This window comes from Epinephelus lanceolatus, chromosome 7, assembly GCF_041903045.1.
Source record: "Epinephelus lanceolatus isolate andai-2023 chromosome 7, ASM4190304v1, whole genome shotgun sequence".
In the NCBI taxonomy this organism is placed as follows: domain Eukaryota; kingdom Metazoa; phylum Chordata; class Actinopteri; order Perciformes; family Serranidae; genus Epinephelus; species Epinephelus lanceolatus.
Genome location: NC_135740.1, coordinates 44016340 through 44160518, shown reverse-complemented (window position 1 = coordinate 44160518; position 144179 = coordinate 44016340). Strand labels below are relative to the sequence as shown.

At 40.7% G+C, this 144179-nt stretch overlaps 3 protein-coding genes across 3 annotated transcripts in view; 2 read left to right on the top strand and 1 right to left on the bottom strand.

The window, feature by feature from the left end:
• The window catches only part of mgat4b (alpha-1,3-mannosyl-glycoprotein 4-beta-N-acetylglucosaminyltransferase B), a 184960-nt gene extending 140730 nt beyond the window's left edge, over positions 1-44230 (bottom strand). Inside the window, exon 1 of the mRNA XM_033632849.2 lies at positions 43946-44230. Within this exon, the coding sequence (XP_033488740.1) occupies positions 43946-44042 (97 nt within the window). The 5' untranslated portion in view covers positions 44043-44230. The remainder of the gene's footprint in view (positions 1-43945) is intronic.
• Positions 44231-57075: 12845 nt separating this feature from the next.
• On the top strand, positions 57076-97228 carry dgkq (diacylglycerol kinase theta). Its single transcript, XM_033633567.2, has 23 exons — positions 57076-58279; positions 70141-70220; positions 73534-73633; positions 76576-76661; positions 77936-78061; positions 78515-78668; positions 79240-79308; positions 79539-79639; positions 79960-80174; positions 80261-80351; positions 81342-81396; positions 81996-82057; positions 83252-83402; positions 83557-83595; positions 85805-85920; positions 86053-86204; positions 86480-86628; positions 86709-86887; positions 87221-87321; positions 87416-87562; positions 87652-87763; positions 87882-88034; positions 90050-97228. Exons 1-23 carry the CDS (start codon positions 58054-58056, stop codon positions 90143-90145), a joined length of 2760 nt encoding a protein of 919 aa, XP_033489458.1. The 5' UTR covers positions 57076-58053; the 3' UTR covers positions 90146-97228.
• A 3013-nt stretch (positions 97229-100241) lies between these two features.
• On the top strand, positions 100242-143708 carry nfkb1 (nuclear factor of kappa light polypeptide gene enhancer in B-cells 1). Its single transcript, XM_033633161.2, is given in 26 exon segments — positions 100242-100557; positions 101677-101720; positions 104154-104235; positions 108886-108926; positions 112135-112233; positions 125325-125476; positions 125561-125724; positions 126733-126891; positions 128679-128783; positions 131857-131948; positions 132107-132245; positions 132395-132538; positions 132688-132801; positions 132911-133057; positions 136524-136630; positions 136632-136653; positions 136837-136871; positions 136874-136951; positions 137878-138103; positions 138203-138372; positions 138503-138605; positions 140105-140244; positions 140616-140685; positions 141588-141751; positions 142141-142270; positions 142378-143708. Coding segments are annotated over 25 exon segments (2808 nt in total). The 5' UTR covers positions 100242-100557; positions 101677-101681; the 3' UTR covers positions 142464-143708.
• The last annotated feature ends 471 nt before the right edge of the window (positions 143709-144179 follow it).

Genomic DNA, 144179 nt, shown 5'->3' with positions numbered 1-144179 from the left:
TCTCAGTATCCAGCAACCACTACCACCATTTTCTCCTCCATTGTTGACCAACTGTAAACTTGTTGTCGTGACCGCCTCTCAAATCATCCGATTGGACAATGGGGAAAAGCAGAGTTGACGTGGGGCACTTTGCCGCCCTGAGTTTAAGTATTTTCAACTTTAAGAGTTCAGAACGCTCCAGAAAAAACACCAGGCGCCTAGAGCTCAGAAACATGAGGCACGTAGCAACGCAAAAACAGCGAGCAAAAAGCTTCAATCTCATTAAAAACAAAAAGCCGCCTCGAGCTGCTAAAACGCTCTCTGTGTGATCAGGGCCTAACTGTCAGGCAAGATCAACCTTTGGTCTTAAATGACTCCAGGAACAAAAGAGCAAAGGAAAAGTGGATGTAAGTCAGGATGTGAAGTCTCACAGGAATCAGCTCTCTGAAGAGGAAAAGTCTTTTTCTGTCTTCACAGATAAATATCAGATTGCTCTTTATAATTTACAGACGGTAATCAGCTGGAACTGAAACATGTTTGTCATTAAAAATTCAACCTTTTTGCAACGTGTTTAAGTATTTAATATTTTATACACTAAGTTGGCAGGAAGAACACCGACCTGAGCCAACAACATTTTCTTAAACGAGCTCCACATTCAGACGGAAAGTGTGTGTGTGTTTGTGTGTGTGTGTGTGTGTGTGTGTGTGTGTGTGTGTGTGTGTGTGTTTCCCCTTTTCAGTCTAATAGGATCAGTTTGGCCTTTTTCACTCTTCCTGCCCCGAGAATAAAAACATTTGCACTGACCGCACAATCCAGCACACCCACACATCGCCACGTTACTATACTTGTGAGGACTCTCACTGACATTATACAGGACGTTCCCAGAGCCTTAACACAAACCTGCTGCTAATCTAAACCCCAAATTTAAAAGTTGAATCCCTCACATTAAACTTTGCAGATGTGTGGACTGACTTCTTTTTATTCTTTTCAACACTAAAACTCAAAAAGTCCTCACAGAGACAGAAGTACAGGATCAAACACACACACACACACACACACACACAGAGTTCCCATCTCCACTCCAGACAGACTGGAAGTTTTCCCAACTCTTTTAAACATGTGTGTGTGTGTGCGTGTAGACGGGTTAGGGGCTTGGAGGGGTGGGGGGGTCCAGTTGCAGCAGCTTTTGTTACCGTGGGAACAGACGCTTGACGGACAGGGCACTCGACCGTTGACGTGGTAACGGGAGATTCTTATCTCTGTCAGCCAATCAGCTTCCTCCCAGGGGGAGTCTGAGTGACCCAGTGCTTTACTACAGTACACCCCTCTCTTTCTCTTTCTTCTTCCCCTGTTGGGTACCACACAGGTCACAGGTTTGATTCTCATTACGGCAAAGTACTGAACCCTTCTTATTGACTCTGTGTTCGTCCTCCTGGAAAAGAGACTTTATCAGCAAAGTTACAAAAACTCCAGAAGTTTTGTCAGAGGTTGAAAATGTCCTTCAGAAACACCAGATGTCTCACTGAAATTTTGTTCATGTAAATATACACTCTGAATTCTATCGCTGCAATACATTCCAAAAAAGTTGGGTCAGGGGCATGTTTACCTCTGTGTTACATCACCTTTTTAGGGCACTTAAGGCCTTTGCACACCAAGTCCATATTTTCAACCTGATCTCACTCCAAAGTCGTCAAATATCGGCGCTTAGGCATCGACTTCCAGTGTCAGACACCGTCAAAAAAAAGTTGTCCTTTCATGATATTGTTTGTTATTGTGGAAGAGCGCCCTGCTGCGTCAGGGAGAAAGTAATGGGACAACAACGTAAGTTGAGGGAGTAGGGTGGACGTAAGGGGTGGTGGATGGGTCCAACAACCACTGACTTTCACCTGGGATGCCGGTGATCACTTCCTGTATGACTATAAAGCCAAACCCCGTTCTTCTTTTTCTAAACCCAACCACATGCTTTTGTTGCCTAAACCAGCAGTTCCCAACTGGGGGATCGCAGTCAAAAAGTGGGTTACAGGTCCATTACGAATTAACTGCGAGTACATTGCAAACGCATTTTATTTTTAAGTACAGTGAATTTTCGGCACAGAGCTTTTACTTTGAAGCACCATTTCCTGCTGTAGAGTGAGTGACTAACAAACAACTACTTGACAGAAACAGCAAACTGGCTCGACAACATGACCAAACACAAGTATGACGCTGAACGTATTAAACTGTGTGGACCTTGAACTGATGACTAAGAAGAAATCTCAGCCATGTCCTCTGACAAGAGGATCCTCCCCTGCTTTTTATGCGCTCTAGTACCTTATTATTTGAGCCTTTCAAATATGCCCCTTTCATACTCACCCATGACACTCAATCGGTTACTAGTCAACCTGTTAACCTGTGAAATGTTCGTGTTTTTTGAGTTTTCAATAACTTCCCCAGTCGTTTGTTGCTCCTGTCCCAACATTTTCTGAATTTGTTGAAGGTATCAAATTCAGAATGAGTGTATATTTACAAAAACAATAAAGGTTATCAGTTTGAACATCAAATATCAATTCATGTTTTTCACAGTGTCCTAACACTATTGGAATGAGGGTTATACAATGGAAGCTGAACTAAGGAAGGTTTACGACTGCGCTGCTGTCAATCAACAGCTGATCATCACGGGTCAGTTTCTCCACAGGGATCAATAAAGCTCCACTGATCCGATCTCATCAGGTCTCACACTAGTTTAATCTGGTGATTGGCTGATTATCACAGACTCTGTTTGGTCTGTCAGAGTGAATCATCTGATGAGGAAGAAGATAAACCAGCTCACTGCCAGCAGCATAATTACAATTAGTGCAGAGCAGCCATGTTGGCTCGCAGTCCCACCCCCAAAATCTAATCCCATTTAATTGAGTTTAATGTGAATGTAACAAGAGAGTTCTGTTATAATTAGACTTTATTTCCTGAATGACTGCGACCACAGAGGTACATCATGAAAACTGCTTCTTCTTTTCACATATTGTAGAAAATTACTTGATTCATGAGTCTGTCAAGCCACAAAAACTGATGTTAAAGAGTTTATGTTGCAGATACATGAAACTGTCTAGTTCATGGGAAAGTGTCTAAAGCCTTGTGGTCAGTTAGGGCTCAGTGAGCAAAGTTACACACTACAAATACATGTGTGAAAGAAGAAGCAGGTACCTACATGCTCCTTTGTTTCCTTTTAAAACATATAACCTAGGGTTAGCTGATATGTTCACATTTTCCAACTGACCTACGAAATATACCTACGAAACCTATACCTACGAAAAGTTACGCACTGCAATTCGTATAAAACTCACGTTATCATGAGCCAGTAATTCACATATCTCCCACAAGATCAGGAATGCTGCAATCACATGACCAATGTGTTGATAGGAGTAAAGGAAGTAGTATAAAGACTGAAAGTTGGTGGAAGGAAGCAGGTTGGAGTAATGGATGGGTCAAATAACACAGGACTTTCCCCCAGGAGACCAGCGTTTGTGTCCATGTGAAACCAAATGAACTTCAAGTCATTTTAGGGCGTTTTCACACTTTTCAGTCCCCTAAACAAACACAAAGCGGTAACTCAGCATTTTTTGCCCATATGTGAACACTCCAAGAGAACTCAGACCACCTTCGGTTCACTTCGATTCCACAGTGCAATTCACTGAACCTGTGCCTTGTGAACACAAAGCGCTCCAGTTTCATTTTGCTCTTTGCCACTGTATTTAGCCCTCTAGATCACATGCTGTTGACCAAGGACACTTGAAAAAACAGACAAAACCACGTCAGCCTGTAACACTTGTGAGGAGCTTCATAACCGCACTGTAGTGCTTCATCAAAGTAAAAACAAAACTATGTCAATATATATATTATATATAGTGTGAACAGAAAGAGGACTGAGGATCCATCAGAGCTGAAGTGGACCACAAAGAGAAAAGAGACCTTTTTCTGTTGCTCCACTTTTTGGTGCACTTTAAGAGGACTGAGTTCGGTTTGTTTAAAACAGACTATATGTGAAAACATCCTTAAGGTACGTCGTCACCATGTTCGTTTCCTAAACGTAACTTAAGTTATCAAAACCAGGAACAACAGCAACATTTAACAAAGGTAACGTTACAAAATTTGGCTCCATTACAACTCACAAGGTTCACTGACAAAACAACTGTCTGACTCGCACCTCAGACTCAGCAACAATGGCGAGCCGAAAGCAGTCCAAAGTCTGGCTGCACTTCACGCCAGTCGACGGAGACAGTGCTCGCTGCAATATTTGCAACGCAACGTGCAAGGCAGGCGGGGAAACACTTCCAATTTAAGGAATTGTATTTATTGCTATTTAAATCTTTTTATTGAATTTTCAAAATAAATGCATGTGCAGACAAAAGTTAACGTGCAGCACTGTTCCTAAATGTTCTCAATAAAATGTTGAAACTGAGAAATAAGGTACCGTTTGGTACCGGTACTGAATTCCAGATACCGGTACCAGTACCATATCGGTTCAATTATGAATGGTACCCAACCCTATAAATCACACACAAGACTTAAAATGCTTTTTTGTGGAGGCTTTATTGTCTTCACTATTTATTGTTTCTTATCTGTGAAATTAAATAAAAGCTTTGTTTCCACTGAGGGAAATGGTTTCAGCTTACAGAAACAGACAGGTGGTCTGCGTCACTGTGACGTGTTTTTACATCTCTGGGGAGGTGCACGTCAGGCTATGGCGTAGGTTATGGCATCAATTCAACGCAGAAGTATAAATTTCACCTTCGTATTAAGTATGTAACTTAACGTGCAACGTCATTTGTGGGGGAGCTAATTCATTAGATATCATCCAAACCGTTATATGACGATATGCTGAACTGGTTAGTGTCAGCCTAACAACCGCAGATAGCAGATATATTGGCACAGGTGTGTGTGTGCAGCACCCCTCTGCCTGCTGACCAACGGCTCACATTCGTTCTTCACAGACAGACCATCACATAAGCAAAATGAACTGACAAAAACTATCCCAAAACATCTCCCCAAATACTCAGCCAATAACTGATATATTTGTTCAACTGCCTCAACCTAGTAAAATCCAAAGTATCTGAGACTTGCTGCACAGCTCTCTCCTCCTTGCATTGTATCTGTCGATCAGTTACTTTACTTGTTTGTAAAAGCTCCTAAAAACCTGATTAAAAAAAGAACAGATGCAGTAGCACCAAACACAGGCAGAGATTTCAGCATGTGGGCTCCTGTAATTATCTGTTAGGGAGGAAATTCCTATTTTCAGGATGTCTGTAATTTAGAGTTTAATTCTCTATTTTCTCTCAGGTGTCTGGCAGCCGACAGCTGAGGCTGAGCTTAGCTGTGAAGTCATAGAAACATTTCTGGTCCATTTGTGTGGTCGTTTGACAACAACAGATACAGAACATATGGTTTATAACACGAGGCGATGAGAGGCAGGACAATGTGAGAGGATGGTGAATGAAATGATTTGAGACTTTGTTTTGCCAGGTGAGAGCTTTAATCCAGCTCTATGTGGACCCGCTCTGGATAGAGTGTGGATACAGGATACTGAGGCCCAGACGCCTCCCCTCCCCTCCACCCGTCTGGGAGGTGGAGGTGAGCGGAGTCAGGTAGCAGCTTGTGAATGAGAGGGTTTGTGGAAAAAGACTTGAGCAGCGTCTGACACAAAGAGGGCATTTAGAGAGCGAGGGGCCACATCTGGAGGGAAACTGAAATACCAACCAATTAACCACAACACCTTATCCTCAGTGTGTGTGTGTGTGTGTGTGGACAGTATCATCAGGTTTCACTGCTCCCTGCTGCTGTTAAACTCTATATCTTATTCTATTTGTGTTCTGCCTGTTTCATTTTTTTCTTTCATTTAAAAACTTCAGATTTCTTTATGTTTTCAGAACCATTTTACCTTTGTTGAATCCTTTGGATATAAATATAATATAAAATATATCAGTGTTAAAAATTCTAATATAAGTGTATACAGTAACTGGGGGGAAATTAGTCATCATGTTGTTGATAATAATAATAATAATGATATAACAAATATCAATATAAAAAATACTTTGTAATTTGTGGCATTATATTTGCTTTAACCTTCTTCAGGCTGCGACAAGTAGATTTCCTCCAGTACTGTACTAAAGAGCAATTTCAAGGTCCTTGTTCTTCACATGAGCACAAGGACGTAGGTTTTCTTTCAACACTGGGGGGACACATATGAAATGAGGTCTGTGAGGGTCCTCTATCTGATTATTTTGAGCATCATACACTTCATTTCCTGCATTCAGGTGAATTTTTATGCAACAATTTGGGCCTTTTCTGCATCAGTTTATGGTGGAAATGTTGTTAATTTGACAAAATAAAACTCATCTGCTACTGTCATGTTTGTATTTTGGGGGGAGGGTGAGCACATGTTCTAAATACTGAGGAGGATGTGCTTGAGTATTTTTATTTTGTGATACTTCTACTTCACTACATCTCGGGGACAAATGTGTTTTTCTACCAAAACCAGTGCACCCAAATTCATACATATCCCCACATATTTTGAAAGGCTGCCATCATTTGACCAATGTGCCGATGGCAGTAAACGAGGTAGCAGTCCTGAGTGCTTGTAATAAGGCAGGTTGGGGTGGAAAATGGGTCACAAGAAAACAGAATTTTGCCCAGGACTTTTCCCTTAAGTCATGTGTTTGGCTCCATGTTAACGTTGAGTGAACTTCGAGTCAATTTAGGGTACGTCCTCACCATGTTTCTTTTCCTTAAACCTAACCTCCATAATTTTACGTTAATTACGTAACTGTACGTTAAGAATGTAACGTCATTCGTGGGGTGCAAATTCGTAGGACATCCTATAAACTATTCCATGAGAATACATTGACTTTCAAGATTAACATCAATAATCCAAAATAGATTAGGTTTTTTATCCCAGAGGGAAAACTCACAAGCTACCAAGCAGTATATAAAGCAGAACATGTGAGCGGAGCGGGGAGCGGGAGGATTTTGTGTTGAGCGAGGAGCGGCTGTGTTTTTTTAAAAGGTGGAGCGGAGCATTATCTCTCGCTCCAATTCCGCTCCGGTCGCTCATGCCCCACCCAGAATGCATCTTTGCACCTGCGCACACCCACACTATTTTCGGGGTCTGCCCATTTTTCCGACATCCCATTATTCCGACCATATTAAACCCATTGTTCCGAAGTCCCGTTGTTCCGAAATCATCATGATGCCCTGTGGTTAAGGTCTGGTTAGGGTTAGGAAAAGATCATGGTGTGGGTTAAAATGAAAAAGAAAGTGACAAACACATAAGCCATGAGCCTGCTTCGCCTCAAGCCTTTCCCAGCTGACCCAGAGCCGGTCGCGGCGCACCATCAAGGCAGAAATACGCCCGCCGGGAGCTGTTCAGCACCGCGGAGAGCTCCCCACACAACCCGGACCCCAGAGTTAATAACAGGAGGTTATGGTGTTTCACTCTCTCCTCTCTATGACACTTGTATCTCGACCAGTAGCCTACTTTTGTTGCGTTGCTGATCCTCTATGGTACACAAATACAGTCATAATCACATATCAGAACAACGTCGGACTAATGAGAAGTCGGAACAATGAGAGGTCGGAAAAATGCTACGGCACCCTATTTTCTTTCAAAACTATGGAGTTTACTGTGTAGCCTACTTCAGAAAAGAAACTGAGAAGAGAAGCAGCGGTACCTTGGAGAACGGTCCCTAACTGCGGGGAGAGAAGAGAGAGCTTCCCCGGAGGTCCCCCGCTTAACCCGGTCCGTCTCCTCTACACTTTGACTTATTTCCACCCTGCTGACAGCGGTACCGTGTAGTACGGTCCCTAACTGCAGGGAGAGGGCTTCCCCGGAGAATCTACCAAGCTCATGTTTTATTTGTGAATAGAAGATTACAGGTTAGGGTAGTACGACGCAGTTTTTTTTAGCGGAGTGGTGACCGAGTGGAGCGGGATAAAATTTATGATGGAGTGGAGCGGAGCGAAAGGAATGCGCAGAACCAAGCGCAGCAGACGAGCGGCACAAAGTGACAGGTCTGCGACCAAGGAGCGAAAATTTTCACCCGCTCCGCTCACATGCTCTGATATAAAATCATGTGTATTACAGCCTGGTCTCATTACCAGGGCGTCAAAAACGCTGCTTGGCCGGTGCCCCTGACTACTTTTATTTTGCAGGACTTTTTGCACTTGTTGCAGAATATTTTTGCACTCTAGCATCATGCTTATATCCATCCATCCATATCTCAATATCTTTTTCCATCACATCATATAAAAAAGTCCACCGAACAGTATGTATGAAAACCAGGATATGGAACGAGGAGAACTCGGTTCAGAGAGATTGTGAGACGATCAAACTGCGACTGCAAAAGAACAGTGAATTAATATAGTCCTTCAGTGTCTCAGCTACAGTGTGTGATCTATAAATAGAGATAATTCAGCTACACACACACACTCGGCTCATAATGACCCTCAACATACCAACAGAAGACTCTGGCACACATTCCTCATGAGCTCCATCAGCACAAGCAGCTGTTCTCCCCCGCTGAGGTGACATCATTTAAGTAATAATAACTGTTGCTCCGCCCCTTCCCTCGCTGCTGCCGGAGAAACAAGTTTGGTAAATGCAGCAAGGAAAGAAAGGAAGGTGGAAAAAAGGAAAGGTTGTAGAGACAAATGGAGAAGAGAGAGAGAAGGCGTTACATGACGAAGGTGAAGGAGACTTGAAGGTGAGTTAGACATCAGAGGGAAAGAAAGAGTGATGGAGGTGGAGCGTTTTACCCAAAGTTTAAATCAAATCATGATGACCCGGGGGAAAAAAATGGCTAAATGTGCAGCGCTCAGTGCCTCGTCACGCTGCTTGTGTTTGTAGCCTGGTGTAAATACATGATGCTCCCATGTCCCATTGCACTGTTGGCCTTAGGACTAAAGAAAACTTTGTGATGGACACGCTCTCTACCAGGCAGAGTGCACTCACTGTGCCTGATTTACTGTCTAGAGTTGGCATTCAGATGTTTCCCCCGTCAAACATTCGATTGGTTGAGGGGAGGTAGAACTTCAGTTGACCAAGACTTTCTTTGGTTGATTACCAGTGGTTACGGTATGGATGGGCAGATCGATCCTAAAATATTGACACACACGATACTACCTTTTCATTTTGAATTGACCCTAGTGTCAATAGGATCATTATCAAAAAAGGGATCTGTTTCGCTCTTCTACATCGTACCTCTTTGTATTTCAAGAGTAAAACTGTCAGTGAAAACAACTATCTAGTGCATGTACTCTCTTCTTAGTTTCACTTTCACCTGATGTTGGCAGTAGGAGGACCATAACCTCAATGATATCACCTCCCAGCCCTCCCATTTACTGCTGTGGGCTGGGCAAGGAGAACCAGATATACAGTAGCCTAGTGAATAAATATTTCAGTCAAATCAGATCTTCGGCATTGGTTAATATGACATAATATGACATTAATATGACTTAAAAAAGACACTTTTGATAATAAAAAGTATCGATATCTGTATCGATATCTGTGTTCTGGCCCTGTATTACTGGTATCACCCACCACTAACTGAAGGCACTGAACCTGTTTAACATGTGTTCTTGCAGCTCTGTGTGTGTTTGTGTTTGCATGTGTGTGGTTTCATGCTTTCATCAGTTATTATCAACAACAGCTTTTCCTTGTTGGTCAATTTTCCATGATGTCACAATAAAGTATTCATACATGTGACATGCAAAGAAACAAGTGAGGAATATTTCTACTTTACAAACCTGTTCTGTAAACAAACTGCAACAGGAAATGAACGGTTACATCACACAACAAACGACAGTAAAACACAAACAGCTTCATGAGACTGAACACTTCTTTGTGTGTGTATGTGTGAACACAGTGTCACAGTCTGCAGCCACACTTACAGGAAGTGTTGTGCTGATTATAAAGAAAACCAAATCATCACACACATAAGATTCACTATTGGACTATGATAAATTATCTGCACATTTTGTCTTCTAATGAACACAAGTGCTGCCACAAAACTTGACTGGGTCCACGCAGATGCCTGAGAGGACTCCTCTATATGGTTGAAAGGTTTGTTTCGTACATGGAGAACAAAATGCTGTACAGTGGTTCAACCAGACTGACAACTGAAAGAGACAAAGATCCTTCTGAGCCACAGCCGAATCAGAACAGAGAAAATCAGCAGTCATTTGTAAAAGTAACTGAAAGCTTAGCATCTAAATGTGTTCAGATTTAAATAGGAACAGTTTCCTGTTTCACTCTCAAGTGTACAATACTGTCTGTAACAAGCTGGAATTAACAGGCAACGTGTTGCTATAGCAAAGCTCTTCTTCAAACTTCACAGTGTGTGATTTTAGACAGCATGCCAGCGCTCCAGAAGCAAAAGAGGCGTGATGTGTAACACAACAGCATCTGCCTCTGGTGTGACATGTAACACAAGTGTCAGGTGACGCTTTCTAAACAGTAACAATGGCATAACATGGCGATAACAATCATTTACTGTCTCTGTTATATGGCGCCTAACTGGTCCTCTCCTTGGAGGGTAAGAGGCTCCTGGACCTCATTTTCTCCCAGATTTGCAGACATTTTGCTGTTCTTCTTCTTTGAGTTAGCTGCTAACTGCATCTAGCTGCTTTTCAAATCTCCTGGCGGTGGGTCGCACACTTAACGTGTCGTCAAAACATTACACTTGTTCCGTCCTGCTGGCTGTCCCTTTTAAAGGCCCTGACACACCAAGCTGACAGTCGGTTGTCAGTCAGTGTTTTGCCGTCGCTGATGGCAGTGCAGTGTGTCCTGCACTGTTGCCCCTCGTCAGCCCCGAGGGGTGTTTGGCCGATTCAGCAAGTTGAACTGGCGTCAGCAGAGCCCGTCGGTGAATAATTTCACTCTGATTGGCGGTTCAGCTCAGTGCACAAGAGAAACAGAAGTGAGGAAAGTAAACAAAGAGCAAGAAGCAAGAGGCAATGATTCCAAACAAACTTCTTACATAAGGTCAGATTATTTTTCTTTAGCCATTTAGCTCTTCAGCAGAAATGTTTCCTGATGGTTTGTGTTATAGCACACAGTAAATATGCTCTGCGCCTTTAAAAATGGATTGTGTTGCTAATGTGCTAACTGGCTACACAGCATAAAGAAAGTCTTCCAGTTTCCCTTTTTGAATGACGAATACAGACTACCACCATCTGCTGGTAAGGACGGGTGTGATGAGGAGGCTTTATGACGTGTTCTGTGTGCAAGTGATTTCATTCACTGATGAGCGCCACAGCTGTCGCACTGTTGCCAAGGATACAAGGATAGGCCGCACTGACTGTGGTGACAGACACTCACCGACAGCCCAGCGTTGACTGACAGCCGACCGTCAGCTTGGTGTGTCAGGGCCTTAAAAGGGACAGCCAGCAGGAAGAGATGGGTGTGTGGATTTGACAACATGCTGTGCGACCCAGTGCCAGGAGGTTTAAAAAGCAGCTAGCTGCAGTTAGCAGCTAACTCAAAGAACAAAAACAGCTACTAAAAATATCCACAATGAGGTCCGGGAGCCCTCCATCCTCTAAGCAGAGTTATTTCCCCTCACGCAGGTGCAGAACTTACATGCTGGTTGGCAGTCGGCTGTAGTCTTTGCAGTGTATTCATGTGCAACTTTTTGGCTGAGATTTGATCATGTGAGGCAACACAGCAGGGGTTTTTGTTGCCGCTGGTTCTCTGATGTCAGCTTGTGTCTGGGCCATTACACAGATGTCAATTTCGTGTTACTACCTCTACTGCCAGTTTAAAGGTGTCCCCCCTCTGTCCCACATTCCTGCCTTGAACAGGCAGTGTAAAAAGGGCTAACATAACAGCTGTTTAACGGTAGTGTACAGTTTATTGTCATTGTATACATTTATATTTGTATTTGTTGTATATATTGTACTGTATTTAGGAGGGGAAACAGAGTGTTTCACTGCAGAATGTAAAAACGTTCATGTGAAACACGTTAAATGTTTTTGTGCTCGCGATGATGATAATTAATAATCTGCAGTGAAACATCCACCAACGTCATCTGGATGATAGATTCAATCCTGCAGCATCAACACACACACACACACACATACATATTTAGACACACACTGTGGTGACAGATGGTCGCCTGAGAGGAAACACAGATACCTGAAACTCAAAGAGATTTAAAAAACTAATGTAATGAAAGTGATTCTCACACACACACACACACACACACACACACACACGCACACACACACACACACGCACGCACACACACACACACACACACACACGTTGTCCATTTGCCTGGACACTCTCATTACTCATCTACAGTAAATGAGTGGGCAGGGCTGAACACACACACACACACACACACACACACACACACACAGAGTGTTTCTGGTAGACAGATGGTTCACTCTGTGTGAGGAAGCTGATCTGATTCAGTACAGAGACTCCCCGTCAACTCCTCATACACCTCCTCCTCTTCCTCCTCCTCCTCCTCCTCCTCCTCTCTAAATATGAGCCAGTTAGTCTCCGTCCTTCATCTTGTTTCTGTTTCCTCTTTTTTATGGGCTTAATTTAGTTTTTCTTTTCATCTGTCTTTCGATACTTTCCAGATTCCTCTTCTCTCTGTAGACTAAATTAACAGGTCCTGTTACTGTCGTGAGAAGATTCCTCTGGAGTTATTACACTCCTTTTTTATAAGTTACAGGATTTTTAGACAAAACAGATTACAGATAAAAGATGGAGGGATGATTTATGAAGAAAGTATGTGTGACTAACGTAATTAAGAGGCCCGTGGTACAAAGTACTTTTACTCAAGTACTGTACATAAGTACAATTTAGGGTACTTTACTGAAGTATTTCTATTTTCTGCTACTTTACATACTTCTACATCTCAGAGGTAAATATTGCACTGCGGTAGTTACTTTGCAAATTAAGACTTTAAATTAAAAACAACATACGATCAGCCTAAAAAACTTAAAGATGAAACCAGCAGCCATTTTTTTAGCTTGTTTGTTTTAAATACCTCCGAGTTGTCTATGAGGCTCTAAACTTTTCAGATGGTTTCATTTAAATAACTGTTTCAATCCCAAAGAGATCAAATGATCCAATATTTCACTAAATTAAAGATTAGAGAAAAGTCCAGAAAGTAAAAACAGATTCATGAATCAGAACTGATTTTCTTCTTCATTCCTCTCAAATAAATCATCTCATGACTTCTCGGATTTATCTGGTGACCCTTTGGAGAGGCCCGTCCCTGTAGGTTTGGGACTAAACTGAACCTCACTGTACAAGGTGATTAAAACCACTTATAATACTTAATAATAATAATAATGATAATAATAATAATAATAATGATATTAATCATGATGTATACTTCAAAGTAATTTTACTTTTAAAGCTTGGAGTACATTTTGGTAACATTTCTGTACATTTACTGTAAGTCCACAATCAGACAGAGCACGATAGGTTGAAATCTGTGCAGCACACTGCACTGCCTTCTTTTGTTGAAGCCCCGATCACACAAATTAACCATCAAATCATCTGTCCTGGGTTTTTTTTTTTGTTTTGTTTTTTTTTGTTAGGTTATTTTTTGGGCTTTTTGCCAGAGTGAAATGGGGTGAGAGAGAGAGTGGGGGATGACATGCAGCAAAGGGTTGCAAGGCGGAGTCGAACCTGGAACCGCTGCAGCGAGGCATCGCCTCTATACATGGGGCGCCGGCACTATCCACTACACTACCGACGCCCCGTGTCCTGGGTTAAACTGCTGTTTTACTGAGAAGTGAACTCACAGATCTGTGGATTCAAATCTGCATGAACAATGGACTGGTGGAGGGCACCTGCTCTGTCTCTCACTGAGGGTGAGAGGCTTTTCCCAAATAGTCTGTTGGACACAGGGAGATGTAGAGTCATGTGGGTATATGAGACGGGAGAAATCACAGGGAGCACCACGAGCCAGTCCAGGAGCTTGTAGACCACACAAAAACAGGCATATCACATAGTCCAATGGAAAACACAGTCCAAAAATACCACGGAAAAAAAAAATGCCCGATACAAAAGACAGCACAAAAATCAGTGGCGTCTAAAGTGGTGTGTGCATAAAGCGCTACCACACACACACAAAACACCAAATGTCGGCAATCTTGAACAACAGCAAACTACACAAAGCATCAGAGTAACACACCACAGTGTCAAGCGACACAACAATTTAGGGCTGCATGGTAATATCATTAGCATCATTAGAAAACAGGCTTTTTCTTATTTTGCACAATTAATTCTTATTATGTACATTGAAAAGTATTGTATTTCATGTCTCCATCTCCTGGTAGGCCGTCATGATAAGAGTACACATGCACAATATCATGTTAATTCCACTACAGAATAGGGGTGCAACGATTAATTGACTAATCGATGACTAATCGACTATTAGAATAATCGGTGACTATTTCAGTAGTCGACTAATCGGTTTGAGTCATTTTTCATAGAGAAGTACTATAAAGTACCCCAAAATACTCTTATTGCAGCTTCTTACGTTCAAATATTGGCAGCTTTACACACTCTCCCATGACAGTGAACTAAAACCCTTTGGCGTAAGTACGAAACAAGACATTAGATGACATCATTTTGGGGTTTGGGAGAGACAGACCGACATTTTTCAATATTCTAACACATTTTTCGCTAAAATGATTAGTCGACTATTTGAAGAAATAATCGACAGATTCGTCAACAATGAAAATAATGGTTAGTTGCAGCCCTACTATACAGAAAAGACTTGATCGTTAGTAAAATTAGCTGAGGGAGAAATAAGATGTTATATCCCCACATCGGAGAACGTCAAAAGTTCCAACATTGTGCATCCCTGCAATAATTAGAAAAAACAAGGTGCTCAGCAACACAAAGGCAGCGAGCAAACGTTTCAGTCTCACTGAAAACAATTATAAAGAGCCGTTCTGTCTAATCTGATGCTTCAACACACTCTCACTCCGACCGAGGTCGAGTCCACGTCCACGTGGTTGTTGACATTCTGGGACGCCAGAATGATGGGAATGGGAAAAAAGAACAGGGTTTGCCTTTACAGTCTTACAGGAAGTGAACACCGGCCTCCCAGGTAATGGTCAACGGTTATTTGACCCATCTGCCACCCCTCCTGTCCGTCTCATTTGGGCCTCTGCCCCCCTAAACTTTTGCCGCATTTCTCCCTGATGCTAATGGGCACAGTTATAAAATAATGGAGACCAGTTAGAGGGTTGATTATCTTCACTAAAATAAAGCATTTAACTTATACGGTGGTGTAATAAATACTACTTTATCATAGTTTCTTTTTTCTTACTGGTTTTTTAACAGGGAGAAATGAATTAAACACTCTGAGAGAATATATTGAGTTAAAGTAGTCAGCTACTTTAACATAATTCACAATGCAACAAAACAGAAGCATCAAATCTTCAAATTTATGAGGAGGCTGCACGCACCAGTGTTTTAGTATTTCTTCTTGATAAATGACTGAGGAAATTGAGAAAAATACAAGTGTTCAGTTAATTTGGTCTTTAATGACTCGAGCTCTGTGATCGTCTGAGCTCCAAACGGCTGAGAAACAAAGAGCGAGTGTCCTCGAAAAAGCAGCAGAGCAAGAGGTCAAAGGTCACATCCAAAAACATAAAATCACACACACACACACAGTCACATGCTGAAGGCAGTGGGTCACATGTTGTCCTCCTGATACCTCTGGCACAAACACACAGTGCCAACACACACACACACACACACACACACACACACAGAGCTTACTTAACATATCACAATGTCAGCACAAACACTCATCTGCGTCCCACTGTGGTAACAATTTCTGGTAACACTCAAATCTTATCTGCGAGCAAATGTTATTTCTGTGGTTGCATCAATATTTGGAAACATCTTCTCCCGAATGCACTCGCTGTCTCGGTTGGTTGGGAAAGGTTTATACTGAATCAGTGGTGGTAGAAGTATTTAGAGATTTGACTCCGTATAGTAACAAAACATTAGTGTATTTAACAGAGGCTAATTCTACATTAGCTCAGCTGCTAACGGACCTAACACACTGCTGACACACTCAAGTTCTGAAACAACTGATTTTTATTTCTATTGAGTCCACAGAGTTCTCCAAACCATGTTCCATTAAATTCAACAATGATTAATGAGACAAAAAGGATCAATACTAATGATGTTGGTGACCCAATATGACCTTTTCTCTGGTGGCTTCCTGAGGACAAACTTTCATTCTGCTGAAACTTGCTGCTGACATTGTTGCATCAAAAGTATTAAGCCCAGTTCAGACCAAAGATTCACAAAAAGACGAACCAGTTTAAGAACGCTGCAGAGAAAAGTGTCAGCGGTGTGAACTGGCCGGTGTGAGCTCGACTCAAGCCGGCTGATGGTGTCACCTGCAACTCAGCTGGTTAAAAAATGCCGGCGCCTGGTTTTAAAGCACGTCACCTGTTTCAACAGTCAATCAGCCTGTAGTGAAGTCCACTGGTCAAGTCAAAATGGCCACTATCAATTCAATTTTTCAATTTTATTTATAAAGCCCAATATCACAAATCACAATTTGCCTCACAGGGCTTTACAGCATACGACATCCCTCTGTCCTTAAGACCCTCACAGCGGATAAGGAAAAACTCCCCAAAAAAAAACCCCTTTAACGGGGAAAAAAAAAAACGGTAGAAACCTCAGGAAGAGCAACTGAGGAGGGATCCCTCTTCCAGGACGGACAGACGTGCAATAGATGTCGTACAGAACAGATCAGCATAATAAATTAACAGTAATCCATATGACACAATGAGACAGAGAGAGAGAGAGAGAGAGAGAGAGATGCAGGTAATGACAGTAGCTTACAACAACATTAATGAAAGTAATAATATTATAGTTATAGTTCTGGCTACTGTGGTACAATATGTTGAAAGTATGTATTAATATCAGACAGTATACTTGTGTGACAATAGTCATATGTGTATAATAACAGTAGAAGTATGACTAATGACTAATGATGGCAGCAGCAGCAGGAGGCATCTGGCAGGACCACGGCAGCAGCACAACCACACACGTCACACTGTCCAGGCACCGCTGCGGTATGAGTTATTCTGAGAGACAGTGGAGCACAAAGGCTCCGGAGAAGAAGCCGAGTTAGTGACATCCAGAATGGCCGAGTTAGCAAGATGCAGTAATAGAATGAGAGTGAGAGAGAGAGAGAGAGAGAGAGAGAGAGAGAGGGAGAGAGAGGGAGCCCGGTGTATTATAGGGGGTCCTCCGGCAGACTAGGCCTAAGTCAGCCTAACTAGGGGCTGGTACAGGGCAAGCCTGAGCCAGCCCTAACTATAAGCTTTATCAAAGAGGAAAGTCTTAAGTCTAGTCTTAAATGTGGAGACGGTGTCTGCCTCCCGGACCGTAACAGGAAGATGATTCCACAGGAGAGGAGCCTGATAGCTGAAGGCTCTGGCTCCTGATCTGCTTTTGGAGACTTTAGGGACCACGAGTAACCCTGCGTTCTCAGAGCGCAGTGTTCTGGTGGGATAATATGGCACTATGAGCTCTCTAAGATATGACGGAGCTTGACCATTTAGAGCTTTATAAGTTTACAGTAGGATTTTAAATTCAATTCTGGATTTTACCGGGAGCCAGTGCAGAGAAGCTAAAACAGGAGAAATATGATCTCGTTTCTTAGTTCCTGTTAGTACACGTGCTGCTGCATTCTGAATTAGCTGGAGAGTTTTTTAGGACTTACTAGAGCTACCTGATAATAGAGAGTTACAGTAATCCAGCCTTGAGGTAACAAAAGCGTGGACCAATTTTTCTGCATCTTTTCGGGTCAGGATAGGCCTAATTTTCGCAATATTACGCAGATGAAAAAATGCAGTCCGTGAGGTTTGCTTTAAATGAGAATTAAAAGACAAATCTTGATCAAATATTACTCCGAGGTTTCTTACGGTAGTGCTAGAGGCCAGAGCAATGCCATCTGGAGAAACTATGTCATCAGATAAAGAGTCTCTGAGTTGTTTGGGGCCAAGAACAATAACTTCAGTTTTGTCTGAATTTAACATCAGGAAATTGGTGCTCATCCAATTTTTTATGTCTTTAAGGCAGTTATGGAGTTTAGTTAATTGATTACTTTCTTCTGGCTTCATCGATAAATACAACTGTGTATCATCCGCATAACAATGGAAATTTATAGAGTGATTTCTAATGATGTTACCTAAAGGAAGCATATATAGAGTAAATAGGATTGGTCCGAGCACAGAACCTTGCGGAACTCCAAAACAAACTTTGGTACGTAAGGATGATTCATTACGAATGTCAACAAATTGAAAACGATCAGATAAATAAGATTTAAACCAGCTTAGTGCTGAACCTTTTAGGCCAATTAAGTGATCCAGTCTCTGCAGTAGAATTTGATGGTCAATTGTGTCAAACGCCGCACTAAGATCTAATAAAACAAGAACAGAGACGAGTCCTTTGTCTGAAGCAATCAGAAGGTCATTTGTAATTTTAACTAGAGCTGTCTCAGTGCTATGATGCACTCTAAATCCTGACTGAAATTCCTCAAATAAATTATTATCCTGGAGAAAATCACACAGCTGGTCTGCGACTACTTTCTCAAGGATCTTTGACATAAAGGGAAGATTAGATATTGGTCTATAGTTGGCTAACACCTCTGGATCCAGGGTGGGCTTTTTATCACTATCCTCATTCAGATTTTAAGAAGCTACAAATTATATCCAGCCACAAAATTAGTCGGAAAAGCTGCAAATCAGAACAGAAGTACAGAGTTGTTGACTAAGATGATACACCGTCTCATCGTGGTCACTTCCTGTCAGCGTTACAGATCAGAAGCACAGAGAGTTGTTGACTAGAGACGATACGCCGTCTCATGGTGGTCACTTCCTGTCAACGTTACAGATCAGAAGCACAGAGAGTTGTTGACTAGAGACGATACGCCGTCTCATGGTGGTCACTTCCTGTCAACGTTACAGATCAGAAGCACAGAGAGTCGTTGACTAGAGATGATGCACCGTCTCATGGTGGTCACTTCCTGTCAACGTTACAGATCAGAAGCACAGAGAGTTGTTGACTAGAGACGATACGCCCTCTCATGGTGGTCACTTCCTGTCAACGTTACAGATCAGAAGCACAGAGAGTTGTTGACTAGAGATGATGCACCGTCTCATGGTGGTCACTTCCTGTCAACGTTACAGATCAGAAGCACAGAGAGTTGTTGACTAGAGATGATGCACCGTCTCATGGTGGTCACTTCCTGTCAACGTTACAGATCAGAAGCACAGAGAGTTGTTGACTAGAGATGATACGCCGTCTCATGGTGGTCACTTCCTGTCAACGTTACAGATCAGAAGCACAGAGAGTCGTTGACTAGAGATAATGCACCGTCTCATGGTGGTCACTTCCTGTCAACGTTATAGATCAGAAGCACAGAGAGTTGTTGACTAGAGATGATGCACCGTCTCATGGTGGTCACTTCCTGTCAACGTTATAGATCAGAAGCACAGAGAGTTGTTGACTAGAGATGATGCACCGTCTCATGGTGGTCACTTCCTGTCAACGTTACAGATCAGAAGCACAGAGAGTCGTTGACTAGAGATAATGCACCGTCTCATGGCGGTCACTTCCTGTCAACGTTATAGATCAGAAGCACAGAGAGTTGTTGACTAGAGATGATGCACCGTCTCATGGTGGTCACTTCCTGTCAACGTTACAGATCAGAAGCACAGAGAGTTGTTGACTAGAGATGATACGCCGTCTCATGGTGGTCACTTCCTGTCAACGTTATAGATCAGAAGCACAGAGAGTCGTTGACTAGAGATAATGCACCGTCTCATGGTGGTCACTTCCTGTCAACGTTACAGATCAGAAGCACAGAGAGTCGTTGACTAGAGATAATGCACCGTCTCATGGTGGTCACTTCCTGTCAACGTTATAGATCAGAAGCACAGAGAGTTGTTGACTAGAGACGATACACCGTCTCATGGTGGTCACTTCCTGTCAACGTTACAGATCAGAAGCACAGAGAGTTGTTGACTAGAGATGATGCACCGTCTCATGGTGGTCACTTCCTGTCAACGTTATAGATCAGAAGTACAGAGAGTTGTTGACTAGAGATTATACACCGTCTCATCGTGGTCACTTCCTGTTAACTGGCAGGTTTTTACAACGTTGCAGAACGGAGCGTTGGAAGTAGTTGCATGTTTCAACTCGTCTCGTGGAGTATATTTGGTCTGAACTGGGCTTTAAAGGGTGGGTTCACAGTTTTGCAAATTCAAGTTAGTCAACCTCTCAGTTTATTTTCAATTTCCATGGAGTGTTACCAACAGCTGTAGATCGCAACGCCTCTGGACGAAATTGAATTGACCTAAAACCAATTAGAGCAACAAAACATGACGTGACACGTAGCGTACGGAGATGAGATGTGTCGGTGTAGGATCATATGTCTGTGAATGAGTGTTGCCATTTTTGTCATCAGAATTTGAAAATATTACTTCAGCAAAAAGTTCCATATCAGCTGCAGCCATCTTGGTTGTTTCCCAAAATGCCTCAACGGTATTCCTTTTACAAAGATAGGTGTATGCTCGCTGTAACAACAACAGCATAAACATTATGATCTCATTACAGTGTACCCAGTCCGATGGTGTGCAAGCCAAAAATGACATCATCACAGTTTGCGTACGTGCATGTTGATGTTGAGTTTTAAGTATTTAAGATGTATTTTACGTTGTTTCCACCCTAATAAAAAAATAAAAAATGTACTTCTTTTCTATTTCCTGTGATAATTGTTGGTTCCAGCGACAATGAAGTTAACCATAAATCCAGGGCTGTTTACTGCTCATTCACAGGTCGTGTGTAGATCACAGCATATGTTTGTAAAACTGTAAAATAAAACATTAAAGCCTAAAGTAAGTGCTGCATCCACTAAACACACATGCAGGAGTTCAAATGACAGTAATTTAAAATGTAAAGTCGGTTTTCATTAAGAGACGAATCACACTCTGATTAAATCAACACATCAGGTGTCTGAGTTCAGTTAATGGAGTTTGTTTTTAGCGCGTTAAGTGAAGCGAAGCGTCACGTCGTCGTGTCTGCAGCAGGAAACAGACTGAAAGTGTGAAGCGAGTCCTTCAGATGGTTTCTGTTGTGTATCGAGTGCAACCCGACCTCCCAGAGCTCCCATTAAATATTCATTAAGCTCCTTTCACAACGTCTTGGACTCTCCAGGAAACACACACACACATACACACACAGAGAAGTGTGTGTAACAACAACAGCATAAACATTATGATCTTATTACAGTTAAACCGACTATTATCTGAGTGTTTCTCTGAATATTATGTTCTATAATTAAGGAAGCAACAATAATGCATCATGATAACAAACTTTATTGACACGGCACTTTAAGAATCTAACAGCTCATTAAAATCTGAAGGGTTCATCCTCTGGGGAGCAAAGATCATCGTGTTACTGAGACATCTCAAAGCTGATTTATGGTTGTGTGTCACAAAGCCTACACATGTGGCCTACACAGTTCAAAACCAAGCCCCTAGGAACAGCGCCGAACTTTGACGCCAGTTTTCTTAGCAGCAAAGATTGGAATTACACCATCACGTGATGCCATGGGGCAAAAAAGACTTTTCCATTGACTTACATTGGGAAAGAGATGACTCATTTCACGACTGGGATTTGACCTGTTTTCAAAGCCTAAAAATTTAATTATTTTATCCCTATTCAAATTAGCGGAGCGCTAAACCAGAAGTTAGCTCCTTGGCTAACAGAGTTCAGGCCACTCAGCTGTCTTAAACCTTTACTGCACCTGCTCTATGGGCCCCATAATGCAGGAGATCCGGGTAATATCTACCGAGGAAATGAACGGAGCCTCGCTTCTCGTCTCCTAATAAATCCATGTTCAAAACATACCTAAAACAAAGTTAAGATTATAACTCACATGGTTCATCAACAAAAAAAATGCTTATACTAGCCACATTTTCCCCACAAACACAACATGCTAACTATATTAGCATAAGCCTATGACATTTTACATTGCATAAATTAGCCTTGTGGCTAGCGGACTATCACACACAGGACTTAAGATGCCATTTTGTGAGGGCTTTACTGTCTCTTAAGTGTGAAATGAAATTAAATAAACTGAGCTCCCTCCAGATGTCCAAGCTCCTCACCCTGTCTCTAAGGCTGAGCCCAGACACCCTATGGAGGAAACTCATTTTGGCCACTTGTATCCACAATTTAATTCTTTTGGTCACTACCCAGAGCTCATGACCATAGGTGAGGGTTGGGACGTAGATGGACCAGTGACGTTCCAGCGCAGCGCCCACATCACTGCGAACGCTGCACCAAACCACCGATCCATCTCACACTCTATTCTACCCTCACTCGTGAACAAGACCCCAAGATACTTGAACTTTCGCGCTTGGGGTGGTCTTTATCTGACCAACAGTCCAAAAATCCAAAGATATTCAGTTTATTATCATTTATGACAAAGAAAAGCATCATATTCTCACATTTAAGAGACATGACACCAGAAAATGTTTGGCTTATTTCCCTAACATAAATGATTAAAACAGTTATTCAATGATCAAAATTCTTGCCACTAGATTTTGTGTAAGTCAACCAATCGATTAATAAGCTAACGGTTGCAGCTCTAACTAGAGCTGTGGTCTGGTTAATGACAGCAGAAGTCGACACTGACTAATGGAAACGCTTCAGTAAAGTGAAAATACCACAGACTTGTACTTAAGTACAGCACTTGTAGGAAATGTACACAGATAAATTTCATCACTGAGCTCAGAGGAACAACAGATTTGTATATTTGACTGAACTCTTTTTTTTTTTTTTTTTTTTTTTTTGTTTACTGCAACAAAGAAACTGAAAACATCACGACTGGAGGAGGTTTGGTTAAAAATTAACTCCACTCATTTGTGGACAGATTTAGTACAACACACACACACTGAAATCCACCCACAGGGCAGCAGTAAGAGCTCGTACCATGACAACAGCCTGCAGGAGTGTGTGTGCGTGCTGAAGGGGGGGGAGTGTTTTAGGGGGAACGAGGTTCTTCAACCCCCCCCCTGAGGTGAGGGCAGTCAAGGTCACAGACAGAGAGCGCTGTGCTGGTCTGGTGACCCGACTTCTGCTGGTTTTAGCATCATTTTATTACGTCTCTGCATCAGAAGCTCTTCCTCCCTTTTCAGATTCTTTTGTCTTTAAGACTCATATGTCGCACACTTGTCTTCCAAGGCATCAGTGTTTTATTAACTCTCCTTTGAACCAAATGTAGGAAGAAAATTGGTCTGTTTATCTACAGTAGTCAGTTAAAATAAAATTACTACAGTTTATAATGTTTCCTCTGACAGCAGCCGCATCAGATCATGTCAGTCACATCACTGAACTGCTCAACCTGCAGACAGTCGAGCTACATTTCTGACCTGACAGAAATTCATCCGTCAGTCACGTCATCAGAGTTGAATTAAAAATAGCTGTAAAAATGTCTCTATTATTTTCACTGTTGATTGATCTGTCAATTGTTTTCATGATTTATTGATTAGCTGTTTGATCTATAAAGTGTCAGAAAATGATGAAATACATCTTTTTTTGATCACAACCCTAACAATATTCAGTACGACTGTCTTACTGTTATAGAGGAGTCAAGAAACAGGAACATTTGACCACTAAAGAAGCTGGAATCAGAGAATTTTGAGGGTTTGTTCTTCAAAAAATGACTCAAACCAATTAATCAATTCTAAAATTAGTTGGCGACTACTTTAACAGTTGATGCTGCAGCTCGAGCCCTAAACAACCATTCTGAACTGTAACATAGCTGCTGGTAATGTTAGCAATACAGATGTACGGCCTGGTTGTGAATAATGACTTTTAATTAATAAATATTCAAATAAATATTAAAATATGTTAAAGAACCAAAGTGAAAGCAGAACTTCTGCCTGTTTGAAAATCTCCCTGAGATACGTAACAACGTTAAAAATTACGAATCCAGGGGTGTCGGTGGCATAGTGGATGGTGCCAGCGCCCCATGTATTTGTATCTGTATCAAAATCTGGCGCTTGGGCAGTGACTTCCAGCGCCACACACCAACGAAAAAGACATCCTTTCATGTCAGCATGATATGCCACGAAGTTAAGGCTGCAAAAGTCCAAGTACGGGAGGTGGATGGGTCCAACAAACACCAACTTTCACCCAGGAGAGCAAAACCTGTTTTCTCCAAAACCCAACCATGTGCGTTGGTTGTTTAAGGCCAAATAACGTCAATTGTCAGTGTTGTACCGACGTCGCGCATTTATTTTGAAAGAGACTGTATGCAAACTGTACATTTCCTGTGGAAACAGAAGTATATTTTGAAAACAGACAATGCATGTAACAGGCTGAAATTGACACGGCGTCCCAGAACGTCAACAACCAACACACCCAGGGTACCTTGGACGCCGTATGTGGACGTGGAAAGTCCACGACCAAACATCGATATGTGACGAGGTCGGAGTGAGAACGTGTTGACAACTCCAGCCTTGGAATAGAGACTTTCTCAACAGTGTGAGAACTAGATGTGTGAGATTATATTGAGAGGACTGAACACTGTTGAAGTTTTTGGACAGCAGAGAACTACAAAGTTGAAATGAATGACTACAGAAGAGAGCGTTGGAGAGTTTTATATATGTGGACCCTTCCACACTTTGTCATGGGAGCTGTAGTTTTTCTGTTTACACAAAAAATATCATTGTTAATTTTGCTAAATCACAAGTGTCCCAGTTTCTAATAGCAGCTGCTGAGGAGCTGATTTATCTCTGAATATCAAAAGTAAACTCCGGGAACATGCTTCATTTTTAATAAAAGCTGATTAAAGAAATGCTGGATGACAGATTGTATTGAGTTACTGGAGCTGGTGAAACAGAAACTACACAGGAAGTGATGTCATGACTTCGGAGTTAAATATCAGGACACATATCCTTCATAAAACATGAGATCAGTGAAATCCTCAGTCAGACAGCAGGAGGAAGTTGATGGTTGATAACAAATCAGAACAGATGTGCTCAGTGATGAAACAACAACAACAAGACTTTCACCCATCTGTTCCTTCAAAATAAAAGCCCTTCTTGGAGCAGACGGAGCATCACGACGCACCTCAGCGCCTATTGAGAGGGCGAGTTTCCATGGATACGACAACGACTCTTCACTTCAATTATAGGTGTGAAACCGTTATTAGGTGAGATACCTCCATCTATTATTACCACACACACACACACACACACACACACACACAGCAGGGTATTTTTACCTCCTCAGAGTTTCTAACGTGATTTTCAGGATGTGAATATTCATAATTATTTGTGTTAAAAGTCGTTTTTTAATTTCTTGTGTAATTATCAATCGGCTAAAAACAAATTGGGAAACACTGTTATTATCTGTCTCCTCTCTGACAGCAGGTCCAGCACTCTGTCTCTCAACAAACACGGGGCGGACTGTAATGAAATGTTGCAATGAAAGTTTAATTGATTATTAAAATCAGCAACTATAATTAGTCTTTTCTGGTTTTAGCTTCTGAAATCTGCTGATTTTTCTCTGTTTTATATTAATGTTTATCTGAATTTCATTTGGTTTTGAACTTATTTGTACAAAACAAAACATTTAAAGTCGTAAGCTTGGACATTTTATTGATCAAATGTTGGTTAAAATTATAGATAAGATTAGTTGCTAATAAAGACTGAGCTGTAATGACTGTGTATAAGATGATTTAACTTATCTATCCTGAGGGAAAACTGTCATGTAACAGTTACAGTTACATGAGTTCCAACTGTGCACATATAAAGCTCTAAAGGCAGGTTGGAATAATATTTTTTTATATATAAGAACTAATCGAAAGCTTCACAATAAGCCAGTTAATGAGTTTAGATTATTACTGAAGATAAAAATGTTCAGGAGCAGAGTTCACGCCGGTGTTCTGGTTTTGTCTTTTATTAGTTTATCTTCTTTATTTCACGTATTAATCTGTTACAACTATTATTCAATTTTATATTTGTTGTTTCACATTTTCCAGCAGGCCGATCAAAGCCGACAGCTGAAGGAATTAAAGTCCGTAATACCACATACACACACACACACACAGCTACAGTCATTACCAGTGTGACTGACACCTCAAACAGAAGCTACAGTAACACAGATCACATCGTTAATCTAGAGCTTACATTACACAGACACACACACACACACACACACGTTCTCGGTTTCCCTCATATTGACCTAACTGTCAAAGACCCTCTCACGTTACCAGAGGAGAGGAGGAAAGACTGAAGAGGAGAGGGACAAGAGGAGGAGGGAGATGGTAAAAGGGAGGAGGAGGCGAAGAGATGAGCAAAAGGAAATCTGTGAGAGAAAGATGAAGATATGAGGAGAGTAGAGAGAAGAAGACAATGAAGGAATAAAGGAAAAAGGAGAGAAAACCAAACAGCAAAGAGTTAAAAAAAAAAGAGAGAAGGGGGAGGAGGGAGATGCGCGAAAAGAGGAGGTATTTAAGACGGAGGGAGGAGAGGAGGTTAGAGGAGAACAAAACAACAGGAGGGAGAGAGAGGATGAGACTAGAGAGGCTCACAGGAATGAGAAAATGAATATATACATATTTGTGTCTGCTTGACTATGAATTTCTTTATGTACCACTGGAGACACCTAATCTTATGGTACAGCTGTGCCATGACAATAAAGGCACTGATTAATTGGTTAATGGGTTGATTGATTGATTGATTCTGTCAGTATGGGAACATGCATGTGTATAAATGTGCAAACTGTTTATTGGATATAATAGGATAATAATGTATAAAATATATAAATATATAAAAATGTGTATAATATGCTTAAATGCATATAGATGTGTAAAAATATGTTAAATGTACAGAAAGTTCTATAAATGTATAAAATGTGGATATGTATGTAAATGTTTAAAAGTGTGCTTAAATGTGTATAAATGTGCATAAATGTGTAATTGTTGTGCATAAATATGTATAAATGTGTAATTGTTGTGCATAAATGTGTATAAATGTGTATAAATGTGCATAAATGTGTAATTATTGTGCATAAATGTGTATACATGTGTAATTGTTGTGCATAAACGTGTATAAATGTGTATAAATGTGCATAAATGTGTAATTATCGTGCATAAATGTGTATAAATGTGTAATTATTGTGCATAAATGTGTAGAAATGTGTATTAATGTTTATGAATGTGTATAAATTTGAATGAACGTATATAAATGTGTATTAATGTGTATAAATGTATATAACTGTGCATAAATGTGTAATTATTGTGCATAAATGTGTATGTGTATGGATGTGTATAAATGTGTTTGAACATGTATGAATGTGTATAAATGTGTATGAATGTGTAGAAATGTGTATGAACGTGTATAAATGTGTTTGAACGTGTATGAATGTGTATGAATGTGGAGAAATGTGTATAAATGTGTATGAACGTGTATAAATGTATTTGAACGTGTATGAATGTGTATGAATGTGGAGAAATGTGTATAAATGTGTATGAATGTGTATGAACGTGTATAAATGTGTTTGAACATGTATGAATGTGTATGAATGTGGAGAAATGTGTATAAATGTGTATAAATGTGTATGAACGTGTATAAATGTGTTTGAACGTATATGAATGTGTATAAATGTATATAAATGTGTATGAATGTGTATGAATGTGGAGAAATGTGTATAAATGTGTATAAATGTGTATGAACGTGTATAAATGTGTTTGAACGTATATGAATGTGTATAAATGTATATAAATGTGTTTGAACGTGTATAAATGTATTTGAACGTGTATGAATGTGTATGAATGTGGAGAAATGTGTATAAATGTGTATGAATGTGTATGAACGTGTATGAACGTGTATGAATGTGTATAAATGTGTTTGAACGTGTATGAATGTTTATGAATGTGTATGAATGTGTATAAATGTTTATGAATGTGTATAAATGTGTATGAATGTATATAAATGTATATAACTGTGCATAAATGTGTAATTATTGTGCATAAATGTGAATAAATGTGTATGAATGTGTATAAATGTGCATAACTGTGTATAAATGTGTATGAATGTGTATGGATGTGTATAAATGTGTTTGAACATGTATGAATGTTTATGAATGAGTATGAATGTGGAGGAATGTGTATGAATGTTTATGAATGTTTATGAATGTGTATAAATGTGTATGAATGTGTATGGATGTGTATAAATGTGTTTGAACATGTATGAATGTTTATGAATGAGTATGAATGTGGAGGAATGTTTATGAATGTTTATGAATGTGTATGAATGTGTAGAAATGTGTATGAATGTGTGTATATGAATGTGTGCACTGAGTTACAACAAAAGATAGAGGAGAGGAGTGAAAGCACAGAAAGGATCAATACTCGTCTGCATCTGTCAGAGTCTCCTTTCTTCTTCTTCTGTGGTTCCTGACCAGTAACAACAGTCCAACACAACTACAGTCAGTGCTGCAGAACACAGAGGTACTACTGATGCTGCAGATTCACTGAGCTCCTACACTCACAAATGTATTCGTTTTTATTCAGAACATGTGAAACATTCAGCTATCAGCTTCTCAGTTTTCAGAAGTTGAAAAGATTATTATTTCAGCCGAAGCTAAATGAGAAAACACTTTTGCCAAAGTTGGAGAAAATACCAGTTCCTAATATAACTGTTCATCAACATCCAAATCATAATTACAAAAATTTATTAAATCCTCTGACTTTAAGCCAAATAACACAGAAGCGCCTAAAAACAAACAAACTGATGCTTCATGTCAGCTTTCAGAGTAATTAAACTAAAATCACTTTAACTGTCAATACAAAGTATTTTTAACCCTCACACGACCAACTCTGCAGATATATCACTGTCATGAGTCGTCCAACAACATGAATGTGGAGTTGCAGTTAAATGTTTCTGTCATGGTGAAATCTAAAGCTCCATTCAGACTGAATTTATATATCTAGGTGAGTGATTTTAATCCATATGTGGCTTATTACTGAGCCTATATTTGTTTACATTAGGTCAAATAATAATAATTAAAAGTATGCCGTATCATGTATTATCACCTCCTGTTTGCAGTGTACCCGTCGATGTACGGACAGATATCACAGGATTAAATTTAAACTGAAGAAAACTTAAAACATTAAAATTCTCAAGGAGGTTCTGCATCATCTTTTCTGAGTGGATTTATTTATTTATTCTGAATGGAAATCAGACATAATGATATGGATTGGTGCTGCCAGAGGTTTGAGCTCCACCGACACTTTATACGCTGACACACACACTGACACACACACACACACACAGATTGGTTTACTACATGCAAACAGCAGACGGCTCACAGCGATTAGATGACGCATCAGCCTCTTTCAGGCTGGAAGTGAACATGCTCGGCCTTGTCCTCCTGTCACAAACACACTGTCACACTCTCTCTCCCCCCACACACTCACACACACACACACACACACACACACACACACACACACACACATATATCCCGCCTGGCATTGTTTAACTGTCATAACCTTGGTTTTACTTTCCTCTGTGGCTCTTTGCTCGTGTTCCACGGAACTGATCCCGTAAATTTCTGTTTAAATAGAGCTCTGTGTGTCTGCCTGTGTGTGTGCGTGTGTGTGTTTGTGGAGTCCGGTGAGGATGGGGGAATCTTAAAGTCTTAAATTGACTAAATAACCATTTTAAAAGTAGATCTCAATATGAAAAAAAAAAACAGCAGAATGGTCCTTTAATCTTTCCCGTTTAGAAGTCCAACATGGCTGCCAGGGATGGTAACAGTAACACAATCAGGTAAAAAGCCAATCACAGGGCTAGATTAAAAAGGTGGTGACCTCTGACCCCGTGGCTGTGAACATGACATCACTGCTGCAGTCTCAGAGGGATGAATAAATCAAACGCACCTTCTGTCTGCAGCTTCACTGACTGAACTAATTTACCCTGAGTGCTACAACACACACACACACACACACGCACAAACGCACACACACACACACACACACACACACACACACACACACACACACACACACTCCTGGTTAACTGCCATCAGAGTGTGAATCAATCTCCGCTCTGCAGCAGAAAAACGCCTTCGTCCGGGAGGGATGGAGAGGAGCATGATGGGAGGGAACGCTGAGATGTGTGTGTGTTTGTGTGTGTGTGACATCAGGAAGATGGATGAGTCACAGCCATGTCTGATTTCTCTGAACTTTTGGTCTAATCTGAGGATTTCACGTCAAAACCAGCTGAAGATCTGCTGGTGTCTCACAGCTGACCCTCTGCTGCTCTGTATACCATACAGTACTCTGTGGTACTTTCTAGTATCCCATAATACTCTGTGGTACAGATATTTTCATTATGTCTCTCTAACCAACCTGACTGTAGCCTCCTGCGTTGGCTGAATTCATTTCGTCTTGTAACCTTCAAACGGCTCTGTTTGCTCTTCTAAAGTTCAATCTGCACTTTCAGCACATTTTTTTGTCACACAAAGACAAAATTACAGGTGAAATTGTGAGTCATCCGTTCCTTTTTATTTCTGTGATAAAACATTTACTCATCGCACTGATTCTTGTCTGCAGACAGAGAAAGTGTTTCTGTTTCAGTTTTGATTCACAGATTAGAATCTGGACTTTCTGCAGGTTTCTGCTCGTTTCTACTGAACGTCTTCACAGTGTGTTAGCTGTAACAGAACAGGCAGAAGTCTCCATGTTTAAAGTGGTACGTAATGTTTACCCAAATCTTTAGATTATTGGGACGTCGGTGGCTTAGTGGATAGAGCAGGCACCCCATGTACAAGGCTGTTGCCGCAGTGGCCCAGGTTTGACTCCAGCCTGTGGCCCTTTGCTGCATGTCATTCCCTCTCTCTCTCCCTTTCACACTCAGCTTTCCTATCGAATAAAGGCAAATATGCCCCCAAAATATCTTAAAAAAAATAAAAAATAAATCTTTAGATTATTTCACACAGTTCATCCTCTTTGTTTTTAAATACTGTACATCTCTTTTCAGCTTGTTCAGACTCAGAGATCGTCAAATATCAACACTTTTTGTCATGCCCTTTGGTGTCTGACATTGATGCCAAAGGCAACCTTAAGACTCCAACTCCATTGTAAACCCATCGAAACACATTCTCACTGTGACCTCGTCACATGTCCACGTTTGGTCATGGACTTTCCACGTCCACATATGACGTCCAAGGTACCCTGGGTGCGTTGGTTGTTGACGTTCTGGGACGCAGTGTCAAAATACACTTCTGTTTTCACAGGAAATGTACAGTTTGCATACAGTCTCTTTCAAAATAAAAGCACTACATCAGTAAAACACACGAATTGATGATTTTTTTTTTTTGTCCAACAACACACGCACATGGTTGGGTTTAGGAAAGAAGAACAGGGTTTAGCTTTACAATCATACAGGAAGTCAACAATGACCTCCTGGGTGAAAGTCAGTGGTTGTTAGACCCATCCACCACCGCTCCCGCTCGCCCTACTCGGACTTCCACCACCTTAACGTTCGTTGCTGTCCAGCTGCCTTTTCCCCTGACAGCACTGGGGGTCATTAAAAAATAACGGCGACTGGCTGTGTATCATGCCAACATGAAAGGGCGGCTTTTTCCGATGGTGTCTGACGCCAGAAGTCACTCACCAAGTGCCGGATCTCAGGTGAGACCAGGTTGTCCATGTGCAAAAATACTTGAAGCTAAGAGCAACTGACGTGGTATAAAGAGCGAGAAATTCATTGTGGGGAGGGACATTCACCCAGAGACCGAAGTTTGTGTCCTGTGTGAAACCAAAAGTCAATTTTGATGCAACATGACCTTATTTACGTACAGTCATCGCGCGCTGACGTCACTCACGTTACGTTACTGTTGTGTAAAAATGATGCTTATTTTAACTCAAACATGATCTTTTTTCTAAACCTAACCAGGTGGTTTTATTGTCTACACCTAACCGCCACACTTTGTTGGGAATAGAATGATTTTATGTGTTTTACTATAAGTTGTGTTTCACTATATAAGTTTTAGATGTGTGAACAATGAGAATACTGAGATGATTTCAGCTGATCTGAATGTGTTTGCTTTGCAGAAGTGGAGAAGTACAGGAGAGGAAGAGACATGAAGTCTGAGGAGCACATACCGCAATGCTTAGATAATTAGTTTCATATATGGTAAAAAGAATAGAAAGTGATATACAGATAGTAAGGTACAGCACGTGTAGGGAGTTGTGTTGTTCTCTTGTCTTTCAAAACAGGAACCACGCCTCCACCGCCAGCGGGAAGGAGTCAGATTAACAGGAGGCAGGGGCGTGGTGTGGTGAAGGAGGAAGTGGAACTGCCAATGAGAAGAGGACAACGCCTTGCGTGCACAATGACACTCTGTTACGCTCAAATATACTGGGTCAGGGAAAGGACAGGAGGTCAGACTTCGTGAACTGACACACCTTTGTTGTTCGTCAGGGACGTGAAGTTGAGACCCAGAGCTCTGTAATTTTATTCCTTTACTGCTTAATAAACTACATTAACTGAGACCGAATATCTTCTCCTATTGCTTCATTAAAGAACACGCAGGACTGAGCTCACACATAGCACATTGGAGAGTAGGATGAGACTCTTAGTCCAACAACTTTCACAACATTAACCACAATGTGTTTCAGCTGTTCGTCGCATAAAGACACTAAAGGGCCCCCTGTGTGTGACTGTGAGACACAGACGGGTGTGAAACAGAGTCAGTATTTGAAGACCTGGGAATAAGAACAGGTTGTTGTTTTCATTTCACAAAAATATATATTTCACATTTTTTATATATTCTTCATATATTTATTGTAAATTTATAATTTATATTACGGATTCTTGACTTTTGCAGTAATTATTCGTCTTTATGCACCAGAACACCAGGACAAATTCCTTGTATGTGACAATCTACTTGGCAATAAACCAGACTCTGATTCTTGTTGCCGAGGCATCAGTTTTTGTTTTTTTTGTTAAAATTTACAATCTGAACAAAAACTTGTCAAATATTTCCCAAAACAACAAACTGCAGCTCTGCTTTACCTCCTACAGATCACTGCTTACACACACGCACACACTCCTCACTGCAGGACCCGTGGGCCCTTCATGCCTTCGCCACCCTCGGCCTTCAGGGCGGGGTGGGAAAGGAAGGACAGATCATTTTTTGGGAGGATGAGAGGAGAGTTGGTGGTTGTGATCTGTGAGAATATCACTGAATATTTCACAACTCTGGACCAAAATGGAAGAAAAGCAACAACCGGCCAAAACAGAGGTGGGACGTGGAGGGATACACGACCCAGGAAAGTCTCTCTCAATAACTCGATATTGCAACAGTTTGGAAACGCCTGCAATTTCAGATTTGAGCCTTGAACAGATGGAGCTGTTTTTTATTTTTATTTTAGTTTTGCTGAACTTCAGTTTTTCTAGTAAAGTGCTGTTCAACACTGAGACAGTAAAAGTAAAAGTTCACACAGATTCAAAATGTACTGGAACATTATATAAAAAATAAATAACAGTGCAATAAAACACTAATAACCCCAATTTATAAAGAGGTGGAGTCCTTAAACAGCCCTGTTAAGGTCATTTAATCCACCCTACACTCTCTTAAACTATTCACATGTTCTTCCTAATACACTGGTTCCCAACTGGTGGATCATGGTCCAAAAGTGGGTCGTGGGTCTGCTCTGAATGGACCACAGCTGATTCGCAAACAAGTGTCAAGTTTGTAAAAAACACATTCTGTTTTATAGTACAGTGAATTTCTGGCACAGAGCTTTTATTTTGAAGTGCAGTTTCCTTCTGTGGAGTGACTGAATGACTGCAGCTACCTCGGGACACATTCACACTTGGCGCCATTTGGTCCGCTTTAAACGAAATCAGGTCCGCTTCCACGGATAGTTAGGTTCATTTGAAGTGGTGTGAACCCTCATTCGAACTCTGGTGCAGACCAAACTAGTGAACCCTGGTCCGCTTGAAAACTGGGGGCCTCGGTTCACTTGCACGTGAACCCTGGTGCGGTTCGCTAACAGTGGGAAAGGCAAATGTTTCATGGGCAGACGTGGAGTAGTGAGGAGGTGCAGGCACTCACTGATAACGAGCAGCTGTTGTAACTGCGTGATGTTGTCCAAGTGGTTTCGTCTGCTTTAAAAAGTGCAGTGTGAAAGTGAACTGAACCAAATGAAGGTGTGAAATTTTTCGGCATTCCACCACCCACTCGAACCGAGTCCCCCGGGCTATCCTGGTGTGAAAGCGTCCTACAAGAGACAGCACACTAGCTCAACAACATGGCCAAACACAAGTGTGACTCTGCATATATTAAACTGTGCGGACCTTGAACTAATGACTGGGGAGAAATCTGGACCCCGTGGCTGAACTACTGTTCTAATAAGTGACTCTTCCTGTCAGCCGTCTACATGCATACATGTCTTCAACCAGCTTTTTGTGTAATTGTTTTCATTATCTGTGTTACTTAATCTTTTTGGTTTCTCCTTAAGGTTTTTTTTTTACATATGTAGAGCCCCCCCCAAAAAAATCTATGAATGCAGATAAAATATGAAACTGAACTGAAAGTACACTGCACTGCAAAATATGCTGAAATTAAAAAATACATATGAATAGTTACCATTTCTTTGCCATGCCAAATCTAAGAAATGAATACATGACCTGCGTCTTCTGGTGACTGATATTCAAAATTTACAGGAAAAAACAAATTCTGTGTGCTTTCATGTAAAGTCAGGGGTGTAAATATAGACAGTGCAGGTGGTGCGGTTACACTGGGGCCTCCAGCAACGTGTTGGGTGGAGAACGGGCCCTTATGAGAGACTTTCACCTTGGAAATATGCCTGTGTTAAAAGATGAACTATCTACAACAAAATAATATGCTTATTCTACATTGACTGTAAGTAAATTATTGGAATCATTAACTTAAATTAATATTTTCCTTGGTAATCTTTTGTCATATACAGATATGAAATGATGATTGCTCTCAAATTTATGTTGACCCCAATGCTGTGTCTCATGTGACGAGATGTGTGAACACTGAATGGCAGAAAACAGCTAAAACTTTATCCAGACAAAATGCAAATTTTCTACTAACAAATTAAAACACAAGTAATTAAAAATAATGAGTTAACAAAGATCATCGTAAGGACACAAACTGTGTGTGAGCTCTGGTGCGACATCCAGGTCATGTTTGTGTTGTCTACCTGTAAAACTACTTTCAGCTGGTGAGGCTGAACAGCAGTAAACAGATCAGAGATGTTACAGCTGAACGGGCGAGTCTCAACTCGTCTGACTGACTGACTGACTGAGACCCCAGTTAACACTCACACTTACACCCACTTCCTGTGTGTGTCCAACTGATCACTGAGCTGTTTTAAATGTAAATGTGGCAGATGGAGATTCAGACATGATTTCTAGAAAGTGTGAATGGATGCGAGCAAGATGTCGCTTTGCTTTTGAGTATCACTTTCAAACCGACACCAAGTTCTCAGGAGCAATATCACTAAGCAAAAGTCCTGCATGTAAGAGTCTACATGAGTAAAAGTACAGAAGTAACATCAGCAAAATGTACTCAAAGTATCTCAGAGTGACGAATTCTGGAGCCTGAAAGATGATTTTAGTTTAAAATAATATTTTCCAGGACATCAGCGGCTCTCCTGAGAGCAAGTTACAGCTTTATCACTCTTACTGGTGAACTCACATAAAATCAAAGCACATCTCCAACTTGAGCAGCACGACTGACAGCACCTGTGTATAACCTGTATTAATGCGGCACATCGAAGCCGATTATGTGACGTGTGTGTGTAAAATCAGTAAAGTACCATACAGTAATAAAAGTAGCCTACAACATCTCCCTCTGAAATGCAGCAGAGTAGTAAAAATACTCAAGTACCTAAAAACTTTACTCAAATGTAGTACTTGAGTGAATGTACAAGCCGCTGAAGCCGCTCTCCCTCTGACATCAAACGTGTCACCCCCTCCTGTGGTATGTGGTGCATCGCAAACCAAGCGCTCCCTTTATTACCTCATGAGCCGGAACTTCCCCCCTGATCTGCACAGGCCTCATGTTTGTGTGTTGCTGTAGTATTGCACATGCAGCAATGATGATGCAAACCTGCTCCATGCTGGACAGAAAATCCTCCCGTCCACTGTTCAGACTCCAGGTCAGGAGAAAGTCTTATTTCTGTTGTGTGACAAAGTCTTAGGGGAAAATACTGAAACAATATAAATGTTTCTGAAACATTTCGGCTCTGTCATGAGTCATTTTAAATAAATAAACCAACAGTTTGCACAACTGCAGATTCTTTCTCACACAGAGTTGTCTGGAGATGAATCTTTGTGTCATCTGAGGATCTGTGAGGGAGATTAAATTCCTACTGAAAGTTACAAAGTACATTTACTCGTGCTTTGCTTCAGTGCAAGTTTGAGGTCCTTATACTTGAGTATTTCCATTTTATCTTCTACTCCACTACATTGCTTTTTATTGCACTACATTTCTCTGACAGCCTCTACTTTGCAGATTTAGATTTCACATAAAAACATATTAAAACACTAACAAGAAAGCAGAGTCTGGTTGGAGCCATTTTTCACATATCAGATGTCTTTCATTTCTAGTTTCACTATAGAGATGTTTCCTCTCTCAGCTTCTCACATGGTTTCATTTCAATAACTGTTTGAGGCCCAGTGAGATTAAAGGAAACAATATTTCACAAAAAAGCAAGATAAAAACAAATGTATATCAAAACTTTTTTTTTCTCTGACCCCACAGATTTATCTTGTGACTCTTTAGAGGGGCCCGACCCCAAGATTGAGAACCACTGAACTATACCGTATAGTAGTTCAACCAGCTTAACCTGGAGCAGCTGCAACAGGGAATCAGATATCAGTGACAGGAGCCATTTTACTGCACAAATACTTGTACTTTAAGTAGGATTTTTGATGCAGAACTTTGACTCGTATTGGATTGTTTCTGCACTAGTGTATTGGTACTTTCACTGAAAGGTAAACTACGCAGGATTCTCAACTGCTGTTTGTAAACACACTCGCCAGCAGACATGGAAGTACAAACAGTCAAGTCAGGCACCTGGTCGCTGACATTTTATAAAGCCCCGACCTAACCTGAACCCGGTGCGGTACACGCCCATAAACGAACATAGAAAATGAGAAGACAAGAAGAATACCAACCCTTGGTCATCCCAATTCATCAAATACTGCAGCTTAATCAGAGGACTAGGGCTGCAATGGTGTGAGATTTTCACAGTACGATAACCATGTCAGAAATATTACGGTTTTATGATATCACATTACGACAAAATGATTATTATTATCAGTCACAATTATTCTTATTTTGTGTAAAGAATTAGAAGTACAATCTGTACACGTTCACTTTTTACAAAACAGATGAACAAGCTGAGATGTCTGAAGAAAAATAACATTAATTTCCACACATTTCCTGATACAGATTCTTTTGTACTGAAGCTGCTGACTGACAAAATTTTGCACATTGTTCAACATCTGTAAACATGGTCACAGTACATATTCATTGTTATATCAGAGTACTGTATCCTGGTCAGGGTGGAAAAGCCTCTGAAGCAGAATTTTACATGAAGTAGGCAACGCATTGTTTCACTTGCTCCTGAAATCGTGCACCTCTTAGTCTAGTCATCTAGATGGCCAGATCGGACTCTTTGGCGGGCCAGTTCTAGCCCACGGTCCTTAAGTTTGATACCCCTGCCTTAAAGTAATGAAAACAGAAGGGTTACATTTAGTTGAACAAATGTTTTCAATACTAAAATTGACACTTGAACCATTTTTAATGGAAGGTTGTGCAAAAAGTCGCCCTTTTGAAAATTAAGCAAAGGTGGGATGCTCTGTCTAGCTGCTTTTCCCCCAATATGAGCCAGTGTACACAGTATGATAACTGTCAACTTTCATGTCACTGTATACCTTGAAACTAATTTATCGCTTTAACCCTACAAACTAAACATCCACATATAACATGCTACGTAATCTCCTGGGTCAGTTTTGGACGTTCACAGACAGCGTCTCTTTTGTTCTCAACAAACCCAAATCACCTCTCTGACACCTCGACACCTAAATATCTGCTTTTCTATTTTAGTTAAGAAAGTTGATGAAATAATTCTACTCCTCGTCCTCACACCAGAAACAAACGTGTCACTCTGACAGTTTTCACAGTGAGTCCTCCTTCCTACTTTGAGACATTTAACAGAAAGTGGTTTTGTCTGAGAGAGAAGGAAATGATGAAAGAGAAAGGCACGAGAACAACATGATGAAACCACAACTGTAATCAGGATGAAACAGATTGTCTCTGGGTGTTTTTGTGTTCATGATAAACACAAGATATCACACAGTTTCCTACACGCAGAGAGTGTAGTTGTATGAGTCCTCATCAGGGTCACAACGTGTGAAGCAGCTGCGTTCATAAACTAACGTCCTGTCAGAGAAGTCATTGCTTTAATCTATGTGACAGAGAGCAGCGCTCCAGCAGATATCTACATCAGTCTGCAGAGTTAATGAGCTTCCATGCACGTGTTGCCAAAATAAATTCTCCATATGTGAAACACCAGATCTGATATCATTAAGACAGGATCATCAACAGAACTGACCGAATATTTTCTCCATGAGTCAGGATGATGAGCAGCAAACTGCAGAACTGTATTCATAAAGGAATCAGAGCAAAATCATATCAGATATTAACTGTTGTCTTTTACCATCTGACTCCTCCCCACTAATGTGTTTAAAACCAAGTGCTCCTCTCAGAAAGCTGCTGAGCCTCCAAAGCTTTTGCATTTCTCAGCTGAACTTTATGCAAACCAGAAAACATTTTCATACTGCAAACAAATCTGACACCACCCCTCTGACCGGGCATGAGATGGATCAGGCGTCCCCTTTTCCTGAGGAGCCGCCTGGTCTCCACCTGCCCGCCACAAACACACCGAGCACAGCAGACTGAAGCTCCAGACGTCATCTGCTCCACAACAGCTGCACCCCGCTCCCCTGCTATGTGATGAATCGCAAACCAAGCTCTCCTTTTTTTTTTTTAGCTGAGCAATGTGTTCCTGCTGCAGAAAATTATTCAAAACAACGAGCAGCTGCAAAAATCTGCTCCAGAAAAAACCCTCTCCCTCGTCCATCCCACTAAATCCACCTCTCTCGCAGGCTCGTCCCAAACCAAGCGCTCCCATGGACCTGACATTACAGCTGACAGCTGAGCCTGCAGCACACGGTGTGTAAACACACACACCTTGTTCCTGCATCACAGCTTCATCCAGAACAGCTGAACTCTGCAACAAAAACACACACAAAAACACAAACCTCTCAGCCAGGCCTGCTACACGCCATAAATCAAGCGCTCCTTTACTCCTGGGGCAGCTGACAGTGCAGCCTGCAGATTACCTGCCTGTTAACCTCCACACATCAGGTTAACTCACGCCAACAGAAAGGACAAAAGCAAAACCCACAAACTGTCTCCTCTCTTCCAGGTCTGTTAGGAATCATAAATGAAGCACACCCTTCTGCTCAAGAGCTGTTTCTCTTGGCTCTCAGTCCCTCTAACCCACCCACAGCTAATTTCCTCCACTAAACAGCAAAACAAAACATCACAAACAGCCCTTCTTTCATCCGTCCTTTCTGCACCACCCTCGGCTCTGTGTTACATCACAAATCAAGCGCTCCCCTGCGCTGCTCTGTAGCAGCTGAGGACACTAACCTTTCATACTTGCACAGAAAGGCTGCATACTGCAACAACTAACTCCCCCTCTCCTCTGGCATGTCATGCATCACAAAACAAGCGCTCCCTTTATCTCCAGAGCTGTTTCACCTGACATTCAAATCCAGACTTTATTCACTGCAACAAAACAAGCTGAGATGCCTCTTACTGTATGTCACCTCCCTCCAAATCTGTACAGCATCACAAACCAAGCGCTCCCTTTGAGATTCCCCTGGCTGCTGGGGCTGTTGTCCCTCCAGTCTGAGGTTTATGCAAAACATGACAGCATGCTTCAGCACCTGCCCTCTTCTCATGTACTTACCACACCTCTCCCCTTAGCTGGCTTGTGGTGCAGCACAAACCAAGCGCTCCCTTGATCACCTCATGACCAGGAGCTTCCCCTTCACATCTTTTCTATTTTTAAAATGTAGCTGAAAAACCATCAATCCAGCCCCTCTTCTCTGCTCCTCCTCCATCCTGACCTTTTCCTCCTAGCTGGTATGTAAGGCAAACACAAACCAAGCGCTCCCTTTACCTCCAGGGCTCTTTCACCAGACGTTCATGTCCAAACTTTATTCGCCATCCTTACATCTCGCTGCTCTTTTGCAACAGACTGCTACAACCAATCAATCTGAGAGGCCTCCCTCCATGTCTGTAAGGCATCACAAACCAAGCGCGCCCTTTATCATGTCCAGAGCTGCTGAGGCTGCTGTCCCTCCGATACTCAGTCTGTGGTTTATGCAAAACACGACTGCATGCTTCAGCACCTGCCCTCTCCTTATGTTCTTACCACACCTCTCCCCTTAGCTGGCTTGTGGTGCAGCACAAACCAAGCGCTCCCTTGATCACCTCATGACCCGGAGCTTCCCCGTCACATCTAAAGCATCTCTTCTGTTTTAAAGTGTAGCTGAAAAACCATTAATCCAACCCTTCCTCTCTGCTCCTTCTCCATTTTGACCTTTTCCTCTTACCTGGCATGTCAGGCCAACACGAAACAAGCGCTCCCTTGTTTACCTCATGACCCCGTGTATCCCCCTTCACGTCTACAGCATCTTTTATTTTTTTAACGTGTAGCTGAAAATCAATCAAACCAACCCCTCCTCTCTGCTCCTCCTCCATCTTGACCTTCTCCTCTTACCTGACATGTAAGGCCACACGAAACAAGCGCTCTCATGATTACCTCATGGAAGAGCATCCCTCCACATGCACAGCTTCATTCATCTTTCTCTGCAACAAACTCAAACCAACCCCTCCTCTCTTCCCCTTATCGTCTCTACATACAATGCGTTACAAATCAAGCGCTCCCTTTACCTCTAGTCTCCACATCCGACATCATCATTTATATTTTAACAACATCCACAACTCTTCTTCTCCTCCATCTTGACTTCTCACCTGAAATGTGGATCATCAAACCAACCACTTCTACTTCGCCCTCCTCCATCTTGACCCTCGACCCTCACATGGCATGCACTGCATCACAAACCAAGTGCTCCCTTCATTATCTCAGAACCCAGAGCTTCACCCTGACCTGCACGTTAAGCATGATGTTGCTGTACATCTGCAATACACAGTGGAGACGCTACAAACCAACCCCTCCCCGTCTCCCCCTCCTAGACACGCTCCGCTCAGTTGGCATGTGGTGCAAACCAAGCGCTCCCTTCATTACGTCGAGAGCAGGAGCTTCACATGCTGAAACCTCTCCCCTCTCTCATTTCTCTATCTAGACACCACGCTGGCATGTGGTGCATCACAAACCGAGCGCTCCCATAATAACCTCACTGCTGGAGCTTCCTCTTGCATGCATCTTGTATTTTTCTCAGCATCAAAATCATCCACCTCCTCCTATCATCTTGTCCATACCTCTAGTCCACCTAGTGGCTGGCTGGCATGTGATGCATAACAAACCAAGCGCTCCTCTGATTACCTCATAAAGTCGAGCTTCCCTGTACAGGAACACATTTATTCTATCCAAAGCACAAAGTGGAGCTGCAACAATCAAACCCTCCACTCGTACCTCCATCTGCTCCTCTTGGCTGTGATGGATCACATATGAAGCGCTCCCTTCATCACTTCCAAGCTCCAGCTTCCCTCTACATGCACAAACATCTTCTATGCAACAGAATCAGCCAACCTCCAACAGCCTCTCCATCCTTCACCTACATCTAGACCCTCTCTTCTTAGCTGGCATGTAATGCATAACAAACCAACCCCTCCTCTCTTCTCACTTTAGACTCTCCTCTCTTAGCTGTAGTGCATCACAAATCAAGCGCTGAAGCTTCAAATGCAGAAGATTCTGTGTTTCTCTCTGCAACAGAATCAGCCAACCTCCATCAGCCTCTCCATCCTTCACCTACACCTAGACCCTCTCCTCTTACCTGGAATGTGACGCATGAGAAACCAAGCGCTCCCCTGATTACCTCATAAAGTAGAGCTTCCCCTCGCATGCACAGGAACATTTTTGTTCTGAAGCACAAAGTGGACAGCAAGAAAAACAAACCAACCCCTTCTCTCTTCTCCATCTAGACCCTCTTCCCCTTGCTGCCATGTAATGCATAACAAACCAAGCGCTCCCCTGATTACCTCATAAAGAAGAGCCTCCCTGTACAAGAACAACTTTATTCTATCCAAAGCACAAAGTGAAGCTGCAACAAAAATCAAACCAACCTCTCCTCTCTTAGCCGTGGTGCATCACAAACCAAGCGCTCCCTTAATTGGCTCCAAACTACAGCCTCCCTCTACATGCACAAGCATCTTCTCTGCAACAAAATCAGCCAACCTCCAACAAACTCTCCTTTCTACATCTAGCCCCTCTCCTCTTGGCTGGCGTGTGATGCATCACAAACCAAGCACCCTTGCTTACCTCATGAAGCGGAGCTTCCCCTCACAAACACAAGAAAATTTTTATTCTAGAGCACAAAGCGGAGCTGCAAGAAAATAAACCAGCCCCTTCTCTCTTATCCAATTGTAGACCCTTCCCTCTTGGCTGGCATGTGATGCATAACAAACCAAGCGCTCCCCTGATTACCTTCCCTGTACAGAAACATTTTTATTCTAAAGCACAAAGTGGAGCTTCAAGAAAATCAAACCAACCCCTTCCCTCTGCTCAATTTAGACTCTCCTCTCTTAGCTGTGGTGCATCACAAATCAAGCGCTCCCATCACCACCTCACTGCTCAAGTTTCACATGCAGAAGCATCTGTGTTTCTCTCTGCAACAAAATCAGCCAACCTCCCCCTGTCCCCCTCTCCATGCAGACCCTCTGCTATTAGCTGGCATGGAATGCATCACAAATCAAGTACTCCCTTAATTATCTCTGAACTACAGCCTCCCTCTATATGCAAAAGCACAACCTCCAACAACCTCTCCTTACATACATACCTACATTTATACCCTCTCCTCTTGGCCTGCATGTGATGCATAACAAACCAAGTGCTCCCCTGATTACCTCATGAAGCTGAGCTTCACTGTACAGGAACATTTTTATTCTGTCCAAAGCACAAAGTGGAGCTGCAACAAAAACCAAACCAACCTCTCCTCTCTTAGCTGTGGTGCATCACAAATCAAGCGCTCCCTTCACCACCTCACTGCTGAAGCTTCACATGCAGAAGCATCTGTGTTTCTCTCTGCAACAGAATCAGCCAACCTCCCCCTGTCCCCTTCTCCATGTCTCTCCTCCATGCAGACCCTCTGCCCTTAGCTGGCGTGTAGTGCATCACAAATCAAGCGCTCCCTTCTGCAACTCAACGCTGGCTCTTGCCCTCACATCAGCATCATCATGTGTTAATTCTGCAACACAAAGTGGAGCTGCACAATCAAACCAGACCCCTTCTGTGTCTCTCCTTCATGTAGACCCTCTCTGCTCTCAGCTCGCATGTGATGCATCACAAACCGAGCGCACCCTCTACCTCCAGACCCTGTGAAGCCTGCAGCCTTCCCCTCACATCAACACCATCATGTTCACGTCCCTCTTCTCTCTGCAACATCCAAAACACAAAGCGGAGCTCCACCAAAACCAAGCCGACTTCTCTCTGACGAGCCCCGCTCCTCACACCGGCGTGTGAAGCGTGACACACACATATACACACACATGCACGCACACACAGACACACCGGGACACACCGGGATCGGGTCTTACCTCTGGAGCTGCTGAAGGCGGTGTACCAGGACAGGGAGACCAGCCCGCACAGCCCAAACAACAAGACCGTCAAGAAGGAGACATTTCGGAGCCTCATCTCCGGAGCCCCGGGAGCATGTCCGCACCGAGAGGGGGGAGGAGAGGGACGAGGGAGGGATGGAGGGAGGGGGGAGGCAGGTAGAGACAGACAGAGAGACAGGTAGACACAGAGAGACGCGGTGGGAGACGGAGAGGCGGGCGGAGCTGTTGCCGTCTGAGCAGCAGCAGCGAGACTGAAGAGCGAGAGACAGAGAGAGGAAGAGGAGGGAGAGGAGGGGAGGAGACACAACCAGGTAGAGAGACATAGGGAGGGAGGAAGAAGAGAGAGAGGAGAGAAAGTGAAAATGTGCTCAAAATAAACATGCAATAAAAATAATATTAGTCTTTATTTAGGACATGAAACCAGATGACACAATGATTCACACCAGGCAGAGAATTAAAAATAATGAATTATAAAACAGAATAAAATGGAAGATTTGAGGCAACAAATAGACCTAACATAAACAACCCTAATGATCAGAATCAGATCTGATAATCAATCAAGTGTGCACACATTTATGGGCTTTGACTGCAGGGTTTGTGCTCTCAGTGTACAGACACAGAAACAAAAAAATAACTTAAAATAAAATAAAGAAAAGCAGGAAAAAATGATTTGGTCTTAAAATAACTTCTTTTTTTTTCAATTTTAATTTAATTGTTTTCATTTAGTTGTTGCTTTAGTTGCACTGAGGTGCATTTGAGTATCAATGAACAATAAATTATGACCTCTGCTCCACCAATCAGGGCTTCAGGACTCTAACTACACTATTTTTAATTAATTACCATAAAAAATAATTAATCGTTTAATTAATTACATCTAATTAACTAACACTGATTTACACATCACATACATTTTCTGCTCTTAAATTTATACTATTATTGCTGTTTTTGTCATTGTTGTAATCAAACATATTTTGCTTTTAGTAGTTTGCTATAACCTGTATTATTTTATGTATTGTTCTTTCTTTCTGTATGCCTGAGTTCCTATTAACTGTGTGAAAATTTTAGTAGGTTGAGGCTTCAAATTAGCCCTCTGTTTTTTTTGCCTCTCCTTGCGCTGTATGTTATTATTTATTTTTGTTGTCGTTGTGTTTTAATTGTGCAAAAAATAAACTATGAACTATAATTATATTTTTGATCCTGCCGCACTGAGCTGCTGTTGCTTTGGTTGTCAATCATTCAGCACTGTCAGCGATTTCAGTGTTAGACAGCGATGTTAAGAGACATCTTTCATGTGGTGGTATGATATGATATGCTGCTGGGTGGCACCAGTTTGTAACCTGGCCAGATGGAACCTTTCATGTTGTGGTCACACCAAACCCAATGCGAATTTTCACATCATGCGAGTTTGAACACCAGCATATTTTGTGTCGTAATCCCTGAATCAATGAATGAACTTCCGCTGGTACATCCTTCAGTGTCGTACGTCCCCAGAGGATCTCATTGCTGATTGGCTATCATGGCGCAAATTGGTCACTTAAGTTGCACCACCTGGCGGGAATTTGCATCGAATCGCGTCTTTACATTGACTTTCCATGTAATTCATTTGTGAATTATTTTATACGTGCCCGGTGTGAATGCAGCATCACAGTGTTATGATTCGCAGCTGGAGGGTGTCAGTTTGAAACACTGTCAGTAAAGAATGACATAATATAAGGAGCCGTAAAGTCCCTACAAGGGTGGGTGTGAAAGGTAGTAGATGGAGCCAACAAACCCAGGACTTCACCTAGGAGCCCGGTGTTCACTTCCAGCGTTGGGCAAGTTACTCTAAAAATGTAATATAGCCTGTTACATACCACTAGTTCCCTTATTTGAAAGTAATATGTTACTTTAAAAAAATGCTCTCACTTGTATTACTTAAAATAAAATGAGCGCAGAAGAACTGATGGTGATGTTAAATGGATGAGGGTCATGTTGTTTCACAGGAGCTCCAGTTTATTACAGTTCATTTCAAATCCATTGCTGCAGGTCTGATGTGTTCACATACAGTGGTTACACCTTTGGATTAAAATCCCCTGCTTACATTAATAACAGTGGGGTGATGTAGAGCAATTAAACAGCCTAAACCTTTTTAAATAAATGAATAGCCTTGGACACAGTGAGGGTCAGGCAGAGGATCAAAGTCTGATCATTATGAGATATGGATAAATATTTGTGGACCTATGATATGAAACACAATGTTGAATCAAACTAATTGCCTACATGACTATGACCTAAAGCAACAGCTGATGATCCATGTAGAAGACATGCAAATAAAGACTGTTGTATTGCAGGGCAGAGCTTGTTATCTCCACAGCATTATGGTATTATCTAAAAAAAAAAAAAAACAGTTATATCTGACTGTTTCTGTCTCGCAAAATGGATTTGACTGGTAACGTTAGCTTAAACTCAAGCAGCACAGACTGGTAACTTTAGCTTATATTCGAGCAGGACAGACTGGTAATGTTAGCTTAAACTCAAGCAGGACAGACTGGTAACGTTAGCTTAAACTCAAGCAGGACAGACTGGTAACGTTAGCTTAAATTCAAGCAGGACAGACTGGTAACATTAGTTTAAACTCAAGCAGGACAGACCGGTAATGTTAGCTTAAACTCAAGCAGGACAGACTGGTAACGTTAGCTTAAACTCAAGCAGGAGAAACTGTTAACATTAGCTGAAACTCAAGCAGGAAAGACTGTTAACATTAGCTTAAACTCAAGCAGGACAGACTGTTAACATTAGCTTAAACTCAAGCAGGACAGACTGGTAACGTTAGCTTAAACTCAGACAGGACAGACTGGTAACGTTAGCTTAAACTCAAGCAGGACAGACTGTTAACATTAGCTTAAACTCAAGCAGGACAGACTGGTAACGTTAGCTTAAACTCAGACAGGACAGACTGGTAACGTTAGCTTAAACTCAAGCAGGACAGACTGGTAACGTTAGCTTAAACTCAAGCAGGAGAGACTGTTAACATTAGCTGAAACTCAAGCAGGAAAGACTGTTAACATTAGCTTAAACTCAGGCAGGACAGACTGTTAACATTAGCTGAAACTCAAGCAGGACAGACTGGTAACGTTAGCTTAAACTCAAGCAGGACAGACTGCCAACGTTAGCTCAAATTCTAATACAGCATCATTGCATGACAGAGTAAGAGTTTCTAACAGTAGCCTTAACCCTAATATAGCATCATGCAGGACAGACAGCTACAATTACAAAATTTCTGAACGCCCCAGTCCGGACTGTGACCCATTACCTCACAAAAAATGTAAAGATGTGCTAATTCATGTCCTTGGAAGTGATGCTAGGTTAGTAATGTTGATAGTACACTAGTTAGCTAGACACGCTAACATTAGCATAACATTGTTTCATCAGTTTCTTACACCTTTGCTCTTGTAGTTGTTTTTTTTTATAGCTGCTTTTGTTTTTTAAAAATCATCCAAATGTTGTTTTTTAATTCTTTACTGAACATTTCAGATGTTTAGAGGTTTGTCACTCGTGACACACTCACCTCTTCCTTGTTTTAACAGCAGAAAGTTAAGGCAAAATGGAGGCAGGTGTTCAGGTACTGATTAAGAGCTCCAGGGTCGAATCATAGTCACATATAAGGGGGGAGAAGAGGGAGAGACAAAACCGATCGGTGTGATTGAATTTATTTCTATGTGTTATTTCATTTGTATGAAAACTTTGTCTAAGTGAATAAATATTATTTGGATTTGATCTATTTTTGATGATGGTTTTATATGAGTATTTATTTCATTTTATGGTTTCAGTCCCACTCATGTGGTATCTTCCAGCTAATTAACAGCAGGAATAAAAGACAACTTGCTCACAGTGGGTGTTGCTGTTTCTCTGTATGGAGGCCAATTAATGACACTATAGGTGCAAATAAATCTGTAGCTACTGCCTCTCAAGCTGACAGAACACAGGTTCAGTAATATGACATAAAATAATGTATATAAAACATCACATCTGAGACAAAATCAAAAGGGGAAAATGTAAACTAGCTGATGTTTATAGGTCAGCTTTGTCACGTCAATGACAATCGTGCCTTGTATGGGCTTTTTTTTAAATGTATTTAGTTTTACAAAAAATCAAGTTCAACCTTAAAGGACTAGATCAACGTTTTAGGAAATCCTCTTATACTCTTTCTCTCTAAAAGTGAAAGCTCAGCTAGTGGTGTCCCCATTTTCAGTGTTTATGCTAAGCTAAGCTAACAGTCTCCTGACTCCAGCTCAGTATACTGAACAAACAGACATGAGACTAATGTCCATCTGAACATCTCACCCTAAGAAAGACAGTAAATAAGATAACCTCTCAACATTTTAAACCATTCCTTTAACCAATAGACAGAATAATCCAATTTTTACTTGGAATAAATACACTTTTTTTTTAGATATATATTATGAGATGACAACTGTGAGCAAATGTTGATAAAACAGTCAAACCTTTTTTCTCTGGAAGATAAAATATATTTTACAGCAGATACTGATACTAATAAAACATCATTATCTCACTGATATGACAAATTACACATCCCACCGTTTCCCATGATCCTCTGCTGGTGTCATTCGTTCCGCATCTTGTTTTGTTCAGTAACACTTCCTGTACTTTACACTGGGAGTTATCGGTTGTTTTTCAACCTTTAAAGGGATTGTTATTTCCATGAACATAGAAAATCCATTCAGTATTTGTGAACCTGAGCTGTTCTCTCTTAAAGCCAGAAACCAGAGAAGTAAATCTCAAACTCGTGATGTCATGAAGTATAAAGTTTGAGGCTGCTGCATAGACAATGAATAGGAGCCTGGTTTTATGGACCCACGGAATGTTTGTTTTCTGTTTTTAAACCCAAATGAGCTTTATTTTATTGCAGTATTCTCAGTTGACAAACAAAAGATTTGCTCACATACTCAGAACATTACTGAGGCTGCTCTCAGCATCGTCGAGAACATCTCTCCAATTTATTGTTTATGGTGCAACTCCAGACTTTATTATCCCATGACATCTCAAATTTGAGTTTTAGGACCCTCGTTTTTATATTTGGTAGAGAATTGTTCACATTAACTAAGATTGTTGGACTGTCTGAAGCCATAGCAATATCATATATGAATTTTGAAAATGGCCGCAGTTATCCTTCAATTAAGAGAACTGCATGTGTTTCTTTCAGTTTTATTTATGGATTTTAATTTCATAAAGAAAGGAATAAATAATAATTTTCCACACTTCCCAAATTAAATCAATGTAAAATATTCTGTGATTTTTGAACTGAAGCTTTCTTATGTTTTTGTTTGTAACTTTTATGTACAGTTTATGTTTCATGTCATAACTAAGTTGGATCAACTGATAAAATTAAAAGTCAGGGTTTTATTCATTGTTGGCAACTCCAAGCGTGTTGAACGCAGCCTGCAGCACCACCTGATGATCAGGATGAAACTCTGGCATCCTCAGGACAGTTAAACACACATGCATTTTAGTTTAACATTACATTTTAACATTTACATCGATAGGTTCAGAAGTTTTTGGACCCTGTAACTCAGTCAGAATCCGATTGACTCAATCTTCCATTTTGCTGCGCAGTGTTCCTCAGTGAAGTTATGATGCAGTGGTTCCCAACCTGAGGGTCAGGAACCCCCAAGGGGTCACAGAACACACTGAAGGATGGGGAAGGAGAGAAAACATATTCCTGCTACACAAACATTTTTATTTTTTGTCTGTTTGTTCCAGTATTTTATCTCTGAAAAAAAAAATTGTTGGTTGAACTGGTCACAACTAGACTGACTGATATATGCAGCCTGTGATGAGGGGTCGCACTGGACACCGCTTTTATTTCACAGGGTCAAACAGTCTGGAAGAAGTACTCACATCTTTTTCTTGTGGAAATATTCTGTTACAAGTAAACATCCTGTGTTCAATTTTAACTTAGGAAAAAGTACAAAAGTATTAGCATCATAATATACTTAAAGTACTAAAAATAAAAGTACTCATTATACAGAACAATATATATATATAATTGGATTGTAATTATTGATGTATTAATATGTTAATATATGTAATATATGTCTCAATCTGCAAAGTATCTTACATTATGAAATGTAGTACTGTAAAAAGTAGAATATATCCCTCTGAGATGTGGTGGAGTAGATGTATAAAGTAGCATATTCAAGTAAAGTACAAAAACACTCAAACTGTACTTAGTTACAGTAGTTTATTAAATGTATTCAGTTAATTAGTGGACCCCTGCCATAGATGAAAAAATAACAGCAGCACTAACAGTGTGTTGTACGACAATATAGCTCAAATGGGAGGATTAAAGTTTCTTAAACACGTTCAAACCTTTCGCCAACATAATAAAAGGGAGAAAATTAAGTTTACACTGTGCAGAGATCAGCTGGAGGTGATTCAATCAAATGAGCAGCAACCACACAACAACACAGAGTGTCATGGAGCAAAATGAGTCATATGAGAGAATTATTTTAGTAACAAAAACAAATCAAAAGGTTTGACTGTCCCACACTGACATCCAGTGGTCTTAACCAGCAGGTACAACTCTGTCTGCACATATGAAGTGCACTGCAAAACAATAGCATTTAGCATTGTAGCAACAGTTATCATGGAATTAAAGATCCCCTTAGCACCACCCTGAATAGTATTTATTCTGCATGAAATACCTTCACGTTCATCTTGACATGCTTGTGTGACTGAAGCCTCCAACAGTGCATGGGCCATGTTCAAAAGGTTTAAAGGCATTTGGCCCCTTAAATAATCCTGGAGCGCCTCCTTGTGGCCACAAATAAAACACCCTGGACTGAGCTATTGCCGCCCCACCATCATCCATATATCTGGAAAATCATCACGCAGACAGGATATTATTTACAAAATATATCGTGTGCAGCTCAGAATACATACAGGGGATTGGATATCTTCCTCCTTTGGGCTCCTGCTCATAGATAGGTAGAGGTAAATGAAAAAGCAGACATATTGGCTAAACTATTATAAAGGATGATATGCACAAACCTGGCAGGAATACTGGGACTTCAGTGACACTGTGACACTCAGCCTGAGGATTCTTTATACATAGGAAGTCTTAAGTTTGGGCTCACATAACCCACACCTTCTCTGGCACAGGCTGTGGAGCTGAGGTGACGCTGAGACAAGACAACACCAAGGAGAAATTGGGGAATTCCCTCCAGCAGCTGGGAGTAATCAAGGCCTCAGCCAGCTGCGCATGTGATGGTGTTTGTGTTTAGTTGTGGTTTGCATGTTGTCAAAGATATGACTGTGATGGTATGGCTATGTAATAATATCACACTTTATTAAAGTGTTAAAGGCAATGTCACAATTTGTGCTTTTGTCTACATGTTTGAAGATGTGGCTGACATGACAACCCAAAGTTTGAAGGATGTCTCCATGGACAACCTCTGACCATGCTTTGTGTTGTTGAGTTTCTGCATGTTGTTTGGTCTTAGTTCTGAAATTACAGTTTTATTGGCAATATATGTTGTGCTGTTTGTTGTGGGTTTGTTTTGAGGATATGTGTATAGTTTAGAAAGTTAAAGGAAGGTGACCAGATGTTCCCATTTTCTGGGGACAGTCCCTGTTTTGGTGGTCTGCCTGCAAGGCGGCCAACTCTCATGCATTGACTGTGACAACAACAGAGCAAGTGGAGCAAATAAATCCCCATTATTCAATCAGAGGAGTCATGCTTACCGCGCCTTTTTTGGAAGGAGACCAGAGAACCTCAGTCAGGTTTAAACTCTCTGAAAAACAATGAGGCACCTGAAAGTGATATGAAATATTAAACTGGAAAAACATCAGTAAGCTCCTCTGAATGTGCGAGAAGCTTTGACCACAAGAGATGTCTGCAGAAACACATTGGAGTCCACACAGGGGAGAAACCCTTCATTTGCTCCGTCTGTGGTGAAACATTTGCAAAAAGGTCAAAACTGACACTTAAGAGTTCACACAAGAGGAAAACTTTTCAGCTGCTCAGTTTGTAAAACATGTTTCAGTACCAGCGGAGTGAGCTGTGTAAAAGCAGATTTGATTTAAGAGCATTTGGTGCATCTGGAGTTGACTTCCGTTATATTTTCTCTTACTAGAATAATTAAGAAAAACTATGAGAGAAATTTAAGAGAATGTTGCTGAATGATTTTAATAGAAAATCAAATTGAGAAGTTTCACTGTTCCACACTGACATCTAATGGTCATGTACAGCAGGTACAACTCTGTTGAGGCACAAAGAGTGCACTGCAAAACAATAACATTATTTATTTATTATAACAGTTATAATGGAATTAAAGAATTCCCTCAGTACCACTCTGAGGGCCTGAAGAGATTATATGGATAATTGGTCATTTATATCATATACTAAGACAGGTTTTTGTAAGATAGATATTTGGTAATTACTATTATAACATATACATGGGTTATTTTTGTGTGACAAAGGTAATAACTATGGCATATTTTAAAAAGGCTTAGGAATAGGTTTACTTATATAAGGAAGGTATCTGTTTCATTCACTCAATGACTGAGGGAGAAGGCGTGGGATTTTAGATTTCGAAGTATATACTTCCTCCCACTCCTTTTGAATGTGTAAATCAAAGTAACTGTGCACTGACAGTTGCTTTTCATTATTTGCAAATATTACTTATTTCTTTCTGTCTGCTTGTTTGTATGTTCATGTCTTGTTGATTGTATGACTGAAGACTGCAACAGTGGAGGTCTAAAATTACATTTATAACTACTTTTATTTAAACCTCAGAGCCCAGATGTGAAGTTTGGAAGTCTGCTGTTATTTTCAAATACGTTGCTGAAAATGTTTATTTTTCACTCTTAACACTTTAAGGTAGAACACATTTTGAGTCACTATATCTTTATGAAAAATGTTTGAACTTAACTCAACCTGACTGAACTATCTCTACCTTTTGGTTCAGCTATGTTATGCTAATAAATTCACTAGATGTCGTTGTGTCCTTAAATAGTTTGTCTTTTCACTTCGCCTCCTACAGGAAGATAGTCACACAAAAAAGTCACTCCAGACATGAGGGCTCTGTGTGGTCGGATTTTGGAAATCACTGTCTGACATTAAGGTGAAGCGATGAAAATATTCTCAATACAATGTACACTTAAACTTTTTGGTGGGACTTTTAGGTGGTTCAAATTTGTTTTAGCAGTAGCTTAGCTTTCATGTCAGACTCATAACATAACATACTGTCTATGGCAGTGGTGTAAGGTAGTTAACACGGGCCCCAGTGCATGCTAGTTACTAGCTATATGGCACACACAGTGACATCACTGGAGCCAAAGGAATCTAAATTATGGAGCAGTGTCTCCCTGGCAAAGCAGGGCTGCTATTGTGACTACTGACTTGTTGCACACAGTGTAATTTGCACTACTGTATTTTATCTGCACTATTTATACTACAGGATTTTTATTGCACTTTTTATGATTACCTCCTTGGCTAGTGCAACCTTAGGGAGCTTTTATTCTTTTAGCCTTACCTGATATGATAAAGTTGATGTATTTATTTCACCCAGTAGTCATAATTGCATATTATGTTATTCAAATCTGCACCTTGCGTACTACATGGCTGTCTACTGTGGGTCTTGTTTAAATATGATGGTTGTATCTGCTATGCAGCTTGTTGCACTATGTGCCCAAAACAAATTTCCCGCTTGGGACAATAAAGTTTATCTTATCTTGTCTTATTTTACACTGCCTGCACTGTCTATATTTACGCACCTGGTCTACGGATAAATATCCCATACAATCTCACTTTAAAAAAAATCTGAACTACCCCTTTAAAATGCTGCTGTCTCTTTATTAGTTTCTATCGTGGGTTTTGTCACAGTTTGTGTTTTCTGAGCTGTTAGTAATGCATCCGCTCTGTCTGCAGCTCTTTCTTCACTTGTTGCTGGTGACACAATGCAAGACGACCAAAAACACCACATATCATGAGAAGAAGTTTCTCAGTGCGAGTATTTTAAAACATTATGCAGGGCATCTGTGCAATAATATTGCACAGGACTTTTGTGCAACTACTTTAGGTTGGGCATCTGTGCAACACTTGGGTCTAGGGGTCAGGGGTCGGCAACCTTTACGATCAAAAGAGACATTTTTGACTAATATAATTTTAAAAATCTGTCTGGAGCTGCAAAACATATTTGAGCTTGATATGAAGGTAGCACAGCCTGTTGAGTCTAAATGAACCTATCAACATTATTAATAAGTCTAAATGAGCATTCATTAATGTTTTACCACAAGATGGCTCCTCTGCAGCAGGCTCTTCCTGACGGACCGGCCACAGACAGTGAGGTTTGGGACCCTAACATCCACCACTTGGACACTGAGCACAGGTTCGCCTCAGGGCTCTGTGTTAAGCCCTTTCCTGTATGCCCTATACATACGACTGTGCCCCCCTCCACCACTTTAACATCATCATCAAATTCGCGGACGACACAACAGTGGTGGGCCTCATCTCTGGCGGTGATGAGACAGCATACAGGGAGGAGGTCCAGAGGTGAATAACCTCCTGCTGAATGCCAGCACAACCAAGGAGATGGTGATGGACTGGAGGAGGGAGAGAGCTGACCCTGCCCCACTACAGATAGAGGGCGTCTGCGTGGAGAGAGTCTCCTCTTTTAAGTTTCTTGGGGTGCATGTGGCTGATAACCTAACGTGGTCCACCAACATGTCAGCAGTAGCTGGAGAGGCCCAGCAGAGGCTACACTTCCTAAGACTGCTTAGGAAATGTGACCTGGATGTGCACCTGCTGCGTTCCTTCTACCGTTCCACCATAGAAAGTGTGCTGACATACTGCCTCACTATATGGTACCCAGGTTGCACAGCCAAGGACAGGAAAGCCCTGCAAGGGGTCATTAAATCAGCACAGCAAATACGCGAGCGCTAAACAGGACCAAGAAGATCCTGTCTGACCCATCGTACCCAGGCCATGGCCTCTTCAATCTCCTGCCCTCTGGGAAGCGATACAGGGTATTGGAGAGCAGGACAAACAGGCTTAGAAGCACCTTCTATCCATGGGCAATCAGACTTTTGAACACTTGGACTCCAAAGCTAGCCTAGCTCAGGACACTCAAGACAAGCTACTGCTATCCACCTTATTCCTGAGGGCATGACTGTAGAAATGATTAAGTGCGTGACTTCCAGTGAGATAGTGGAAGTAGCAGCAAGCTAGTTAGTCCCATAGACTGTCTGTGGTTAGTCGCAGTGGCTACTCTTGGCGGCTAACCACCAACGCTGGTTATTTTCCAAAATAATTTGCCTTCAGTTTCACAAATACTGGTTTATTTTTTAACAAATATTTAACGAATGTTAACTTAGCATTTTCCAAAATGTCTTTGCGGAGCTCTGGTACCTGTTGCACTGTCCGTGTCTGTGACGACTAACAACCAGTCTGAGCTACATTTTTGTCTACATGGCTACATGTTCAGCAACTGTGTGCTGAACATGTGACCAGAACAAAAAAGGGATTGTTCCTGTTGCCATGGTTACCGTTGATATGAGAAATAAAACCACAAGAGTTCCAACGAGACATAGCGAAAAAGTATTAAATCGAAATTTGCAGAAGAGAACGACACGTAGACTGACAGGTCCATCACTCAACGTTAGTACATGACGTCCCCGTCTTTCCCCGTCTGACTTCAGTCTCAACCTACATTAGAAAATAAACTGTGAAATATGTATTTAGTCATTAGGGCTGAGAATGTGTTACTGATTTACCGTACTTCCTTTATATCATATAAAAACACGAATTTATTTTACTCCTACTTTACATTAGGCTACTATTACTGAAGTCTGCTGCTAAATTCAGCTTCGTGTTTCGCTCAGAACAGTCTTTAATAAATCAGAAGGTTAATTGTAAAAGGTTAACGCAGACGAGCGGAGGGTTAGCTGGGAAACATCACATTTATTCACTTTACATGGAGCTACAGTTAATACTGAATTATGTGTTAGTGTCTCTTAATAAGTCATCAGAAATCATAAATCATCTTCAGAAGGAGCAGATGGTACCTCAAGCTAGCTCGGGCCATGTTAAAGCTAACAATATTTTAACGGAGCAAGGCGAGCTAATTGCTAGCGCGCAACAAACCTCAATGCTTTGAGCCGGCTGTCAGAGATGGCAGAGGTATGATGACATGATCCTGTTTGAGCTATAACAGGTGGCGTGTTCCATGTTTTATTTCCCATTTGCTCTTGGAAAGATTAAACAGAGTACTGTAAACAAACTGTTACCATTGGAAATTGCCGGTTTTGGTTCAACACTGAAAGTTGCAACCATAACTCACGCAAGGTATCATGAGGGCGAGGAATAAGGTGGATAGAGGTTTGGCAACGTGCAGAGGAAAAGATGTATGATGCACATTTTAGTTGATGAAATGTTAAAACAGTTTTCTTATTTGGTGTAAAGGCTGTACACTTTTACGGTTGGAGAATGTAAGAACTTTACAACGATGGTAAATGAACATTAAAATGTTGAAGAATTAAAGTTCTTCATGTACTTCTTTTTGTCAAAACCACAGGAAGCCATTGGTGAGAGGCGAAAGAGCTTCATGTGGCTCTGGAGTCGCAGGTTGCCTACCCCTGGTCTAGGGCATCCTGTAATACTCTTGGGTTGTATGGAACTGGGGTTATAATGTAACTGTACTGTAGTTTGATTGTGTGGCCGTGTCATGTTCTCTCGAATGTCCAGGACAAATTTCCCTTAAGGGGGAGAATAAAAGCTAATCTGATCTGATCTATTTTCATAATGAAACCAAGCTGACGGTCACAAGATCTTCATCAGGGTGAATGTTTGGATGAATCCGAGCTCTCAGGGTTTAAATTTAGACACACAAACAAAAGAAATTCTCCAGAAAACAACAGTAAAACTGAGGAAGGAGATGAGTGGAGAAAAAGAGGAAGGAAAGGTGACATAAAAATAGGCTGAATGTTGAGGAATCATTCGTGAGATTCAGAGGAACCCCAATGACGAAGAGGAAGGGAAGGGCGGAAGGGAAGGAGACGAGGAGAGGGGATGAAGCGGCGGGAGGAGGAGGAGGAGGAGGAGGAGTAAATCAGTGTTGGAGACTCTGACGCGGAAGAAGAATCAGCCCCGGAGAAGGAAGCAGAAAACCCAAAATGAAAGCGCCCCCCCCTCCAGCTCTCTTCACACTTGTTGAATAACGTTTATCTCCAGCCCTGCGGCGGGTTTTGGACATTTCTCCACCCGGGTTCTGGCGTCTGTCTCCCGGGTGTGGACGGGCAGGTTTGAGGCTGCATGGCTGAGCAGCGCTTTGACTGACAATAACATCCATTTCAAACACTTCACACTGCCGCACACACACACACACACACACTCAGCATCCACCTCTACTGGATCGATATTTCATTTTTATTTATTCAGCTGCCCAAGCGGGAGCTCCGGGAATCACAGCGAGCACGGCGCACTGTCCTCGGTGCAGCGCCGCTGGGTGGCACCGCTGTCTCCGGGCGGAGGGACTCTGATCACGGCGTGGTGGACGGATCTCTCCACCGTGAGAAGACGACGTCGAAGAGACTTGAAAACAGAGCACTGCCGCCTCCCTGGATCACCCACACCATTTTTAATAAGGGGGATACTCGATTAATATTTCAGCAGTTAGGTAGGCTGTTTTCTACTCTGTGGGCGGGAGGCTCTGGGAGGCACGCCGACCTCAGCGCCCTCTCCGCCGGGCAGCACCGCTGGGTGGTACCGCTGGGTCCAGCCGGTGAGATGAGTCTCCACCGGGGGTTAGCAAACTAATCTCGTTTGGATCACAAAGTCGTGACCTGGTTGCCTTACTTTGTATTTCTGGACCTGGATAATTAGCTTCTGAGGCAGCGGGGGAAGCTGCAGGACTCACACCGAGCACGGCGCCCTGTCGCCGGGCTGCACCGCCGCGTCCGGCCCGGTGGGATGCCTCGCCACTGGGAGAGGATTATTTTCTAGAGCTCCAGGCTTTTTTCTCCACCTCACCAGTCACACTCCGTGCTGTCACGCTCCTGTCAGTGAGTTTGTGTGTAGGTAGGAGGACATGGCGGACTCCGGCCGGGCCAGACCGGCGGACCCTGACGCCGCGGACGGCCGGACAGCGAGTCCTCTGACCGGTAAGAAGAGGACGCAGCAGTCGCCTGGTCCCCGGCCCAAGTACCAGAGCTCTGCACCGGGCCACTGCCTCAGGAAAGTCACCCTGACCAAACCCACCTTCTGCCACGGCTGCAGCGACTTCATCTGGGGGCTCATCGGCTTCCTCTGTGAAGGTAAGACTGCATAAATATAGTGTTTTATTTATTGTATGTTATTCATTATTTATAAGAAAACTTGACCTCATGCCATGCATAAGTGCATACACTGGTATGTGGTCCTAGTTTGGACTGAACCACCAACCTTGGGTGGGTGTGCTGCTGCCTCTGAGCGGCAGGTGACCCTGATCAAGGTGTGTTTGGGTGTGTCCTTCAGCGCCTTCCAGTCAGGCAGTGGTGGGGCTAGGTTTTAACTGACACGTGGGGACTGGATCTCAGATCAGATCTGGATCAGTTCGAAACTTGTTTAAAGGAAAGATACGCAGCGTTTGTTCAGTGTGTCATTGTGACCAAAGTCATTCAGCAGTCACTGAAAGATGCATCATCTGCAGCCTGCAAACACGAGCATCATCTATTCATCCCTCTTCCTTTCCCCTTTCTTTTCTTTCCTCGTCATTCACTTAATTTCCACTTCCTTTCCTTTCTTCTTTCTTCCTCTGTCCTTCCTCTCCTTTCCTCATTACCTTTCCTTCCTCTGTCCTTTATTTCTATGCCCTGCATTTTTCTGTCCTCCTCTCTCCTTTCATTCACACCACTTTTTCCTTCCCTTCTCACAATGCCACGACTTAATTACGAATTCAGCAGGCGAACTGAAGAGCAGATTCAAAACAACCTCATTCAACAGTCACACACACACACACACACACACACACACACACACATTCTCCACTCTGCCCAGTAACACACTGGTTGTCCATGATCAGAGCTGCAGTCAAGTCGTGATTTACTTCCTCGGGGTTGGCATGGAAACAGGAGGTGTGTTTGTTGAGCAGCCAGCGGAGACATGACCATCATCATCATCACCATCATCATCCTCATCATCACAAACGGCAGCAGATGCACTCAAAGCTGCAAAACAACAACAACAACAACAACAACAAAAACAACACTGCTGCTCGGCTGGATTATGTAACGTTTTCTTCTTTAAGCCGTCGAGTTGGATTAACAGGAACATGTGATGTCATCAAAGGGCTTCATGTGCCTGAGAATATTTATTATACATTATATTATAAATAAAACACCAACTGCTTTTATTATTAAGGAGATTATGTTCCCTGAAGCTGCAGCTGCACACAGACGGCCCAGCTCTGAGGGATTACTCCAACTTGTCTCTTTATGTTGGTAGTTTGTCCTTAATTTCTATTAGTAATAATAATTTGTACTCAGACATCTTTAAAAATAAGTCAGAAACAAACCTCCATGTTAGACAAACTCATTTGGACGAGAAAACAAAGACAAACTGTTGTTGTAAACATTAATCACTGCTTCAACTCTGACCCACTGTACTTACTCCGTGCACACTCAGATTTCCTGTATAATGAGGGATTATTACGGCGTTTTAGGTGCGTTCACTCAGAGTTTGACCTCCTGATGAAGTGGTTCAGATATGTGGTTCTCAACCCATTTGGCTTAGATGACTAAAAATGTTTATCTCCTCATCAGAGGTTGTGTACGTCCATTTTTAGAGGTAAAGTGATTTAGTAATGCACAAGAACAAGGCAGAATGTATAGTCATTCTCTCTGTGGACAATATTCAGTATACAGAAGGACTGAATTGCATTTCTACAGTGCTCAGTTTACACAGTAAGAATAAATACAATAAGAAAGACATTGAAAAAACAACTATAATAAAATGCAGGTAGTATTTAGCTGTCTTAAGGGTGGCGAATATACATGCTTTTTCTTATTTTGCACATCCATTTTCATCCGCTTATCTGGGGCCAAGCAAAGTACCCCAGACGTCCCTCTCTCCAGCAACGTTTTCCAGCTCCTCCTGGAGGACCCCAAGGTGTTCCCAGGCCAGTTGAGGTTATTCCTCCAGTGTGTTCTGGGTCTGCCCTGGGGCCTCCTGCCAGTGGGACATGCCTGAAACACCTCCAACAGGAGGCGCCCAGGAGGATCCTGATCAGAAGCCCGAACCACCTCAACTGACCCCTTTCGATGCAAAGGAGCAGCAGCTCTACTCCGAGCTCCCTCCGGATGTCTGAGCTCCCATGGAGGAAACTCATTTTGGCCGCTTGTAGCTGCGATCTCATTCTTTCAGTCACTACCCAGAGCTCATGACCATAGGTGAGGGTTGGGACGTAGATGGACCAGTAAATCGAAAGCTTTGCCTTCTGGCTCAGCTCCATCTTCACTATGACAATCCGACACAGCGCCCGCATCACTGCAGAAGCCGCACCAAACTGCCGATCCATCTCACGCTCCATTCTACCCTCACTCGTGAACAAGACCCTGAGATACTTGAACTCCCTCGCTTGAGGCAGTAACTCTCTCCTGCAGAGAGCAATCCACCAGTTTCCGACAGAAGACCATGGCCTCAGACTTGGAGGTGCTGACTCTCATCCTCTCACGTTATTTTGGACACTGAATGACTATTACATACATTGAAAAGTATTGTACTTCATGTCTCCCTGTGCTGGAGCCAGACCAGTTTGGCTTAATATCAGTTTTGGCCTTATGCGCCACTGAGACACCTTCCTAGGAGCTCCTGAACGTGACCCCAAACACTGTGTCCAGTTCTCATTAAAGAATAGTGGTTGGTGTGTCTTTCTCATGCTTGGGTCCAATTTCAGAGTTCTGGGAGTTTGAGGGTTCTGCACAGTGTCTTAGCTGTTCCTAGGACTGCACTCTTCTGGACAGAGACCTCAGATGTTGGACCTGGAATCTGCTGGAGCCACTCTCCCAGTTTGGGGGTCACAGGCCCCAGTGCTCTGATTACCACTGGGACCACTCTGGACCTCACCTTCCACATCTGTTCTTTCAGTCCTTGGCACTTCCTGATGTTACTGTCAGCTGGTATCGCCACATCTACCACAATTTTCCTCTTCTGCTCCTTGTATCAACAACACTGTGTCTGGTTGGCTAGCTCGCAGCTGTTTGTCAGTCTGGAACTTGAAGTCCCTCAGGATCTTAGCCCTGTTGTTCTCCACTACTTTCAGTGGTGTGTCCCATCGGGATTTGGAGATTTCTAGTCCATACTCTGCACAGATGTTCCTGTACACTATCCCAGCCACTTGGTTGTGCCTCTCGGTGTGCGCTGTCCCAGCTTGCATCTTACATCCTGCTACTATGTGCTGGAGTGTCTCATGGGCCTCTTTGCACAGCCTGCACCTGGGGTCCTGTCTGCTATGGTGGACCCCTGCCTCTATGGATCTGGTGCCTGTTCAAAGTGCTGCCATGATCGAGGCCTCTGTGCTGTCCCTCAGGCCGGCCTTTTCTGGCCACTGGTAGGATTTCTTGATGTCAGCCACTTCCTTTATCTGCAGATGGTACACCCAATAAAGGGGTTTGGTCCTCCATGATATTTCCTCTTCCTCCTCATCACCCTCTGTCTTCTGCTGCCTGAGACACTCTCTGAGCAGGGAGACATCTTCCTGATGTATTCTTGGATGCTCCTTGTTTCATCCTAAATCTTGGCTTGGACACGAACTGATCCTCACCCTCCCTCTTTTCGTTTTTATGTCTTGACATCTGCAGCATCCATCTCCTCTTGTGGCCAGCTCACTATAACAGCGGGGTATCTGTGGTAACATCTTGATAGCTTGGGTCTTATTCCTCCCATTGAGCTGTACATATACACACACACACACACACACACACACACATATATGTATATACAGTATATATATATATGTTTAGTTTAGTTTAGTTTTACTCTGTTTGATGATCAAGGTGCTTTGGTTAGTTTTAGAGTTGACTGATTTGCAGGATGTATGAAGAGTTGCAAGATCACGCTATGAGCGCTATGATTGTCTCCACTGTTGCGTTTTTAAAAAAATGAAAACAAAACTCCCCAAACAAAAATTCCCCAAATATACAGCCCTTTACAAAAAAGGTTAAAATCAACGACTTCAAGCAATAAAAACTAAGATTAACCAAAAACATGGTGGTTAAAAACTGTAACCCTGTGACGTCTTCCACACTCCAAACTCAATTCAGCACACCTGCCTTTATAATTTAAGGTTCCCCCTTTTCCACCGTGCAGTGCGGTACAGTTCAGTTCTATGCACATTTATTCCATTTCCACAGTGAAAAGTTGTGGACGGCACCAATGGAACCGTTCCTTAGCGTCCCCATGTTTGGTCCCCCCTCTGTTGGGCTACCTAGCACACAGATCTGGTACTAAAAAGTGTAGCTGTGAACACTGCAGTCTGATTGGTCAGTAGAGGACGGTCACTCTGCTCAGGGCTGAGTTGTGTCTGGTTTTGAGGCTCATGTAACCACTGTTCATACTGTGGAGAGTTTTATTAGTAAACTGTAACTATAAAGCCCAGTGTCCACACTTTGGGTACAGTACCTTTGGAACCAGCAGTACCCCTTCAGACATGGTACCTAGACCCTCGTATTTCCTCATCAGCGGTGACACAGATGGAAGTCTGCACCTGGTTTATCGTCCACAGAACGAGGCTGCACGCCCACATTTTCAGAACAAAATAGAACAGGCTGCAGTGAGAGTCTCTCTCCATGGGATATTTAAAAATAGCAGCTTTGTGCATTTAGTCCTTCTCAGGCAAGCTCAGGGGTTTAGTGTTGCTGTAGCCCACAGGAAGTGAGGATTAGAATATATGACCTTCACATAATACGGCCAAAATTAATAAAATAAACACTTGAAGATCCACTCGTTATTAAAAGTGTCTGACATGTAAAGACTTAAATAATGGTCAGAGTTGTCACATTGAAATTAAAGGTGTGCTGATGGATTCATGTCGTCAACTCATGCATTGAGTAACATTACAGGTAAATGTTCCACCTTAAAAGTTGCCGGCAGTCGGCCCAGTGAATTAAATTATTTCTTCTCTGACTCCAGCTGCTGTGAGCGGCAGCAAAACATCCTTTCATAGAGTGACTCAAGAATAAATAATAGGGAACTTGCTAGAAATGGCTCTAACAGACACAATCTGTTGTTTTTGGGTAGTTTTTCCTGAAATGAAAAGGAAATTACGTTCTCATGTTGTACATCTTGAAACCCTTCTTTAATAAAACATACTTGACAAAAACAAAAATCATGCATGGAAGCGACGCCACAATCAGCAGGACAACTGACACACTGTGTTTTTATTTCTCACAGTACTAACTTCTTCTTTTTTCTTCTTCCAAACATCAAAACAATTAAGAAAATAAAACTTCACCTTTTGTGAAACTTTTTCTAAAGAGCAAAAATATCAAAATCTCCTTCATGTTGCCTCAGCTCAGCAGTAAGCTGTGCACGGCCTCTCAGACATAAGTGGCTCCATTAGTTAATTTATAAACAAACCTAATATGACGTTAATCACGTTGCAATATTGTTTACTACTCACACAATACATGTTGGATTTAGCACAATGATTTGTTTGCACAGGTTGCTGATGTAGGCGATTTTCAGTTGTCAGAACGTGCCATAATTACAGATGCTGGTTCATCCAGTTTGCATCAACGCTCGTAAACCGGACCTTGCTGCAGTGATGTAGATTTGTACTCCAGGGTGCGTCACTACACACTGACATTATCGTGAGGTGTGTTTACAACAAAGCACACCTCTGACCACAGGTCGAAACAAGATTCAAACAAACTGGCTCAGCCTCTTACTGTGGCACGAAAACCTGAGCGAGTGACTGGCTGTAACTGAATTATAGTAACTGGTAGTTGAAGGTCATTATTAGATGTTTGATTCATTGACTAAGACATTGTGCAGTATATGTGCCACACTGATACAATGGATTGATGCATCTCTAATGATTAATGTTCTCTGTAGTCGTATTGTTGTCTTTAAATCTGATATGTGTTAATCTTATTGTTAATGCTCTTCCGTCGGCTCTTTGGTTTCCTCAGTGGTTTTCTATTTTTTCTCTCAAAGTTCAGACACGCCCTTGAAAGATAGAAGATAGTCCCTTTGTTCTGCAAAGTGTCTGTCTGAGTTGAAATAAAGGTTGAATTAGATTTTATCAGTAGGAAACTCTGAGGACTGAAAAAAAAAACAGAGAAAGCAAACAGTATTGGTTTGTCATGCAGCCAGAGGAGACGACTGCGGCTTTAAAAGTGTGTATTTCCAGTTCAAGGCTGTTGTTTTCATTAACATGAACAATTAACTGATTTATAATTCAGCAGATGTAAAAATGACGATCACAGTTTCTAAGAGCCCAAGGTGTCATTTTCAAACATCTTTCTTTGTCCGACCAACTGTCCAAAACCCCAAAATATTTAATTTAAAGTGACATGAAGCAGAAAATCGTCACATTGGAGCAGTGCTGGAAGAAATGCTCAGGTTCAGGGGCTTAAATACAGACAGTGCAGGCAGTGTGGTTGCACTGGGGAGAGTGGGCCCTCCAACAATGTGTTGGGTGGAGAATGGGCCTTTAAAGGGGAATATATACTTGTGCGGCAGAGCCTACACTGTAGCCTGTGCACATGGCCTACACTGTTGTGAGCATTTATACTTGTGTGGTGGTGTGTCTGTGTCACTGCAGTTACACCTCCAAAACACTAGTCTGTGGTGGGGTTGCTGTGAAGTGCTGTAAAGTTTAGCTGATTCAAAACACACATTATACACACATTACACACTCACTAAACACTCACTAAACAAACATTAAACACTCACTAAACACACATTAAACACACATTAAACATGGCTTAATAGAGACAGCTTCAAACACAAGTACACAAATCAGCTTCACTATAACTCGCAGCATTCACAGACAAACACTTGTCTTTATCTGGACACATTTTCCCCACAGATACAACATGCTAACGTTATTAGCACAAGCCTATGGCATTTTACATTTTATAAATTAGCCTAGCGACGAGCAGAGATTTCCTCTGCTCATATGAAGCCAGGGACAACAGCAACATTTAACAAAGGTAACGTTACATAATTTGGCTCCAGTACAACTCACAAGGTTCACTGACAAAACAACTGTCTGATACTAAACATGTTTTCAAACAAATACAACATGCTAACGTTATTAGCCCAAACCTATGGTATTTTACACTGTATAAATTAGCCTAGCGAAGAGCGGAGGTTTCCTCTGCTCATATGAAGCCAGGATAAATCACACACAAGACTTAAAATGTTGTTTTGTGGAGGCTTATTGTCTTCACGATTTATTGTTTCTTATCTGTGAAATTAAAGTAAACAAAAGCTTTGTTTCCACTGAGGGAAATGGTTTCAGCTTACAGAACCACACTTACCACTGCACCACTGTGCCGCCCCATTTCAGAATATATTAGGTAATTGGATTGTAATTATTGATGCATTAATGTGTTGTTTGTCATTTTAATGTCACTTTGTCACTTTATATTCTTCTAGATAATTTAATCTATAATCATACATCATTATTTATTACTTGTTTTATATTTTGTGTTAATAATCTGGATTGCAAAGTCACTAAAGTTATCAAATATATGTAGTGGAGTAGAAAGTCCCATATTTACCTTTTTAGATGTGGTCGAGATTAAGTGACATAAAATGGAAATACTCAAGTAAAGTACTTTAAAAGTGACAGAACTTAGTTACTTTTTATTACTGGATTAAGGAAGCTGCAAAAAGAGAGTATATGTGTGCCTTTTAAAAAAAATAAATGACCTTAACAGTTATAAAATAATTATCATACAATACGTCAGTTATGAAACAAGTAATGTGTGGGTCAGCATGTCACACTCAAAAATTACAGTTTGAACACTGTACGTGCAAGAAACAGAAACACAAAATTAAGCAACTTGATAACGTTTCGTTCTGTAACTGAAGTCGTGACTGTAAAGATCTCTCGGCTGAGTCACTGGTGTTTAGTATCAGACTTCATCAGATATATTAACGTCATTTTGGAGGAGCAAAACCTGGCTGACGTGTTTTCTAGATAAAGAAGAGTTTGGCTGCAGAGTTGTTGTCGATGAGCTCAGTTTGTGAAACTGTCCAGAGTGAACATGTGAGGTTTACCACAGTGTGACACAACAGGCACTGAACACCACAAACTGAACGCCACGGCAGCAGCAGGCAGGCAGAGTGGTCGAGGTGGAGATGACACCCACTCAAGTGGCTTCTTTTAAAAACATTTCCACTAACCTGTTACTTGATATCACGACACATTTGTGCCTTTAGTATTGTAAGCTGTTGGAGTAGGAACCCTGAGCTGAAGTGAGTGTTTTATCTGAGCGCTGCAGAGTTTCCTCCTTTTGTCCGGATGAAAATAAAGACATTCTTTAAATAACTGTAAAGAGAATAAGATAAAACCTGTTTCCTCTTCTTTAATGACTAAACTGTGAGTGTCTGTATCTGAGCTGCAGATCACTTTACGACACATTGATACTGTGTGTGTGTGTGTGTGTGTGTGTGTGTGTGTGTCTGCTCTGCACAATGCAAAACTAAATTCATCATACATTCATTTATAGAGTAGTTTGGATTAAATCCTCTATCATGTAATTTTAGGTTGTGATATAAATACATATTTTGATATAATTTATAAATTAATAAAATGTTTATGGATAAAATGACAAAACAGGAATGTCTGTTTTTGTCTAATTCAGTGAATTTAATTTCAGTCCCTCCAGGATTTCGTGGGCTGTTTTTGTTTATAAGCTTTGTTTTTTTTTCTTCTCAATAAAATTGCGGGGGCAAGTGAGCGTTGTAAAAATAATTGTGATGCTTATTATGAGCATTCATTAGAATCTATTTGTCGTGAAGTGGGTGGCATCAACAGCTGATCACCCACAGTCAGCTGTTGATGCAGTTCAAGGCAGTGCTGAAGGTCAGTCTCCATGAGCTGCTCTCCTCCTCCTCCTCCTCCTCCTCCTCCTCCTCTCTCTGCCCTGTTAGCATTAGCTAAAACAGCACAGCATGATCTCATCACTACTCGTCATATAATTTGCCGCTTGGGCAGAAGCCCTGCAGCAGCAAGACAAGGCAAGGTGGCTTTATTTGTACAGCACATTTCATACATCAGGGTAATGCAAAGTGCTTTACAGAGCAATAAAATATAATAAAGGACACAGATGTACAATAAAAGAATGAAAAAATTATTCTAAATAATTTCCTCAGTGGTTTTCTATTTTGTCTCTCAAAGTTCAGACACACCCTTGAAAAAAAATTAGTAATAAAGTTTAATAAAGTTGCAGTGCGGTTTTTTTTTTGTTTTTTTTTTTAATATATTTTTGGGGGCATTTTCAGCCTTTATTTGATAGGACAGACAAGCCTGAAGGGGGGAGAGAGAGAGGGAGTGACATGCAGCAAAGGGCCGCAGGCTGGAGTTGAACCTGGGCCGCTGCGGCAACAGCCTTGTACATGGGGCGCCTGCTCTACCACTAAGCCACCGATGCCCCGAAAGTTGCAGTGCATTTAAAATCAATACAAGTATTTGAATAATAAAAATTCATTATTTGATTTAATTAAAGGTAGGGGTGGGAATCTCTAGGCACCTCACGATTCGATTCAGTTCCGATTCAGAGGGCAACGATTTCAATTATAAAATGATTCTCAATTCTAAAACGAGCCAATAAGAAAATTTACACTAGATATTGAAAAAACATTTTTGTAATAAAGCTGGGAATACATATCCAGTGCATACAAACTGTAGGCCTATTACTTACTGTGGTTGAGATGACTACAGTACAGTCTACCAGCCTCCTCCGGTCCATCCTCCTCATCCACAAATCTCAACTCAAATCTCGCTCAATTTCTCCTCCAGTATTTACAAAACTATAACTGGCTATAACTGTCTATGAACTATAAGAGCACGAACTATTGCAAAAAATCTAGAAAGATTTTGAGTCTGGCCCTCACCGATGCACCCTTCCTACCCAAGGGGCGGCACTAACTGAGGCATTTCAAATGCTGCCGCATGCAATTGGATAGCACAATAGCCAATCAGAGCAAAAAACAAGGTGACGGGTTCAGAGCGTCACAGCTTTTCCCCTGGTAGAAATGTCAGAGAACATCGCAAAGTTATTACATAACCATTGTGACAACGTATTGATCCTCACAAAACAGCTAGGCCTGATCAAACTATCCATCAACTTCGTAATCAGAACTTGAGAACAACATGGGAAAGGATGCTTCATTGATCATAGTCAGTTGTGTGGGCTTCATAACACAAGGCAGGCTACAGCTAGATACGTCCTGTTACTTGTAGCTGCATGTCAAATAGCTTACTATTTCATTAGAGTAAGTTTACCAGATGGCTCTTACCATTTATAAACGAGATGGACTTCATCTACGACAATCCCCAAGAGTTGTCTTGGAAGGTCTTCTGGAGTAGCCAGGATTCAGGACTGCCAAAGACGAGTTGGCATTCGCCTCTTCAGGCAGAAATGCCTAATTTGGCAGCCTCTTTAATTTGGTCGTCCATTAGGGCGATTAGTGGTGATATTACAACCACCAGCGGCTAAGCACTGAGACCCATTTGTTTGCCGACCAGTGGGGATAACTGATATATTATGCTTTTACCGTATTCCATCGGCAAGCCGGCAAAAACGTCCTTCCTGGAAACAAAGGCTTCGAGGGTAGTCTTCTGTTCCTCTCTCAAGGAAAAAGATAGGTGTAGTTGGCTTAGCGTTTCTTCCAAAGCTAAATTGAATGGACACGGTCCTTCGGCAGCTGCCATCTTGACTGTTTACTTTTCGACTCCTACGGCGCAGCGCTGTCCTCATTGTGTTACGCCCGCCCAGAGCCTGCTTCTGTCAGATAGACTGATCTGATTGGTCTGATAGGCAATTCAAAGTGCTCTGCTCGTTGGGGCCAGATTCCCATGCAGTGCAAATTCGAATTTGCCAGGGGCAGGACATCTGGATTTCCAGGTTAAGGCAGCGGCAAACAGATAAGTCTTCAAACTTGATTTAAAAGAAGTGAGAGGTGGTGCTGAGCTGCAGTTCTCTGGGAGTTTGTTCCAGATATGTGGAGCATAAAAACAAAACACTGCTTCTCCATGTTTAGTCTTGACTCTGGGGACACAAAGCAGACCTGTCTCAGAGGACCTGAGAGGTCCGGATGGCGTAGCTAGCAGAAGGTCAGAAATGTATTTCTATTTGTACATATATAATATGTTTGTATCTACAGTGTGTGCAGTCATAACTTATTGCAAAATAACATCAGGTCTCTCTGGGTTGACTTCTGTCTCTAGAAAACTTGAGGGTCAAAGTTCAAGGCATGATATTATGAGACAGTCGTACAGTATGTCCTGATTGTGTGCATACTGCATGCAACAGTACCTTTTAAGTACAGGCTATAATTAAAAAGAAAAAGTACATGATTCAGAACGCACCCACAGATTTTTACCTACGTTTAAAGTGTACTTTTGCAATGAGCATACATTGACACACTGTCCCTGACATCCAAAACTGACACAGGAGACATCATTTTTTAATGTGATGGGCTTCTGACCAAGTGTTGATATTTGATGAGTTTGGAGTATGTGTTGCGAAATCACATCAGCACAAAAATCACCCTTGTCTGTTCACTTAAACATTGTGAGAAGAAGTTTATTCCCACCAGCTGTATGTTTGTCCTCTTTATCGTTGAGTAATGTTTTTAAGGTCTTGAAAAACACATTTTAGTTAAGGTGATGATGTAATCCAGACCACACTAAGAAAACCACCTCTGATTGCAAAGGATTGTGGGTAAAAGGTGGTGAATGTCAACATGTGATAACCAGCAGTTCCTCATGATAAAGACGCAGAACAAAATGAAATGTGGGCTGTTTTTTTCTACTAATAATTAACTTCTTAGAATCAACCAAACAAGATTAAAGTCATGTCAGCAGTGTTGTTCATCTGTAGGGAATCAAACCTGTGACCTGACAGTGTTGGTGCCTTGCTCCACGGTCTCTGACTGTCCCCTCTGTCTCCTCCTCCAGTGTGTAACTTCATGTGTCACGAGAAATGTCTGAAGACGCTGCGCTCAGCTTGTTCCTGCATGACTCCGTCTCTGGTGCGGGTGAGTAAAACAAACAGCCCCACATGATGTTTATTGATCAGCTCAGCACCGATCATTGAGTCTGACTAACTGCTGCACCGATCAATAACCCGGCAATGAACATGAACGAGCGGTAACAGAGTGGCCGGGTGTTTTTTTTCCACACCTGATCAGTCCAGGCGAGTTAAGAGCTGACATTATGTCTTTGTCCTGACCTGAAACACACACACACACACACACACACACAGACTGTGGTGGAATGTAGTGGTTAGTGATTACAGCTACACTACAGACATATGATGATCTCATAGACCATGATGCATTGCTGTAGATTAAACGACCCAACAGGATGTAAAGGAGTTAAAATGACAATCTGAAACATCTACAGCAGGAAAGTGACACGTCCACATGAATGAATATATGATATATGAATATTAATCAAGAAACATCAGATAGGAACACACTGACAGGAGTGGGCGGAGCATGACACAGTACGCACCTGGGGACTGATGGGCCCCACCCTGGTACCCTGGGTGTGTTGGTTGTTGACGATCTGGGACGCCGTGTCAACTTCAACCTGTTACATACACTTAGTCTTCAGTCAACACACACACATGTGGTTGGGTTTAGGAAAACAGAACAGGGTTTGGCTTTACAAACACCAGCCTCCTGGTTGAAAGTTGGTGGTTGTTGGACCCATCCACCACCCCTTTTGCCCGCCCTACTTGGGCTTCCGCCACCTTAGCTTTTGTTGTTGTCTCACTACGTTTCCCCCTGATGCCACCGGGCGCCGTTAAACAATAATGGCCCCCCCGCGGCGTATCATGCTGATCTGAAAGGACGGCTTTTTTCATGTAGGAACTAGGGCCCGGCCGATATGGATTTTTTGGGGCCAATGTCGATTCCGATATTGGAATAAAAAAATCCGATAACCGATATATCGGCCGATTAAATTTTTACGTTTTTCAATTTAAAAACCCCGAAATACCTGCTTTTTGATGGCTTAAATATAGTTCAAACACTCGTTACAAAGATATAAATTGAAGGAAGAACATTTTACTATTTTCAAATACTTTTATTATCAGAAATTGTGTGGAACAAGCAGCATATGAACAATTTGAACACAATATAAATCAAAAATATGATGTGCAAAAGGGAAGTAAACCTCTGGGAAATACAATAATCATGTAAAGTCTATATGAATTAAGACATTCACATGTATGTTCACAGTACCAGAGTTCTTCTTATTATTGCCAATTTAAAAGAGGTAGGTTATAGTGCAAAAAGTAACACAAGGACATCATTTTAAGTAAAACACCATATTCCCTGCATTTTGTTAGTGATGAAAATATAAGTGTTTACATCGGCGGCAATCGGCAAACTTTTGGCCGATTGCTGATTATTTTCTAATGACTATAATCGGCCGATTAAATCGGCCGGTCGATAAATCGGTCGGGCCCTAGTAGGAACTACTTTCTTTCTACTGAACTACACCCACCAACTGTATCACGATGCAGAAGGAAACGTGCATCTACTCATGGACAAGAGGCTCTTGCTTGTGCCAGTACAAGATGTAAACATTAATGCTGTCCTCCTTGGCTGTGCTGTAACGTTAGCTAGCTCAGTGTTGCTAGGTGAGTTACAGTAGATGCTTCTTTCTGCACGGTGAAATAGTTCCCACATGAAACTGCTCACAACAACATCTGTGGATTATCTTGAGTAACCAGGTCATGATTTCTGTGAAGAGACATTATTGTTGAGTTTTTCAATGTGTTTCTTGGAGCCCTGAGCACCACAAGCTGAGTGACATCTAGTTCCATTATATCAGAGAGAAGGCAGACATCTCTACAGCTGATATCTCCAACACTCTGCAGCTCACACCAAAACTATCTAGACTGATAAATAGCTCTACAGGGAAGAGGACAAATATGTATTTTTGATTTTGGGGTGAACTGTCCCTTTAAACAGGTCACTCTGACTCCATGCTGTCTGTATATTTGCATGTGTTTTAGTGAAACCCAGCTGCAGGCCCTTTGAGTTCAGGGGCCCTGAGCTCCGTCCCTGTCCTCTCTGTGTTTGATGTTAACATGTCATTCTGTTATATAACATGTCATGTCATTTAAGTGATGTCGTCGTCATATTCAGGGCTGGGTCGCAGCTTTTAAAGCAAACTGCGGATAATCCCGACTCCCTCTGTGGAGCCGCTAGATTGATTCTGTGCTGAGGGTTTATAAAAGACTGATACAGATGTTTAGTTATTTAATTATTCTAATAAATTAACTCCAGTCTCTGAAGTATTTTCATACATTTATTGGCATTGACAGGTGGTTTATTTTGTCAAAATGTACAAAATCAAGGCAGTTTTGGCTTTTAACATGCAATATTGTGGAGTTTACAGTTTAATTTCCCCCAAAGGAATAGTCTGATCTTTTTTAGCCGGGGTTGTTTTCGGTACTTATCTATAGTCAGTGTATTACCTGCAGCAGATTTCAGCCAGCACAGTCCCACTTTGGAGGAGCAGGCAGGAGTACTGCCACGGAAGCTAAGCAATGTACTGCTGTGGAGAGGTCAGCAGCAAAACATGTTTTTGCCACCTAAAAAAACTCAGTATCAGTTCAAGTGTACACTATATTTAGAATAGTATCACTGCTTTACGTCACTGTCAGTCAGTGATTCCCGACAGGGAACTCTCACTCTCTTTGAACCAGACTCCATTAAGAAAAACAGTAATTTTACATCACAGAACACAGGAGCTGCTGGTGTACCACTGCCTTGTTTGGTTAGTTAGTTTGTCTTATTGTGTGACTTTGGTGTTTCAAAGGGTTAGTTCGGATTCACCAAAGTCACACAGTAACACAAACTAACTACCTGATTGAGGCAGCAGCTCCTGTGTTCTGCAAGGTAAAATTACTGTTTTTGTCAGTGGAGTCTGGTGGCTCTGGAGAGTAGAGATAACGGCTTCAGTTCCCCGGAAATCGCCGTTTGACTCTAAGGTAAAGCTGTGAAAATACTTTAAATATAGCCGACACTTAAACTGATTTATTTTTTAGGTGGCTAAAATATGTTTTGCTGCCCCCGTCCACAGCAGTGCATTGCTTAGCTTCTGTGATGGTACTCCAGTCTGCTTCTCCAAACTGGGCACATGCTGACCGAGTCTACTGTAGGTGATACACTAACTTTGGAGAAGCACCTCATACAACCCCACTCGTATTAACATATGCTAACGTGCTTTAAAGTGCATGTATCTCTGGCAGCTGCATGAACATCGTGTCTTCTGTTTCTCGCTCACATTACCTTTAGTTGTGTAACAGAGTGTCTCTGCTGCCCCCTACAGGTCCCGGTGGCTCACTGCTTCGGTCCGGCGGGTCAGAAGAAACGTTTCTGCTGCGTCTGCAGGAAACAAACAGAGGGAAGCACGGCGCTAAGATGTGAAGGTCAGACCAGTTTCATAACCAGTTAAACCAGTTCAATGTACAGTATTTTAAATGAGTTTCCAAAGTGAGTCATGAAGTTATGTAAAACAAGTTGAAGGGAGTGAAACACAGTCAGGGACAATGAGAAGTTAAAGAAGAAAAAACTGTTTTAAGTGAATTTATCAGATTAATGTTTGAAATTTTGATTTTATGAGCTCGTTAATGTGAGGAACATCGACACTGTTACAAAACAGTTTAAACTTAGCATCTGTTTGGTGGCTGTTCTGGAGCTTTGATCATATCAAATCTTTATCATTTACCAGAAATACATTTTTTTTCAAGGACCTTTAAAGGACTTCTCGGCTGTGTTAAAAACTGAGTTTCTCATTCATTGTGTACTGCCGTTCGATTGTCAGGGAAGAAGACAAACTGCTCAATATAACAAGAATTTAACAACCAAAAAATGTTGCTTTAATTAAGGATAATGTTCTATTATTCAGATACAGACCAGGACCCGCACAAGGAACACAGGGTGTCTGCAAGTCCTTAAATAGTCTTAAATTTGAATTTGTGAGGTCTTAACTGCTACTTACATATTTATCTAATTTCATTTATCCATTTTTAATGTGTGTTTTTGTGTCAATGAGTGAAGCCTTTCTGTGTAAAAATCCGCATTTCTAATGTTACAAATCTTTAAAAAACTAAAATACTGTCATTTTACTTCATACTAGCACTTACCTGTTGGCAAAATGTAGACTGACTTAACCACTTTAATAACCATATTCCTACATAACACTTACCTCTGCACAAGACCACATATATGCTACTGACCTGCAACACTTACCTGTGGTGCTTAAATAAATAGAACATGATTTGTCCAAAAATCTGTCCTAAATTTGGTTAAAATGTGTCTTTAATGGGTCTTAAATGGGTCATTAAATTTAACTGTCTGATACCTGTCGACACCCTGAAACAGATAAATAGCAACAAATAAAAACTTCTCATACTTTGTGTGAATGGGCGGAAAAATAGTTGATTGATGACAGTTTACAAAAATGCCAAATTTTGTCACTAAAGGGCCAGTTCACCCAATATTTCTCTCTCCACCCTGTCATGGTATCTGTCCTGTCACACAGTCTGGTTTTGGATAATTCACAAAATATGCTGGCGGTATATGTGGCGTTTTTATTGGAGACATAGTCCCTGTGAAAAGTGTGTGATGCATTGTTGATATTTCTAGAAACTTTTTTATAAAGCACCTCTCTTACAAACATGCAGCACCGAGTGCTTCGTAGTATTGCAAGGCTAATAAATTACAACAATATCACAATAAAATATTTGGACGCTCACATAGGCAGGTAAAAAAATAGAATATTTATAGAAACTAAGAACTAGAACAGAAAATTGAAAACTAGGACAGGACTGTAACCAGTATATAGTACATGTCATTATTTTTAATTTGGGTAAATGTGTCTTTTACACTCTCACACTATATAAAGTCTGATGTGCTTTTTTATGACTGTAGCAGTTTTGTGTGAGAGGATTTAAATATTAACATTATTTGAATTTACTTCAGATATTATCACAGTTTGCATACGAGTCATTTGCACAACATTTGAATGGGAACATGTTCAGAGATGCTGCTGAGTGAGAGGTGGATTCTGCTGAAGGTCAGCTGCCCTGCGGTGGTGGTGTGTGTGTGTGTGTGTGTGTGTGTGTGTGTGTGTGTGTGTGTGTGTGGGAGGGGGTCAGTGTGACAATGTGAGGTGTGAACAGAGCCGTGCTGACCTGCTGCCTCAGCAAGCAGACTCACACCTGCAGCAGCAGAGTTACAGCTGACAACAGACATCATCTACTCCTTCACATTATTAATTAGTATATTATTATAACTGGGTCCAGATTCTTTAGAAGAAGATAGACTTTATCAATCCCTGAGGGGAAATTACATTTTTTCCACCCTGTTGTCATACACACACAGGCCTAAAATACACACACATGCACAAACAGGACCTCTACATGCATTAAATGGAGGAGTGAGGGGGCTGCTTGAGGGCAGTGCCCAGGAGGCGACTGGCACCTCTCCAGCTACTAGTCCACGCTCCATACTTGGTCCTTACAGGGACTTGAACCTGCCACCAAGCCAAGTCCCTATGGACTGAGCTACCGCTGCTGCAGAGAGCAATAAAAAACAAAATTATACAGCTGTGATCCTGAAGCTGTAAACTTTTACTACTGTGGAAGTGAAGAAAGTAAAATACTGCAAGATAAACCTTTATTGATTCCCAAAGGAGAAGTTAAGTTGTTGCAGCAGCATAAGGACATGAATAAAAAGAGATAAAAAAAGTAAATAATAAAAATAATGTAATAATAATCTTTATTTCTAAAGCGCGTTTCAAAACAGTTACAAAGTGTTTTACGTGTCAACAATTAAAACAGACCTGATAAAAACACTTTAGTGCATAAAAACTGAGGAAATAAAAGACAGTTTAAATGAACTTAAAACTCCGGTAAAATCAGGAAAGCCTCTCAGATAAAAGTTTGTTATATGAAGGGACTTAAAGGTGTGATTAATAACTGGAATTTGACATTAAAAAAACTCAACATAAGCTGATAATATAAGAAATGTGACTTTATTTATAAACCACATTTTAAACACACAAAGTGCTTTATGCTGACAGGAAAAAACATTAGAACAACATTCAAAAAATAAAATAAAATGTAGAATAAAACTAATTAAAATAGAATAAAAAATACAAATAGAGTAGATCAGAATCACAGTTAGAATGCAGTAATAAATTGTAAGTTGCTCCGAAGAATTCAGCTTTAAAAGAATGCTGACAAGTCTAAAAAGTAAAACAAGTAAAGACCAGGCACTTCCTGTTGTGACCTTTGACCTCACATTCTTGACATAACCTGCTGCCACCAGGATGTCACTAATTCGTATGTGTGTGTGTGTGTTTCAGTGTGTGAGCTGCACGTCCACGCTGACTGTGCCATCTTCAGCTGTGCAGACTGTCGCAGTTCTCACCTGGATGGGACTCTGCAGCAGGTGAGTGTGAGGATCGGTTACCGTAAAGTCTCTAATACAAGCAGCTACAGAAAGAAGAGGCTCAAAACTACAGTGAAAGTCAGTGAACGTTTGCAGCCAATAAATGATATCATTGGTGCCTTGGACAGTGAACAGCATTGTGTTTCAATTTATTGAGCCAAGTATGTGCGACTCCTCTACGATAGGTGGAGATAGGCCCCCTTTCAGCTTGTTAGTATTGGACCTTTTTCCTGTTGACCTATTACGTCACAGACCAAACAATGGACAAACAAGTTAGCTACGGTTAGCTAGCAGCTAACTGCTACCATGGTGGACAACTTTATAGCTCTGTACATTTGGTGCATGCTGTACGCTTTACTTTTTCTTCTCTTCTACTGTTACACATTTAATGCTATTCGACTTCCGGGTCAAAGCCCAGGGCGGACACTGTGGCGCAGGTACCGTTCATCATCACTCTGAGGTTTTGATGAAGATGCTGTAGATTTAGGCTGCGATGTTTCTTGTATCAACTTACGACTATGTTGGTATTTCCAGTTCTTAATCAGCTCCATAATCAGTGTGTCACTGCTGCACCTGTTCTTCACCTCACACAGTATCTGCCTCACCCCCAGTCGTATCATCTCTCCAGCTTGCTCCCAGGGAAAAGTGTCTTGATAAACCTCCACAGCTGTGACCTTTGACCTCTGCTATCATCTCTGGTTACTTAACATAGTGGAGATCCAGTCGAGTTGATTTTATTTGTGCTGCCTGAAGTCATAAATCTGCTGCAAATGACTTTGCATCTATCTGTCTGTGCAACACACAATCTTCAGTAGTGCGTGTGTGTGTGTGCCAGACTAATGTGACTGAGTGTTATTGATCAGTCTGGCTGATCAGCTGACACCTGCCGCTGTCACACACTCTTTAATCAAAGACTTCCTGAGACTCTCAGTGTGTGTGTGTGTGTGTGTGTGTGTTGATCTGAGCTGATTGATCGGTCACAGCCGCTGATTAAAATCAATCCTTTAGAGCTGATGATGGCTGTCGGATTGAAAACCAGTTCAACAGTAAATGACTGACAGGAAACCAGCAGCACAAACACCACAAACTGGGTCAGACTGGTGTGCAGCTTTAAGCCCGCTGGTTTTTACCAAAGATGTAAATCTTTAGAAACACAAATATGACAGTTTTCAGCTGCGGATTAATCCACATTTGGTGCTCTGGCAGGACGAGTCAAAATCATAACCCAGTACTCTAATGAATTCTGACTCTGGATCTACTTTCTCTCGCTGCAGGATACGTTCCACCACCACTGGAGGGAGGGGAACCTGGCATCAGCGGCGAGGTGTGAGGTGTGTCGACGTTCCTGCGGTTCGTCTGACGTCCTGTCAGGGATGCGGTGTGAGTGGTGCGGCATCACGGTAAGAACCAGCTGAACCACGTCACTCAGACCTGCTGATGTTGTATGTTGACCGACTCACAGACCTGCAGACGTGTAGGGCCCCTAAAGTCCCAACTTCACTGTGTGTCAACTGGTTTTTAGTGTCCGTCACGCTTCCTTCCAGCGTCTTTTAACAGTTTTACGGTTTGTTCTCCAGAGTCCAGATGAGAGGAGTTGATAAAAGTTGTGGATCAGTTGATCTTAAAGCGTTATATTGACGATTTTCAACCAGCACTGTGTCACCACAGTGTGTTGAGTGTGTGCCTGTCTGGCAGCACTGGGAAGCAACTTTGCATTTCTTAAGATGGCAAAGGCATGACCCACCCCACTCTTCCTCACTCTGATTGTCTTACTCTGAAATTCTTACCCTAATCAATCATGCTCCATTGATGATTGATCACTCAGTCCACCGTGTGTGTTGTCATTTTTTCAGAGCCACGGGGCGTGTTACCTCAGCGTGCCACCAGAGTGCACTCTGGGACGTCTGCGCTGCATGCTGCTGCATCCGGCCTGCGTCCGCCTCGACTCCAGAAACTTCAGCAAGATGCATTGCTACTGCATCACCGAGAGCTGCAACCATGACCTGGGTATACACACACACACACACACACACACACACACACACACATATATAAACACACACCACCAGACCACATCCTCTGTGATGCTGCGTGTGAAGCAGAAACACTCGGCTCATTTCCTGAAAGCTTCGCTCTTTCGTCTGAACTGTGAAACTAAAAATGAGGTTTTTCACAAAATCATGATGTGAATACTGACGACTGTGTTTGTGAGAGTGTTGTTCAGTGTGTGTGTGCGTGTGTGTGTGTGTCGGCCTGCAGAGAAGTGAGACCAGAGTCTCTGCAGGTTTATTAAGATTCAAATGAGGATGTTGAAAACTCACAAACAAGTTAATTAAACAAAAGTGAAAGTGCACAGTGAGATTCAGCCAGGAGCAGATGGAAACAAACTTTAGCCAAGTCATTTTAACAATGTTTATTTAAAAACAAGACTTTTCATCACTGGACAAATCTATGAAAAAGTGCAGAACAAAAAACAATGTTAACAACAAAGTACAGCTCATATGTTTACATATATATCTACAGTATATTCAATATCTCCAGTCGTCTCTCTGACTGTTCCCCTCCATGTCTCCATCAGATAACTGTGATGATGTTGATCCGTCTGCTGCTGCGTCCAAAGAAGGTCAGCCGGCTGCTGCAGAGTCGGGTCAGTTCACACGTTACATCTCTGATCCTTCAAATTTTCCTTCATTTAGTTTTAGGGGAATTTCAGAATAAAAGTCATTGCAGATTTTTTTAATTACAAACTCTTAGACTTTTATTTTGAAATATAGAACATATCTCAGTGTAGAGTAGTGGTGGTGGTGGTACAATCCTGCAGCTACACAAAAACATAGAGTGTGTGTGTGTGTGTGTGTGTGTGTGTGCGCCCCACAGGGAAGCAGTTTCTGAAGGTGTTTGACGGTGATGATGCGGCCAAGCGAGGTTTCTTCCGATTGGTTTCCATGATTCGAGCCACAAGGAATGAGGAAGTGGTGGTGAGAGCTTCCCTAAAACATTTCACACACGCTACTACCGTTACCACAACTACCATGAATACTACTACAACCTGTACGACTACTGCTGCTATTTATAGTGACACGACTGCTAGCTTTTGTACAACATGAGATTATCATCAGGGGTTAGGGAGCTCTGCATGAAAATAAACCAAGCTTTGCACACAGGTTCAGTCCCGTTCCTCAGATAAAACTTGTGTCTACCTGTCCTCATGGTGGCGCTACAGCAGCTGTACATCTTTGAAAACTTTGACCATTCATAACAAATCAGCCGTATGTGCTACGCCTTTGCAACCTCACAGGAGGCGGCGCTGCGGGCCTTTTACCTCCCAGATGACCCTCAGGACTACGAGCTGCAGGAGGTCGGTGGCTTGCAGCGTCTCCATAGCGACGACATCCTGAACCGTAACGGCGGTCCGGACAACCGAGGTTCTCTGAAGGACGGAGGTGACTCCTGGCTGCTGAGGGCCAAACCCCGAGACACTGAGGTCATCAAGGTGTACGCAAGCTGGCCCAGGTGAGACAAACTATCAGTGTCTTCATTTGGCTCAAACGTACTGGTGTTTGTCCAGTTTGTTCATGGTCTCACCTGGTGTGTTTCAGGTCGGATGCTGCTTTCATCTCCGTCTCCGTCTCTAAAAACAGCACAGCGGAGTCAGTCCTCACCGAGGTCCTCAGTCAGCTCGACAGACAGGTGACTGTTTCCCTCAGACTTCTTCTTACCAGCACAGAAATCAAAGTGTAAACATCATGTAACACCACGACTGTTTACACTTTAGTCTTTGTTCTGATTAAACAAACCATACGTTGCTGACAGGTGGATTTTATCACCTTCAGACAGAGGCAGGTCAGCTGTTTCCCTCTGTTTCTAATCTTTATGCTAAGCTAAGCTAACCAGCTGCTGGCTTCACATTCCCAGTACAGACATGTAGCATGAAGTTAATAAACATATTCACTAAAATGTGAAACTATTCCTTTTTATGTTTTTCTTTTAAAATTGTATTTAATTATTTATCAATATCAGATAAACTATGTTGATCCCTGAGGGCAAATTATGATTTGTTACAGTCGCTATGTATGAAATAGAAGTATGTAAATATAAAGCAATAAAATAAAATAGAAATAAAATGTGTATTATGCTGCTGTGTTTAACATTAGTACTTAAGATATTAAAATAATAAAGATAAAATAGTAATTGTCACTGCACTGAGGCTACAAGTGTGATATTTGCATCAGTAGAATAAAACAAATATAGAATTAGAGTTAAAAAAAAAACAAATTTGTAAAAAAGAAAAAAAAAAGAAATACCAAAAAAGAAATAGAATTTTTGTACCATAATTTTAAATCTTAAAATTATATTTAATGTTATATTAAATTTTAATTAATAAGATTATACATTTATTTATTTTTTCTTATGTCCCCATTTTTGTTAATATAATTTATTATTATTATTATTATTATTATTATTATTATTATTATTATTATTATTGTTATTATTTCTTTTTTTTTTTTGCAATTTTTTGACATTTCATACCAAGTTTGAAACAAATCACCCCAATATGCTCAGGGTTCAAAGGTTTACATACTTTTGAAAGGAGTCTGAAAGCAGCACAAGGAAAGTGATGTCGCTCCAGGTTTCAAAGGGTTAATGAATCTCCTGCTAATGATGATAATGATGTTTCAGGAGGAAGATGTGTCCAGTTTCAGCCTGTTGGAGGTCTGCATGAGCAGCAAGCAAGGTGAGCAGTAATGTCAGTAATAAAGCCCACACATTAAACACCAGTTCTGTCCTTTAAACCCTCTGATGTCTCTGCAGAGTGACTCATCATCACTCATGACAGAGAAATGCCTAAACCTGCAGCAGGTGATGATGATGATGATGATGATGATGATGAAGCAGAGCTGGAGATGAATTTGTTCGCCATTAAAATCCCATAATCATAAACCCATAATTTGAAAATATCTGCCTGAAAAAAAAAACAACCCTTAAATTAAGTTATAAAAACGCCCTGATTATAAGAGCAGCATGTTGGAGCTCTGCATGATAACCAGGGGTGTAGTGCAAATAGACTTATATTATAAGTACGAAAGCACATGCATGCTCGTGCACAGATAAGCTGTGGCTTGTTTTTAAAAGTTAAATAATATATGCCTCAGTAATAATTGGATCTTAAAGTGCTTAAAAAACTGTGTATGAATTTCGACATCATCATGCAAACTGTGAATAGTCTGCTTCCTAACTCGGAGAAAAAAGTGTCAGTGCGTGGTTCTGGCAGCGCTACACCCGCGGTGACAACACATCAGTGAAGGTCATGTTGTCTCTGTGTTTGTCCTCCAGTTCAGAGACAGACGCTGACGCCTCAGGAGAAGATTCAGGACAAGCTGCAGGAGATCAGGAAGGTAGGAGGAGATAAAACAGCTGCAGAGAAACAACACATAAGCACACACACACACAGCATACAGCACACAGAGTTTTTTTTATCACATCGATCTGTTCAGTTCTGAGTTTTAGACAGTGAGGTTTTAAATGCAGGACTTTTACTTGAGTATTTTTACAGTGTTGTATCAGAAAGGATCGGAGTACATCTTCCATCACTGGTTTACTGCTTTTTAAAAGATCTTTTCACCTTATAAACCTGCATGCTTAAACTTATTTTATTTTATGTAATGTAACAGTTTCAATTTAAGTGACCTGACAAATACTTAATTATGAATTATATATTTATTATTATATTTCTTTATTTTAAATACAGATTTGATGTTTTCATCTTTATCTTATTTACTTGGTTGAATAGGACAGTGTTTCCTCTGGGCCCAGAACGTTTCCCTGAGGGACTCCACAACCTATTAAAGACAGAAAACAAAAGGGTTGAAAGAAATTAATTTTACAGGAATATTTTTACTGCTGTTTGTTTCTAGATTCTAGAAATTATAGTCTCTACAATGGTGTATTTATTTATTATATTGAGTTTACATGTATTACAGATATAGTACAAAAGAGACAAGCGCATAATTACAGAGCACAGTTTAGTAATTAAGTTATTGAGTCATGAAGAAACAACTAATGAAGTTAAGGGAGGCAAATAAGAACATTGAGAACACAAATCAGTTATTTGGGGGCAAAATGACCCTTTAAAATCGAGATTAATACATTTTTTTTTTAATGCTGGGAAACAATCATACTTTTTTCTTCTTCTGTTTTCTTTTTCTTCTTTCACTTTTTTGTAATTTGGATTTTATTGAATTTTTCCATGAACATCATCACATTTTGGCCAACAAATCAAATGACAAAATATCAACAATAAATAAATTAACTGAAAATATACAATGAAAATAAAAAACATTAAACTCAAATGTATATTCCCATATTAATTTGCAGTGTAATCTCATTTACAAACAACACATTAATTCTCAGACATAGAAAGAGTTTGTATGTGAATATTACAGACATGATGTTGTCTCACCTCATTTTTTATTATATTTAATTTGAGTCCAACCTTTCGACTGTGTCACTGAAACATCAGACAGGAGCATGAGTTTTTACAGGTGACATAAGCATGATTAATTGATTTATTGATTGGTTTATTTTCCCAGGTGTCTCTGCGTCAGATGAACCAGACTCGGTTCTACGTGGTGGAGAGCAGGAACCGAGCGGTGCAGGTCAACCTGCTGATTGGAGGACTGCCCGCCCTGCTGAACAAAGAGGAGTACGCCAAGCTGATCCAGGAACACCTGACCATCAAAAGTGAGTGTGAGCCACTGGTTAACGTCACCTGAGACAAATTTACCTGAGAACATCACTCTGCATCCTCCTCTTTACTTCCTGTCTGCTGCTGCTTCTTCTTCTTCTTCTTCTTCTTATTGAGGTCAGCTCACAGTTTCTCTCTCGGTCTCTGCAGGTCATCTGGTCACCATCAGCCACATCTATGCCAGTCAAGGTGAGGCAATTGTCATGGAAATCATCCTGCTGGGTAGATGTTGAGGATATGTTCAGTGCTGTGATCAGTGATTAAATAATAGAATAAGAGCATCAGATCTTCTGTCTGTAACCAGCTTTTACATCATTTAATTTTTAATGTTGTAGTGACAGTTTGTTTCGCTTTAAAAGCAGCTGAGAGGCTGAAAAAGTCTCTTATAAGTCTTTCAGCTCTGTGTTCCCCAGCCTTTTCTGGTTTGTAGCCCCTTAAGACAAAGTTGAACAAAGACAGAATTTTGTCTCTTGGCTGAATCATTTTCTGAAAGATCTGAGCCATTGTTCCTCAACGGGGGTGTGTCTAACCCTAGGACAGTGGTTGGCAACCTGAAGCTCCAGAGCCACATGCAGCTCTTCAGCCCATCATCAGTGGCTCCTTGTGGCTTTGACAAAAAGTTATATAAACTAATGTCAGCTGTTTTTTTTTCCCAACATTTGAATTTTCAAATTCTATGGCCTGGCACTTTTTATTATAAATTTAGCTGAACCTAAACAGCAGTGGCTTCTTAAGTTTTCCTAGCTAGACTAGCTTTGGATTCCACATCCAAAAATCAAAAAGTGTAGTAAACGCATCAATAAATGCTCATTCAGATGTATTAGTAATGTTGATAACACTTTACTTGAAGGTATCTACTTAAAAATGACATGACGCTGTCATAACTATGACATGACACAGTCATAAACATTATGAACATGTCATAAGCGTTTATGACTGCTGTCATTAAGTGTCATTCGGTTTTTGTAATGACAAGTTGACATTGTTTGGGTTGTCTTGATTATGACAACTTGACATTAATCAAAGTGACATTACGAGAAGATGTCTTTGTCATGACAACTTGACATTAAATTTGTTTGGGATGTCCCTATTGTGACAACTTGACATTAACCAGGATGACATTACCAGAAGATGTCTTTGTCATAACAACTTGACATTGGGGCGTGGGTGGCTTAGTGGATAGAGCAGGCGCCCCATGTACAAGGCTGTTGTCGCAGCGGCCCGGGTTTGAGTCCAGCCTTTGCTGCATGTCATCCCCTCTCTCTCTCCCCCTCTCATACTTACTTCTCCTGTCCATTAAAGGCAAAAATGCCCCCAAAAATATCTTTAAAAAAAAACAAAAAACAACTTGACATTAACAAGAAATGCACATTTTTTTGTGTTTATGACAAGTTGACATAATGATTATTATTGTTATGACAAAGACATCTTCTGGTAATGTCATCTTGGTTAATGTCAAGTTGTCATAATAGGGACCTCCCAAACAAATTTAATGTTAAATTGTCATGCCAAAGCCAACTTCTGGTAATGTCACTTTGATTAATGTCAGGTTGTCATAATCAAGACAACCCAAACAATGTCATCTTGTCATTGCAATAATCAAGACAACCCAAACAATGTCATCTTGTCATTGCAAAAACTGAATGTCACTTAATGACAGCAGTCATAAACGTTTATGACATGTACATGATGTTTATGACAAGTTCATGACCGTGTCATGTCATAGTCATGACAGTGTCATGTCACCCTTATGTAGATACCTTCAAGTAAAGTGTTACCATAATGTTATAGGCTAAATAAGACTTAAATTATAAGGTTCAAATATGTTTTGCAGCTCCAGACACATTTTGTATTTATTTTTTTGGCCAAAAAAGGCTCTAGGAGTACTTTGAAGTAAGCAGGGGGTACTTAAGATTTTTTTAAGTCTTAATTTAAAACACTTAAGTCGTGCATTATTTCTATCCCAGCTGACACTGGGTGAGAGGCAGGGTTCACCCTGGACAGGTCACCAGACTATCACAGGGCTGACACATAGAGGCAGACAACCATTCACACTCACATTCACACCTACGGACAATATAGAGTCACCAATTAACCTGCATGTCTTTGGACTGTGGGAGGAAGCTGGAGTACCAGGAGGAAACCCACGCTGACACAGGGAGAACATGCAAACTCCACACAGAAGGGCAATAATTCTCTTTTTAACTGCAACGCAGAGTGGATATCTTCCTAACTCCACATAAACCATATTATTGTCAGGTTGTAAAGTATTCGTAAGAAAGAATTTGTAAAGCAACGAAAGTTGTCAGGTAGATGTAGTGGAGTAGGAAATACCAAATGGCACAAAAGGGAAAAGAACAAATACCTGAGACGTGTACTTATATCTGTGTGTGCTCAGGTGCAGTGGCATTGCAGATCTCGTGTTTCTCTGAAGCAGAGAGGATCTACATGTTGGCTAAAGACACGACTGTCAGCAACAAGACGCTCACTTCACTCGTTATCCCAGAGATCTTGGTGAGAATCATTTCATAAAACTACAAACACTGTTTCTGATGCAAACACACATGACTTCTAACCAGGATTTTATCAGGTTGTGTTTTGTCACTAGAAAGGTGACTAAATATAGTTCTTGTGAATGTCTTTCAGCACAATCAGCTGGGAGAAGATGTCTGTCCCCTGCTGGTGTTTGTCAACCCAAAGAGCGGCGGCCTGAAAGGCAGAGAGCTCCTCTACAGCTTCAGGAAACTTCTGAACCCTCATCAGGTCTTTGACATTTCCAATGGAGGACCGCTGGCAGGGTGAGAGAAACAAACGCACCCTGAGAGTTTCAGGTCTGAGAGTCAGCGCTGTGATGTCACTGACATCCACATCAGAGGGCAGATGATTATTGTCACATTTAATTCATAAGGAATGTCTCACTCGTAGATGACAAACAGTTTTCTCTATGCAAGACTTTTTAGTAATCAGATTACTTTAGAACGGCGACTGCAGCCTTTTTGATGACAGACGTCCTTACCGCGGTACAAAATCAAATGTTTCTGATGTTCCCTGTTCTTCTTCTTCTTTGATCCAGCCTCCACACATTCCGGGAGGTTCCCAGCTTTCGGGTGCTGGTCTGTGGGGGTGATGGGACAGTGGGCTGGGTGCTGGGAGTACTGGAAGCTGTGCGGCACAAACTGGTGTGTCGAGAGCCGCCCATCGGCATCGTACCGCTGGGAACAGGTCAGACCAGCACAGAGCAGCTCACTGACTCTGAGAGGTGAGAGGGTCAGTATCTACTAAAGTCTGTCTCGTCTCTGCAGGTAACGACTTGGCCCGTGTCCTGAGGTGGGGACCAGGTTACAGCGGCGAGGACCCCCACCACATCCTGGTCTCTGTGGATGAGGCCGACGAGGTTCTAATGGACCGGTGGACCATCCTGCTGGATGCACAGGACATTTCTGAGGACGGAAAGGACAACGGCTTCCTGGAGCCACCCAAGGTCTGGTCTAGGTCCTGCAGGACAGTCAGGAACATGTCATTAGGGTTTTATTAATCAGCCTCTCAAATCTGGAGTGCTGCATCTGTCTGATATCATAGAAATCTTTATAGGAAAATACAAAATCTGTGAGACCAAACTCTGTCTTAAAGGAGCAATGTGTAGGATTTAGTGGCATCGAGTAGTGAGCATTGCAGATGGCAACCGGCTGAAACTTCTCCCATGTGCCAAGCATGAACTCCTGGTCAGAATTCCTTTAGTGTCAATCGTTCTGGAGGTTTACAGTATATTTAACAGTAATAACGACAGGGTTAAATGTCTCTCTTTGTGTCTCAGATTGTGCAGATGAACAACTACTTTGGCCTCGGCATCGACGCAGAGCTCAGCCTCGACTTCCACCAGGCCCGAGAGGACGAACCTGATAAATTCACCAGCAGGTGACACTTGAGTTTATTCAGACACAGCTGAGACGTGTTTCTATAAAACAAAGACTTCATTTACATTCAGCTTCCTGTCTCCGCCCCCTCACAGGTTCCATAACAAAGGTGTGTACGTGAAGGTCGGCCTGCAGAAGATCAGTTACACCAGGAGTCTCCACAAAGAGCTGCAGCTTCAGGTCGACACTCAGAACGTCCCGTTACCAAACATAGAGGGGCTCATCTTCCTCAACATACCCAGGTAACACACACACTAAACACACATCATTTACATATCACATCCTCACTGTGACCTTACACTGACACATTCCTGTGTGTGTTTGTGTGTAGTTGGGGTTCTGGTGCTGACCTCTGGGGGTCAGAGGTCGATGGTCGCCATGAGAAACCAAGCATTGATGACGGCCTGCTTGAGGTGGTCGGGGTCACCGGGGTCGTTCACATGGTGAGAGAAGTCACAACTAGGGCTGTAACGTATACAGGAGTCCAGGTTTGGTGCAACTTTGGTACTGTGAAACAAACAAATAAATTGTGTGTGTGTGTGTGTGTGTGTGTGTGTGTAGGGCCAGGTGCAGAGCGGTATGCGCTCAGGGATTCGTATCGCTCAAGGGAACTACATCCGGCTGACGGTGAGCAAACCCATACCTGTCCAGGTGGACGGAGAACCGTGGATCCAACCGCCCGGACACATCATCATCTCTGCTGCTGGACCAAAGGTTTGTCCCTGTTGGGCACCTGTAGTTTGTCTTTTCTTTTCTTCCCTTTTTTTTCTGTCTTGCATCTTTCCTCCTTTCCATTTTTTTGTCCTTTTGTTTCCTTTCTTCTTTTGTTTTTTTCAATTCTTTTTTTTTTTTCTCGATCTTTTATTGTATTGATGTGATTCATTTTAGTTTGGTTTATTCTGAGTGCCTTTACTTGAACTGGAGTTTGAGATACACTGTGTGCACCTGTAGTTTATTTGTAGTTTGGTATTTTCTGTGTATACCTGTTGTGTGTTCGTAGTTTGGTGTAATTTATTTATACCTGTAGTTTACCTGTAGTTTGGAGTTTGCTATGTATTCATGGGATTTACCTGTAGTTTGGTATATTCTGTGTATACCTGTAGTTTATCCTTAGTCTGGCATTTTGTGTGTATACCTGTAGTTAAGCCTTAGTTTTGCATTTTGTGTGTATACCTGTAGTTCATTAGTAGTTTGGTATCCTTACTTTCGTATATTGTGTGTATACCTGTAATTTATTTGTTGTTTGGTGTTTTCTGTGTTTACCTGTAGTTTATCCTTGGTTTGGTATATTGTGTGTATACCTGTAGTTTATTTGTTGTTTGGTGTTTTCTGTCTTTACCTGCTGTTTATCCTTAGCTTGATATATTGTGTGTATACCTGTTATTTATTTGTTGTTTGGTGTTTTCTGTGTGTACCTGTAGTTTATTTGTTGTTTGGTGTTTTCTGTGTTTACCTGTTGTTTATCCTTAGTTTGATATATTGTGTGTATACCTGTAGTTTATTTGTTGTTTGGTGTTTTCTGTGTTTATCCTTGGTTTGGTATATTGTGTGTATACCTGTAGTTTATTTGTTGTTTGGTGTTTTCTGTGTTTATCCTTGGTTTGGTATATTGTGTGTATACCTGTAGTTTATCCTTTGTTAAGTACATTGTTTGTATACCTGTAGTTTAGCCTTAGTTTGACATTTTGTTGTTTGGTATTTATCCCCAGTTTGATATATTGTGTGTTTACCTGTTGTTTATTTGTTGTTTGGTGTTTTCTGTGTTTACCTGTAGTTTCTTAGTAGTTTGGTATATTGTGTGTATACCTGTAGTTTATTTGTTGTTTGGTGTTTTCTTTGTTTACCTGTAGTTTATCCTTAGTTTGATATATTGTGTGTATACCTGTAGTTTATTTGTTGTTTCGTGTTTTCTGTGTTTACCTGTAGTTTATCCTTGGTTTGGTTTATTGTGTGTATAGCTGTAATTTATTTTTTGTTTGGTGTTTTCTGTGTTTACCTGTAGTTTCTTAGTAGTATGGTATATTGTGTGTATACCTGTAGTTTATTTGTTGTTTGGTGTTTTCTTTGTTTACCTGTAGTTTATCCTTAGTTTGATATATTGTGTGTATACCTGTAGTTTATTTGTTGTTTCGTGTTTTCTGTGTTTACCTGTAGTTTATCCTTGGTTTGGTTTATTGTGTGTATAGCTGTAATTTATTTTTTGTTTGGTGTTTTCTGTGTTTACCTGTAGTTTATCCTTGGTTTGGTATATTGTGTGTATACCTGTAGTTTATCCTTTGTTAAGTACATTGTGTGTATACCTGTAGTTTATCCTTAGTTTGGCATTTTGTATGTATACATGTAGTTCATTCGTAGTTTGGTATCCTTACTTTTGTATATTGTATGTATACCTGTAATATATTTGTTGTTTGGTATTTATCCTCAGTTTGATATATTGTGTGTTTACCTGTAGTTTCTCAGTTTGGTATTTCTGTGTATACCTGTAGTTAATTAGCAGTTTGATATTTTCCATATTTACCTGAAGTTTATCCTTAGTTTGGTCTGGTATATTGTGTGTATACCTGTAGTTTATTTAGTGTTTAATATTTTCTGTGTTTACCTGCAGTTTATCCTTAGTTTGATATATTGTGTGTGTACCTGTAGTTTATTAGCAGTCTGGTATTTTCTGTGTTAACCTGTAGTTTATTTGTTGTTATTTATACTCCATATTTTCTCTGCTGTGTCTGCAGGTTCGGATGCTGAGGAAGTCGAAGCAGAAGCAGAAGAAGTCTGGTTCAAAGGACGGACGTTCTGAGAGTCCGTCCTCCAGAGATGGAGGACACTGACCAACCTGCCTGAAAATCAGTGTCGTGGATTTTACCTACTTCCTGCTGCACCTGGGAGGCCATTTTGGTGCCAACTGTAATTTCACTCATGTAGCTGTGTAGCGATGCTGACGGGCTGCAGGTCGACTTGATTGAAGGAGGTTTAACGTTTACACACGTTGGGACGAAGAACTGGATCGCCTCAAGTTTGGTACAGTTGGGATCACATTTCCATCCTGCTGACTGAACACTTATCACTTACAGATGGTTAATATTCAGAAACTAAATTGACTTTTGTACCTAAAGCGTAACAATAACATGTAATTCATAGATTAAAATTATTCTGCATAGATTAAGAAAGAGTTGACAATTTCTCAGTATGAATAAGCTTCAGCATTGAACAAAAAAGTTATAGTATTTAACAGAAGTGAGTTTCTGTCCAGATGTGACTGTATATGTACAGTAGGTAGCAGTAGACTCAGTTTCAGTTGATTTATTGTAGTAACTTTAGTTGTAAAAAGTAATGTGCAGCTATAGAGTGATTATGACCTCAGTGTTGGTCATATTGTCATTTGAGAATATGAAAAAACTGAAGTACTGAAGCACTCCTGAAGAGACCGACAGGCAGTTTCTTTGAGAAGCTGTAACCTCATTACATTAATCTTAACCATAGAGCTCCTGGGAGGCTGAGCTGGCTCTCTTCTTCTTCTTCTTCTTCTCTTGTGTAGAATTCTTTGGTAATGGTGGTTTTAGACAGCATTCATGTTGCAGTGAAGCTCCTCAAAGCTAATGAGCGCACAGAATCAGACAAGAAATCTCTAAAACCACCGTGCAGAGTCAGTGTGTAACCGGAACAAGAATCAAGGAACTGATGAAAAAACTAAGATAAATAAGTAAGATCAGACTGAGCTGTGGCAACAAGTTTTAAACTCAAGATAAAGTGGTAAAGCCTGAAGCACAATTTGTATTTTAGCAAATGGGAAATGTGAAGCTTTTACTTGTACACCAACTGTAAATATTTGATTGGACGTATGTGTCCATGTTTCACGAGGTTTGTTTTGCCACAAATAATCATTTTGTTATAATATTTAGCACAAGACATCGATCTTGTGCATATTAGATAATAACGTGTGAACAAAGGATTAAAAAAATATCTTTTGTGATTTTGGAGACTTCATAGAAACCTATAAAAACATGTGACATTATCGGATTTACACAAAATCTGGCAGTTGCATATCTGTATCTGCTTAAGTTAATCACTTCAAATACTTGCACTCGTATGAAAAAAATTGTCAGTCCTAGATCATGTATTTTGCGAAAAGTTAGAAAAAGTAGCCTATAAAACAAGAGACGCTGCCGTAAATAGTAGCACATAATAATCAAAAAAAGTTAGCATTGGGCTAAGTGCTCATATGACCAAGTTTGCAACCTTAACAATTTTGTTTTGATTAGCTTAGCACAAAACAACAATTAGTGCACAAAGTTACAACAAATTAATTACATTAATTACTTATCAATTAATTACAACAAATAAAAATCAGAATTTTACAGGTTGTTCCGAAACATAAGCCTGCCAAGAAATCTGTACGTTAATTTGTATCTTTACGTTAGTTGGCTGCTAAGTTACATAATTGACTTATCTGTTTGTCCAACTTTCATATTAAGATTGCAAAACATCAGCTGGAATGCTACAGATGTTGTTCTTGCTACGATAGAAACTGTGCTGCAGGTTTACACTTGATTTTCAGTTTAACGTTTTCAGCTGTGAAGTCTGACTGACTTTTCCTTCTTTGTCTTCTCCGATAGCAGTTAGCTTGGTCTTCTCCGATAGCAGTTAGCTTGTTGAGTCTAAAGTGCATTTTATTAAACTGAGTTTATCTGAGTTTTCGAGCGGCAAACCCAAAATTTAAAAGAGACAAATGTTTGCTATTTTTGTAACGGACAACACAGTTGTTCGTAAATTCCCTCTTGCCCCCAAAGCCAACAGAAGAGATCACATTAGAAAATGAGCCATTGTAATCAAAGGCTGCACCAGTTACTACTAGCTAAATTACAGTGCCATATCTAGCTTGCAAGCTGGTTAGCAAAGCTAGCTACTTTGCTAGTATGCCAAAACAAAACTTAATTTAAGTAAAATAGCTGTAGCTGCGGATAGCACTCAAAACTGAAAGCTAGAAAACTAGCTCAGTGTTAGCTTAGCAAGCTGGTTGCTAAGATAGCTTTCTAAAACAAAATAAAAAACAAATATCAATTAATTTCAGGAAGAACAAAAATGTAAAAAATGGTATAAATTTAGTAAAATTGGGGGACAAAATGTGGCACTGCAATTAAAGATAGCACCAGACATTAGCTAGTAAACTAGCTACATTGCTAGCTAAACTAAACTAGAAACATCATTAGGTTGGCAGGCTAGTTAGCAAACTAGTTTGCCAAAACTTAATTTGTGGAATAAATTGAGCTGGCAAGCTAGTTGCCAAGCTAGCTTGCCAAAACAATATTAAAACAAAACTCAGTTAAACGTAACAATGAAAATGTAAATCAAGGGTATGAATTTAATAAAACGTGGGAACAAAATGTGGCACTGTTAATGATTGTGGCACTGAAATTATAGATCAGACATGAGCTAGAAAATTAGCTACATTAGCCTACTAGCTAATCTAACCAGAAATGTTAGCAAGCTACTGTATTAGCAAGCTTGCTAGATAGCAAGTTAGATTGCCAAAACTGAAATTTGTAGATTAAATTGAGGGTTTAAATAAACTTTCCTTCAATTACTAAAATGGGGGAACACAGTGAAGCTACGGATATCACTAGAAACTGAAAGCTAGAAAACTAGCTTAGTATTAGCTTGGCGAGCTGGTTGCCAAGCCAGCTCGCCAAAACAATGTTAAAACAAAATTCAATCAAACAAAAAATAAATAGGTAAATCAAGGGTATAAATTAATAAAATGCCGAAACAAAATGTGGCACTGTGAATGACTGTGGCACTGGGATTATAGATATCACACATGAGCTAGAAAATGAGCTACATTAGTCAACAGCTAATCTAAACCAGAAATATTAGTGAATAAAAAAAAATATTGGCTAATTAGCTACTAGCAAGCTAGCTAATTACTTATATGAAGGCATAAAATTAAATTTATCACATTATTAGTTATTTGAAGCAATGCGTTGCAATTTGAGGGTAAAATTGCTCAATTTAGGAGACAATTTGTTGAAAAAATTCAGTGTATAACCAAATGTCTCAGTATATACAGTAACTTTGAACTGTCAAAATGATCATTTCCTCCAGAGTGTGACTGTAAAATAATCATAATATTCCTGTAATAATAGCCATTTGTACAATATCCGATCTGCTATTCTAAAATGTTAACCTAAATTATTTTCTACAAGTTATTATTAGGTTTCTAACATCAATGCTGTTATTGCTCAAAGGTATAAAAGTGCAGATGCATGAGTTTATTTTGCTGCCACCAGGAAACTTTGCGAACATGAGCTTCAGCTGCCAGTTTGAACGCAAACGCCTCTTGACAGAAAGACGGAGGAGAATTTAGTTAAAGAGGAACTTCGTCCACATTCCCGGAGATGCAGAACGTTAAGACTCTGGGCTAGATCTTATGCTGAACGTCTCAGCTCTTCATGTAGCCACAACAGTATTTGATCACTGTACTCTGGTTATAATATTTAGGTTTTTTTTTTTTTTATTACAAGATCTATTATTTTTGACGTCTTTGGTGCTAGAATAATATCTCATAGTTCTGTGTTTCAAGATTCAAGGATCTTGGTTTTATTCAAAGCCTCAAACCAAACCCAAGTAGACGGATGCTCATAGTTAATGAATTTATTTAATGAATTTAATAAATACAGATTACAGTGAGGGTTTCTGGCCTTGAATAAAGGATGATCTGATACATCAGAGGCATTAACTGTTCATTTCTTTTGACTGTGGAGTAAACTGCTGAGCTTCATCAGTAGTCAGAGGTGTTTCCTACAGTCGACACTGTGTGTACTGACACGTAGCTGTGAGTAGTTTAAACTGTACACATAAGAGATACTGTCACAGTGTTTTATTACATGTATGAAGTACTGTAGTTCTGAGTGTTGAGTGTATTTACAGCAGCATTTTATCTCCTCTTCATTCACACTAATGAGTCAGTCTGTCGCTGTTTAAGAATCACAACTGCTGGTTTTACATGTTCTAAACAATTAGGTGCATAAACTTCACATTCCTGCTCATCATTCTCCAAGTAATTTTCAGTCACTGTTTTCAATTTATTTCTATGAAAACCAGATTGCAGAGACTTGAAACTTGCTGCAGAGATATTTAGTGATGTCAGTTTTGTTTTTGAAAACTCCGCTTTTGTGCATTTAAGAAGCTTGACATGTAAGAGCTGACAGTCGCCTGCCAAGTTATTTTGTCGTGTAATATTTTTGCAAAAAGGCAAAACAATTCAAAGCAATGGTGGAGCACACATAGTTATTTTGCAGGTATTTATTACATCCTTTATTTTCATTTTTTTTATTTTTTTCATCGGAAAATCAAGCACAGGATTCATGATTTTTGTTTTATTTTATTTATTGATTTATTTTGTAGGGCTGTCCCGAATACCATTTCTGGGGTTTGGAAGCTTCTGTAATAATTACCCACAAATATTCGACCCATGAGGAGTCTATTGAATATCCTGAAACAGGGGTCAGTGATGGTGCTGAGGACACTGACCTCATTCATGTCAGAGAGAGGCCACCTCCTTTCAGTTTTGTCCACCAGTTTACTGGTGAAAGACCACAACAAAAAATTATGCATTCAAATACTGATTTAGACATACTGATTACCGAGGCAACAACTGAAGCCTCAAATTACCGTAAAACTTAAATTAGTAGCCCGGGCTATTATTTGCTTAAATCACTGAAATCAATGGGCCTATATTTGGGACAGGCCTTTAGTTCCTTTCACACATAACTATTGCTCAGCAAAGATCAGGAAATACAATCACATTGTTTATTTAAACCAGTATGAATATTACATGTTTAGAAATGAGGCTTCAGATAATATATCAGTACTGAATCATTCATTTGATCTAGCTGCGACAAACAGCGCATCACAGAGTAAGAATTATGACGGCACCCAGCATACCGACACAACACCACTTTATCCTGTTAAAACAGTCCTCACAACTTGGATTCATTTTGATGAAAAACCCTTTTGATTCTTTTGATCTGAGGAATATGAATAACTTACAGGGTAATCGAGGAATGGACACATAATTTTAGGTAGCCAACAACCTGCTTTTACACATCTGAAGAACTTTTATTATAAAAATGAACTGCTTGGCAACCAGACCAGGCTTCTAATTGTGACAGGCCTTTATTTGTCAAAATGTGTAGCCACACTGGGGTAGTAAAAGGGACTGGGCGTTTAATTGGGACTAGGGTTTTAATTTAAGTTTTACGGTATTAAGGTCAGCCCTATTTTTTAGAATGGAAATGTTGATTTAAACTGTAAAATCCCAGCTTCCTGAAATGCACCTTCTTTTTTTTTTCCAGAAGTTCCTCTTCAAAAGTGACTACAAAAAACACTAGATGGTGTTGAGCCTCTGAAGTTCACTAGTGCACTAGTTATTGTCTTGTTCACACAGGTTATAAGAAAAACACCTTTTAGGACTTCAAGTCTCTGTTCATATGATTATATAACTAATATAACAAAAGTTAACTGGTAAATTCAGCAGGAAGTTTCACTTCTCTGTAAGTTGAATTTGACAGAGATGAACTGAAATCATCTTAAAAACTGTCACTATGATTTGCAGGAATATAAAGTTCACTGGCTATAAAGCTAAAAGATGCACAACCAGCAGTTTCGTCGTCAGACTTGAACAAAAAACAAAGCACAAAACATCCTGCAGCTGATGTTCCAACACTGAAGATGAATTTATTTAGTCCAAAGTAAACACTCAAAGTGTTTTCGCCATTTATGACCTAAGAAAGTCCAGACTGAAGAGAACTAACGGGGTTCATTTGGACAAAAATGAATGACAACATCAGATTAAAAGTAGTGTCGAAAATATAGACACAGATTTGTCACCTGAAAGATGAGTTCCCAAACGGCCAAAAAAGAATCAGAAAAAAGAAAACGTAAAATCTCCTTTTACGCTCAAATAATGAGCAAATTAAGAATCTAAAGCGACAGTTTATGATGTCATCATATCTTAAAACTGTTTTTATGGCTGCATTATTCCATCAAATGGAAAAATTGTGCACGTCTGCTGAATCATTTTAGACCCAGATTTAGTCTTTTTTCAATACTTCTAAATAAATCTTCACCACAATTTGAATTAAAGTTTGGTTGGATTGAATAAATGGCGGACAAACCAGAAACTGAATCAGCAGAATTTCAGCCTAAAATCTTTTCTTAATTTGTGCGCTTTTTGAGCAGATATTTCCTCGTGCATCCAAAACAGTCAGATTTCTGTAAACCCTAAATGTTTCTGTTTCTCCACACTCCTCCATCGATGACATAAACTACTTTCATTTGTCGTTGAATGTTTAAAAAAAATGTGCTTATACGTGATCTTTCTGCTTCTCTGCGTCCGTCGTGCCTCATAGTGTCAGACTCACCTGTCGTCACTAAGCCCCGCCCGCCTGACAGCAGGCCAGGTGGTGGTTCGTCCAGCAGGTGGAGGTCTGTGTAGTGCCTCATAGAGAAACGCTTCGACACCCTCAGTGCTCTGATGTTTAACGTGAGTGTGTGTTAACATGTGTTAACGCGCGTGTGTGTTTCCTGTGTGTGAGCTAACGTGCCTCCAGATGTCATCTAGATTTTTCTTTTTGCTGTAACTATGTTCAGTTTTATTACCTGAAGTTTTATTGAATAGATGATATGTATATTTTTGCAGACAGAAGCTGTTTTTTTTCTATTTTAGTTTCAACTGTAAAGTTTTAACTGTAAATTGCACTAATTGTTCTACAGATGCTCTTAGATGTGACGTTCAGATTATTATGAATGTTGTAACATTTAAAGCTGAATATATAATAGTACATATATATGTTTAAATAACTGATTCTTATATGTGTTTAATCACAATAAACTAAATACCATCTAAGAACTAATCATGGTGTCTGTCATGTTTCTCTTTTAACTGGTGACATCTGCAGCATTATTGACAGTGGTGTAAAGTAACAAAGTACATTTACTTAAATACAGATTTGAAGTATTTGTACTTTACTTCAGTAATTTCATTGAATGCTGCAGATATTCTTCTGTTTACTCTTCTATATTAAACTGTGCAGACTCAGATTATTACAACATATACAGACAACTAATAAATTATGTTGTATGTTATACATACACTCACCAGCCACTTTATTAGGTACACCTGTAATGCAAATAGCTAAGTTCAAACGGAGCATCAGAATGATGAAGAAAGGTGATTTAAGTGACTTTGAGCGTGGCATGGTTGTTGGTGCCAGACGGGCTGGTCTGAGTATTTACTGGGATTTTCAGCACAACCATCTCTAGGGTTTACAGAGGATGGTCCCAAAAAGAGAAAATATCCAGTGAGCCAAAATGCCTTGTTGATGCCAGAGGTCAGAGGAGAATGGCCAGACTGGTTCAAGATGATAGAAAGGCAACAGGAAGTCAAATAAGCACTGGTTCCAACCAAGGTGTGCAGAAGAGCATCTCTGAAGCAACAACACCTTGTCCAACCTTGAAGCAGATGGGCTACAGCAGCAGAAGACCACACCAGGTGCCACTCCTGTCAGCTAACAACAGGAAACTGAGGCTACAATTCACACGAGTTTTCTCACCATGCAGCATGGATCCATCCTGCCTTGTATCAACAGATAACGCACCATGTCACAAAGCTCACATCATCTCAAACATGACAATGAGTTCACTGTACTCCAATGGCCTCCACAGTCACCAGATCTCAGTCCAATAGAGCACCTTTGGGATGTGCTGGAACGGGAGATTCTCATCATGGATGTGCAGCCAACAAATCTGCAGCAACATTCATATATTCCTTCTGTTAGAATGATTTTAGAGCAGGTGAACTTCTCCCAGTGTCTGTGTCAGACTGGGAGCTGTGGTGCTGCTGTGTTTGACCAGCAGGGGGCAGAAGGTCAACAACTCACCTACACCAAAGATAAGTTATGACTGACAGGAGGTATCACTCTGGTATATACATATGTACACACACACACACACACACACACACACACACACACACACACATACATATATATATATATATATATATATATATATATATGGGCACTGATTAATGTTCATGCATTTCACAATAGTTGTCACTGGTTACAGTTAATGTATGTTGGTTAATTGTGACATATTGCACAATGAGTTAGGTTATGCATGCGGTTAGTGACGTCCCGCCTGTGTAGCTATGAGAAAGCTAAGTGAATAGGTGAGCTATGGCTAAATATGGGGTACTTCCTTGTTTAGAGTTTGTATTTCTGCTGCCTTCTTGTTAGCCAGACACCTTGGCTTTCTGCTACATATGTATGTATTTTCATGATGAACATATAGCATATGATTATGATATTTCTTATTTTGTGTGCACGCACTATTGTCTTGTGGGAAGATGTTATTATCTTGTTCTCACAGTATGATAATATAATAACTTGTTCCTGCGAGATAACAACTTACAATAACTTAATAACTCACACAAGATAATAAATGTCACCTTTCAGGACTGTAGGGCCTCTGCATATGTGTTGATCTTGTCCTCAGTGTGACTTTGTCTGTGGTACATCACACTGGTGTTCCTCAGGGTCATCTGCTTAGCCCACTGATGTCCAGAGGTGGACAGTAACTAAGTACATTTACGCTACTGTACTCAAATTCAGTCTCGAGGTACTTGTTTTTCACTTGAGTATTTCCATTTTATGCTACTTTGTACTTCTACTCACATACTATATCTAGGAGGGAAATATACTTTTACAGCACATTGATTTTACAGCTGAAGTTACTTAAACACAACCTTACCTATGATACATTTATAAATACAATTATTTGAAAAGTAAACCAACTGATCTAGTTTAACAGTTTGACTCCCTAAGAGAGCAAATTATCAATGTTTTATTAAAAATCACAGATGACAGAAAAGCCCAGGAACTTCCAACAGATTTGATGTATGAGAGCTTAGCTTTTTTCCCTCTTCTCTCTCCCATTCATCCTCTCAAGATCCTTCAGATTTATCTGGTGACTCTTTAGAGGGGCCCGACCCCTGGGTTGGGAACCACCAGATAAAACTATCTAACTGTATAAAGTAGCTCCACCTGGAACTACTTTTAAGAGATGAATCCTATAGTGCAGGAGCAGTGAGAGGGGCTTTGGAGAGATTTTACTATTGTTTTATTCAAAATTAGTTTTTTTAACTGATTTGTGAGGCCAGTTTTTAATTTAGCTATGGCATTAATTAGTTAGAAATAAAACAAAAACTAACTTTTCAGGACCCCTTTCCATTCGGGCCCTTGGCAACAAGTCCCATCTTTCCCCTTACCATGCCGCCCCTGCCTCAGGGAAACACTCTCACCTGTCTTACTGCTCCTCTGCTGCCTGGAGGAGGATTCACACTCAGCCAGGTGAGTCTGTCTGTCTGTCTGTCTCATCTGTGGGTGTAATTGGATTGAATTATTTTTATATCCCTCTCATTTGAAAAAGAATTGTTAATGTTCAGTTTGTTCAGTCAACATGGGACATTTACGAATAGAACAATAACAAAAGAGCCAGGGGTAAATCACACCAGACAAAAATATGAAAACAAGCAGCTTTTTTTTATTAGTATTGCTTAACATCCTTCAGGAAAACGACAAAACTCGAGATTTTTTAATAACTAAATTTACATAGTCATTATTACAACATCACTATCAGGTTTATTATGTTAAAAACATGTCTTCTTTTCTTGGATTTTTCACCAAACGCCATGTTTTCCCATGATAATCTTAAGTCTCAAAGATGTGAAACTTTTTCTGAATATTCTTCACAGAAACATTTCTGCCTGTAGTGATTGTCAGGCTCATGAGAGTGAGACATTTCGTTTTATCCTTCAGAGTGAGACCTCTTCGTGTTTCACCTCCTCTCTATACGTCACAGGGAATTTCCAGTGGGGAAGGAAATCAACTTTAAGAACAACTGAGGCAAACTTCACCTGCAGGACTCAGCTGCTCGTCCCTGGGATTAAACACCAATTTCTTCTGTCGGATTAAAATAATTTTCTCCCCACTGACTGTAATGACGCCGTCGTGTCGCGTCATGACGCACTCCAATTAAACCTGGTTGTTGTAAATGGATCCACTGGTTCAGCGCGAGCATGGCGAAATGATGTGTAAAAGTCAACTGAAGTGAAGTGGACTGAGGACTGTCACTCATTAGTTCATGTTGAGAATCCGACTGTTAACCTGAACGAGCTAACCAGGTAAGAACACGTTAACTACCCACTTTATGTTATAACTACACGGCTGTGTATTTGCATTCATTGCCGTAATGTTACCGTGACCCGTTATAACAGTGGCAGCCTGCTTTGTTATGCTACTCACTTCCTTATTAGCCAGGTAACTCTGAGAGCGTCACACCAAACTCTGTGTTAAAAATGGGAACTCGAGGTTTTCTTTCTTGTCAGCAAACATAAGAAAGTCTTACATCAGCACTAACGATTTTTTTTGTAGTTATGACAGCCACTTGTAAATTCGGCTTGTATGTTTACGACATGAAGTCCTTATTTAAGTCGGAGTTAGAACTTTACTTATTATAGCTTCAGTCACTAAATGTCCTACAGCAGTCCACGGTTTCTTGGTAAAACAGTGTGGAAAAGCTGAAGTGTGTATTTAAATCGGACTACTAATTAGGTTACGTGGATTTTACACTTGCCGAAAACATGATTGAATTCATCTGACTCTAAAATGTATTTATTTATGTTCCTCAGTTGAAGTTCCTACAATGAGAAGTGAAACAACCGTTAAACATGCAGGTTTTTGAACGGAGTTTCGTGTTACGTTCTCCGCATACGGAACCTGTGGGGGCTAGCTCCCAGTTAGCTTGGACAGGTAGCGGTTAGCACCGACTCTTTCAGGATATTCTGTAATACAAAGCCAACAGTGTCTTTACTGCTGTCGGTGCTGTAGAACTGTTGGTTTATATTAACTGTTTATTTTTTGAACGGTCGTTTTAACGGCACAAACGACAAAAACAGCCCGACAGCGCTAGCTAACTGTTAGCCAGAGGGCTAGCACCGGCGCGTTCATGTGCAACCGGTGCGGGAACGCGCGGTACCAAGCAGCAACAAGTGTCAGAGGGATTATTTATTAATAGATAATAATACATTTTACCCATCATAATATACACAGAACTGTTTTTTGGGGGGATTTTAAAAGGGAAATTATAAACAAAATATATAATGAAGTGTATTAAATGTTTGTTTTACATTAGTGGTTGCTTACGTCATTTCCATCATCATTAGTTCATCAGACTTTGTATTTACCACTGCATGTCTCACTGTTGGTGTAATATAAGTGTCGTGTTTGACCTTTGACTGTAGACATCATGGCTGGAGACGACCACTACCTTCATACTTCCAACCAGGTAAACTCACCTCTCACTGTTTCAGCACAGCAGGGGAGGAAACGTTGTGTTATATGAGATTGCAGTTAATAAAATACCTTGTAATAATAAACCTTGTAGCCCTGATCCAGGACCAGAAACCAGACATTTAATTCTTAATGAAGCCTGACACTCCTTACATTGAAATACAAACTCACTATGTGAAAGTGCAGCCTAGAGAATCACGTTCCTGCACTCAGGTTGGTGCAAAGTTACAAAACAAACATGAGTACTGTGACTGAGAAGTGTGTCCTCCATTAAAGTGCAATAGATCTGAGTATGGACACTGAGGCTTCAGGAATAAAATAATCTAAGTGAACTAAGCTCACTAGGATTTTGGAGCTTTCAGCCGCATCTGACAGTCTTGATTCAGTTTATGGAGTTTGCTCAGGTAAAAACGACTAGGACCAATGTTACATGTTTTGTTGAGTTGTATACTTAAATTATCCCAAATGTTTCCAACAATGTTCAAACTCAGAGAAATCTGTCATGTGTTCGCCGTCACCTGTCAGTGGCGTCATAATTCCTTCATGCATGTGTGTCAGGGTTGTGGTCGTCTGCAAGAAACTGTCGGAATTGTCCAATTTTAAGCCACGTTGTCCCGATACATTTTTAAATCTTGGTCATTTTGAACAGCTGGTTTTAACTGTATTAAGGATTTTAAGTCATCGGACGTCTGTATCTTAATTTATCAGAGAAACAAACAGAGCAAACATTAGTGGCAGCTCAGCTCCAGCCCAGAGGAACTCTTGATTTCTCTTGGCATTTTTTGTGGTCACTGTAGTTACCAGCCCCTCTGCCGTGAGATGTCCAGAGGAAATCTGCTTTGTAATGTGGAACTACTTTCCATAGTGTTTTTATGGTTAAATCACCTGGTTTGTTTTGGAGAGAAGGAGACCTCTGCAGATAATTGGGCTCCCTTAACAAAACCTCCTAAATGATAAACACTGAAGGAATTCTAACCGGGAGAAACTGACTGCAATGACAGCATTGATCCGTCTTTTGTTACTGCTGCACCTCTGTGCTGGCCGTGGACGGAGGCATTATATTTTTTAGATTGTCCATCTGTCAATCTCTCTCATTCTTGTAAACGAGGTATCTCAAGCTTGTCTTGAAGGGGATTTCTTTAAATGTGGCTCAAATGTTCTCTTGGACTAGCGATGAAGTGGTTAGAATGTGGTGGTTATACGTCAAATGTCAAGGTCATTGTGACCACGTCTGTCTCCTTCTTGTGAAAGTGATATCTTAAGAACACCCTCAAGGGGATTTTTTCAAATTTGGCACCAATGTCCACCTTGAGTCAAGAACAAGCTGATTAGATTTTGGTGCTCAAAGGTCAAGGTCACTGTGACCTTGTGTCAATCTCATTCTCCTTAATGCGATATCTCAAGAACATCCTTGGTGCACTTTTTTTTTTTTCAAATTTGGCACAAAAGTCCACTTGGTCTCAACATTGAACTGGTAAGAATTTGGTGGTCAAATATCAAGGTCACCATAACCTCATCTGTCTCATTCTCGTGAAAGTGATACCCCGGGAACACCCTGAAGGGGATTTTCTCAAATTTGGCAAAAACGTCCACTTTGAGTCAAAGATAAACTGAGAACTCGTGGTGAAAGGTCAAGGTCATTGTGACCTTGCATCTGTTCATTCTTGTGAATGCAATATCTCGAGAGCATCCTTGAGGGAATTTCTTCAAATTTGGCACAAATGTCCACTCAGTGATGAACCGATAAGAATTTCATGGTCAAAGGCAAAGGTCGCCGTGACCTTACGAAATATGCTTTTAGCCATTACTCAAGAATTTGTATAGTAATTATGACAAGATCAAGACCTTTTAGACCATATCTAAAAGGATAAAATGATGAAGTGATAACATTTTATATCCAAAAGGTCAAAGGTCGGCTTCACTGTGACATCATAATGGTCTTCATAAAACACTTTTCTGGCCATAACTCAGTAACAGAAGGGGAGACATTTGGTTTGGAAACTGTGCTGATTGTGCAGATCTTCTGAGCTGCTGGGTTGAAGACGTGTGGAGCATCCATGTTTTCACAGACATGGATGTAAATTGTAACTGCAACTTGACTGGTTCACAAAGGCGTACAACCATGAGGCTTTAATTCCAGTTTAGAATGAGAGACCCTGTGCGGCAAAAAAATTACATAGGGTATGTTTCGATGAACTCATTTTAAACAGAACTTTCAGATTTGGCACTAAATTTTGGATGTTTGTGGAGCAGAACATTAAATTGTCTTCAATAGTCAGACAGACAGACTTTAGATTTTGTCTCCTACGTCTACAAAATGTTAACATGATGATGAAATGGATCATTTTTTATAAATGTATAAATAGAGACTCTTCACCTCATGTATCTCCGTCAGTGTCCTGGCCTTATGTCTGACTTCTTCTTTCAGATTTTAGACAACATCATGATGGATCCATCGTGGGAGTTCACACCTTTCCCTGTGATGCATCAGACCCCGTCTGTGCGGACAGGTGAGAGTCTCACCTTTATACCTGATGTTAAAGAGCGTAATGTCTTTATTCACCTGTTGTCTCAGTGTTCAGTGAGCTGCTGTTTGTTATTCGTGGCAGAAAAGACTTTACATGGTGAATTTAGTTTCACAGAGAGTGGACGTGTTTGTTTCTTTGATCTTTAAATATCAAACTGTCATGTTGTGATCACAGCTCGGCTATCACATCTTAAATCAACACCAGGAGCTCCTGTGTAGTTTGCAAACCTGTTACCCCACAACAAAAATGTCATGTAGTTTGTTTGTCCCTCCCTCCTCAGGTATTACAATCCTAAATACCTGTTATGCCTTTTGGCTGACCTGATCGATTGGAGCCATTTACACAGACACACAGTTGTTCATCCGTGAGGAGAGACAGGAGCTGGAGGCTGAACAGACTTCCTCTGTCTGTAGGCTGCATTCAGATAATTGATTTAATGTGTCCTCCTGACCAGTGGTTGCTATTAACTCGGATCTGATTAACTGCATTTATTCAGTAATTCTGTCAGAAAGGACTTAATGTGACTTTATTGTTGGTAAAAACGTCTATGAAACGGCTTCCTGTGTTTCAGCTCTGTGAACTGATTGACCTTAAACTGTGACAGATTTGAAACCACAGAAAAGCAGATATAGTTTGGGTGTGTTGCCTCTAAAACAATAGATGTTCAAAGTTTTCATTTTTCAGAGCACTTTCAACTAAAAGTTGAGGCTGACAGTTTATTATCAAATGTTTTTGGTCCATAAATGTTCATCTGTAACTGTTTTAGGCTTCACTTATGTTGTTTTTACTAAACTTTGGTCTTTATTTCCTGGTTCAAAAACTCTGCTCTGAACAGTTGGAAGTGTTGCGTCACTGTTAAGGAAATCCTTGTTGTCTTTGATTTGTGACTCTGATGGCAGCTTCTCTAATTTGAGGATGTTCTGTGATGCTGTGTGAGGTGAAAGGGACAGGTGTGTGCAGGTGTTGTGACAAAAACAGGAAGTTAGTTGATGTGTTTCGGCTGCTGATTTGCTACTAAATGGTTACAGTTTGCATCAAAACTCTTTCCTCTCAGAGTGAATGCCAAATGTGACACTTTACACTTCCTGACGACATCATTATCTGTGGTGTCGACGCAGAAATCACAGAGAAAAAATGCTGCAGAACTCGCTTTGGGATCATTATGCTTTTAAGTTTTCATCAGTACCAGAGTAATCCAGTGGTAGTTGTCCATACATCCATGCATACACTGTAAACAGGAGCTGCTAATAGCTAATTTGGCATAATTTTAAGCCCTTTTCACACCGAGATCGCACTGCAGAGCCGCTACAAAGTCCCTTCTTTATGCCCCCTTTGCATTTTTACACAAATCCAAACGACGACGGCTTCATTCTGCTCCAGTGTGTGATTTTAGACAGCATCCTGGCATCGTGGAATCAAAAGAGGCATGACGTTCATAACGTTTAACACAACACCGTTGGCATCTAGTATGGCGTGTAACATAGGCATTGGCAGCACTTAATAAGCAGTAACAATGGCATAAACTTGGAAATAACAATCATTTACGGCCCCTGTTATGTGTTGGCTGATCGCGTCCCCTGCTCAGAGGGTGAGGACCTCATTGTTTTCCCAAGTTGTGGAAATTTTCAGTCGTTGCTCTTCTTTGAGTTAGCTGCTAACTGCTAACAGTTCCTTTCTAAATCTCCCGTGGTGGGTCGCACACATAAAGGCGGATTTATACTTGTGCGGTGATGTGTCTGTCACTGCAGTTACACCTCCAGAGCCCTAGTCAGTGGTGGGGTTTCTGTGAAGTGCTGTAAAGTTTAGTTGATTGAAAACACATATTAAACACACATTAGGCATGGCTTAATAGCGACAGTTTCAAACACAAGTACACAAATCAGCTTCACTATAACTCGCAGCATAACATGTCGTCAAACTGTCACACCCGTGCCCCCTTGATCCCGTCCTGCTGGCTGTCACTTTCACACCGATATCATTTCGGCGCTGTTACTACCTCTGTTCCTGGCTCAGAGGCGAGACAACTCAGTCCAACCACTCTGCAATTTTACCTTTTATACAGAATGGTGAGGCGACAAAATGGTGTGGAACTCTTGCCGTAAAGAGGCAGTGTAAAAGGGGCTGTAGAGACATTTTTTTAGACCTTGGAAACCCCTGGACCCATACAGTTGGGATATTAAAGAGATAAATATGATCATACAAACGGTGCATTTATGATCTCAGGGTGTGCATCACTCAGCCAACCTTACCTACATAGGTGTCTTGCCATCAGCTCAGAGTGCCTTGACATTTTGGGGTAATTTTGGGTAAAAATTTTTTCATATTTAGTCTTTATTTTGAGGCTCTGGACAGTTGGAGGTGAGCTGGAAGCGTTTTGTAAGACAATAGAAGTTTTGTTTTGGTTGCACGTGTTTTGATCATTAAGGCGTGAACAGTGGTCAAAGTGTTCAGATCCTTTACTTGAAGGGTTACTTTGGATTTTTTGAAGTAGGGTCATATGAGGTTCTTATCCATAGTCAGTTTATTACATACAGTAGATAGCGGTCGGCACGCCCCCAGTTTAGAGAAGCAGGCAGGAGTACTGCTACAGAAGATAAGTCATGTACTGCTGTGGACGGGGGCAGCAGCAAACCATTTTTTAGCCACCCTAAAAAATCCAATATCAGTTAAAAGTGTGTGCTATATTGAGAATGTTTTCATCCCTTTGCCTTTCTGTCAGACAGCCCTTTATGATGGTGAAGCTGAACAGCTTCAGTTCCTCATCTATGCCCTCGTCAAAGCCACCAGACTCCATTGACAAAAATGCTAATTTTAGCGAGCTGAACGTGGATTTTTCCTGTTCTACCGCTGCCTTGATCAGTTAGTTAGTTTGTGTCATTTGGTGACTTTAGTGAATCCAAACTAACTCTAGTTAACACCAAGTCATACGATTACACTAACCAACTGGTTGAGGCAGTGGTAGACCAGCAGCTCCTGTGTTCAGCAATGTTAAATTCCCGATTTTCTCAATAGAGCCTGACTTTGAAGAGGGCAATGTGATGGCTTCAGTTACCAGGCGGAAATCTCTGTGTGACATCAAGGCAAAGGTGTGAAAATATTCTAAATATAGCGCACACATATTAATTTTTTTTAAACGTGTCTAAAATAAGTTTTGCTGCCGCCCCCATCCACAGCAGTACAAAGCTTAGGTTCAGTGGCAGCACTCCTGCCTACTTCCACTTCCACCATCTGCAGGCGTGGTGACTGACGACTTTTATATATAATACACTGACTGTGGATAAGTAACTCATTAAACCCCGTTTTAAAAGAAGTCTTTGTAGCAGTATTAATATTGCGCTTTTTTAAAATAAAAACCCTGCTTTGATAATGTTCCTTCAGTAAAAGTATGTAGGTATAATCAGGAAAGTGTAGTTAAGATAGTAAAGTAAAATAAATATTCTGTGATTGTTATACTATTATTTATGATGTTATAAAATATCATAAATAAGTTGTAGTTGGTTGAGGTGGAGCTAATTTTTAACTGTTAACTTATGTTTTTTTTTTCATTATTATAATCATAATTATTTTCATGTTTGGTTTGACTTCAACCATCTGAACATTTTTCAATTAATTTTCTGTCAGTCAACTTATTAATTAAATGACTGATTGTTTCAGTTGCACTTTGGTAGTTTCATTTATAAACTCTTAATATGTTTTGTTTGAAAAATCTTAGATAAATGTAGTGGAGTAAAAAGTTTAAGTATATTGAGATGAAAGAGCTGCAGAGGAAAAACTTGTGAAACTGAACTTTCTCTTTGGAAAACGAATGTGTGTATTTATACTAAAACCTGCCCTGTGATGAAGGTAAAGTGAAAGGTAAGTTTCATGACTTGCTGGTATCTGTGCTCTGTGGTGACTGTGGGATGGCTCTCACTTCTGTTTGAGTCCGTTATTCTGAAGTAAAGATAGAAAGGGTTGTAGATGTGGAGAGGAAACGACCTCCTCTTTACATTCACGTCTGAGTGATTCATGTGATTCATCAAAAACCTCAGTTCCTCTTTTATCACTCTTCACTACAGCAGTCTACAGTAAAGTGTGTATATATATATATATATATATATATCTATACTGTGTATCTAAGATAGCTAGATAGATATAGATATTTTTTCAATATAAAGGAGGAAAATTATATATCAGAAAATGCAAAAACAAAAAATATATTGAAAGGCAAATTTTTAATGTTCACCGCAACAAGTAAAGTTTACTAAAGTTTACCACTGGAATAATAGACTTTTAATTAATTAATTAATTAATTTATATTAAAGAAAAAAGATTTACATTTAAATCAGAGCCTGACTGATACTTGACTTTGGTGCCGATATTGCCCCGCTAATAAAATTCTGTTATACTAACCAGTAAACTGATACTAAATACTGTGATGTAAAATATTTCCTTTAGAGATAATTCCATTTGGCTATTAATAATTAACATTTTTTGTTTGCAGTATGTAGTGAGTGGGATGTTGTTTTTTTTCCCAGTGTAAAAATCAGCTTGTTATTAAATTGTTTAATAGACTCTATAAAGCTGTGATTAATTAATTTAACAGTGCTGAATGTTTGTGTGGAAGTTGATTTTGTTTCCTTGTGGTTTCAGTGGACGGACCGTTCCTGCAGATCACAGAGCAGCCCAAACAGGTAAAACTCACCTGCCCTCCTATCGCTGCATTGATGTGGAGACCCACAGTGACGTGAATCATTTTAAGATGTGTTAAAATGTTTTCAATGTTTTATGAAAGAAGAGTTCCCAGTTTTACATTTCAAAGTTTTAATCACAAAAGTTGTTTAAGGTGGACTGAAAGCATCGTGGACTGATGGTGGGTTTTTGTTCAGCTGATAACAACATCAATAATTGAGAGATCTTGAAGAATCCAGTAATCTTATATCAGCTGATATTTACATAAACAAACAAAGTGTTTCCCCAAAGAAATTGGTAACAACTTTGGTCTCTGTTGGGTCCAACGTGTCGCTTAGTTTATTCTCTCACATCCTCTCCTGATAATCACTGATTGATCTGTTTGTCTTGATTTCTCTCAACCTGTATAAACTCAAGTTTTCTTTTTTCCTGACGTTGTGATGTGTAGCTCTGATTAATTCATCAGACACACTCTGATCAGGTCATAAATATAGTGACTAGATGGCAGTTTAAACACTGACATGGCATTTTCCCCTGAAGGTTAAGGAACTTAACATTATATTTTCAAAAAATATAATGATTTTGTCTTAGAATAGTTCAGGTGCTCTTTGTTTCAGATGCGGTGGAGCATCGATGAAACACAGAAAATCCTTCAAAGACATTAATTTAAATCATCTAAAGATTCTTTTTGACTTTTTGCCTTTATTTGACAGGAAAGATTAGGCGTCAGAGGGGGACAGAGAGGGGATGACATGCAGCGAAGGGTCGCATTTTGAAATCGAGCCAGCGACCACTATGGCAAGGACTTGTTTTGTTACATTGGATGCCCGCTCTACCCACTGAGCTACTGTACACCCCACAACTAAATATTCTTATTAAAGAATAGTGATTTAAATAAACAGTATGTCCGCAGGTTTGGCTGCTTTATTGGAGCAAATTATTTTGGCCAAAATCAAGAACACAATTACTCATTGACTTTGAAACATCATGTATTTATTGAACTTTTAATAAAAAGGGTGGATTTTCTTGAACATTAAATGTACTTTCTTGCCTTGCTGGTCGCTTTTTAGAAATAAAGTCATGAGAGTCTAAATAGTTGCTAAATCCAGCCATTAAGTCGCCAATATTGCAACACAGAGCGCAGCACTGGATTCATAACACGAGACAAAACAAGAGCATCATTGTGAAAAAGAATGTGGCACGATAATCATTTTATCTTGATCATGTTTTCATAATTGTTGGAAGCCAACATTGTAATTGAAAATGAAATTTGATTAACCACCAAGCCCTTGCCAACAGTCAAAACCTTAACACATAAAATATTATGTTACCACATCCTCCCTGCACCCATGAAGTCAAAGACAGAGTTTCAACATTTAGTTCACGAGTCAGAAAAACTACCTCTACCATTATCTGTTGGCTGTTATCTGTTCGATGATATTTGGAGGGAGTTTTGTGTTTTTGGTGTTCAGAAAGTCCGACAGCTTACACTACCAGTTCGTACATTGTAGTCTGAATCCCTCCGTCGTATTTTTGAGAAGATGACATCAGTGTCTTCATCACTTAAATCAGGATCTTTGGACATTCAGAGCCATCAGTGCAGGAAGGGTTGCTGTGTTGGGTTGTATGTCATTTAACTTTTTTTTAACTAATCCCTTAAAAAAATATATTTGAACAGATTCTGTTCAGCTTAATTATGGATGTTACATCACTCATACATTATTCTGTTGTTCTCAGGTTTATAAAGTATGATAAATATGAAGGGTAAACATTAGGGATGCACTGAATATTCGGTAACCGAATATTTTCGGCCGAATATTGCAAAAAACCACACATTCGGTATTCGGTGGAATAAGTTAAAAGCAAGGCCGAATAATAGCGGCGTGTTTTGATAACGCAATCAAACAGTGTGCCTTGACGGGCTGAGTAAAATGTCGGCAGTGTGGCGATCTGCCCGTCACGGCACTCGCATTTCCGACTAAAAATAGTTTTGAGCGAGCAAAATAGGTTTAAATCATTCAGCACACTGTGCGAGCAGCCGACAGATTTCAACCAGCAGCAGAAACGAAAGGCGAATCCCACCGATTGTGGGTTGAACGGGGGTCACAGACACAGACAGTAATGCATTCCTGTCAAATATGGCGGCCATCGGCTTACCGGCGACGGATAAGTTGGCTCCAATAATATCCTCTTCTTGGCGTGTGGACTGTCCAAAAGTACCTGAACAGCCAAGCCAGCCGAACACAGGTATGTGACGTGTCAGAGGAGAAACGTGCCGTTCACGGCCCACAAGCCTCACCGCACTTTAGGGACTGTTTGTTACTTGTGAAGGGGAAGGGGAGTGAAATGATTTTTATTTTATTTATTTATTTTATTTTGATCCCCCCTATGTTCATCACTCATTGATGCTGTTTTTTAAGTATGTATAAGTCAGTAAGTAATTTATTCCATTGAAATATCATTAATGTATTATAAAAAAGTGATTTATCTTTTTATAAATGACAAAAGGCACATCTGTCTAATTTCCGCTGTGGTATCGTGATACTACTCAGAACCATGATATTTTAATTGATATCGTACAGTGGGTCCCAATTTTGGTACCGTGACAACACTAATCTGGAGGGGGTTCATCTGCAAAAACTAATGAAAAACTAAACAACGATATTCGGTATTCGGCCAAGCACTTAATATTATTCGTCTTCGGCCACAAATTTTCATTTCGGTGCATCCCTAGTAAACATACTTTATATCTGCCTTCCTCCGCTTCAGCTAAAAGTTTAGTGGAGCTGCTAAGCATAACTGATGACAAGAGATTAATGGCACAGGAAAAAAGCATATTTCTTTGCTTTTAATAGTCCAATAGAAACTTAAAATAGTCTCTACCACAGCAGTGAGAATGAGAGTGGGGCTGCATGTTACCTGAACATGCACAGGTGCATTTATGCAGAATTTAGTCTCTTTTTTAAGCTGCTTTGAGTCTTTTTGCCTGCAAATTCATCCATTTTTTAATTTAGAAACTAACTCCTCATTGACCTGTGCAGGAGATGAAAACAAACACTGTGCAGAGAGAAAGTGCTGACAGGATCTGAAACATGAGGCAGCATTAAAACACTGAGAAGCTTCAGGTGTAACTACAGAAGATGTGACACATCTGTCTGCTGGTTGTGTTCTCGATGTTAACATGACATCGTTTGTGCCTCTGTCTTCCAGCGCGGCTTCAGGTTCAGGTACGGCTGTGAAGGTCCGTCTCATGGCGGTCTGCCAGGAGCCTCGAGTGAGAAGAACAGGAAGACTTACCCCACCGTCAAGGTAACACTTCCTGTCTGTTACAGCTCGCTCTGTCTTCCACAGACGTTAATGTGTGGTCTTCTTGGTGGTGTTTGATGTGTCTCAGATAAGACTTGCAGTACTGATCAGCTGGCGTATTGATACTTCTTCTCTTGTAAAGACATTTCAGTGTCATTAAACAGCCTCAGTTTGAGCTGTGAGGTCGTAACAAACACATGTCAACCTCCAGCTGCAGGTGTGTGTGGATCACAGTGAGCTCACCTGTCTAGTACTGAAAAGCCGGACTGACAGCAGGTGACATTTAAACTTCATTCCAGTGTGAAACGAAGAGGCTAAAAATACTGTCCAGGAAGTGACATAAACTATTTGATGCACAAAGGCGAGTGAAAGCTGCGAACACAAAGTGAGTGTGGTCGACTTTTGTTTGCAGAAACACAGTTTCCTGTTGGCTGACTCTGTCATGGTGAAGCAGTTTGTTTTCTGTAGTTTGAGTTTTTCTCCGAATGACTAACAAAATATTTCATGCAAGTGGATTTAAGGAGGACAAATACCCTGTGATTCACCGCAACACACAACCTCAAGTTTACTTCTGTGTTTATATGATGCAACAGAAGCTTTTGTTCTATACTAAGTTTCTTTTTTTTCATTACCAAAACCACCTTTGGGTAAACATCCTTATAGCTTGTCCTTATTTGCTCTCCTATAGTTTCTGTTTCTACTTTTTTTTTCTCTGCTAGTTGTATGTGCCTCTCATTAATGCTTACTGTTTCATTTCTCCATCTGTCTGGACAACATGTCTGTCCTTGTGCTGCTGCAGTTTAAAAATCATAATACAAGATCCACTTTTACGAGCTTTGTCTAGAGTTTCAATCAGCTTTAAATTTGCTGGTGAAGGCTGTGAGATGTGGGTGAAAGCTCTAGAAAAAGCTGGTAAGTTTCGGCAAACCTCAGTCTAGTCCATGTCAACTCCATTATGAGTAGGGTTGAACCAACTGTCAGTAAAATCAGATTTAGGTGTTCAATACGAATATTCAGCGATCAGTTTTTGAAAATTTCATACAAAGTTTTAAAGTTTGAACAGAGCTCAGCGGGACGTGCAGTGTGACAGTGGCATTCATGTACCATAATAAACAAGCTAACAGCGCTAACAATGGATCGGAAATGTGCAACAACATTTTTGCCATCACTGAAATGAAACAAAAGTCAAAGACTGTCATATTAAGTATGTGTGAGCTGTAAATTCACCATCTCCAAGCAGAAAAGAGAAGATAGTGTTATTTTGGGGCCATGCAGTGGAAAGTTTCTCCTCCTCTGTGCCGCTGCGTCTGTCTGTACCAAACAGAAGTGTGTAAGTCGAGAGCGCTCACTCTGCAGAAAAATCTGGGGACCAAAACGTCCCCTGAGGTGCACTGCACAGCACACTCAGTATGTTTACATGCACAGTTTAGTGGCGCTACAGTTACAGCTTGACTAGCACATCTAACTGGACTACTGTCCTTGTCCCAGTATACAAGCACGGGAGGGGCATTTATCAACCGAGGTATATGCAACTCCTCTACGATAGGTGGAGATATGCCCCCTTTCAGCTTGTTAGTATTAGACCTTTTTCCTGTTGACCTATTACGTCACAGACCAAACAATGGACAAACAAGTTAGCTACAGTTAGCTAGCTGCTAACTGGTACCATGGTGGACAACTTTACAGCTCTGTACATTTGGTCCGTCCAAAAAGTCACGGCTCTGGATGTAGATTTCTCCATGTTGTTACCGGTTTCTTCTTCTCTTACACATTTAATGCTATTGGACTTCCTGGTCAAAGCCTGGGGAGGAAACTGTGGAGCATGCTCAGAGCGCCTCGGCCAGTTTGGGTCTGATTGACTGTATACATGCAGGAGTCACATGATTTGGGTGTGTTAGTCCCACTGTGAGATTCAAGTCATGTAAACGTACTGAATGACTAGCAACAAAAACAAACAAAAAACAACAACAATGGCAACGACTTGAGTCCTAGTCGACTGACGTGAAGCTCTGCATTATTTTTTTTAAAATGTGCTCCATGAGAAATAGGGTTGGGACTCGTTAGGATTTTAACGATTCCGATTCCTTACCGATTCCTTCTTAACGGTCCGATTCCTTACCGATTCCTCTTACCGATTCCTCTTACCGATTCCTACATTATATTCATTATACTTGCTATACTTAAACAAGTATATAATAAGCACAAATACAATCATACAAATACAAAAACTTTATTCTAACTGTTGCACAGTACAATTAGATAAAAATACACGTGTGTGTGGTGTGTATTTCAGATTTAGAGCTTGTATCATCTCCCTGAGAATATATAACAACAAAAAGTGATTCTCTGATTTTTACAGTAACACTATTAAAATTAACCACAGCAATGTAATAAAAAATACTTATATGCATTCATGCTTGGGCACTGTTATTTACGTGACAACACCTGAACACAACACACACACATGGGCTGTTTGTTTTTTATCTCTCCCCTGGCTGGAAGCGGACCTCCCGCCGCCAGCCTGCGCCTTGATTAAACGCTGAAAATTAAATAAAAGAGGGAGACAGGTGTCTCCTATTTTATCTTATTTTGTTATATTTCTACTGCTCCCCTCGCTGAAAGCGTCGGACCTCCCGCCGCCCGCTCCCGTCGCCCGCTCCCGTTTCAAACACGGAAGTCTCTGTCCGCTGAGCACCCGGCGCACGCCCGGCCTGTTAAACAGCCTGTAACCATGACAACTGTGTGACACAAACTCAGTGCTTTAGTGATTAGATAATGTCGGGCTCGGTCAGGTTCGGACAGAAATATTTTTTTTATTTTATTTTATTTTTATTTTTTTTACAATCTAGGAACCGTTTGCAGTAACCATTAAGCCAAATGTGATGGAACTTTGGACCCGGTTCCAAAAAAGAACCGGATCCGGATCCCAACCCTAATGAGAAATTAACTTCTACAAACTTCTACAAAGTTAATTCAGTATTTTTTTCCTTTTAAATTTCTGAGGTTTTACAAAACTAATGCAGTCTTCATTAACCTTTATAGTTTTGGATGTAGTGTGTGTGTCACATTGATACAAATGGAGTGATGTGACTCCTGCATCACTACACTTGTATTATTCCACATGACACTGATTCATGTGGAATAATATTTGTTGATCACAAACATTGTAAAGTGACACAGCAGGCTGTTTTTAATCTCATGTGCTCTTATCCTTTTCTGCACATGATTTCAGCTCCGGATGTTTGTTCTCACTTCTGTCAGCTCTAGAGGTAAAACCATCAGTTAACCAGAAGATAATTAATCAGCATTCTCAGAACCCATCGGCTGTATTCAGTGTCTGACTTCCGGCAGACAGCGATACAGCCTCTGGGGGCAGACCCCTGATTTTTTGGCATTCCGGTTTGATTTGGCCGGAGGAGGCGAATTTCCGACTTCCGTTCATATGTAAGTAAATATGCTGAACATTGTGATGGATTCAGAGTTTGCAGTGATGCCAATTATGTTCCGCCTCGTTAGTTCACCACACGGACCGTTTAACCTGGCAACAACTGCAGCCGGCTCAAACGTGATTGGACAATATCACGTGGACTACAAGCAGCCTACAACCGGAAACCAGGGCTCTTCCGCTCTTCTTCCGGAGGCAAGATCTCCGGGGTTTGCCTACAGACTCTACATTCAGTGAATGTAGAGACTATATAGAGACTTATTAATCAGCAACTTGTTTGACAATCAGTGAAGTTGTTTTTTTTAGCAAAAATACCAAGGTATTGGTAGTTTCTGAGTTAGTTAACGGTGAATGTATTTTGGGTTGTTTTAGTCTTGTTGACAGTGAAGTAAAAATCTTTGGGTTTGTTGGTCAGATAAAACAAGACATGTTAATATCACAACTTAGGGTCTTTTTTCTGACGTATTACAAACTAAACAATAAAGTGATTAAATCGAGAAAATGAAAAATGTTTAGTTGCATCACGAAAAGGAAAGTAACCACAGCTCAGTGTTGTTCAGAATCTGTCTGAATCCCTCTCTGGTCCCGACGGACCACCGCTTTCTCAGAATCAGACACCAGAGAGCTATCAGAAATATTTCTTATTTCGATTTTGTCATTTAGAAATTACATATTTGATTTATTGTCGATATCAACCAAAAATACCATTTTATCAGTTCTTGAAATCTCCCACAAACTCCATCTGCGTATCAGATGACCCTGTGTGGTTTGAGGTTCTGTGTGAGACTCCCTCATATTTACAGGACTTTATATTTCATGGTGTTTCTGTTGGTGTTTGGAGTCTGAAGCTCCCACATGTTCTGACTAAAACAAGAGGAGACGGGAAATCCCCAGATTCCTGCTGCAGTCTGACTCTCTCTGCCTCTACTCTCTGACTTTACCGCACTTTACTGTAGAAATATATCTGAAATTTGATTCACACGAATCCAGATTTTAGACACGTCCTGACAGACGTTCTTCTCAAGTGTCGTCACATCTAATAATCCTGAAAGCAAGCAGTCGGCCGGTGATGTGAAATCATTTGTTCTTCTTTTTTTAGAAACAATTATTTAAAGACATTTTCAGATAATAATGTGCAAAAATAAATGTTTTTTTCTTAATTTTATTTCATTTAGTTCAGAACTTCCAGTATTTTCAAAAGAGGAAGGATGTAGGAAGTCCTCGAAAGACGTTTTTTTATAAAGTAGAGGATTAAAAAGCGGAAACTGGATGTGTTTGAACTCACTTGGATGATTTGGGAACTCAACTGGTGTCAAATTTTGTGGTTAAGTAAAAAAGAATTTGCATTAAAGTGATGACGTGGCAGAGATAAGCAGAGCTGAAGGAGGAGGAGCTGCCTTGTAAAGAAAAAAAAATAATCTTTTGATGTCACGTCATTAATTGACATATTTAAAATATTTATTGAGGTGTTCAGATGGATATTTTCTGTAATGAATGAGATGAGGTCATGCGAACAAAGCAGGAAGTCTTTTTCTGTGTCTCTGTGTTTGGTGTCAGATAAATGTGTTCATGGTGCGTGTTGAGGCTGCAGAGTGGGAAAACCCCTCCTGTTCTGGTAGGACCAGTGGGATGATGATGATGATGATGTTTCTGACTCACCAAACTGACATCTTTATCAGAAACGTGATTTTTTTTTCTTTATAATTTGTAAACCATCCCTCAAATCCATAATTTGTGCTGTCAAATAGCCTGTTACAGCATGCTCGTTGTTCGTATCCCGCCTCACTTTGTATCCAAGAAGTTCTCAAGAAACCTAAAGTGGTTTGTTTTACGGACTTGATTTTACAGGTCTGTAATTTCCCAATAATTCCCTCAGTCGTTTCCTGGAAAGACGTCTGTAATTTGGTTGTAGGAGAAAATAAGAATTCCCCTAAAAAAAATGCTCAATATCAACAGTAAATATTTCTTCAGTATTTATTTATTATCAGAAGCTTTATTCTTTGTAAATGTTGAAGTCCACACCTCGCTGTAGACAAACCCTCAGATTCTTACATTTGAAGTTGACCAATTGAACACTGTGTCTATTTATTACCAAATTACGTTCCAGGAATTTTTGGAAATTACTCACAAACGACAGATTTGTTAGATGAAGCTTCGTGTCCACCAAAACGGTTTTCCAGTTTGAAATGCCAGGTGCTCCTCAGGGAATGCCCAGCTGGGAGCGCTTGAGAGCGTTTTGGAGCTGCAGTGTTTTTTCATCTGAAACGCTCTGGTTGTGTCTGGTTGCTACGTTACAGAATAGCCAGTGGTTCCCATCTGGTCCAAAGTTCTCCTTAGTCATTAAAGGTCCACACAGTTTGATATATTCAGTGTCACACTTGTGTTTGGACATGTCGTCCAGCTAGTGGCTGTCCGTTAGTCACTCACTCTACAGCAGGAAACGGCACTTCAAAATAAAAGCTCTGTGCTGGAAATTCACTGTTTGGACTTGACACGCTTTGAGTCACTTGTGGTTCATTCAGAATGGACTCACAACCCACTTTTGGACCACGACCCACCAGTTGGGAACTACTGTGGTAGAGTTTTTGCTTTGGATTACGAGAAGGCAGAAGCACATAGAGAGAGCGGAGGGACCCGCTGGTCTGTGTGGGTTAATGAGAGGAAACATATATTAAAATATATATACACAGTATATTAACATATTTCTCCTCCTCTGTTGTTGTGCAGCACTTGTGCATATAAGATGTGACGGTTGGTCTTTGTGGTAGGCAATGTGTCCCCCCTCCACCTCCACTGTTACTGGATGACTAAAAAGTGTCAGTGACGAGTGCAGCGTTTTCCCAAAGCTGAACATTTTTCAGCTCTTGGCACACAGAAGAAAACCTTGCAAACATGCAGCGTTCAGCGCAGCGTAGACATTCAGCGCCTCTTTAAGCGCTGGCATTTGTAATGTAGTGTACATACATGGTGCTCCCATTGCAAAGAATTGAAAAATACACTGGTGTCAAAGGAAAACAAGTCATTATTGAGGTTTTTAAACTGAAACAATTTGTCCTTCTGTAATACAATCTGTTTAATGACTGTCAAAGATAAAACACTGTGTTTATTTAATCAGGTAATTCCCGTAAAGATCGAGTTGTCATTTTGAAGTGAGACCTGAAAACATAAGTAAAGACATAAAACAACCAATTTAAAATGTACAACATAGCACGACTTCCATGCTTCGTCCTTCTGTACACGATCATGGTCAGAGCTGGAGGACACATCATACAGGCAAGGCTTCACAAGGTTTTCCTCTTTGCTGGAATCACACACATTTCTTTCAGCGTGTTTTGCCTCCATGGCGAGCTGCTATCTGTCTGTTTGTTTGGGTTAAGCACCATTGCGTCATTTCATGCTGCGTTTCTATTGGTTGGTTAGAAGATGTAGGTGGTAACATCACACAGTTAGATGGTCACAGTATGAATTTTATCCCAGGCTGTCTTTGACCGTGACGGCCATCCTTGAACCTCTGTCAGTGTGCGACACAGGACCACCATTTTACAGCCACGACCAAAGATGTCGCCACGTTTCTTTCTTGGTAGTCATCTCTCATCTGGGACAGCCCAAAATCACACAGTGTATACCGGGCTTTATGAGCATGAGTTATTATTTTAAGAGCAGAAATTAGTTCATGACTGGGCAATACTGTTTTAATAAAGATAAGCTGCGTGCACTATATATAATAGTCATTTCTGTGAATGTATCGTGAGCACTGAATCACAAATTCAAGAGCACAAGTTATTCATTTGAGAATGATTTGTGTGCTAAAAATATTATTCTTTGCCAACATGACACCTGCTGGACTCCACAGATTTATATTCAGACACATTCACACAAACTCATTGAACATTTAATAGCATAATAAATTAGGCTGTGGTCCTTTTTAGTGTGTACATATGTACATACATATAATAAAATAGTCCTTACTGTTTGTTTCTCTGTCTAGTTTTATAGTATTTTATTACACCCTAAATGGGACATAGCTGTTCATCATTTTAAAATGTAATTTTCTGCATCTGTGCTGTTCATTTTTCCATTATCGTTTTGTAACTAATTTTTAATTTATTTTTGTTTCTGTCTTTGACGTCTGACCTTTGACTCCTCACCACTGATTGCTTGTGTTGCTGGTGATTTTTTTCAGTTTTGCAGAATAAGTCAAAAACAAAGACATTTCAGTTAAGTTTGGTTGAGAGTTTGGCTGTGGTCCAAAGAATGAGTTAATTTTTTTAATTTGTTTTTTCACTTGTTTTCTGTGAACTCCTGCACAGAATTCGGGTACATCTGAACATGAGTTTATTCAGATGTCGGTCCAGGTGCAAAACAAAACTTTCCATACATTTTTCTCTCATTGAAACAATAATTGTTAATATATACTGAAATAATGGAGTGAGCTGTGCAGCTTTGGCAGTGTGTGTGTGTGTCTGTAGTTTTACAGCTGACATCAGTAGAAGTCACAGACACAAATTGAGTTTTAGGTTAAAGAATCTTCTGCTTGTCTAGACCTGTCCGGGTTTATATTATCACAAACACACATACATACACATGCACACACACTCCTCTGCTGTTTCATGTCTGTTGGGAATTTCCTCCCCTGACACCCACATGTAATTACAAGGAAGTGGAGTTGCGTCACAAACAGGAAAGGTGTTGAGTTTCAGCTCGGAGATGAAACATCCAGAGGTGTAATATCTTTGTGAGCGCCCACTCTGGCCTAGAAATACTGACACGTTTTAACCCTTTTTTGATGACCGACACATCGCCAGCCTACTTCATGTTCATGCGACTCCATGTTGATCAGTCACAGCCGCAGACTGTTGACATTTTAACGTTTTCCACTCAGCGATTGGTCATGTTCCGTTCATGTTTCTGGACTTCTTTCTTACTTTTTGCTCAGTTATCGTTTTACTACATTTTCCAAAACGAAATAAGCCTGATACTGTTTTTACTTTGTGTTGGCGGAGTCGATAAGAAGGAGAAACCTCCCCTCATTTTGATCTTGTTAGTCACACCAGAGAAATGGAAATTAAAGTGACTTTAATTGTGTCAACCAAAGAAGTTTTTGTGATTGCTGCTGCTTTTTTTTTCTACATGTTTCTGGGTTGGGAGTGAGTTACTGCCTCAAGTGAGGGAGTTCAAGTATCTCGGGGTCTTGGTCACGAGTGAGGGCAGAATGGAGCGTGAGAAAGATTGGCAGTTTGGTGCGGCTTCTGCAGTGATGCGGGTGCTGCGCCGGACCGTCCTGGTGAAGAGGGAGCTGAGCCAGAAGGCAAAGCTTTCGATTTACTGGTCCAGCTACGTCCCAACCCTCACCTATGGTCATGAGCTCTGGGTAGTGACTGAAAGAATGAGATCGTGGATTCAAGCAGCCATAATGGGTTTCCTCTGAAGGGTGTCTGGGCTCAGCCTTAGAGACAGGGTAAAGAGCTCGGACATTCGGAGGGAGCTCGGAGTAGAGCTGCTGCTCCTTTACGTCAAAAGGGGTCAGTTGAGGTGGTTCGGGCATCTGATCAGGATCCTCCTGGGCGCCTCCTGTTTGAGGTGTTTCGGGCACGTCCCACTGGTAGGAGGCCCCAGGGCAGACCCAGAACACGCTGGAGGGATTATATATCTCATCTGGCCTGGGAACGCCTTGGGGTCCCCCAGGAGGAGCAGGAAAGCATTGCTGGGGAGAGGGATGTCTGGGGTGCTTTGCTTGGCTAGCTGTCCCCGTGACCCGGCTCCAGAAAAGCAGATGAAAATGGATGGATGGATGTAGATATTTTTAAATTTAATGCTGATTTAAGACCTAACCTGTTGTAATTGGTGCGCATGTTAATGTCACTGAACAACAGCTCTGTGCAGACACCTGTGATAGTTTGTGTTTTACTGCAGCAGCAGGTCTTAGTGTGTTTGTATTCCAACCCCACCTGGCTGTTTCGAGCTACTGGGAGTGACATTTATTACAAATATTTAGTGTGAACCTGTTCAAGCCAGGAAACCATTAAGCTGCAGCACTCGCTGTGTTTCTAGGAACTGGGTTTGTGCGTCTTCGATTGGCCAACAGAACCGGGAAGAGGAAGTGGTGCTCGTGTTTATTTACTGCGGCAGTTGCAACGTTCCTGCAGGCGAATGAATACCTGCAGTGACATGATTCTCACACACACACACACACACACACACACACGAAACAGGAACACAGTATTTTTTACATCTGATTTCCTTTATGTAAAACAGCTCAGTTCTAGTGTGAGATAACATATCATTATGAGTGAAACACTCCAGAGACAACTACAGCAAATAAACCACAAAGAAGAAACAAATTAAAAAAAAGATAAATATTTTATTTGGTCTTAAATTGCATTGTGAAGATAAATTTAAATGCAACACCATTTTTCACAAGTTGAACTTAAAGAGCTGAGACTTTTTAATGCACTCAGTAGATTTATTGCTGACAAATTTTGGTCGGAAATTTGTTAAACTCTGTCAGTGAGCAGGTCTTCTTTGGCAGGTGTGACATAAAGATGCTGATTGAACAGCATCATTGCTACACAGGTGTGCTTTGGGATGGTCACAGTAAAAGGCCACTTGAAAATGTGCAGTTTTATTAGGGTCCGGACACTATTGTAATACTAGGTCGTCTTTTTCTTCTTCTTCTTCTTCTTCTTCTTCTTCTTCTTCTTCTTCTCCTTCTTCTTCTTCCGAGGAAATCATACTTCCCATGGGTGAAAACTCACCAAACTTTGCACAAAGGTCCAGTCTCATGCCAGATATCCTCAGCTGTAAACTCAAGCCAATAGTCCTGATGGTGGCGCTACAGCAAGCGTCTGAAGTTCAAAACTTTGAAAATTTATAACAAATCAACCATACGTGCTACACCTTCACAACTGTCATCAAACTGTAGCCCCAATACGGAAGAAACTTTTGTACATTTAAATCTATTAAAAATTATGAAGTTCATCACTCTGTGTTTTTCAAAAACTGTAAAACTTCTTAAACCTATCTCCTCCCACAATTTTTGCTCAGTTGACACCCAACTTGCTACAGAGCATCTTCAGACTGTCCTACAAAAACTATGTTTCTCATATTTTTGATTTATCAAAAATTGAGCCTACAGTGCATCAAAATGTTTGACTGTAAACGGTACTGTGAACATATACATGCAAATTCTTGCTAAATAAATCTTCAATGTTCATGAAAAAAATGACAAAATTCTAGAGTCATGGTAGATGATGTGTGGCAATTGGTGCAGAATCCACATTGTAATGTAATCATCTTCTTGTGCTCCAGCTTATTGCTTAAAATTGCCTGAGCGTGACTGATCACTGTGCAGCATCTTCAAGTCTTTTTTCTGCTAGAGAATCTGCCTTCTCATGCTTGAAAATAAACCAAACTTTGCACAAAGATCCAGTGTCAATACTTCAGTGTGAAACCATCTGAGGCTTCTCACTTTGCACATAGCTCAACTAGTTAAACATCAGTTTTTCACTTATGGAGCAAATCAATCATTGTTACTAACAGATTACCAACATCTCCATGCTGTCTAGATGCAATATGTGTATTTTCAGATTTTTGTCTTAATAACTGAATTTTTTACAGTGGTTTCAAATCTGCCTTTCCATGCATGGATGGCTGCTTTCCTACACAACAGTGAATGGCTTACTCAATTTGTGAAGCCACTTTTGAGTTGCTACTTGCCAATTAGCTCAGAGTGGTAGATGACTGTCTTAGGTTCCAGAGGTTGCGGATTTGAGCCTCAATTGGTGCAGAATTCACATTGTAATGTAATTATCTTCTTGTGCTCCAGCTTATTGCTTAAAATTGCCTGAGCGTGACTGATCACTGTGCAGCATCTTCAAGTCTTTTTTCTGCTAGAGAATCTGCCTTCTCATGCTTGAAAATAAACCAAACTTTGCACAAAGATCCAGTGTCAATACTTCAGTGTGAAACCATCTGAGGCTTCTCACTTTGCACATAGCTCAACTAGTTAAACATCAGTTTTTCACTTATGGAGCAAATCAATCATTGTTACAAACAAATTACCAACATCTCCATGCTGTCTAGATGCAATATGTTTATTTTCAGATTTTTGTCTTAATAACTGAATTTTTTACAGTGGTTTGAAATCTGCTTTTCCATGCATGGACGGCTGCTAAACCTGCACGTCTGGCTTAGTCAATTTGTGAAGCTACATATGAATTGTCACTGACTAATTAGCTCAGTGAGATAGAAATTGATCCTTAGTCTCAGAGCTTGTGAGTTCAAGCCTCAGCTGATGAAAAAGGTAGATTGTGTTGCTAAATTCCTAAATGTCTTCCAATCTTTTGCATGCAGATGAGCTTCCCTGAGATGGTTTGTGACTGTTCATGCAGAAAGTCTTCAGTACTACCTCTTCTACCTCTGAGACACAGCCGTCTGTGTCTTCAAGGCTGGTTGGATGTACTACCAAAAATTAGAGAAACAACATTGGCGAAGTGTTAGTTCAGACCAAAGATTTGCGTCAAGACGAGATGAAACGTGCAGCGTTCTGAAAACCTGCCAGTTCCCACCAATGCAACTAGATGAGACGGTGTGTCATCTCTAGTCAACAACTCTCTGTACTTCTGATCTGTAACGTTGACAGGAAGTGACCACCATGAGACGGCGTACCGTCTCTAGTCAACAACTCTTTGTGCTTCTGATCTGTAACGTTGACAGGAAGTGACCACCATGAGACGGCGTATCGTCTCTAGTCAACAAATCTCTGTACTTCTGATCTGTAACGCTGACAGGAAGTGACCACCATGAGACGGCGTATCATCTCTAGTCAACAACTCTCTGTACTTCTGTTCTGATTTGCAGCTTTTCAGACTTATTTTGTGGCTGAATATAATTTGTAGCTTCTTAAAATCTGAATGAGGATAGTGATAGTGAGATACTGGCTACAGTGATGAAACAAAACCAGCATCAGATGGACTGTATTCATAATCAATACACCACGTTATGTGTTCATAAAGCTGAATATGTCTTTGTATGGGAGCTGTGGTTGGCTGGACTTACACGTGGAGAACATGCTGATTATCTGTGAAAAATGACTAAAATATCAAAGATTTATGACAGGCATCAGTGATTTTATCAACACACAGGATGCATTTGGAAATAATTAAATTCCAGTGGAAGTGGAAGTTAAATTCACCAATTTTTTGCTGAAGCCTGGTGTTTCTGTGAAACATGAGCTAATCAAAACTGTAGCCTCGTTTTCTATGTACACAGTGTTTATAAATGAGACCCCAGGTTTCAACAAGAAAGAAGAATAAGATAAGATACACTTTATTGATCTGCCAGGGGGGAAATTCAAGAATATGTGGAATAAAATAATGGATGATATGTCTGATTCTGTTGCATCGATTTGGATTCTGAAGCTTAAAAAATAAACTTAAAACCAAGCATAAGAAGGCAGATTTTGTATTTGATCCCTCGACCCTCAGGTCTTATAGTTTTTATGGATCCAGCGTGGACCTAAGACCCAGTACAGTTTAAGTCACGTCCTCCTTTTTTTCCAGGTGATTGTTAAAATATCAGGAGCAAAAAAATAAAGAATGTTGTTTTGTAATTTATTGAACTACTGTCAATAAATCCGTCTGTGTTTCAGATCTGTAACTACCAGGGTCCGGCCCGGGTGGTGGTCCAGCTGGTGACGGCGCTGACCCCCGTCACTCAGCTCCACGCTCACAGTCTGGTGGGAAAACAGTGCGACAAAGGGATCTGCATCACCGACCTACAGCCCAAAGACTCCAACATCAGGTCTGCAGGAACCACTCAGAGATTGTAATGTAAATACAGGTATGAACCTGTCAGGTGTGAGACTCACAGGTGTGTTTCTCTTAGTTTTCCTAACCTGGGGATCCTTCATGTGACGAAGAAGAACGTGGCGAAGACTCTGGAGGAGAGGATGATCGAGGCCTTCAGGCTGGGATACAACTGTGGAGTCTCCATCCACCCTGAAATCGATGTCCTGCAGGGGGAAGTCCGAGTCCCCCGAGACCTCACCGGTCAGTCCTCTGTGTTTGTGTGTGTGTGTGTGTGTGTTTGATCCTGTTCTGGTAACTTTTAGAGGACCTATTGAACTTATAGAACTTGCAGAGACATGTTGGAAAGAAAGAAAGAAAGACAGACAAAAAGAAAGAAAGAAAGAAAGAAAGAAAGAAAGAACATTTTGCAAAGTGAGGATGTTTTAGAAAAGTGAGTACATTTAAGGAGAGTGAGGACATTTTTTGGAAAGTTGGGAAATAAGGATGTTTGAGGAAGGTGAGGTTATGTTTTGGAAAGTAAGAACTTTTTAAGAAAAGTGAGGACACTTAATAAAAGGTAGGAAGTTTTAGGAAAGCAAGTATATTTCTTGGAATGTGAGGAATTTTTAAATTCAGTGAGGACGTTTTATGATGTGAGGAAAAGTAATGTTTTAGAGTAGTGGCGATGTTTTAGGAAAGTGAGAACATTTTTTGAAAGTGAAGACATTTTAGAATAGTGTGGACGTTTCAGGAGAGTGTGGACGTTTCAGGAAAGTGAGGACGTTTCGGGAAAGTGAGGACGTTTCAGGAAAGTGAGGACATTTCAGGAGAGCAAGACGTTTCAGGAAAGTGAGGACTTTTTAGGAATGTGTGGACGTTTCAGGAAAGTGAGGACGTTTCGGGAAAGTGAGGATGTTTCAGAAAAGTGAGGACATTTCAGGAGAGCAAGGACGTTTCAGAAAAGTGAGGACATTTCAGGAGAGCAAGGACGTTTCAGGAAAGTGAGGACATTTCAGGAGAGCAAGGACGTTTCAGGAAGGTGAGGACTTTTTAGGAATGTGTGGACGTTTTAGGAAAGGGAGAAGGCTTTCTAAAAGTGAGGATATTTTTTTAATCTTTCCTTACATTTTGTCCAGTCATGAAAAACCTGATAAAATATCAACCATTTTCTTATATTTTTTTTATCTCTGCCTTGTATTTTATTTTATTTTTTCTCACCTTGTTTTTTCAATTAATGAAAGTACGTCTGTCCCCCATCGCTCTCTTCAGACCACCAGCGCAGTGTGATCAACAGCGCGGCATCTCTTCAGGCTAAAGAAATGGACCTCAGCGTTGTTCGGCTCATGTTCACGGCGTTCCTCCCCGACAGTGACGGAGGTTTCTCTAGACGACTCGAGCCTGTCGTGTCTGAACCGATCTACGACAGCAGTGAGTCTGAACTCTCACACAGTTACACATTCAGACACTGTAGGCTGCTTTCATTAATCCTGTTTCAAAGAGGACAGCTAGTTGGCAGTTTTGTAGATTCCTTCTTCAGGCTGCTCACTCATTAGCTGATGCAAGATCCCAGAGGGGTTCAGAATACTGTCCGAATCAAACATGCTGAATATTTATAACCCATCTTCAGAAAAGTCTGCAGTGTGGGCACTACCTGAGAGTTAAATCTCTAATTTATGATTCTAGTATGAAACCACAACAAAATTAAGTTTCATTTTCTGCTTAGTTTCACATTTTGCCAGCCTGCTTTTTCATACATGATCTTAGTCACATTTTTCACCACAGAAAAAGGCTCATCTGTGTGTGTGGAGGAAAAATAAAGAGAGGAAGAAACATGAATGAAAACATACATGATGTCTGAACAAGCATTTAAACCTGGAAACAGACTGTTGTTACACCGATACGATAAAAATTCTATGATTAAAATGTATGGCAGCCTGGCAGCTGAATTCTGTACATTCTGGAGTCGATTAATAGATTTTTAATTCAGGCAAGAATCAACAATCTATGAATTATTAATAGATGTATAGATTTATTAATCACTCTGAGTGTTGAGAGCTTTATCACAGAGGTTTAAAGACAGAAGTCAGTTTGCAGGTCACGCCTGTGTTTTATTGGTATTTCTTTACTATGATACTTTGGGAAGAAGTTTTTAAATGATAGTTTGTGACATTGGCCTACTGTGAGCTGTACTTTAGATTTAAAACTGAACTCTGAACCACTGTAATATCATGGATCAATGTTGGTTATTGAACCATGGTGAATTGGCTGCTACAGCAGTACAACCAGGCCAGTACTTTAACTGATTCTGAAACAAACTGTTACCTCATTTATTGCAGATAACACAAGTCAGAACAATATCTATCCATTGCAGGGCTGTTGTACTGTAGTAGCATAAGATGGTTAGAGATTTAATGGGATAAAACTTACTGCAGGTCTAAGTTATTGAGCTCTGATTACACCCTCCGTAGTGAACGGGTCTACAGTTGACTCTCTGTAGCTGAGGATTATTGTCAAGTCGTGACAGACCGCCTGGTTTCATTTCCCTCTTCCTGCTGGTTTGGTTTCCGTACGCTGCAGCTTCCTCTCAGAAGACTGAAATTCATCACCTCAGGACTGCTTTGCGCTTTCACTTTAGATTCAGACTAAAGCTGAGAAGTTTAATTTTTTAATCTTGTTTCTTTTTTCGTCATCCAACATTTGTAAAAACCCTTGGTGGTCCCCCCCAGAGGGTGCAGAGTTCACGACAGCCACAATATGAATGTGTTGAACAGAACAAACAGCACACTGATGACAATCTATTCTTAGAGTCTGAACAGTCGTGGAGCTAAACAAGTAAAGTTTGTCCTGAGGGGAAAGGCCCAGGGGGTATTTAAAATCTGGAGTGTTCATCTTCTGCTTCATCTCAGCAGCTACTGTTCAGATTAAATTCCTTGGACAGACTGACCTCATCATTTCTGGACAAACATTTGTCAAATGTTACAGTAAAGTTTATTTTAGTCACTTGAAGACCGTCTTCAGACTCTTGAGGATGTTCCAGGAGTCCTTGGGAAAGTTCCAGGACACATTTAGTCCAAATTAAATGTAGATTAGAAAAATACTGTAAGGTTTAACAGTGAAAACACCTTTTCGCTGCAGCTGCATTTATGTCTCTGAACCCACAGCCTTTTTCTTCCTCCACTGACTGACCTGCTGTGTTTCTGTCTTTCTTCCCTCAGAGGCTCCGAACGCCTCCAACCTGAAGATCGTGAGGATGGATCGAACCGCCGGCTGTGTGAGTGGAGGAGAGGAGGTCTACCTGCTCTGTGACAAAGTCCAGAAAGGTGAGACTTCATATAAAGACTGTTTCTAAAGTACATTTTACAGCAACACTGAAAAAACATAAAAACACATAAAACCCCCCCAAAAAATCAGAGGAGAAAAACCCCAAAGCTGAGACTCAGTCACAGGTTTGATTCATATGAAGCTTTTTCCTCTTCTGGTTTCTGTAAAGTGATGACTGGATTAAAAGAAAAAACAGATTTCCATTTTCAGTTCGTATCAGCTCGGACGTTAAGAGTTTCTCTACTTTCACAGTGATATCGTGAGTGTAGGAAATGTAAATTAGGTGTTTTATCTTGGTGATTATCGGCTGATAATATCACCACCTGCTGGACGGTTCATTGAATCCTCTGCACACACGTGTTTAAAGGAGCATTGAGTGGTTTTATCAGTGAAGAGGCTCTTTAGCAATTAGGACTTGAAAGCCTCGAAATCTCATCACAACCAAATATATAAAAAAAATTGACTATTGTTTATTTTCTGACATAAACTTTTGGAGGATTTATTTTTCAGAGAGGCTGCTTTGAAAGTAAAGGAACATACTGTATATTTATGGTTTCGGTTGTACTCTCTGCTGCGTACTGTACCTCGATTCATTTACGACAAGGTATTCTTTTGGGAAAATAACCGCAGATGAGTCTAATCTATCATCATCACCTGTTTATACTCATGTAGCTTTTCATAGCAGCAGTGCGAGTGTCCCACAGACACATCGATAGGCAGCAAAAGGTTAATTACTTAAGGTTAATTAGTCAAAATTATGTTTTCAGGTTGTCTGTCTGTAAGTAAGTACAGTATGTACGCACCCCCATCTGTCTACCTTATTCTCGTAAACACGATATCTTAAAGACGGCGTAAGAGAATTCTTCAACATCGGCACAAATGTCCACTTGACCTTTGGAATGGACTTACTAGATTTCAGTGGTCAACGGTCAAAGATCAAGGTCACTGTGACCTCGAGTGTCTCATTCTTGTGAACACGATATCTCAAGAACACCGTAAAGGAATTTCTTCAAATTTGGCACAAATGTCCACTTGGACTTAAGCATGAACTGTTTATATTTTGGTGGCCAAAGGTCATTGTGACCTTTCAAATGATGTTTTTGGCCATAACGCAAGAATTCATACGCTGATTATGACAAAATTTCACACAGATGTCTAACAGGATAAAATAATGTCATTTTATATCCAAAAGGTCAAAGGTCAACTTCACTGTGACATCATAATGTTCTGCATAAAACCCTTTTCTGGCCATTATTCAGCGTCATATCTCAGGAACAGAAGGTGAGACATTTGGTCAGATACTGAATTGGTGACTGGTTCATGAAGGCAATACACCAAGGCAGTAATTCTGGTTTTATTTTAGCTGCTGGTGTAGGCAGAAAAAGTTAAAGCATCGGGCATCCAGCTGCTGTAGACGTGCAAGCATCCAACTAACTAAATAAATACAAAAAAAAACAAAACAAAAAAAAAAAAACAATGCAGTTATTCAAACAGATTGCTCAGTGATCACACCTGAGGTGTGGTGAGCTCAAACTTTGCTTAATTTACTCATGCGGTGGAGCAAAAAGCTGGACAGGACAGGAAGTACTGCAGGTAGGGTTACTAACATGAACTGCAGATGGCGGGTGAGCTAATCAACAGGGTCCTGCCACAGAGCTCCAAACTTGGGCCCACATCTGGCGCTGGGACCCATGATGGAAATTCATTGATGTTATAGTGCTTCCTTATCGTTAGCTAACGTCATTTCAGCCAACGAATTGCAGCTAACTGGGATTAGTTTGCTACTTGTCTTTAGCTTTAAGTTATTTGCCATTTAACGTAACATTATGTAACTTTATAAGTTACAGATATATCGTAATATTAGATTGTATTTTTTACCTTGGTGCCTGGAGCTCTGCTGCTGTTATAAGTATGTATATATATTGTTATAAAACAAGAATATACTTAACATTTTCCTGTCATTAGAGTATCAGTATCCATATCAATATCAATAATATCCTGACGATATCCATCCCTAATTAATTCTTTAGTCAAACCCTTATAGGAGATGTAAGTGATCAGCTGCTTTTCTTACTGACTGTTAGGATCGGTAAAGTCACACTGGTAAACATGAACATGAAAGACTAAAACACCAGTTAGTGTTTTATTTTCACGTTTTTTTTTCTTTACTCTCAGGTTTATTTCCCAGCTGCAGCCAGCCCACATAGAAATAATTTCTTTACGAGTACATGCTTGTAAAAAAATGATATTCAGAAAAATGATAAACATATTTTCATCCACTAGAAACACTTGCAGGTCTTTAAAAGGAGTTTGAAAGTCTGATGGACACTGAAAGGAAATATGAGTTTATTGCTGAGGGTGTATTCATCCACAAAAACATGACATTTATTACAGTCATGCTGATTTTTAGCATTTAAATCATATTTAATTGTATTTAGCACAGCAGCTGAAGAGATCTTATTTGTGTTGTTTCCCTGAAGCTTTATTTGGATGCAGTGAAGTGGATCTGTGAACAGTTTTTCCTCGTCAGAGCAGCTGTTTGTTCTCCTGGAGGAAGTCCAGCTTCAGGGAATTCCCCTCCGATAATACGTGAAATCCCTCAGGAGGAAGAGACCGACTCAGACTGGGATCATTTTCTTTTTGTGTCCTGCTTCTTCTTCTTCTTTGTTTTTGTTTGTTTAGTTATCTTGGCAGAGCGGCAGCAGCTGATCTGGACTCAGTTTCTGTAATCCTCCAGTTCAGCTGCTCATGGATTTACACTGAGGTCGCCTCAACAACAAACATTAGTTTGTACATTCAACATGTGGTCAGAGGCCCACAGCTCCCCGGACTGATGTTATATTAGGCAGAAAAAATAATTTTGATACAGTTTTTAAACCAAATTGTACAAAATCTAAATTTAACCTCTGAATGAATGGAGGTGTTGCTGTTTTCTTTAGAATAATGGGGACGAAGACACGACAGAGATTTCAGACATGAAAGAAAAACACAATCTAGAGAACACCAGTATTTCTAAAAAGAAAATGTTGAGTTAAAAGTAGTGTAAATTGTTTTGTGTGTGTGTGTTTCCAGATGATATCCAGGTTCGGTTCTATGAAGAAGATGACTCGGGGTTGACCTGGGAGGCTCTGGGAGATTTCTCCCCGACAGATGTCCATAGACAGGTCCGTACGAGGACGTAGTAGCACTACTGTTAATAGTTTTCACACAAGGAAGTCACGATACATTATTACCATGATTTAAATATGTCGGGATACGCTGAATATTGCGACAAGATATAATGCGATATATTGTGATTTGATGATGTGTTCTCTGTCGTTAGTTCGCCATCGTGTTCAAGACTCCGAAGTATCGAGACCAGAACCTGCAGAAGCCCACGTCTGTGTTTGTCCAGCTAAAGAGGAAGTCTGACAACGAGACCAGCGAGCCCAAACCCTTCACCTACCACCCTCAGATCATAGGTAGGTCAGGTGACTCCCCCCTCAGATCATTTGGTATTTCAGTGTCACAGTAGAGCATCAACCAACCAACCAACCAACAAACACACTGTTGTGGTGACATAAAGCTCACCTGTGCACATGCTCACACTCATGTTCCTGTGTGTGCTCAGACAAGGAGGAGGTACAGAGGAAGAGACAGAAGACGTTGCCAAACTTCCAGGACTTCAGCGGTCACGGAGGAGGTGGAGGTCTGTACCGAGGAGGAGGTGGAGGTCCCGCTGCAGGAGGAGGACCCGGCTCTGGGGGAGGAGGAGGTAAAATCAGCACCACAAGCCTGGAAAACCTGGAGAGTCATTGACAGTTTGGATGTTTCAGAAAAGTAGAAGATATAAACCATCTTCATGTCACTGTTGTTCATCATCACAAGACTGTCAGCTGATGTTGTGGGTGTGTTTGATTTCAGGTTACTTTCAGGGCTTTACTACCTACAACTATGGGGGAGGAGGAGGAGTAGGAGGAGGTGGAGGTTTCTCCACAGGATACTCAGCTGGTTTGGCAGGAGGAGGCATCAAACATGGTGAGAAATAACACTGAAATCTACAGTCTATTTTATTTCACAACACCACGATATGCACTTGCATCCAAACCAAAGATCCTAATTCTTAATTGGAAATGTTGTGTTGAAGCCTCTGAGAGTGGCGCAGCAGACGACAGCAGCGACGACAGTGATCCAGATGATGATTCGGGGTCGGGGGTCGTGCTGAGAACTTCAGCCCTGAAGGGAAACCTCGAGGCAGGGGAGAGGACTGAGGAGGAGCCAGAGCCACACAGAGGTACACAGCTACAACCTGCCGTCATCGTACACACTCAGTGCATCCACATGACATCAGAGAAAATCGATTAATTGTGTCAGTCCGACGAAAACTGGACTTTTAAATTACATGTAAACATGTTAGTCCGACTAAAATCGTACACAAACTGGTTCTCTGAGCATGCTCCACAGTTTCTGCCCTGGGCTTTGACCCGGAAGTCCAATAGCATTAAATGTGTAAGAGAAGAAGAAGCCGGTAACAACATGGAGAAATCTACATCCAGAGCCGTGACTTTTTGGACGGACCAAATGTACAGAGCTATAAAGTTGTCCACCATGGTAGCAGTTAGCTGCTAGCTAACCGTAGCTAACTTGTTTGTCCATTGTTTGGTCTGTGACGTAGTAGGTCAACAGGAAAAAGGTCCAATACTAACAAGCTGAAAGGGGGCATATCTCCACCTATCGTAGAGGAGTCGCACATACTTGGCTCAATAAATGGATTCCCCTCCTGTGCTTGTATACTGGGACAAGGACAGTAGGCCAGTTAAATGTCCTAGTCAAGCTGTAACTGTTGCTCCACTCAACTGTGCATGTAAATGTACTGACTGTTTTCATACACACAGAGAAACACTAACTCATTAACTCAGACCCTGCCGCAGCTGAATTTGGACTTTAATCAAACACAGCAGATGATCAAACCTCCAACTTGTGATTATGAATAAAATATACAGTACAGGCCAAAAGTTTGGACACACCTTCTCATTCAATGCGTTTTCTTTATTTTCATGACTATTTACATTGTAGATTCTCACTGAAGGCATCAAAACTATGAATGAACACATGTGGAGTTATGTACTTAACAAAAAAAGGTGAAATAACTGAAAACATGTTTTATATTCTAGTTTCTTCAAAATAGCCACCCTTTGCTCTGATTACTGCTTTGCACACTCTTGGCATTCTCTCCATGAGCTTCAAGAAGTAGTCACCTGAAATGGTTTCCACTTCACAGGTGTGCCTTATCAGGGTTAATTAGTGGAATTTCTTGCTTTATCAATGGCGTTGGGACCATCAGTTGTGTTGTGCAGAAGTCAGGTTAATACACAGCCGACAGCCCTATTGGACAACTGTTAAAATTCATATTATGGCAAGAACCAATCAGCTAACTAAAGAAAAACGAGTGGCCATCATTACTTTAAGAAATGAAGGTCAGTCAGTCCGGAAAATTGCAAAAACTTTAAATGTGTCCCCAAGTGGAGTCGCAAAAACCATCAAGCGCTACAACGAAACTGGCACACATGAGGACCGACCCAGGAAAGGAAGACCAAGAGTCACCTCTGCTTCTGAGGATAAGTTCATCCGAGTCACCAGCCTCAGAAATGGCAAGTTAACAGCAGCTCAGATCAGAGACCAGATGAATGCCACACAGAGTTCTAGCAGCAGACCCATCTCTAGAACAACTGTTAAGAGGAGACTGCGCCAATCAGGCCTTCATGGTCAAATAGCTGCTAGGAAACCACTGCTAAGGAGAGGCAACAAGCAGAAGAGATTTGTTTGGGCCAAGAAACACAAGGAATGGACATTAGACCAGTGGAAATCTGTGCTTTGGTCTGATGAGTCCAAATTTGAGATCTTTGGTTCCAACCGCCGTGTCTTTGTGAGACGCAGAAAAGGTGAACGGATGGATTCCACATGCCTGGTTCCCACTGTGAAGCATGGAGGAGGAGGTGTGATGGTGTGGGGGTGTTTTGCTGGTGACACTGTTGGGGATTTATTCAAAATTGAAGGCACACTGAACCAGCATGGCTACCACAGCATCCTGCAGCGACATGCCATCCCGTCCGGTTTGCGTTTAGTTGGACGATCATTTATTTTTCAACAGGACAATGACCCCAAACACACCTCCAGGCTGTGTAAGGGCTATTTGACCAAGAAGGAGAGTGATGGAGTGCTGCGGCAGATGACCTGGCCTCCACAGTCACCGGACCTGAACCCAATCGAGATGGTTTGGGGTGAGCTGGACCGCAGAGTGAAGGCAAAGGGGCCAACAAGTGCTAAACACCTGTGGGAACTCCTTCAAGACTGTTGGAAAACCATTTCAGGTGACTACCTCTTGAAGCTCATGGAGAGAATGCCAAGAGTGTGCAAAGCAGTAATCAGAGCAAAGGGTGGCTATTTTGAAGAAACTAGAATATAAAACATGTTTTCAGTTATTTCACCTTTTTTTGTTAAGTACATAACTCCACATGTGTTCATTCATAGTTTTGATGCCTTCAGTGAGAATCTACAATGTAAATAGTCATGAAAATAAAGAAAACGCATTGAATGAGAAGGTGTGTCCAAACTTTTGGCCTGTACTGTATGTTCATGTCATCTCAGCTAAAGGACACATTTTAGATCTTCATTCAGATTTAGAGTTGGTGTCAGTTTTACACTAGGGCTGTAGCTAAACATAGTTTTTAATTAATAAATCTGCTGGTTATCGTCTTGATTAATGAAAGAATTGTTTGGTCTGGAACAGGAATTTCTGAACTTTTCCATGCCAAGGCCCCATGAACAGCATTTGCATATGTCTTTAAAATTGATTGACAACACTACAGCAAAATGTCAAAAGCGAATGAACGAAGCTGAAAACGATGCCTTCAGTGCCCGTTCGGGACAGTGGCTCGGTGCACAAATATGGTCGACTGCCTGGCCACATGGTCTTTCTTTCCTTTGAAAGTTGACTGTTTTGTGCGGCCTCTGCCAGATGCTTTTGTTTCAAGACATGCAGAAGTTTAGACGGTTTTTTAAATGCTCATTTGAGTGGGTGTCGTGGCAGAGAACACATTCGGGCCAGTAACAGTCATTTTTATGTGCAGTGGACGATTATACTTTATGTTGCCTCATACCTGCGAGTTTAACTCGGCCAGGAGTTTTTGGTATTTTTTTGCAGCTGAGTTTTTGTCAGCTGGGTTGTTGGTCTGCCCATCAGCTCTTTTACTTTTCCAAAATGTGTCTATGTTTTTGAGTTAGCACTTGAGTTAGCCAGTTAGCAAGCAAGCTGGCTAAATTTCAGAGCCTGCTTCATGACAGGTGCAGGTTGTTACTAGGTTAACACTGACAGCATGTGACATGATGAATGATGTTTTGACAGGCAGTTTAATATCACAGAAACAAAGAAAAGAAGCAGATTTGTACATTTGAGAAACTGGAATCCGTTATTTCTCGTCAGTTTGTTAAAAAAGATGATTTTTTTTGTAGTCTGATCAGTTAATTGACTCATTGTTTCAGCCCTTCTGTCATAACTAGATTATGTGCACGTTAATCAGACTTATTGGAACTGTCACTGTGTGATTAAAGGTTTCATTCATGGTAAAAGAATCATGACTCAAAAGGCAGCAAGCTGACAAACGTTTTCATACTGAATCATATCAAAGGTTTTATGAAATGTTACTGCTAAGCTGTGCTTTATTAAATGAATTTAAAATGATGTTTTGTGTGTGATGCAGATGAGCGGTTGGTTCAGGTGACCAGCAGACAGTTGGAGGCTCTGTTTCAGTACTCAGTCACAGGAGACTCAGCGTACCTGCTGGCTGCACAGCGCCCCCTGATGACCGCGCAGGACGAGGACGGAGACACGTCAGTAAACACAAAACACACACAATATTCTATTGAAATTTATTTATTCTTGTCTTCGAATATCATCTATGTGATCTCGTTAAAAAAGGTCATGTTTGCAATTTTATATTTTGGATTGAAATAAAAATCAAAGCACAGTGAGTCTCTGCTTCATTTTCTCTATCCTCTTCCCTCTCCTCTCAGTGGGCTCCATCTGGCAGTTCTCCACAGCCAGAAAGAAGCGCTGAAGAGTCTCACTCAGGTTGTGTTTGCGCTGCCTGGAGAGGAGGTGCTCAACATGAGGAACCACCTCTACCAGGTACTGAACTATCAACTCTTCCTGCTGATGCCTCGTGTCTAATTGCTTTAAAGTTTAGTTTTTCAGTTCGGCAGCTTGTAAAAACGTAGCTATAGATTCTTTACCATGTTGGTAGTGCATCCCACCACAAAGCAGCTTTTAGGTATTTTTGTGTTGTTTGCTAGCAGCCGTAAATGACAGGAAGGCACCTTCACACAAAGAAAAGTCAGTGGAGAGCAATGAATTGTTTTCAGCTCCGGTGGGGACGGGACTTAAATGCACTCTGTCTTTCTAGTGTTCAGTTATTCAGAACACCACACTCTTGGAGCAGGAGAGCACCAAGACTGGTCTTCAGATTGGGTTTACAAATGCACCTTAGATAGAGAACAAAAGAACATGTCCTTGTAGGAAAAGAAGCTTCCTGGCTAGGGGACAAAGACATTTACCTGGAGTGCGTTCGGAAATAGTCACGCCATAGATTGGATTTACGAACTACCCTAGTTAGGGGTCAAAGAAGCTTAGTAGCTGCAGTGCAACAAAGAAAGCTTCGCATTTAGGGAGTGAAAGGTGACTTTTTAGTCAGGAAGCAAGGGAAGAAAGTTCCCACATGGGGGCAAGGAAGCTTCTTTTTAGGAGGGACAAGGCAAAAAGGACACTAGCCCTGGAAGCAATGACCAAGCAACTGATCGAGTTAGGCGCCATCAAGGGAGCGAGAACACTTCCTTGTTAGAGTGCAGCTGAGGCAGCTCTCTGTTTAAGGAGTTAAGAAGGAAGCTTCCTATTTAGAGGGGAGGAGGCAGGAAAGCGTTTGGGAAGCAAGGAGCAAAGGTGTTTCTAGTTAGAGAACAAGGAAATGACCTTGGTAAGGAAAGGAAGCTTCCTGGTGAGGGGGCGAGTATAATTAAAGGAACAATACCCTCTTTAACCTCTCTGTCCATGTATCCCAGACTCCTTTGCACCTGGCTGTGATCACCCAGCAAAGGGAGGCGGTGGAGGCGCTGCTGTTGGCCGGCGCCGACCCAACTCTGACAGATCGTCATGGCAACACAGTGCTCCACCTGGCATCTCAGCTGGGAGGAGGAGGAGGAGGAGGAGGAGGAGGAGGAGGGATGGTCCAGTTTCTACTGAAACACAGAGAGCTGAGAGAGCTGCTGGAACACACCAACACAGCAGGTACACACACACACACACACACACACACACACACGCAGAGGAAGACTGAATGTTTAACGTGTTCGACAATCCGTTGTCTGTCTGTTTCCATGGTTACAGGTCTGTGTGCGATCCACCTGGCAGTCCTGGCCAATCAGCTGTCTTCTCTCAGGGAGCTGCTGGAGGGCGGGGCCAACGTGGAGGCTCAGGAGCGCAGCTGTGGACGGACCGCCCTCCACCTTGCCACCGAGGCCGAGAATGTGTCGCTGGCCGGCTGCCTGCTGCTGGAGGTACTGACCGGACTGGGTTTACTGGGCAGACTGGGTATTTGTGAGCAGAGAGCGGATACAGCACGAACAGCTGTCAGGTTCAGGTTGTACCCAGTAACATCTAACAGCGTGTGATGTTTTCTGTCGTCAGGGTAACGCCAAGGTGGACTCCCTTACCTTTAATGGCTCCACCCCCCTCCACATCGCTGCAGGGCGGGGTTCCATCAAGCTGACAGCTCTCCTGATGGCTGCAGGTACGACACACAGGACACGCTGGCTACACTTTAAGGACCTTGTGTTCCATGTTGGTTTAAAGAAACAGTGTGTGAGATTCAGGGGAATTAAGTAGCGTCAAATGGTGAAGATTGCAGATTTCAACCAGGCAAATTATCCACAGAGGTCTCCTTCTCTCTAAAACAAACACACCAAGTGATTAAAGCAGATAAAAACACTGAATAAAGCAGTTTCACGTTACAAAGCGGTGTTTCTCCGACGCTGTTTGGCATGTTGGAGACAGGCCTTTAGCCTAGCACTTGCTAATGTGTGCTCACCTATTTTCTCTTATAACTTAAGACATGCACGACACGTTAGATAAATTGGTTACTTAAAATTTCCCATAGGCGCAAGCGTGAATTTCCGTCTCTATGTCTCAGCCCTGTGATAGTCTGGTGATTAGTATAGCCTGCCTCTTGCCCAGTGACAGCTCTGATAGGCTCCAGCATGCCCACGACCCTGTGCAAGGATAAGTGGTTGCAAAAAATGAATGAATGAATGAATAAATGAATGTAAGATCCACCTTAACTTTAGATTTCCCTTAAAGTCAGAGTTAAAAAAAATTGGTTGCACAAAACATCCTCAAGTCTTCTCCTTTAGGTTTCCGTAAAATGTTTACTTAAGGATTTAAGTTTTCCTCCTTATCTTGGTCTTATACTTAAGGAATTGCTCACAGTTTATTTAACCATTGCACAGAGAACGTTAGTAACCAAAGTAAGGACAAAAACATAACGTACCTCTGGCTCCATCTTAACGGCAACATGGCTGAGTTTATGGAGATAAATGAGAAATATTAAGGCATCCCGAGAAGAGTGGAACACTGATGAGCAACTGATTTGGCACTTTAAATTTTACCAGAGGTCAATTAATGATTGTGACCATCTGGAGCTGAATCACTCAACTTTCCAAAGCTGCACACCCCGTTACAATTTAAGATTGCTCTGTGGTTTTATGCAACAGGATCTTTCCAGTCAGAAATTGGCAAGGTATTTCATGAAATCGTTTAAGTGTCACACTTAAGGAGCAAACTTAAGATGCTTTGTGCATGTGGCCCTCGACCTTTAGGATATTTTTCCTGGAAGGTAAATTACCCACAAAGGTCTCCTCCTCTCCAAAGTAAACAGACCAGGTGATTTAAGCAGATAAAAACACTGAATAAAGCAGTTTCATATTAAGAAATAAATCTTTTTCTGATGGTGCTTGTTGCTGAAGGGCTTGTGTCCGTTCTGGGCTACTGTAGAAATACAGCAGTGCAGTCATGACGGAGCAACATGGCGATCTCCATAGATCTCCAGATGATTTTACACTAAAGAAAACATTCTTATTATATTTAATTTCCAAATTAATGCCCCCAATATATCCCCCTAAATCCTGCACGCTGGACCTTTGAAATAAGCATAACATTATATTTTTACTGTCTGAAATAGTAGTAGTAACTTAAAGGCTTGACTGACATGTTACTGTCTGTGTGTGTTTCCAGGTGCAGACCCTAAGAAGGAGAACTTTGAGCCTCTGTTCTTCAAGGAGGAAGACTCCTGTGATGAAGAGAGGGAGGATGAGGATGAAGATGAAGGCTACATCCCAGGAACCACTCCGCTCAACATGGCAGCCACCACTCAGGTACACCGTCCTCCTGCAGCACCTCGACTCAAGAGACGTTTACTTTTAACTGTTAACATCTAACTTTCAAAAATGAGCCTGGTAACTACTGAAGTATAAAGAGCAGCTGAAAATCTTGTCTCTGCTGAACTCTCAGTGACTTTAACTCAACTCTCACAGTGCTGCAGTGATGTAGAAGTGTACTAACACATATTTTATTCTCATACGTCCTTTAGACAACAAACCTTTCACATCAAACCCAACCTTGGTTTTATTCTCAAAGCCTCAATATGATGAGATAATGATCAACAGGTGGCTGAACAGAAATAAACTCATCTTATTTTCACGATCTAAAATATGCAGAGTTTACATGACGGCGTTTGTGTTCTCAGGTGTTGGAGCTTCTGAATGGTAAAGAGTATGAACCAAAGTCTCCACACAGATCCTTCGTCCCTCCTCCAGGTGAGTTTAATCTCTAATCGGACATCATTTCTCACTTGATGATATGTAAGATGCATGAACATTTCCATGTGTACATGAAAAAATAGATTTAAAAGAAAAGAACAGGAAAAATGTATATATGACAGACGAGTACAGATAAAAATGTATTATAAAATATATTAAAGATATAAATAAATATAGTGATAATGAATGAAAAACTGTAACTATTTACTGTTAAAAGATATAATAAAATAATAATTATCATCATCAAAAAAGGAACACATAAATGAATGATAAAAAACAGAATCATTGAATAAATAATAAAAATATAAAACATGAAATTGATCAGTGATACAAAATATAAACCAATAAATAAATCTAAAAAAAACAGACAAATAAAAAAGTAAGCAAATTAAAAAGCACACATACTTACACATACATGTGTATTTATATGCTCTGAAGGAGCGCATGCATACAGTTATGTATTTATTATTTCATTTCATTTTGTCAGTTATCAGACTGTTTTCAAATTTTTGAGCTTAATAATTTTGTCTACACTGAAGCTATGATTAAAAATAAATCAGTGTCAGGTTCAGCGTAAAAGGAAGCTTATTAACGATCAATAATATAATACTTTTATTTGTACCCACTCAAATAGAATATCAATAATCCGCAGTGTATTTACATCACACCTTTTAGACCACATGTCACAGAGTATTTCACAATAAAAGACAAAAGCAAGACACGATAGAGACACAATATAAAAGTTATTCATAAATAAATGAGTTGGAATTTAAATCTAAATTTAAATCTGACACCTACAGAAAGTCTGGACTGTATTTTACGTCATGCACCATCTGTGTGTGTATGAATATACATACATATGTGTGTGTGTGTGTGTGTGTGTGTGTGTGTGTGTGTAGGCGACCTGGTGAGCCTGGACGTGGAGGTGAAGCAGCAGGTGTGTCGCGCTCTGGAGAGTGAAGGATGCTGGGAGAATCTGGCTCACAGTCTGGGTCTTGGGATCCTTAACACAGCCTTCAGGCTGAGCCCCTCCCCCGCCAAAACACTGCTGGACAGCTACGAGGTGACACACACACACACACACACACACACACAAACGGTTGTCACATGACTGGTTTGTTTGTGTTCTGTGTCTGGGGTTACTCAATAAAACTGGTAACCATCATCTCTTTAAACTGTTTTTCATGTTAGTTTTTTTAAGTTTTAATCTTTTTTTTCATTGTTTTTCCCTGTTTTTTATTTTATTTTATTATATTGACTTTTATTTATCAATTATTTTTTTAATTTTATTGTTGTAATTTTTTGTCATGCTAAATTTAATTCATTGTTTTGTTTTTGCTTTTATTTATTTGCTTTTACTTTAGGCTGCAGGTTTGTATGAAAAATGCTGTGTAGATGAATAAAGTTGAGGCTTAATAAAGGCTGACATCATGTTAATCTGTTGTCCTGCAGGTGTCAGGTGGGACGATCAAGGACCTGTTGGCTGGTCTGAGGGCAGTCGGAGACTGTAAAGCTCTGAGCATCCTGGAGGAGGCGCTGCGCAACAGCGACGATGAGGAACAGATGACCAATGAGATGAGCGGTGAGCAGACACATGATGGTTACAGTCCGGTCACATGACTGTCCTGTTGATTTAAACACCATCACCGTAACAACAGGTCCACTCAGCTGTTGTTTCTCTCTCTGCAGGTGATTCTCGGGTTCACGATCTGAAGACGGACGTTCGGATCGACAGCGGGGTCTGTGACAGCGGGGTGGAGCTCTCCACAGCGTGACCGTCCCATTGGTCCGTCCCCAGTTGGGTTCATCCATCCATTCACTCATTCATCCATCCATCCATCCAGTGATTGATTTATTGATCGATCGCTCCGGGCTGAGCTGAGTTCAGAGGAAACAGTTTCTCATCACAAACATTTTATTTGTTTTTAATTAAACGTGTTATTTTTAACCTGATGAGACAGAAAAGATGTTTGTAACGTACATATTAGTTAGTAAGGTTTCAGCCCACACTACACTCCAATAGTTCCACCAAAGAATGTAAATCTGCTTCTTGTTCCTCTCTGAACAAAGAAAGAAATCACTGTGGGTTTGAAGGAATCATTCACTCGGAAAAACAAAACAAAAAGCAAGCAGAGTCCATCAGATATCACGTGGTAGGGAAAAGTATTGATTTGATCGACTGTATAATATTTGGAATCATGTTCTGTTGGCTGCTGAGTGGACAGATCTGACAGAGTGAAAGTGGACGACTGATTCTCAGCAGCAAAAGTCTTCTGAGCTGCGGTTTGTTTTTTCTGCAGCAGGTATCGTCTGTCTGCAGGGGGAAAGGTGCTATTGATACTGAAATGATTGTAAAGAAATTTGCCCGAAACGATCGGTTCAGATTGTTGCAAATCTGTTTTAATGCAACGCTCAAATGTTCATATGGAGAGTTGTTGGTGTTTCTAATGGTTCCTCCAGTTCAGACTGGCTGTGAAGAGATCTCTTTAAGTGAAAAGAGTGTGAGTGTGAAAACAGCTCTTTGTTAAGCATTCAGTCGTCTGTGTGGACGTGTTTTAAATCTAATTCAGACGTCCAGTTTGAGTTAAATATCTGTAACTGTGAGGGTTTATCAAAAACCAAAAACAGGATTTTACAGCTCTTCTCTTGTGATAATCAGGAGGGAAACTGCTGCAAAATAGCCCTAATGTTGCAGATGAATTTACCCAGAGTCTGCGCTCACGTCCAGCCTTGTAATGAATGAGAGGGCTGTTTTATTTCCTACAGGGACTTAAACCAATCTAACCTGACTCACAGGATGTAGATTGTTGGTATAAGCCTGCTATTGGCTGCCTATTTTAGAATTCTCCTCCCTTCTGCTATCTGTCAACACAATTTTGCAACAGCACCGTCAGTGCATCCTGATTTTAGTGCCACCCAAGACCCTTGTGATTGGTTTAACCCTTTGAAACGTGAACAAATTGGCTTGATTTCTTTCAAAAACGTGGGAAGAAGGCAACGAGCAGTGATTGAAGAAATCACCCAAAAAATGTGGATGAAATTAAGAAAAAAAAAAAAAAGAATAATTTAAAACAAGAATATTATTTAAAAAAATAATAATAAAAAAAGTAAAATACAAACAAACAAACAAACAAGGAAAATTTTAGTAATTCTGTGACATAATTTTAGATATGTAATAATAATTGTTATATACTTTTTCCCTAGCTTTTTTCTTATTTTTTTTTTAGAAAAAGACCTTTCTAAATCTAGGAATTATTTGCAATTTGTGGGACATTTCTTCCCAGGTTTCTTTTTTATTCTTTTTCTAACAGTATTTTTTATTGATTTGAACAACAATAAACAAAGACATACACACATCCAGTATGTGTATATATATATCCACGAAACACACAAAAGAACAGGACACCAGAACAAAATCTCAGTGTAACCGTCAAGTATTTCAAACACATGTAATCCACTGCCACCACCTACCCCAAAAGTATGAATTTAAA

Bases quoted from the DNA above. Each gene is read 5' to 3' on its own strand.
- dgkq (XM_033633567.2), top strand. From the start codon at position 58,054: ATGGCGGACTCCGGCCGGGCCAGACCGGCGGACCCTGACGCCGCGGAC. The intron at 87,322-87,415 runs GTGACACTTGAG...GCCCCCTCACAG, and splicing joins CCTGATAAATTCACCAGCAG to GTTCCATAACAAAGGTGTGT. The intron at 87,764-87,881 runs GTGAGAGAAGTC...GTGTGTGTGTAG, and splicing joins TCACCGGGGTCGTTCACATG to GGCCAGGTGCAGAGCGGTAT.